Consider the following 144,179-nt stretch of genomic DNA (forward strand, 5'->3'; position numbering starts at 1 on the left):
TAACTCTTAAACACTCCTAAAAACAGTGATATCTTAAAAGGGTTTTGACGAGAATGAGGGAGTGAAATAATGATGTACTCATCACTCCCTTCCTGGCTTCATTCGCCGAACAAGAAAACATAGCTCAGTTAAAAAGCCTAAAGGTATCACAATGCACCTTCTACCGTCTCCTGGTGCTCGTAATTTACTTCGGTATAAGGGATTAAGTTACAAACTAACAACTGGATGTGCCTTACACTGTAAGAGACCAACATTAATCCTTAATCTCTCCAATTACTTTAAACGGTTCTCAAGATAATATGTACACCACATACACATACCCATCTTAGACTAAAAAATTACTCGTTCCCTTCATAATGTGGTAATATTATTTTTAAATTTTTAATTCTTATAAATGTAATGCATGCCTAATTTTTAGCCCATTCAAATCAATCTTCTTTCTTTATCCACCCTGAAAATCACAAAAAGTTCACAAAAAGAAAACAAAGACACTCAAAATTAATACGAGTATAATGTAATATTCAATTCATATGACTGTATTTTCTTAAAGAATATTTTACTCAAAATAGTTGAGCAAACACCGAGTATTTTAATTTTAATTAAGTTTGCACGGGTTTTCTCCAATTTTTTACGCATGGGTTTAGGTATGTATGGTTACGCAGAAATAATGATACTAGCATTGGTACAGTTGTAACCAAATTTTGAATAAGAAAATATTAAACCAGCAGCAGAGCGGAACAATGCTAATAGGTTGAAAGACCCACGGGGAATGTTGAGAGTTTTCATAAAAGAAAAGCTTAAGTCTGGATTAAATATCACAGATATACTTGTAATTTTATATGTATTCTATACATAATACGTATTATAATGCAAACCATAACTTTTTTATACATTATCCTTCAAATATTTTACATCTCGTAAGGTAGTATTTGATGTTACTTACTAAGGGTTTTATTTATTACTTAAATAAATATTGTAAAGAATGATTAACTTAAGAATTATTGTAATGGGAAACGAGTGTCGTTTAAAGTATATATTTATTTGGCGTTCTCTTAATTCCAATATAGAAATATAAAGATAACCCAAAAGTCCATTTCTAAATATTTGTAATGTTAATGGTTTGTTTACATATTACAATTTTTGGGCTTTTCTAAAGTAGGCAAAGCATTCCCACATTCAGCACTTTTTAAATTTATATTCAGGAAAAAAACAATAGTAAAAGCTAATCGTTCTTCCATAAACTAGATGTTTGCACCTTTACTCATCTCGAATATATCTTTGATCAAAGTTTTAAATTAGCATTAATTATTTGAGGTTAACGATGTCGATCACTCAGAGGACTGAAAAAATGTGTATTTTTTGTTGTTTGTCATTGCAGAATATAAAGAATGTAAACTGAAATAAAATAAAATCTGTTATTATTACCTTCTGAAAATAATGTAACAATTTTAAACTATATAATAACCGACTAATGTTCTAGTTTAACTATATAAATAAACTTTTGCTATAACTGGTGCAATTTATACTGTCTGTTTTCATCAGGGTGTCATTCTTGAGAACGAGTAGACATATATCTTGAGACCCCTTTAAGTTTTCTTCAACTATACCGTTTCTTTTAAGTTTTTACATAACTTCATTAACAGAATTTTAAAGTCTACAATTACGGTTATTGTAATATAATATAATCTACCACCCCTCTCATGAATTTAAATTAATCACCCAAATTTCTGGTTGTATAAATGCGCCTACAACCGGTAAAATACCTGATGTGATACACTACTGCCCTATTAATTTTCCACCCTGTAGTTAAGGCGAAACAATAAAGTCATCTTGGAGTCCTGTCAATAATGCCACAATGTAGGTCAATTTGGCTACTTAGCTTGTCTGCCAAATGCCCACTTGTACAAACTTTATTGCATCTGCGCTTTGACTCTCATGGACTTGGTAAAATGTAATTTTAACTCATACTTTACACTGTCGTACAACACATTGATATTCATCGTATTTCATGTTGCCTATATGTAAATATAATATAAATTCTAGCGTTTTCTCGTCCAAATTATACTCTGCCTTTGTTAAATGGTTGAAACTGTTTTTCTCTAAATAATTGTGTCAACTGTATCACTAGAATTTATTTGTGAAAACGACTTTGTGGAATAATTGTATTTTCTGTAATTTATCATATACAAGTCTTACCTGAATACATTTACATTACTTCCAGAAAAAAAACTGTTTATGAATAATGCTAAATATGTAAAAAAAACTTAGCATCAAATTAATATTTATTTAAAGAGGTACTTTTGAATTACATTTACCCTGCTATTTTAAAGTAATAGATCAATACTAATGAAACACTCGTGAACTACGTTTCTTGGTAAATAAAAGTGTAGATTAATAGATTTATCTTTAATTTCTTTCATGAAATGTTGGTTTTACTTATATTTCTCCACGAAAACGTCTACATTACAGTTAATTAATGCCATTTTTAAAAACTAAAATGAATACTGTGGTAGAATAGGCCATTTTATGATGTAATAGATTTTTAACCACACGTTAAATGCTGTCTTTGTTATGATAATGGTGTTGTAATTTTATTGCAAACTATTAAAGCTTAAGCGTATAAAAACCACATGAATGTAACCTGAATTGAACAAAGATTTTTTGTTATTACCTTACTTAGATTAATGTGATAAATGTAAATTTACATTTTAATCATAAAATAATATTACTTATACAATTTACAACTTTCTTGTGGGGTTAAATATTTTTTTCATGTTACATCAAACAGTTTAAAATAAATATATTTTTTTATTGAATACAAATAAGGTTTTAAACAAATATTATCAAGATTGTTAAACTTTTAATTGAACAATTTCGTAAATTTGTCATGAGTTATCTGTAATGTATTTATCGAAATTCAATAACAATTATAATTTATTGTTGTGTGTTTAGAGGATGTAAAAAGGTTTAGTTTTCATTGAGAGTTAAATTATAATCAAATAACAATAATCTACAGCAATTATATTAAATACGCTGAATTTTCAAAGAATTATAACGTTAACATTTATATTTTACTTTTCACTAACAATTAGTTTCAACGCAAAAATCTATTTTCAATTACGTAAAATGAAGCACAGCATAATGAAAACTTTTATTTAAAGGTTTTGAGTTGGATGATAATTAACAAGTATTTCTTTGAGATAAGGATGAGTAAAGTTTTGTAAATATATCCATGTGATACAAGACAACATACATTTTAAAATTTAAAACCCGAATTCGGTCATAATTTATCCAGCAATTTGGCTAAACTATTTGTTCAACACATTTTTCTGTCTCAAAGTATAACTTTAAATCAATTAATAGCCTTAAATGTATAATGTTTTTACATTCAAACCCGGGACATTTATTTTTGGGCCATCTTGTTCCTTGGTTGGATGAGATAAAAAAACTTAATAAAAGCAATTAAAATTTCTTGTATTATAGTAAGTAAATTTCAATGAAACTACGTCTTTGATGTTTGAAGCAATTTAGAAAGCAAAACTTCTTTAAAAACAACTGAAAATATGATTAACTCAAAAGTATGTTGAAATTATATAAAATATGAAAATACTATAAAATTTCATGAATTTCCTTCAATAAAATGTTTGACTATCAAATGTGCACATCATTCAGAAACAATAAACAAAATATACAAAAAGTGTAGGAATAATTTTTTGTAGGAATTATTAAAGTTTTTTTCAGTTATCATTCAACTTTTCGTGTACTTAATTAGTCGGAATAATGTTTTTGTTGAAAACAATAGACATCAATTTATGCTTTGGATTGTTCCAACAGGTTGATATATTTTAAGGTTATACCCTATCAAAGAAAAACCCTGTGTGATGATATAGAAAATATTTGTTTCAAGCTTTGGCAATGTAAACCACTACAATTTGATACCACCAACAAGAAGTTGGAAAAAATTTCAAATAAATGTAAATTATTTTAGCTAAAATATAATATAGCTAAAATAATAAGTGTATTTAATTTAAAACCGGCGGCTACAAATAGTATAAAACGGAAACATGGTGCTTGACAACATGTAAAGAAGACAAGTAACCGTGCAATCTCCACAGTGTGAATCGTGACAGTGCGTCCTAACAGGGAGATTGATGTGAGGGATTTAGGCTGTTACTTGGTTTAAGTAGGAGAGGCTGGATTAGTCTTTTGTCCAGTCCTCTCAAATGGACAATGCTAAATTTCAACTTAGGGCTTTAATTTATAACAGTTTTACCTAATGTATAGTTCCATTGTGTGGCATGTATTAAATTTATGAAATGGAACATTTAGATATCTGTCTTAGTAATAGATATTGTTATGTTTCTATTATGTTTCCCGCAAGAAAAGGAGCACTCAAAATTTACCTGGAATGTAATTTGGTACATTTCAAATTTATCTATTAAGTGTATAATAATAAACATTCTATGAGTTTTTTATCACGATTATAAACATTATTCTTAACGCATACAGATAGCTAACGCCATGACGAGGCATGGTATGATCTTTCTACTAGTTAATAGCAAGTTTAAGTTTGTTTTTTTGGAAATTAAACAAGGTCTTCAGTACCTTTCGAAACAATATGAAGGAGCTCCAATTCTAGTATATGTGTAGTTGATATGACCAACTTGTAGTTACACCAATTAACAAAAATATAGTTTCGTTCTATGTATTAAATGTTAAACTTACATTAGTTTTAGATTCCTTTGAGACAATGGGCCTGATCTATTGGATAAAAAACCATCATTTACCAAATTATACTCTGAACATTTTGTAATTTGAAATATTTAAAGCGCAATTGGTTTGAACATTTTATAGAATTATTCTTAATAACAGAATTGATACTCTTTAAGTGAGTTGCAAGACACCTTATACCTGCAGGTTCTAGTGAGTGGCAATTTCCAGAGACTAGGATGTGGCAGAAGACGGTTGGTAGAAGAGGCTATAAGAAAGCCAGGACCAGAAGCTGGAAGGTCCTTGAAGCTAAGAGCTTTGAAAGTCTGCTAAGTGACAGAAGCAAGGACTGCCAGAGGTCGGGAAAGAACTGCAAAAGGCCGAGACTTCCCATTTAATGTGAGGTTCTAGAAGGTGAGTGCTGGCTAATATGCATTAATATATAAGCCCACAAAGCCATTGGTAACTGTTAGTTTAAAAAAAAACTCAAACAATCGGTGTAATTATTTGTCTTTAAACACTCAAAACAGCCATTGAAACAAAAAATTCTCGTGAAAATGTTAGTGTAAAAGAATTGAATATCGTCAAAAATGAGAAAAGACGAAAAAAATATTAAATATTATTTAATTTTAAAATGTCCGTAATATGAGTTATTTAACTAACAAAAATGAATTTTTAGATAATATACGGTATACGCTGGAGGGGTGTGATGTTAACAACTCTTGTTAATCCGTGACTAAATGCGAGACCACTAACACACACACAGCGGTTTGATTACAACCTCAGTCAATCGAGTGCTTGCCTCAAACGCAATATTATCCATGGATATTGGCTAGGTAAATAGTTTAAAATCTGTTTCTTGACGTATTTGTTACACGTAAAAGATTGTTATTCACATATTTTAACGACACTATTTTAATATTTATCTATTTTTATGGATTTTAACAAAAACGAACTTGGCTTACAATACTTTACATAAAATATATTTCTTATGTCTTAAAGTTTATAACTCATAAAGTTTTCCTCATTATAGTTAACGTATATCTTAGTAAAAATGTTTATACCCTTTTAACTACAAAATTAACATTAATTTGCTAAGTATTATATTTATAACAATACTACTTTTAATTACATACCAATACTTTTATTTTTGTAATGAATAACGTCAAATGAAATAAAAAACAGTCTTTAAATCACACGACTAGAATGCTTATTATAAACGTAAACATTTATCACCAAATCATATTTGGTATTGAAATATAAGATATAAAGTTCAAGTTGATTAATACGTATTACAGATGAATTTATTACGCTTAATATAAAAACTTGCTCTGAGCGTGTGCACTACGTCAGCAGCGACTATATGAGCTCATTAATATTAATTGGCTTTTGTGGCCCTCACCAGTAGCGGCTTTGATGTGGTGTCGCCGGTGCAGGTCCAAAGTTGGGTACTGCAAATATTTTACTCATATTAAAGGCAAATAATGGACAAAATAAAAAACCTTTAACGTATATAATAAAGTAAACTACATACGACTAATAAACAAAATCTGCATAAGTTTATTTTTAGAATGCATTAAACCTAACTTGTAGTTTAAATACCCAAATACCAAATAATTGCCTTAAATGTAAAACGAATGCCCATAATACAACAATTTGACGTCAGGTTACTGAATTGCTGAGTCTAGTAACAAAACTTTATGAAACATAGCTTATTTCTCAACTACCGAAAGTTAACCTAAACCTAAAACATTTGTATCATACACGATATTTTTTACACTTTGAAATTAGATAGCATTTTATAACAAATCGAGGTCAGCAATAAAAGTGATATGTAATAAGGTACATTAAAATTCCACCATTGGTATTTTAAAAGCTTCCTCAAAGTTTCTTTTCTCTGTTTAGTAAAGTTCTAACTTAAATGATATAGTTTTTTCTCAATCTGAGAAAAATCTAAGGGTTATATTTTTGAATCGTTATATTGAAATGAGAGAGTAAGAACATCATATAGAGTTAAATCGGTTCAAATGGAGTATATTATAACATACAAATATGTTGATATTACTGATATACTGCCATTTAAAACCATTTTTAATCTTACTTTAATACTAATTTTATTTTAATATTATCATAAATTAAGACAATATCACTGTAAGTTCCTTATTAATATAATTACTATCATTATTAATACATTTTTTATAGCGGATCTTAAAATAAATCATGATAACCTGTGTTTAATAAAATAGGTAAGCTGATGTCTAATCTAATGGGATTATTTGGGGTAAAAGGATCCTGAATCATGACAAAACAGTTTTGTCACAGACAAGCTAGAGACGTTTCATTTGGATTTTAGGTAAATTATAACTGCAGGTTAATTGGTAAATAGGTTATATAATTAGTGAATACAACGGATAAAGTACTGAATTACAATTTTAACAATGGCTTTCCCCGAAAAAAATCTATGACACTATGTCAGAGTGACGCCAAGTTAAAAATATATTTTTCATATAGGTTTCTAAATGTCTCTTTCTTCACAAATAAGACTATTATATTTATTAAAAAATAAACGTAATGCATTTTGGACCAGAAGATTTTTAATAGTATTTTTTACTATCAACCTTCTTATAATGAAATTATAACTTTCTACAAAAACTCTCTTTAAACAAAATTTAAAATATTTAGGCTTTTGTAAGATCTTTAATGTTCAAACTAGTATAGGACCTTAGTAGGTTTAGATTTATTTTATTGAGTTAAATCAAGGAGCTGATAAATGTCTTATTAAACATAGTCACAGGAAATTCTGAAGTAAATTATAATTACATTATTTATTATGTCAACAGGTGAATTTAGAGCTAAGGACGTTAACGTTTTAACCGGGGACAAACGGCTGAAAGATCAATTGCAAAACACCGCCATTGGCCATGCAGGCGCGATGTTTGCAAGGACAGGATCGCTTAGTCGTTAACCATTTGAGAATCAGCTACGCTCGACGTTAATGACCCTATTATCTAGCCATAACCAATGAACCCAATACATTGTGCTACTGGATCAGTTTGTGTTTGCTAAAATGATAGGATTTCTGATAGATTGGTGTATAACTTGTGTATAAGGCCTTATAACTTGAAGGAAAGACTAGCTCTGTTTCAGCATCTTTCCGTTTGTAGAGGAAAGTACTTTCTCATATATGGGCTCATCGCACTCGAAAACGTCGTTCTTTAAAGTAAACAAGATCAATCAGTAAATTGATTAGCTATTTTACTGTGATATCTTGTCATTTCTTTTGGTTAACGTGCCTCTCCTACGAATACCTTGGGTTTCACATATAAAAGTGATATCATAATACATCGGTAATTGCATTAGGTAACAAGAATTTATAAATTAACACTAAGTAACAGGTAACATGCTTCTTTGAGGTCGATTCCAAAAAATTAATCTCTCTCAAAAGATATATTCTACAAATTTATTTTAGACAGATAAATATAGTTGCATAGAATCGTAAATAAAATATATTTTTCTGCATCCCCTAGGCAAACGAAAGAAAAAATACGATATTAAACTTAATTACAGTCAGACAAAATTTACTAAAATTCACTATCATAGATCTCATTTATATCGATCTAGAAATACGTTTGAACGCTAAATGGTCTAAATATAAAATGTTTCTACGGATTTCTTATCACTTGGAACATTCACATGTTTGTACATTGCGTTGGTTTTATAACAGTACTTAAATAATAAGTTTTTTTGATAACAGGATAAACCTCAAATGTACTCTACTCTTTTTGATCAATCATTTGTTTATCCTGATAATTTCTTATTGCTGCCATACTATATAGAAATAAAGCTTAGTGCTAACTGTCAAATATATAAATATGATTATTTTATATATCAATAACGTGCGGACAGACGATATACACATTTTCCAGCCCTTTGCGTGATAGGCTTTGCTAACTAATAATTATTTTAATAGAGATTCCTTAACGAAAATAACAATAGTTCTCATAAATCCGTTAATGAGGGCTTTTTTCCTATGTAACCAAGTTACAATAATTCAAAGGAAACTCATTTTAGGCCTTTTATGTACGAATGTTTGAACGTGTGTTGTGTTTTCCTTATTGCCAGTGAAATGTTATGACAGATTTAGACGCTGAGAGGTAAACCCAACTACATTAATATTGCAAAGTGCTTACTTATATTCATAATTAGCTACGTATTTTGAATCATCGCGGCATTTATGTCCAAACCTTTTAATAAGGATAGTTTAAGATTTAAGATTTTAACTTACGTAACAGTAAAACAGGAGCTTGAACTTGTATCGATTTTAAACCCCTGCAAATTGTTGAAAGCACTAAAGCGTAACTAAAATTGATAAATAACTTTTATCACAGTGCCTATAACGTTATGTACTATTAAAAATTCGTACCCTAAGTATGTGTTCATTTTCTTGGGGTACTAAGACAAACCAAAAATCTCTGTTACAACTTTACCCGTTTCCATTGAGGTGCAACTAAAAATTTTAAAAAGTAAAGACTCATTAACTGATATTTTATTCAAAGGTCTTGATAAGAGAAAAATAACAGGGGAAATTACAGCTTTTTATCTCAACCCAGTACCAAATATCAGCTCATTGCAATATCAGTTTCAAATCATGGATGGATCCTGCTCAACCATCAATGAAAATATATAAATAAAAGAAACTCAGGATCGATTCCCTAAAAATGGTTTTTTTTGGGGGAGAGGGAGCAGTTTGAAATTTTTATACGTAAAGTTACAATATCAGTAGTAGTTACAATTACTTTAATCAATAAAAATATTAAACTTAGTAACCTGTGTTTTACACCAAATATTCAAACTGCTGTACCAGGATGTATATAATATTAATTACATAAAAGCACTGAATATTAGTTAATGGAGTAATTTATATTGAGTCATATTTAAGTTTATTTCAAAGAAGTATTTCGATTTCGACGAGTTCTACGCAAGAGATAACTAGATCGATGACGTTTGTTTTTAACAGTCCTAACATAAAATCTAAAGGCAGTAATAATATGTATGAAGGAGCACTCAGCAATACAGTTCAGAGTATTATAAACTCAAATCACCATCTCGTCCCAAGATGATGATGCTATTCAGACCTAATTGAGTGTGACTCTTGCCTTAACTTGCGACAAGTGCTCCCTAATGGTGTTGTTTACGTGGACGCTCTTCAGTGCAAAGAAGTATATTTTAATGTTTAGGAAATTTTAAAACGGTTTACTTATACATTTCACTGTTATACAACCTATTTCAAATCCGAATAGAGATTTCATCAAGTATAATTGTTTTGCATTTATTTATTATACTTATTTTTATTTGTGTTTATTTATATACATTTTTATTTAAACTTGGGACTAAAAAGTACTGTGTCGTAGTTTAACTGTAAATGGTAAGATTCTGGATTGATACATATTTGTTCATCACTTCTGTATGAGCATTATTAAGTACAAGATAATAAACTGGTAAATTATAGTTACTACCAATCATTCTCTATTGCGATGCGAATACAGCTTAGCACCTTCCACCTCTTAAAGTATCCAACACCGCCACTGACTTTACTACTGGAATCTGAAGTCCCCACCCTTTTAAATAGAACCCAAAAGGTTACATCGAATATGTAAAATACGTACCCTTTGCCTCGTTTCGACATCAGAGACACCCATAAAACAAAAGAGCTCTGTTCACCAGCAGCAACTCAATGTAATTTAAACGAAGTGATCACCTTCTTGTACCATTAGGTACACAATTGAGAACAAATCTTGTTTTATAATTTCGGTCTTATGAATATCTGTAACTATGGGTGCTTTCAGTCTGCAGGAGTTCCCAAATGCAAAAGAAGATTTATATCAAATTATCCTTAGAGTTTTTGTGTTTGTTTTTTGCTCTCTTAGCGTTGCTTCCGGAGTTACAGGATATTCAAGATATGCTAGGTTAGGGGTAGGAGCCGCCTCCTATTGAGATCTATGAGGAAGAATTAGCGCACTAATCTAAGTCATGACTCCCCAGAAGAAAGGGAGGCCAGCTCTGAATCAGCCTCTCCAGTCAAAGTAGACAAGGAGTAGCACACCCTTGTTGTTATGAGGCTAGGAAGAACCTCTGAGGTTAGGGAACAAATCTAACCAACTTCAGCAGTCATCTCCCACAGTAGACTAGACCTATCGAATAACCCTTAAACACCATAATCTCGACATTTGCCGTTAGTGATGTGACACTCCTTGATATCCATAATGCTGCCCAGATTGAAGTGACACGTTTTTGCTGTACCCATTGGTAGGTTTAACTGGAAGTTATAATCCAGCCAGAAGTGATCCCTGCTCGGAACTGTCTGTAGAGTTAGTTGCTTCCTAGAATTCCCCGAATCTTGATCTATTACCACATCTGGGAACTACCAATTCCTAGAAGTTTACCGTCTCTAGATGAGTATATTTAAAGACTATGGGCTCTAAAAATGTCTTCTTGCTTCCAGTGCCTTGGAACTAACAAACTCTTGTCATTATAAATCTATGGTTAGTAAGAACTCTCATGCAGCTCTAATTTTATAAATGAATAACATATAGAATTCGTAAGTTTACTTTGTAATGTTTTATAAAAAGTATTTATTACAATTTTAATTATTACCTACGCATTATAAATATTATAAAACCTACATACTTGCCCATTATTAGTATAATATTCTTGCCTCAAAACTCAGATGTTTGGTTGAAATTGTACAAAAGAGTTTTACTAGTTTATGTTTAAGGATTTACTTCATTTATGAGATAGCTAGATTATGGTTCCGGTTTTGTCCTCAGAGATTACTTACCAATAGTTTTAGACAAAAAAGCATCCTTTAAAATAAGATAATATACAACGCTTGGAATACTTGTATTTGAAAAAGTGCAGTGCAATAAATTGCAACATTATCATCTTTAGGTCAACATTCAATAAGTCAATACTGTGTTATCTACCCCAAAAGTTAACGGCCAGAAATAAGACATTCAGAAACACACACACACACACACACACACACACACACACACACACACACAAACACACACACACACACACACATATATATATATATATACTTTATATGTATATATACTTTAAATTTAGAGATCAAAATTACCTACAAGTTAACGGTACAGCAATGGGAACTAGGATGGAACCTTCCTATGCAAACCTATTTATGGGTAAACTCGAAGAGGATTTTCTGAAATCTCAGCCACACAAACCTCTCGTTTGGCTGAGATTTATAGATGATATTTTTGTGACGTGGGAACATGGTAAAACCTTATTGGAAACTTTTTTAAAACAACTCAATTTATTTTCATTTTTACAATTTACTTGGAATTTTTCTTCTAAAACTGTAACCTTTTTGGACTTAGACATTTTTATACAACACGGATATCTAAAGACAAAATTTCATGTAAAGGAAACTAATACCATGCATTACCTACACTATAACAGTGGCCAACCTGTTCACAGTAGAAAGTCCATACCAAAAAGCCTATCAATCCGAGCAAAAAATGTATGTTCAAACAACTCGGATTAGCACCATTATATAGAAACATTATCTAAAGCTTTTACTGCTAGGAACTACCCTATCAAGATTATTAGAAATCAAATTCACAAATCGAAAATAAATAACAACAGCAGCATGAACAAGAAAAATTATATAGATGATCCTAAATTTATTACACAATATTTCCCGGAGCTACATATAACTAACAATATATTAAAAACGGCCTACAACATTTTAGAATCATCCCCCGTGACAAATAGTTTGTTTTCAAAAACCCCGAGAATTATTTTTAGTAAAGCCACTAATCTGAAGAACCTTCTGGTAAGACCTAAATTATTGCCTAACCAAATTCCAAATTCAGAAGCTGATCAAAAGTTTTTAGTTTGCCATTCTTGCGAAGACAAGCGTTGTGCTACATGCAAAATTCTAAATCCTTCTAAAACTTACAAGTAGCACAACTAATAAAACATATCAAATTTCAAATAACATTAACTGTAAATCTATCAGTTGTCTCGCAAATTTTGTCCCAAGGACTATATTGGTTTAGCGACAAATCCCTTACATATTAGGATTAATAACCATCGGTCTTCATCCAACATACGAGACGACAAAAAGGTTTCGCAACATGCATTGGCTCATAACGAAATATTTAATAATTGTTACACATTAAAAGGGATTTGTAAAATAACAGAATATTCTTCAAAAATTCAATTAGAAAATTTAGAACAAGCATATTAATTAGTCACTAAGTCAAAATTACTTTTTGGATTTAATAAAAAAATATGATCTGTTAAAATAGTCTAAATTAATCTAGCAAATCTAAAACAATGTATTGTCTATATTTAAATTCATTAATGTTTTATGAATGTACAACTACAAAACTACAAAATTGTTAATATTTAATTTAATTTTATGCTGTTAGAACGCCTTTTTATATTATTAATCTAAATTTAAATTTTAAGATAAAGCCCTTTGTAGTATAATATACCAAGGAGTTTATAAATTACACTATAAATCAGAATAGAATATTTCAGCTGATTATAAAAATTCATATGTTCACTTTTAATTCTTAAATTATATACACTTTTTGTACCTTTTTGAAAACGACAATAAAGTCGAAATATTAAAGGATTTATATGAAGTCTTTTTCTTCTATTGTTTAATGAAGCTTCTGAGCATTTATTTTCTGAATACAGTATATATATATATATATATATATATATATATATATATATATATATAAAATTTCTTTTTATAATTTAACTATATTTCAATAAAAATTGTCTTCAGGCAGATACATTGTAAAAAATATAAAATAATACAAACTATAATGTTCATTAAACTGGAAGTAGATACCAATGGCCTGAAATATATGCTTTTTTACTAACAAACCCAGACCAGTATATTTTATCTTTATACGGGTAAAAATACTATCGTTACAAGGGCATATTGGAGCGTCATACAAATGTTATGTAATGTTGTAGATAAATTTATGTATATCATTGGTATTCAAAAAGTCTCCAAATTCATGGCCTTAAAACATTGATCTTTATATAAACTTGTGGTTCTTTAATTATATTTTGTCTATGGTATAATTATGGAGTACAAGAAGTGTTATTAAATACAGAATCATGTGCAAAGTCGCAGTAACAGCCATTGTTTATTCAAAATCATAAAAATCTATGCATTAATTACATATTACATTTTACTTTAGAAAGATTCTCCATTTACACGTAAACAAAACAATAATTTTCTAATTACTAAGAGGCATATAGTTTTATATAAAGAAATCAAATATGTTACATAAAGCAAATGTAAATGTAATCTAATAAAACTTAAAACAATGAGCTTAGATATAATGCTACCTTAATAAGACTGACTTTAGATAGAACTTGAGTTTGGAAGAGAGTTTAGTACCTTGAATGATTTTGCTTTCTTGCAGTGTATTTTTAAATGTATGTATATCTTCATCAGTCAGAATAATAATGCCAATGAGAATAGCAAAATGAGGGTAATCGATGTGACAGTACAGTTAGGCAAAGGTCCAGAGAAAGGATAATGGGATGTCAAGTAAATCGAAGTTCCAAGCGACACCCTCTAATAGGTTTACTTTGTGACCTGCAAATCGTTGCACTGGCTGAACCTTCCATTGTGTCTATTATTTAGTTTACTGTGGACATAGTTTCTCATGTTACTTTTTCACATATTACTTTCATAAATCTGTGTGATATAATTCTCTTCTATGCACATTCTATGTTTTATATTGCAGTAAAAACCAAACTATAGTTTGCTACACAGTTTACTTGGGGTAGGGCACGTCAATTCACGGTATTTTTTAGGTTTAGCTAATATTTTAACATTGAGCTTATGGATAAGCAATACTGTAACGTTAAAATGGAAGAATAAATAAATTGTCAAACAAACTCGAGTAAAATAATATGAGACTTTACTTGCATAAGTTTTATATATTGAGTCAAAATATAATGAAGTCAATAGTTAACCTACTGATACAAGATTTGTTTTCAGAGCTCCCTTCTATTGTAGTAACTTTCCAAGCTCACATCAATTTTTATCTTTTAAATATTGCTATTAAGCCTAAAGTCATAAACAACAATGTGCATTTATCATATGGCAAGATATTCTCAGTAGAGTTTCATCTTTTGTTTTGAATTGTATATAGAAATGATGAAGTTCTATTACCAAAAATTAATATCGACGAGTGTACATTTTCTACGAATTAAAATTTTTATACGATGGCCTTTCTGATTGTTTGAAATTTTGGAAAATAAAATGAGCTATTGATTTAAAACTTTTCACGCAAATTCGTCCTTTTCGTATTTTGGCGTATCCTACCATGTATTTATTTTAACGTAGATATTTTGCTTCTAACTAAATTAATAGTTAGTTAACTTAAGAACGCTTTTATTAAGACCTTGTCAGTTTCTGTATGTGAGATAATACTTTCTGTCAATTCCATCGGATCCTTCAATACTTCGTTGTATCGTCTTATGAATGGATATAAATATTTTAAATAAAACCCATTTTAACATCCCATAGTTTCAGATGATTTAGATATGAAAATATTTAATAGAATCAGTACCAATAGTTTAAAAGCGTGGTATCCTATTTACTTAGATCTGTTTTGAAAGATTAGCAATCTGAATAAGTGTGACAGTTTGGTAATGTACGAAATGGTAAATAGTTATAAAGGTGATATGTACAAAGCAGGATTCAAACTTGCACATATATCTAACAATTTGTGAAGCCTTAGAATGATTTTAAACCTTCTCTTAAATTCCTTTTTGAATTATACATTCGAATAATACCTTGATAAACATTATAGCACTATACAACTTTAAGACCATTAATTGAATTCGTAGAGTGCAAGACATTTACATTTTTAAGTCTGTAAATCCCAAAAGAGACACACACAAATGGAAATCCATATTCTTGTTAGGTAACAGCGAGAATTTAATTTATTCTTATTGATTTTAAAATTATGTGCACCAGCGAGATAATTTAGCTTTAATTAACATGTAATAACATTTGGAACAAACTAGGGTAAATATATGAATATTAGTTTTATAAATTACATAGTCATGTATGGTAAATGGTACTAATGTTTAATAAAGTACATGTTGTTTGTAAAGTTAATATTTTTAATTTATTGCACCTCATAGAAGACATTAGAAATTGTATTTTCAAATTGTACTCTGTAACGATTAAAATCCAGCTTAATTTTTAGGGTTAAATTTTTAAATCTCATCAATTTATGTACATATATTTCTTTATGTACTTGTATGTACTACAAAACTCGTTCTAAAGTAAATATCTTCAGAATAGTATATAACAGATTGGTCTGAATACAGAAGGAAAATAAATCCCCTGGTCACAGCAGGTGCCATGTAAGGTTATTTGTCTGGCCCTATTTATTTCTATCCAACGTCTATAAAATAAGTAGTTTTCGCTAAAGATTTTCATAATTTTAATATTTGTATTACTTGTTTAGTAAAACTAACCCAGATAAGAAACATTTAATGAACAGTTTTGAAATATATTCTCCTGTTAAAACTTATTTATTTCATGAATCAATCTACTTTTTTGTGAACCCTGTATAGGGTACGTACTTTAAAGATAACATTATATTAGCTACAAATAGAAATTTAACTAATCTAAAGGATTTATTCTTCTACATGTTCCAGGAGATAAATCTGAATTTTGAATGTTTCAATAATTGTTAGAGTGGAAAAAACACTAGCATCATCACAAATAAATGCACATTTTTACATAAATAATGTATTAAACACTCGTAGAAAACCGATTCTCTCTGGGCGATAAGAAGAGGCTCTGATAAGAGGGAGCTAGCCAGGAGGATGAGTTGTGATGGCTATAGTGTATGGTTAATGTGTATGGAATATTAGCAACTACCATCAATATCGATATACCGCAGCTGCAGTTCGTGTGAGACACTATTATTAATCATGTTCATTTATATTATATTGAATATTGGAGAACAATATGACTAAAACAGTCAGTATATAGAATTCACATGTTAACTTATTTTTAAGTTATAATCATTCTCGTATAACAATATTTAGATACTTTAGAATATGCATAACTTTAGAACCAAATAAATCCTTTTTATTGTTTTGAGAACGATGAGTACATTAATTTCTGTAAATATTAATTGGATTTTTATTTAAAAAATAATATAACTCAGCGGGATCTAAATTTATTATTTCTATTACTTGCAGGACGTAATTACTGGTTATGTGTTCTTTCATAATTTATTATACTGCAAATCACTCAATATGGTTAAGATGAGAGAGAGAACAACTATACATTCTTAATATGTGTAATAATAGTGGCAACGAAAAAAACACAGTAAAATATATTTTCATAGAAAATGAGTTGTAAGGTTTTTAAGTTTGGTTTACTTTAAGATTAAAGTTGTAACATATTATGAGCAAGGGTTGCTGTGAGAGGATTTAATAATAGGTTAGATTGGCAGTACAATACCCTCAAATGAACCAACACATATTTTATTTGTGACAATATCTCATTAAATTGATTAAAAATTTTAATTAACAATTGATTGCGTCAACCGACATATTAAGCACAAATTTTAATACCTTAATACTATGAAGACTTATTTAATATTAAATTATTCATTACAATTTATTTTTAATTTAATTCATTATAACATTTACTAGTAATTTTGTAGTGTTGCAATAATTATGAGTTTATGGACTAACATGAGAAACTTTCTTTTAAAATATCCAAAAAATTTACATAAATGTACATTTTTGAAATTGTAAACATTTAAATAAATGTGGAATAATAAATGATTAATGAACCCTGATATATACTAAGTTCCTAAAATTACTTAAATTTTATTACACTTCACACTTATTACGCCTAGAGATATTTTTCCGCACACGAACACAAGCACTAGCACTCCCGAACGTTGCTTTTCAAATTCCCGTCCTCGACTTCCTCCTCTCCTCCTTGTTCTTCAGTTTTGATGTTATTCTCCCGCCAGCTCATGACCACGCCTCTGCCAAATCTCTCCATCATAATTGGTGAGTACCAATGTTTCATATCAGCATGGCTGCCCCTTACATCGTCGCACGGTTTTTTTATATATAAGCATTTCCGCTGCTTAAGCAAACATTTCCTGTTTGTTCACCATCGGTGTCTGGGCGGATGTGCGTATCCACTTACATCCGGAGGATGTTTGTCTCGAATTGTAATACAAGACTTCCTTTCCAGCAACTATCTGTACATCGAATCTATGAATTTTATTTTAATAATTACATATGTCTTACAGAGTATCTTTCTAATTTTTTACGTCTGACGTATGGTGGATTTATTGGTAGACTTTCGTTATAATCTATTCTGTCCTTCTATTTTGTTGTTTTGGTGTATTGTATATACACAAGTGATAGAGTTTGACAATTATTGTTTATGTCCCACCATGAGATTTGGTTGAGCATCATTGAAGCATATCTTTCAGTAGGCAGATGTGTTTGGTCTGCCCGGATGTTGAACACGTGTTTATGTAATCGTCTGTCTGGCCTCAGGACATTTCACGAATAAAATGAGCTATAGACTTGAAATTTTGCATTCTACTTCACCTTTTACAGATTTTTTTTAACTCCCTTACTAATTTAAAAAGAATTTCATAAATACTCATGTTTGAATACAGTTTAAGAGGGCTTTATTTCATGGATACTTTAACACAGTTGGAGTGTACTTGGACTGCTTTATTATTTGGTTAATTATTTTTTGTAATTTGTGAAATGTGTTTAATTGTTATGTTAAGGTTATGCTATTTTTATTTATTTGCTGGTAATATTTTATTTATCCTGTTTTGCCTAATACAGAACATTAATTTTATATAATTTAAAATACTGTAATTTGAGCGTTGTGATACATGTAACATATAAACGGTAATAAGAGATCATTGATTTTTACGCGAAAGTGGTGTTTGCATGTTCCTACGTTTTAATTAGGCAACTAAATTTTTTAAAATCATTGCTTGTATTTAATATTACTAGTGTACTTGAATACTACTCAACTAATACAAAACTTTTGAACGTTACTTTAACAAACTTTTTAAAGTAGATATGATCTGATGGTAACCAACAAATCCATTTAAATCCAAATATAATCAACTTTTTTGCTTACGTCCCCATTGATCTGTCCCGTGCTCGTGATTATGTCATAGAGTAGAGGCTTCTCCGCTTGACAAAACTGTTCGTCAGTTTTCTTTCACTCCGGTGGACTGAGGCTGAGGTGTTCAGGGCGGTCATGAGGATGTCTAGCAATGCAGTCCGGGCCGACAACATTCCAATCAAGTTCATTAAGAAGCACTCTGCTAGTTACCCTCCCAGTTATTACTACAATATTTAATAAATCTTTAATGTCCTCAACTTTTCCAGATATATGGAAGCGTGCTCAAATCCATCCCTTAAATAAGTGTTCTTTCCCTAAAGCTCCATCTGATTTAAGACCTATTAGTATACTGCCGGCACTATCCAAAAGTGTTTAGAAAGAATAGTCCACCAACAATTCTCCCGTTTTATTGACAGTGGCAATATTTTGTCGGTATTTCAATCTGGGTTTTCGCCCTCATCACAGTACTTGCCACAGCCGTTTTAAAAATCACAGAAGATATCAGACTTGCTATGGACAAGCGACAAGCTACAATTTTGACTCTATTTGATTTTCCCAAGGCCTTCGACTGCGTGTTTCACTCTCTTTTACTGATCAAAAGAGGTATGGTTTCTCTGATGGTTTGTGCCAGGTGGGTGGGGTCATATCTCTCTCTCTCCGAGCGACGGTAGCGTGTCAAGACTGACAATGGGTGCTCCGAGTGGAAACCTGTCACCCGAGGGGTGCCTGAGGGTTCTGTACTTGGACCACTTCTTTTTACACTCTACAATTAATGACATAACTACTAGCATCCGACACTCAAAGTTCTATCTGTACGCTGACGATTTACAAATTTACCGTCACTTTTCACCTAATGAGATGGACACTTGTGTACAAGTAATGAACTCTGATATTGATTCAATATCTTACTGGACTTGCAGACATGGACTGAAACTTAATGAAACCAGGACTAACTGTATTTTAATAGGCTATCAAAGGCTTATTACTAAAATCGACATTAATACTGCTCCAAGACTGATACTGAACAACAAAGAAAATAGTTTACAATGAAAAAGTAAAAAACCTGGGATGGGGCTGATCAGGTGTCACTAATGTGTAATAGGGGTTTTGTTTGTATACATGGCCTCAAGCGATTTGCACAATACTTGCCGTTGGATGTTAGAGTGATGTTGGTGAAAACTCTAGTTTTACCTCACTTCAATTACTGTGACGTGGTGATCAATGACATGACTGTTGACCTTTTCTAATAAAATTCAGCGTGCACAGAATTATTGTATTTGGTTCATTTTCAACTTACGACTTGATGATCACGTATCTCCTTATTTTGAGCAATTATCCCTATTAAAATCCAAAAAACTTAGAGATCTTCATGTACTTAGTCTGTTGCACGCACTAATCCACAATGGTTGTCCAAGTTATTTGGTCCCAAAGTTTCGTTTTTATGTCTGATATTAGTGCACGTAAAACTCGTAGGGGTTTATCCAATTCCAATTCATAGGACAGCCTTATATAATAAATCTTTCACTGTTTCCGCATGTCGATTGTGGAACGCTCTCTCCAGACAACATCAGAAGTATTGACAAGCGCGATCGCTTTGGGGCGGAGGTTAGGGCCTTTCTGCTGCGGACTCGGCGGGAGTGACGGTTGGTGGTTCTTGTGGTCACACTTGGGGGTAACTGTATGTAAGTTGCGTGGATGGGGTATGAATGCTGATTTGGATAGGATAGTTTTATTAGTTGCCTGTTGCATTTAAAGAGATTTTATGTTAGAGTTAAAATGAAATGGTTAATTTTAATTATAATTGATATATATATATATCTATATATATATATAGATATATATATATATAATAATATATATATATACATTATTATGTTAAATCCAATATGTAATTAATTATTAAAGTGATTTAGTTAACGTGACATTTACAATGTTGTAATAGGTATGATTATATTTTACTTTGTTTGTTTTGTTTGGAGGTTAAGTGGTAGAGAGTACTTTTTAAGTCCTAACTTCGCCTCTGTAAATAAAGACATTTTTCATTTCATTTTATCATATTTTGTCTATTTAGTTCAAAGCAGCGTATTATTGCAGGTCTAGCTTTTCACCGCATATGTGAAGACCGCGGCGGTGGGAGCCAACATTAACATTAACGAGGTCACGTGGGCGCCACTCACTCGACGACATACGTTCATGTGAGTTTCCTGTTTGTTGCAGGAAAGATTTAAAGGTTAAAGTACAATATTATTCTTGGCAGAAGTATTAATCATTTTGTGCCAAATGACAGGATTGAATTATTTTTAAAACTAAGGCCAGTACAATATCAAAGGACTCATTGATGGACAAAATACATTGCAATTCAATTTAAAACTTATTGTTTTATGGTTCTTAGATCGTCATGACGCTGCATGAAAAATACCTTACAATATAGTCACTTGCTGCTCAATATCCGTTATTGTTTTATCAATGATATACTAAATACACCAAAATATTAATTCAAGACTTTGTACGTTGAGTCGGCTTAAATCTTTACAATTATGATTTCTTATTTGAAAACATATTAATAACTTATTACATAATTAATTACACAGATAATTTATAGGTTTTATCTCACTTTGGAGCTAGAGAACACTTAACTCAAGAATATAAAATCAAAATATTTGTTTCGTTGTACATTTATTGATATGTACTATACAAATACAAGTTCCCTTACCAACCTGTTTTTTCTTACTTTTACTTTCTACAAAGCAACCATTTTACTCTGCTTCAATATATCTTTTTTGTAATTGGCTTTTAATGATATTTATGTTTTAAAATATATGTTTTATTTTATAAATTGTTTTAGGTTCTAATTAAAATCAATATGATTATATTAACATACAAACAAATCGCATAAAATAAGCAATAAAATAACAACAACAATTTAAAAGATAACAAAATTTTCTCTCAAACTAAATAAACATTCAACAATATGAGAGTAGCTAATAATAAGCATAATGCTAATTTGGGGATAATATGAGGTAATAGAAATAATAAGCGAGAATAAACATTACAAACCAATGCACGAACAAGTTCATATTCCCAAGTGAGTCAGACGTTAATTTTAAAAATGGTTGTCTAGATTCAGAATTTTAAGGGAAGGCAGCAATATTAGAGTAATAAATTTATCTCAAAAAAGATATTTTGTACCACAATATTGTCTAAAAATAAAAAACCTTATTGAAATAAAAGAACGTCTACGAACCACACGATACAATTCAACTAAATCTTTCAACACGTTAACAAGCTTTAATGTTAGTTCACAGTGTATAACACTAACATTTTATATGTAAATAATCTTCCAGAATTAAAAAATATTTGTTTCCTTGAACTTTGAAAATACTAACGATTTGTCCTGCGCCGTCACTACCCTCAAAGTTAGCAAATTACTTAGACGAAATCCTTCTGCTATTGTAGCACATACGCTTATTAACTTATTAAAACATAATCAAAACCGCAAGTAAAAAATAATAAAGTAAATATACTCCTTTAAACTAAATGCTCACAACAGTCAAAATTACAATCCGCTATCATATATCCGTCACCAATATTTCACTCCGGAAATGAATTTAATTACTGTTCCTTTTACTTACATACATAATAAAATATAGGTAAAATTACTGGTTATACTAGGTATTTATTTAACAAATATTGTAATAAAGGATTCCATTTTCAATACGATATGCATTTTAACTAGGTACAAAATGATCCCTTGTTACAAATATATAGTTAAATTTAATATTGTATGATTTTAACGAACCTTCAAACATATCAGTCTTAAGTAACGTTACATCTCGAGGTACAAAACCTGTTATAATCTCCTGCCTTTCAGCATTAAACTAGTAGAATATGTTATATTGTACATAGTAGGTTAGAACCAGTCCAATAAACTGGGTGTGCCATAGCGGTACACATTAATGACACTTATTTTTATACCAAACGGTAGTCATTTTATCATGTTATAAATTTCTTGTTATAGTACTGAACAGTAAAATATCTCTGATGTAATGGTTTTTACCAAGGAACATTGTACTCGATTGGATTCCAGTTACAAGTAGAGTTACAGTCTGGTGACAATGAAACAGCCGTTACTTACCAGCCTTGCTGTACCACAGCTGGGTACAATCACGTAAGTGCTCCTTAACTCTTTGTTTAAGGTTTTTTCATAGAAGATGAATAATATAAAAAGAAATTGGGATTGGACATTTGCTAAAAAAAAGAAAACAATAATATTGCTGTACTATGTTACAATGATAGAACACGTTTTTTCGACGGTGAAAATCCATCTCAATTCTCAGGATAATAAACTATTATCAATATTGAGGTTCCAGAAAGTAATATCTCGAAATCTATATGACCTATACATTTTAAATGTTTCGAGAAGCCCTATTTCTACGTAAGCAGCAATGAGTTTAATGATGATGAATTTCACTACATACGATTTGGCTTAATATTAACATTGAATAGTTTTACATTGGTTTCACGGGTAAACATGATGGCAAAAAGAAAATCACATAGTAAATAAACTTTAAACAAAACAGTCTAAGCATGATATTTTTACATACAATAAAAGAAATGTCCTACGAAAAGAGATATGAATTTTGAGGGAAGTTTCTTACGTTACACATGATATGGCATAAACTGCGAGTTTAATGCTGGATATCAGGATATTATAACATTTCAAAAGCAGACTAACATTTCCAACTTTACGCTTTCATACATAACTTACTATCAACGTAATATGGTTTTATATATATATATATATATAGTCTCTTAAGCAGTTCAAAAGAAAACTACAATTATCTTGTGCAATATTTTGTTGTATTAACAACTTTTTCAAGTACACAATAATAACACAGAATAAAATAAACAAACAAAGGAAGAAACACCTGATAATAAACATTCTAAATGTAAATACATAAATATATATATATATATATATATATATCGTGAATAACTAATTATATTCCTATGGTCTCTTTTTTATAACGTCACATCAGAAGATCCATCACAACATCCAAAAACCGAACAACACTGGAACTCTAAAAATCATCCTACTCTGTGAATGTTCACTACACCACGGAGAAGTAACACTTATAAACACAGTAATTACATGTGGTTCCAAAAACCCTGACAACTAACAAATAACACATTTCCTGCCAATTACTTGGTCAAAATTTCACTCCATAACATTATTACCCCTCAAATCATAAACAAGACAATAATAATTATTGTCTTGTTTCTGATTCGAGGGGTAATATAGGGGTATTCCAACACCTTCATGAAATCTTAGATAAAAACTGAACCTTATCGACACCCACCTACTTCGTTCACAATCTAAAAAGACAACACCACTTCCCGCTCAAACACGACGACAACAACATAATAAACAACACGGAACTCATTTTGTACATTTTATTAGCCTGTACTTCATATTAACACTACTTCTATTTATAGCCCTATATTTTATCAACATTAACAACATCAAAATAAAATTCCTGAAACCTACTGCACATGAACGTGACTACCCAATGGATAACCTAAATTAGACAATAAGTACGATTCGTAGGTAGAATCGTCATTAAGCCAGGGGAATGTAAGACATACGTAATTATTACTATAACAAAATTCATAGAATCAATGTACAGATAGTTGCTGGAAAAGAAAATCTTGTATTACAATTTGAAACAAACATCCTCCGGATATAAGTGGATACGCACATCCGCCCAGATAAAGATGATGAACAAACAGGAAATGCTTTTTAAAGCAGCGGAAATGCTTATTTCTAAAAATCTTGCGACGATGAAAGAGACAGCCGTGCTGATATCAAAACTTGGTACTCGCCAATTACGATCAAGAAATTTGGTATAGGCGTGGTCAAGAGAGTTGGCGGAAGCAACATAAAAAATCAGGAACAACAAGAGAGAGAAAAAAAGTTGGAGAGCGAATTCGAAAACCCAAGGTTGGGGTGTGCCAGTGCCAGTGTTTGTGTGCGGGGAAAAATCTTTTAGGCGAAATAGTATCAAGTGCAAACAAAATGTAAGTTAAGAAAATCTTGTATTTAAGTTTAGGAACGTAATATTATATATCAGGTTTCATTAATCATTTTAATATGTCTCATTTAAAATCCCAAGGTACCTGTACCTAAAGTGTTAAAAGGTAATATTATCATGTGTGGAAATCACATATTTAGTTAATATTGAAATTAATATTTTCCTATTCCATATATTTTACGTAAATGTTCTCAATTTGGAAGAGTCACTCAATTGTTTCAATCATGTAATCTTATGTAAATGTTTAGATATTTTAAAAGAAATTTTTCTCACGTTTAATTCATGAATACATAATTATTGAAACACTAAAAAATTTACTAATAAATGTTACAGAAAAAATCAATTAAACATAAATTGTAATAATGCAATATTAAACATCATTGGTATTAAAGTTTGTCTTCAATATGTCTGTTGATGATATCCATTGTTATTTAAATTTTAAATCAATATAATGAGATGCTATTACAAATGAAATATGTGTTGGTCCATTTGAAAGTGTTGTATTGCCAATCGAACCTACTATTCAAATCCTCTCACAACAGCCCTTGCTCTTACCATATTTTAATATTTCACAAGCTTAATCCAAACAAAAAAAAATCTTACATTCCTAAACAGTTCAAATAATAAATTTCCATATATTGTAAATAAAAAGATAGTACACATTACTTTGCTAACACAAACTATTTTCATTAACCTTATGTAGTTATTAGAGTTAATTTTTTATACGTACCTTAGAAAATGTAACGATGAACGTTTTATGTCACGTCCTCTTGTAATGTGCACAAGAGCTCGCTACATCTATCAATATTAGAGCTTTTAACCACCCTCACACAAACTCTCAAGACAATAATATGGAGGAAGTGCACTTAACTATGCAGTTTAGAGCAATACAAAGTAAATCACCGTTTATTCACTAGATTTGATGGTGCTATTCAGGCCCAACTAAGAGTGACTCTTGCTTTAACTTGCACAAGTGGTCTTTAATGTTGCTTAGCCGCTTTTCAGAGATCGTACATAAAAGTCTAGACTCCATAACATCTGTTACATGTATATTCCGCTAGTAATTTTCTTTGGTACTAGAATATATTTGAATTTTTAAAGGACGAGTCCATCTACTGTTCCCCACCCACGTTTCTAATGTCTAATTGATATATTACACGCACTACTGGCGCGACAACTATTTTCAATCTCAACTACTTATTTTTTAAAATAATATTATATTTAATTATGTAAGAAATTTTTAAACGTATTTTAAAGAGCAAATATCATATACCCATGCTTTGCATGAAATCTATTGCTTCCTAAACAGGGACTCCAGGGGCAAATTCTTTTTAAGTAAGATTCTTAACATTCCTGAGATAGGTGATGGCCACTTATGGATATTTAAAGCTCCTGATGAATTAAAATAGAAAATAAACGAGGAGTGTTTTATGTTTTAGTTTGGAGAGTGAAACAGGGATTGTAAATACCAGTGAAATAACATTCTAATAATTGCCAAATATTCCGTAACAGTTTAGCTATTTTAGACTGGTGTGGAGGAGTTTTAGTGTTGAAGTCTTCCAATTGATGCACTTTATATGTAATAATAAACGAAGCTCTGTGTATATGTGAAACTGGAGTAGGCACATTTTAAGTACGTATTATTTCAGTTTTTATGGTTAAGAGCTGCATGAGCTAAATGTAGGCCTCTGGAAAGTATTTATAGTATCTTTTAACTTTCACCGATAACTGAGCAACGCCATTGGTGAGAGTCACAAAAGCCAACTTTAACATTAATGATGTCACGTTGGTACAGCTTTCAAGTTCAGGCCAATTTTGTGTGTGTCTAATAGCAAGCTTGTGTCTCTATGTACTAGAGTAACATTATTTGTGCATAAAGTAAATAATTTGAAATATTATTGAGTATTTTTGTTTCAAGTAATTCTGATTAAATAAAAAGCTTTCCTGCAATATAAAAAATGTTTTGACATATAAATAAATTACATTGAAGGTCTTTCATTTTTATAATGAAATAAAACGTAGAGATACTCGATGGGCTTTTACTTCTGACTGTCCGCATGATATCTTAAGGAGAAACAGACCTCTGGTCTTTTTGATAAAAATTCAATTATATATAGACAACACCAGTTCGTCAATAATGTACATGTCACACTAAGGGATTTGGCTGGGCGCTAGCAAAAAATTCTATTTGTTTCTTGTACCTTACAATGATTGCAAACGGGAAAATCACAGCAGGAATAAATGTGTGAAAATTCTATTTATAATGAAATTTTGACTATAACTAGTCAACTAGGGGTTTTCACATACAAATTTAAAACCCCTTTTAAAGAATAAAAATATGAATATGTACTATAGAAAGATTTCATCAGCAGACTTCTCTGAACTAGTTAACTAATCTCTATACTAATCTCTAATCTTATATAACTAATCTCTATACCTACATATTACATTCTACATAGGAAATAGTCGGTTCTATGTTAATCCATGTCTATCCGTAGAATTCTGCTTAGAACAATTGAACAATGTCACTGCGTATAATTGTATAATAGTTTCTCCTAGGTCTGTAGGGGGGTTTTAAATATTTATTTTCTGATATATTTTAAATATTTTATAATACAGTACATTGATTTAAGTTTTCCTACTCTATACAATCATTTATTGAATTAATTAATGAATATACGCTTCAAAATAGATAACCCTAAATGTTATTAAAAAGAGTACTAGTAAACCAAGTCTTTAACGTTTTCTCACATAAATCATAAAATGTAATTTACACTTTGCTCTAGTATAAACCAAAGAATAAGAGACTCTATATTGTAACATCTAAGAAAATGAACTCTAAAACGGCACATTCTAAGACCTATAAACCCCTTTTAAAGCTGTAATCTCCACACAGATATTAAACAAGGGTTTGTCAGAAGCTATTAACGTGAAATCCAGAGAATTTCGCTTAAACTCAAATCTTTGTAGCTCATCACCATCAGCTGTTTCACTGTATTTTGTAAACGTAATAGATTATGCATTAAACTTAGTATGTTATTATTTAAATTATTTTACGTTAAGGAAAATTTACAATTTAAAAAATAAGTAACAACACATTAATAACATTAATATTACATAGTAAATTTACCATGTTTTTGATAAGAGATCATCCGATTTCTATGATAGAGTAAAACGATGAATTACAGTTAACTTGATGATATATTTAATCTTATAATCACTGTCTAGTGAAAGCCACATTATGTGTCACCTAACATACTTTAGTAAAGTCTATAGTTGTCTCCAAAGTCTTTAATTATAATACCCAAGTGATTATTATTACATTATTAGTTTTTTATGCAATAAAAAATACTAATTAAATAAATAATCGTTTTAGACTAGCATTGAGAAATAAAAGATATAGAACTACTCCACATTTCCGGTATAATTCGGACACATATGCAAGCTTTTACATGTAGGCCCTAATCCGGACAACCACTATCGGTTATTAGAGAAAAAATGTATTGAAAAGGACGTATCTTAAACTTTAACAACGTCACAAAAGCTTGTTGACATAAAGTTTGAACTAGTTATTAGAACTAATAAACTATTCAAAATGCAACAATAAAAACAAAATTAAAATAAAATATTATACATTTTACTAATGAAAATATTAAAATATTAAACAAGTTTATATAAAATTAACAAGAATAACGAACAATTAAATAACAAAAATGCATACGTGTTTGTTTGCGTGCGCGTTTGCACGCATGTGTGTGTATGTTTGTGTGTGCGTTCGTGAATGTGGTAACATGAAAGAAAAAAGAATGTATTGGGCTGGATGATGAAGTCTACAGGGATTTTATGTTGACAAGTTTGACATAGGGGCTGTCACAGTAAGAGTAATCTAATAAAAGGTTAAAAAATGTTATGTAGGAGTTACTTCAGAGTTACTTGCTCGCTAAGCTTCTTATCAAACCAAGATGGAAAAGAGCATTTATTAATTCTCTTTAATGTTTTATATATCTCATTTATGTTACTAGGATGTTATTAGAGATAGTTATCAAACGCAGTCTCAAAATCTGAATAAAGTGGTGTGATAACTGAATTAAGAGATAACGCGTTTATCAGATCCTTTCGATTAAAGTCAGATTTGAAATATTTTTGAGTACATAATGCCTTCTAATTAAGATCAGACAGAGTGCAAATAACCAGTCGTAAAGAATTACAGTGTCAAACCCTGATGAATAGTGCAAAAGTTAAAATATATTATATAAACAAAACAATTTTGTTAAATCCACGAATATAACTTTGGTTAATTAATTTTTACATACGCATTTCATGGGATGTTTCGTTGAACAGTATTTTTCACTTAACCTTTTCAATACTGATTATTAGTAAGTAAAATTAAGACATTTGTTTCAAAACATTTGTTCTATATTAGCTACTGCAAAGCAAACATTCTGACTTGTTTTAAACTTTACAATTTATATTTGATCTTATACCTAAATGTTTAACATTAAGAGTAAAAGTGTTTCACTAACTGTTTAATTTATAGTATCCAAATAAAATAGTTATCATAAAATCCTTAAATTTTACTAATGGTTGTGTACTGAAAAAATTATATTAAAAAGAAGATTCTTTTCTCTTAAAAAGGCTATATCAGCAATAAAGACATTTTATATTTAACATTTTGTAAAATTTTAAAACTATAAAATTGTGTATTTCTATTATTTAGAAAAAAGTTATACATATACTCAATATTAATATATAAATCACTCTTGTACAATTCGTCATATTTTTCACACTATTCATCAGCACTTACAATGGTAGAGTCCCTTTATTAAATACGATACATTTCAAGAATAATTCTTCAATATTGTTTGAATAAACGAATGTGAAACTTAAACCACGTTGAAATAATACGTATGAACTGTAACTCAGTATATACTAACAAAGGAAATCAATAAATAATTCAGGTGAGCGCATTCCGAAATCAAGGATTTCAACCTACATTATAGAGCACAACGCGTCCTCATTTTTGCATATCAGTACTAATAATGCTTTTTAACTCGTATATTTAAAAATTAAATATAACGCGTATATTTGCATTAACCATGACAATTGGAGTTTTTCTTAGAGGAACTCAGAAAATGTCACCACCTTTGGTATTATCTACTGTTTCCTATATCATTATAGGAGTAATTATATCATATTATACCAGGTTAGTAATTATATCATATTACTAACCAGGGAATATGTGATAGCCAGATCTTTTTTTATAAAATGAAATTTTGCGTTGGGTGCCCTTGACAAAGAAGAAATTTAAATCTCGTTTTGACCAGCTTGTATCAGCTTTAATATAATGTGGAAATGAGATAAAAACTGTTAATTACAAGTTATTAAATAACTTAATAGGTATTACAGGTTAAACATCACGTATACCTTTTAAATTTCATTTGATAGGAGGTGGAATAAATGTAATTATTTTATATTGTTATGTAATACGTTAACTGTATTATTTTAATTAATTTCCCTAAAAATAATGTTAGTAATTATTATAATGTATCTAAAATGTCTTTATTGAAGATGATAAGTCAGTAGTGTACTTGAGTATCCAAAGAAACAGATGTTTTTATGACGAGAAAACTAACCGTCATAAATGTTAGCTGAGAGAACAACACAGGAAACCGCGGGTTTACAAAGACAAATAGCCTGAGGTGACTTAGAGTACCCCATTCCAGAGCTCCTCTATTAGCTAGTTTTACTTTTTGTTATTTCTTACAAGTAAATAATACATCTGGATCGATACTCAGATTGAATGTATAGGTTTTAAAAATAACACGATATACATAAATAATGATTTGTTATTCCTACTTTCTCAATTCGTTTCATTACCTAATAAAATTCAAGAATAAGTATTATAACCATTGGATAAGATTTCGATGGGTAAAAACTAAGAATTGATCACTTAAAGTATCATTCCACTTTGAAGTAAGTAATTGATATTGAGCTTTGATGTTTAAAAGATTGTGTATTTCTCCCATAATAGGTTAACAATAAAATGGATAAGATAGCCTCCTGTCGAGACCCACGAGGAGTAATCAGATCATTAATTACTTCATGTGTTCTCTGAAGAATGGGAGGTCAGGTCTTTACAAGCGTCTCCAGTCAAAGCTGGAAAAGGAGGCATGCCCTTATGTTTAGATTAGCGATTGCCTTATAACATTTAGAGAGCCCTACCAACTCCAAGGGTCAATCCCTGGAGTAGACGATATATCGATAAATTCATACACTCAATACCTGAATATGTTTGTTTAATGACGTGCCGCTCCTAGACATCCATAGGTTTGCCCAGATATACGTGAAAAATACGCTATTGCTGCTCCCAGTATGGTTTTGACTGGAAGGTATAAATCAGCTAGATGGGACCCTTCCTTTTTTGAATTGGTGGTAAGTCTTTTGTTAAGTTCTATCCGGACTTTGATTCTCCGTTTTATCGATGTGCTAAAGTTACTGTATATCCTTGTTAAGTCTTTAATGGAATCTAGTTTAAATATTTACCTCAAATTATAAATTACCTGCTTGTTTCCGATGAATAAAACGTCAAAGGGTATTTATAAATATAAAAGAAACATTTCTGGTGATATCTATCGCAGTATGAATTTTTACTCGTAATTCGTGATGGGCACTATGTTGATTTGTATGTAGTATATCTTATTTATTTTAAAATTTCAGAGTTATATAACATTTATGACATATATGCATATTTTACATTACTTCGTGCTTATGAAATTAGTGGTTGGTACCAGAGAACTCAAAAGTAAAACCTTTCCATAAAACTAAAAAGTAATAACTATTGTTTCTCATTTTCCTCGCTATATAGCAATTTGGATTATTCCATAACGTCAGAAAAATACTTAAAACCTCAAAAAAATTTTAAGTTTGAGTAAATAAATCATTCATTAACCAATTATACTAGTTACCAGTTACCTTTGAAAGTTTGCCATAATAGGTTCACTAGCATAGTAACAGTTACAGATCAGGTATCAAGGTAATGACAACAATTTCATCTTAGAATTAAATATACATTGTATGAAATCGTCTATAGTCAAAAAAAGGTTAGTATACCAGATTCTATACAATGCGTTTTATTACAACTCTTAGTTATATGTGATCATGGCGGTTAGTAATTTTTGAGAGAAAATATTTTTTTTTAATTTAAGGTACAGGCAAACGTACACAAGGTACAAAAAATTAAAGTTTGTTTTCCTTTTTATGAAATTTTGAATTAAAATACTCCTATAAAAACTATTTCTTTCATTTTTATTAACTTGGTATATTCTCTATATGTTTACGTACATATTTGTAAATATTTACAATTTATTTATCCTTATTGGATTGGATAAAATTTGATGTTACATACGTATTGTAAATTATGTAAAATAGTTATTGACCTGCTATATCTATTTATAATTTTGCACTACTAGCATAATATTAATATTTCATATCTTATAAATACATCTATAAAAAGATATGTAACTAAATTAATGCCTTGGTGGCTTATGTATCTCTATGTATAAAATACGAACCACTCAATTACACGTTCAACACTGATTCTCAAAACTTAAATACCCCAACTTTACCAAACATTAATCGATTTCCCATAAAGTTTTAATTTAGCACACGCGTACCTCATAGCCTAAATATAAAAATATATCATTTTAATAATGTGTGCCGAATGCACAACAGTTAGTTATCAGGTGGTCAGATAGGCATAGTTGTCTTGCATGATAGAAGGCGCTACTGACGCCGGTTATCAAAGGTCGGGGGAGTCGCTCAAAAGACGAGCGCAGTTGTTCCGGTGGCTCCGTGGATGTATGGGTGAGATCCTTCCAATAATTCTTAGGACTTAATTTGGTTAATTTTAGGGGAATTATACTATGGTGCTTTTTTACAGAAGATGTTATTACCATTTATAAATGTGGTACACCTTAGTTGCTGTCTGAATAGCATCATGTTAGTTTTAGAACCGTTGCAGATGGTAGCAGAGCGATAACCTCAAGGTGTTGGTCAGTCTGTGATAGATCTTTGTTTGAAAATTAAATAAGGTAAATTAATATTATTTTGCATGGTCATTTAATTCATTGTAATGTTCTAAATTCACTAGTATAGGATGGCAAGCCTCGTGGGTTTATGCGGGAGGAAACGGGTTCAATCGGCAGACCTGATCGGGCATGAAATTAGTGATTAGCCTGTTAGTTATCATGAATTAGAAAGTAATTTGGTCTGTCCGTTTGGACGTCTTTATGGTATCCTTAGCGTTTAACAAAAGATTGAATTGGCCGATTTGGGTATTTATAGTGTAAAGTTTATTAAATAAAGGGTGTTCATTAATAACTAAAACAAAGAAATGGGATCATAGCATGTTGCATAGTATTCGAATTGTACCTGGATTATTGAATCGAATAAGTTGGAAAATTTATTAATTTATAAGTCTAAATTGGAGGATGTTAGTTTTATGTTAGATGGAAAATATTAAATATTATTAAACGGGAGAGAGAAATTGTTTAGGAAGGGAAAACATTACCATGAAGGAAACTTAGCATGTCATACTCGATTTCAACATAAACAATTGTTATTTAAAAGTTCTGTTAAATAAGATATTATTAAGATATTAATTAGAAGGATTATATACAGGAATTTTTTATTTTGAATATTAGTTAAGGGGTACAATAGTACAATATTCTTACTTTATATTTTCATTACTTGAGAGGTCCACCTAATATTTATTGTTCCCAGGCAAACTTAAAGTCTTAAATAATAACTTATTAACCCGTAGGGTAAAGGTAATTATAAAAGTAACATTATTACTTGATTTCAGTAATTAATTAAGTACTCTTAAATTAAAGACTTATTGGTTTGAAATGTAGTGTTATTAGAGGGTGTTGGTTTAAAGATCAATTCATTAAAATTATAACTTACATTATTGCTCATACCATACAGAAATTGTTTTAATACATTGTATATATTGTATTAAATTTTAGAATATATATCTTAAAATTATATTGGTGAGTAATAACATGAATTTTCCTTTTCTAAATTAAATTTCATGTGTTACAAATAAGTACATGGAACTACTGCAGTGTTTAATACATAGGGTGTAATTAAGGTTCACATATAAATACGTGTGTAAAGAATAAATAAATAACGAAACTATCAACCGAGGAAAAGGGCTGTGACCTCAAACCTTATCACTAGAGCTCAGCTGATTGACTGATAACACAGTCCCTTGGTTAGTGATAGTAAACTAGGGTATTCAATACAACATATTATATTAGATGCTTAGCATACACGTGTTAACAATTGTTGTAAGAAATTCATAAATAGTAAAATCACCAATTTTAATTTAATAGTATTTAATAGTAACTTGGTCAATAACCTGAACTTAATTAATAATTAATCTTAAGTTCTGAAACAGCATTAATAAATACCATAAGAAAGCTTTTATAGTTGTGTAATTTTTAATGCGTTTGATTGAAGTGAGTATCATATTACCCGGATAAGAGGTTTCGCTAAAATAAATAAATGTCCTCTATAAAACTATTTTTGAACAAATAATTCTAGGTGTCCATAAATCTTTACTGTAAATACTGGATTTTTATTGTAATAGTTGGCACCAGTTATAAACAACGTATAATTAAATCTTACACTAATTTTCAAGCTTTACCTTGAATACCATACTATTTTATATAAAAGAATAATGAATGTGTTTTTACTTGACGACTCTCACTTAAAACGGCTTATGAATTTCCCACTTTCCTTAGAAATTAATATCTGTCCTATTATTACCATGGGAGGTTTTACAGTTTCTAATCTTAAAAAAAAACATTAAGATAAATCAAACAATAATTCTGAATAATCAAGTTATGTTAGTTTCAATAGGCACAAACGATATTCTGCAAAACAAAGCTATGCAACAGTTAAGAGATCAATACCGATCGCTTATTAGGTTAATAAGAATTAAATATAGCCCGTCTAAAATCCTCTTAATGAACGTGTCTTTATCCCCTAGAATTAAATCTGGTAGTTTGCACCTGAACGCAATTAACAGTTTCAACTCATACTTGTCGACATTCAAAAGTCATGAAATTCGATTAGTCGACATTAATCCTGTGGTAACTCAAGGCTATACTAGGGGGACAGGCAACCTAAAATATTTTGAATTGCTATATTTTAATGGGAAACCAAATTTATTACATTTGAATGGGCAGGGATACGCGGTTCTTTTTCAAATAATTAGGGAGGCCTTAGAGAGTTAAACAAAATGTCACATACAACTTTGCTCGGTAGAATCGTCCTGTATTGAGCTCAGGGGTAGGCCATCCGCAACTATCATATTATTGTTATTGCTATTTGATCTATAGTATTACTTGTTTTGGGAATCTGTGTGCTTTGGTATTAATATGTCGTCTGACGAAGATATCCAAATTTCGGATGAAAGTTTGAATTGGATTTACAAACTTGATAGGGATCAACTCAAGATACAGTGTGACAAATTCAAATTAGCTAGTGGTACGGTCCGGCAGATGAGGGCTGCGCTATCGGATTTTGTAAAATCGCAAAAGAACATTGATTCGGAGTGGGTTCCATCTAGTAGCCGAATCAATGACGGTATGGGACTTAACTTAATATCTGGAAACAATTTCGAAGAGGAACGGTCTGATGTTACCAAAGTAAATGGGGACGTAAACGAACGGGAAACCCCAGGTAGTATTAAAAATAACGGTCTTACAGAAAATCAAAATGATGATAAAGAATCAGTTCAACAGAAACCCTCGGTTAATGGTATTGCAGTGCCAACAACATCATCCAACGCCGCGATGGACACCCAATGTCTTTGATTCTTCAGCTGCAACAATCAACAATGGAAGTTATAAAGCAGACAGCTGACAGTTTTAATAGGAACCTAGCTACGGCATTAAATCCTCCACCGTATAGTCAGGATCGTTCAAGTTCAGTTTTGAGGGATGTTGTTGCCGCCTTACCTTATAATTCCGGTGGAGATCCGCATAAAATACTTAAATTTCTTTCGCAAATCTTCCAAATCTTTAATTTGAAGATAACTTCAGATCAAAGCGTAATTTTAATATTTTACCCAAAACTGAAGGGCGTCTGCGAAACATTTTCCACGAAGCGGTAACTCAAAAATCAGACTGGCCACAGCTTAGAAAATTAATCATAAGAGCATTCTTCCCTGGAAGATTACTTCTGGAGGCTATAAGTCGGCGTGTACAGGACTCAACGCCAACAAGAGCGGTTTACCGATTTTGTAGATGATATCCGAGCTATGTGTGCTATCTTAACTCCGGAAGCCGAGGATCATGATATTTTTGAAATAATAATGGGAGCAATTTTGCCTGATACACGAGCTTGATTTGCGGGACTGCCTACTCCGTCACACCTACAGAATTTGATAGAGATGGGTTCCACTATCGATGGTATTAGGGAATTTAATGTTCAGCAAACCCCTTTCCGGCCTATTGCCAACTACACCTTGTACCCGTATAGAAAAAGTAGTGAGTCATATAACTCAAACTGGCCTCGAGACAGTAGATATGGTAATCTTTCGGGCCGAAATGATAGCTCCGGTAACAGAGGATGGTTACAACACAGACGGGGGTCTGATAATAACGCCAGACCCAGTGATACAGGAACAAGTGCCCAGTACTCGGGTCGCCCAAATCATGTGGTTGCAGAGGTAAATAATAGCACGAGAAGAACTTACTCACACACCAATCCTACACGAAGAGAGATTGCAGGCACTCCGGTGGGTCAGCAAGCAACAGACAGGGAGTACTCGGAACAAACACGGTATCATGGTGACAGGCGAGGACCTTGGAGTGGTCGTGAAGGCAATACTGGTGGAAGTTCTCATAATTATCAGGAAAATAATAATTTAAACAACTCAAGGGGACGTTGGTAGGCAGGCCCTACGTCCCCATTAAAGCTTTGTCCGTGGTAAGACCTGCCAATGCCTTCAAAACTGGGGTTCCCAAGTCAGACTTGATGTATATTCCAATGCAATTTGGGAGAGCTACCTTATTCGGTCTCCTTGACACAGGTTCATCTAGAACCATAATAAGTGCCAGTGCCCTAAAACAGTTGAGCAACGAAAAGGGTGTTCTGAAAGGAATAAAGCCCACAGATTGCACCGGTATCGTCGCAAATGGCCAGCCGATAAATTTCATAGATTCAAATTCAAATTCAAAAACGTTTATTCAGAAAACCTAATACAGATCATGCAGTTTTATTACAATTTATCCCCTCTAGCTTAGCTATTTGAGGGGAAAATCTACATTTAAATTACATAATATTTTATTTTTACCTATTGCTTACATTTTAACATTTATATAACAGTAATTGAATATTTATGATTGGAACATACATATTTACTTAAATTAAGGAAAGATATAGATATTTTAAACAGTTAAAACTGTGTATGTGTGCGTGTGTGTTATTTTAATTGGATGGTTCATGTTTGATGATTGTAGTATTGGCGTGTTTTTACAGTGCTTGTGCGTTGGGGATTTTCGTTTTGTGCGCGAGAGAGGTTGGTACTGCAACTCACTTGCAGTCTTTCTTGATCGTGATGACGTTGAACTTGTTTTGTTGACTGACAGAATTAGATTGCTTGCTGGTTGTTGTTTTATGTTGCCTATTCCGTTGTTTAATTTATGTTGAAAGATGTTTTATGTTATTCTATGTTATAGAGTATTTTTGAGTGTTTATACATGTTTGTTTACCGTGTTGAAATAAATCAAATGTGTTATGTTTGAGTGTAAAATCTGTCCTTACTCTTGTCTACCTAGTGTTGTGAGAAAACCCCGGTGTGTTAATGTTTCCCCAATTGTGGCTTTATTATTTTGTGTTCGTGTGATACAATTTACCTAATATCCTATGAATATGGTAAGTAGACTATCCTTCTTTCCTTCAATGCTACTTAAATGCGTAAGCCTTTTTAGTTGTTGCTTATAGATAGAAGATGATTTTTTAACTTGATTTTGAATTTATTTACTCTAAGTTCGTTCAAAATTTCTTCAGGTAACGCATTTAAAAGCATTGGTATCCTAGTTTGCAAAGTACATTTTCCATAACTATTTGCGTATCTATTTACAATATAAAGTCTCCTTCTTAAATTATAATCTACATTTTCTAGTATCCTATATTCTTCATTTAGAAAGTTTCTCTTTATATCTATATACTTTGCAAGATTATCAAACATCAAAATTCCCAACAGTCTAGGTTCAATGCAAGGGAACAACACTTCATATATCCTACATAATATTTTCTTAAGATGGATCAGTTTATATTCTGGAGCCTGATAGTAGACAGATATGCCTTATACAAACAAAGATTGCACTAGACTAAAGTATATTATTCTCTTTGTAGCCATTGGTAAATATTCAGTAATTTTAGTACATTTGTACAGAACCATTTTTAACATATTTTTTAAATAGGTTACATGCGATTCAAACTTCATATTACTGTCCAAAAGTATACCAAGATGTTTGATAGTTTGATGAAAAACTAGATTTTGACAGCTGCATTGATCTCTACCAGTTATTGTTCTAAAACATTTATGAGAATGACATAAAATGTTGACATTATTGTTCTGTATAGTGTTTCTTGGAGTTTTGAATATTATTGCTTTTGTTTTTTGAGAATTTAGTTTTATTGAATTATTAAAAAAATACTTTACTACCAAATCAAGATCCTGTTGCATATTATTTAGGGCTATATTTAGATCTTTATTAATTACATAGAATATATTATCATCGGCATACTGAAGTATTTTACCTTTTAATTTTAAACTTGCTAAATCATTTACATAAATGTTAAATAATATTGGAGATAGGATTCCTCCTTGTATCAGACCAAATTTTTGTTCATATCCACTACTGACAATTCGCCCTATACTAGCAAACAACTTTCTATCTTTAAAATAATCTTTAAACAATTCTAATAAAGGACCTCTTATTCCTATTTTTTCTAATTTATTTAACATAATGGTATAATCAACAAGGTCAAAGGCCTTTGAAAGATCAGTTGCTACTGCCAGTACATACTTGTTTTCATTTAGTGATTTGTTAATTTCATTGGTTAAACATTCTAATAAATCTATAGTTGATCTGTTTGGCATAAATCTATATTGAGATTTATTAATTACTGAGTTATTTACTAGATATTTTTTTAGCTGTTCACAAATATAGTGTTCTAGGATCTTTGTTATTACTGAAATTGAACCTATAGGCCTATAACATTGTAACATCTTTTTACTACCGCTCTTATGAATTGGCCTCAAGTAAGTTTTTTTCATGTCAATAGGTATTTTACCATTCTTAACAATACTTTTCATCAAATGTAACAAAATAGGCTGCAGATATACAATATTAATCTTTATATCTTTTGGTCTAATTTGGTCTGGACCTGGTGCCGATTGGGCATTTAATTTATTAATTATTTTAATTATCATATTTTCATTTATTGGTTGAAAATACATACTGTGAGTTAATTCAATGTCATGGTTTCCGTCATGAAAGTCTTGAATAATATCAAATTTGCTATCAGTCATTTCATTGCTTATACTTTCAACTGATGTTTTGAAAAAATCTTTAAAGTCATCAGCCTTATTTATTACATCTGCTACACTATCTAGACTAAAACTATTTTTTATATTTTCATAAACTGACGAGTTTTTTCTTTTTGTTAACAACACTATTAATTATATCCCACGTTTTTCTACTGTTTTTCATATTTTCCTTAATTATTTTAGAATAATAATTTTGCTTTACAATTCTAATTCTGTTTGTTAAATTATTTCTGGCATTTTTAAATAGCCTCATATAAAGTATGTTATACCTATCTCGTTTCCATTGTGTCCATAAATACTTTTTATGGTCTATTAGAGCTCTAAGTTCATTATTCACCCAAGGGTTGACTCTTTGGGTTTTTTTTCTATTTGATACCTCTCTAGTAGCCATTGCATAGATTGTATTGAACTTATGAACTAGTGTTTGATAAATGAGCTCGGTATCTCTAATTGCTATAATAGATAACCAATCTTCACCTCGAATACCTTCATTGACTAGTCTATCTTTTATGATGACGTTATTATTTTCTATTGTATTACAAACACTACTATTTAAGTTATAATTTTTAAGACTAATTGTTAATCCTGTCCAGTAATCATCTGATAGTTTTTCTTCTACTATAAATGCTGTATATTCTTTAGCTATGGTTCTTATTAGAACCATATGTATAATTATGATCATATCAACATAATATTGATATGATCTAGGCAAGTTGCTACTAAATTATTACCATAAAATTCTACCCTTGTGGGTTCTTGAATTGTATTTAACGTTCTATTTGTATAAAGGACATTTAAATATTTTTCAGATCCATACATGCCCGTTAAATAACATATATTGATATCTCCAGCCATAAATAGGTGTTTAGCTCTAGTGACTAGATTTGACGTGAGAAATATTTCCAATTCCTCATTAAAATTATTAACATTTTGACTTGGAGGTCTATAGAAAGCTCCTAAAATAACATATTCTTTTTTGTAACTTAATTGTATAACAAGGAACTCTGTTGAATTGAAATGTAATTCTAATGTTATATCTTTTATTTGCAATTCTTCTTTAGTAAAAACCATAATTCCCCCACCTCTACGACCCGTAGGCCTACATTTAGCTACTGAATTGAAACCTGGCAGATTGTAAAAATTACTTTCTTCCTGAGTTACATTAATTTCTGTAAGTACTATGACATCTACAGAATCTAAGGTGTTGCACAAACTTAAAATTAAACTGTCCCAATGTTTTCGCAAACTTCTAATATTTGTACTTATTAAATTTAGTTTTGATTCTGTTTGTAAACTATTTTTATTTAATAAATTTGATGCATCTTTCCAATCAGATATTACATTAAAGTTCCCGTGAATATTCAAATCGATTTCTTCTAAATCAATTGTTGATAATGGTTAATGTGACGTTGAAATTTAGCCTGATTGAATTTTTATTTTTTTGTTAGTGTGAGGGATCTTTACTTTTTGTGCAACCCCTTATCCTACCTTTTCCAGATCTGATTCCGTAAGAATTCTGAAAGCTTTTGACTGGTTGTCTTTTTTCAACATAATTCTATTTCCATTTAGCCATATGTACTTAAACCCTAACCTATCCTTCACTTCATGGGTTTGTTTCATTAGTTCTGAGAAATAGGGAGTTAGATGATCATTGAAGTATATTGCCCTTTCTGGATGAGAATTTCCTAATAGTTTTGTACTTGGCCTAGACTTACGTGCACTACGGACTACTGTGTCTCTAATGGCTCTAGTCGTACACTGCACTATGATCGGCGCCGGCGAGTGTGCTGAAGGTAGTCTGTGCGCTGTGATGTCTTCTTTTCTGAGCTCGATATTCATGGCCTGGAGCAATCCTGTGATCTTCACTGGGACGTCTTCTTTGTCGTCTTGAGGAATACTGGTCACAATAAAATTTCTAGTCCGCCCATACTGTTTCTCCATTTCCATTTCCATTTTCATATCCCGCATCTGATTCTTCAACATCACAGACTCTTCTTCCATCTCCTTGACTCGGTCTATGGTGTTAGTCATAGTTGCCTCTAGCTTACTAATCATTTCAATTATACTATCGACTCTTGAGGCAATTTTATTCTCTTGCCTCAGGAACATTTTATCCAACAGCTTTTTCAAGGCTATGTAAGTAGGATCATCACTTTCAATTTCTTCGTCTGTCAACTCTACACTTTCTGTACGTGTTTTACTTATTGGTCTGCACTTCAAACATTCCCACTCAGACCTATACTTTACAGTCTTAGCCTTCCAAGACGTTTTGGTTAGCCCTGCACAGGTGTAGTGCAATTCCGCCTTACATTTACCACATGTAACTTTATCTCCATCACCTGATATTGACTTTTTACAGCTTCCACAAAACATCTTTACGTTATTAAGACGTATGACTGACAATTAATATGTTTTTATTGTTTGATTAGTAATGAAGACTGTAATGTCTAACCTCAATCTTATAACCTCAAAAGGTACCAGAGAAAACTTTCTTCTGCTATCAATGTAGACGGTATTTCTAAGTACAAACCTTTTACTATATTTATAAAACAGATCCTTTCACACCATATTAAAATGTTTTACTTCATAAATTATGTATAGTTACAAAAATTTCAATGAAATAGTAAGCAGCTCTGAAAACGTGTGTGAATAGGTGAACTGCCATAGAGGAATACATAGATGAAAGGGATATTCATTTCAAAATAAATTACTGTTCATGGACCTTTCCTTTTTTAGTAGCCGAAGAATTGCCTGTTTCAATTATTTTAGGGTTTAACTTTATGCAAGCTTCGAGTATGATTATAAACACGGTAAGGAAAACAGTGACATTTAATTTTAATACCTCATTGGTTTTAGCAAACTTGGAAGACAAGGTCGTGGACAATTCGAACCCTAAATGACCAAGTTTTGGTGAATCTCTTAATCAGTCTCAGATAAATGAATTGAAACATATAATCAGTAGCTACCCAAATACGAAAACCAAGACACTAGGAAGGACAAAATTAATTGAGTACAACATTAGAGTAACTTCAAATCAGTTGGTAAGGACTAGACCCTATCAGTATGCGCCTCCGAAGCAAATGTTGGTAGAAAACACGTAAAATTGTTACTTGAACAGGGTGTAATTAGACCATCAAATTCACCATACAGCAGTCCAGCTTTTTTAGTTCCTAAAAAGAACGGTTCGCAAAGATTAGTAGCAAATTACCGGGGAATTAAAAAATACTTGAATTAGAATCAACACCTATGCCTACTATTGAAAACGCCTTCCAGTACCTCGGAAAATCTTCTTGGTATTCTACCATGGATTTAGTGAACGCATATAATCAGATTCCCTTACAGGAGGCCTCAAAAAAATATACCGCCTTCGTGACAAGTACGGGACAGTTTGAATGGAATTATGTTCCTTTAGGTTTAGCATCGGGGAGCATGGTTCTGGCGAATTTATTAAATAAGGTGCTTGGCGACTTAAAGTTTCAGTTTGTGTTCGCATATTTTGACGATATTTAATCTACAGTGATACATTTGAGGATCATTTAAAGCACATAAAACTGGTTTTGGATCGTTTGCGAGAGGCGGGAATCACTGTTATCCCAGACAAAATGGTATTGTCCACTCAAAAAATTGAATTTTTGGGACACGTTTTTCAGCCAAATAAAGTTTCCATTAGTAATGAAAGAATTGAGCCCATAGAAAACTACCCAGAACCCAAAAATTTAAAGCAATTAAGTAGATTCTTAGGTATGTGCCCCTTTTATGCAAGATACATTAAAGATTTTTCTAGCATCGCACAACCATTAAATGAATTGAAGAAAAAAGGGGTTAACTTTGTGTGGGGTCCACAGCAAGAAGTAGCTTTTAACACATTGAAACAGCGATTAACATCGGGGGCAGTGTTGAGGCTACCTAACTTTGACATACCGTTTACGCTGCAAACAGACGCATCAGGTTCAGCCCTAGGAGCCGTATTGTCTCAGCGTATTGAGGGTAGTTTGGCCCCAATAGCATTTGCAAGCCGACTACTAAATCAAAATGAGTGACATTATAGTACCTTAGAACTAGAAGCTCTCGCGGTAGTATTTGCCCTTAAAAAATTTCGCCCATATCTAGAATATTCGGAATTCGATCTTTATACAGACAATAGTGCACTCAGCTGGTTATTAAATCATCCTAGACAAATTGGCAAAATTGCACGATGGGTTAAATTCATAAATGCATTTAAATTTACCGTGCATCACATTAAAGGCAAGGACAATGTTGTGGCGGATTGCTTATCAAGAATATTTGAACATAAAAATGATGAACAGATAATTCCATCTACTTCAAAAGAACAATCACCTCACTCGGTATTTCTTTTGTATGGGATAACCGAAGCATTTAAGGATGTTAAGGAGCATCAAAGGGACGACTTAAACATTAATAGCATAATTCGGCAGGTTCAAAGTCGTACGCCGCCACCTAATTATTTTCTTCGTGACGGAATTTTAATATATCGAGCACCTAACCATAAACGACCACGTATTGTAATTCCGGAAAAATTGATTCCAATGCTATTTAAAGTATATCACTGCTCGCCAACGTCTGCTCATTTGGGGATTTCAAAAACATGGTCTAGAGTATCCAAGTATTTTCATGGGGATCAGCTGCGTCAGCGTATAACGGGTATGGTGAAATCTTGCGTGGATTTTCAGCGTTGTAAACAGGCTCAAAACACGCGTGTGGGTCATCTTGCGTCCGAAGTCTACTCAGTACTTTTTGAACGTATATTTATCGATTTCAGAGGACCACTCCCACGTTCAAAAAGAGGGAACAAATGGCTTTTAACGGTGGTAGGTGGCTTTTCCAAATATTGTATAATGCTTCCCGCAAGAAACTGTACTGCTAAGACAGCCGTCAGCTTAATGGAAAAGGGAGTTTTCACGTACTTTGGATTCCCAAAATCGATTGTTTCCGATCATGGTAGTTGTTTTAGGTCAGAAATGTTCCAGGGCATGTGCCGATCACTCGGGATACAGCACGTACGAACAACGGTTTATTATCCGCAGCCATCACATGCCGAGAGAGTTAACAAAAATATTAAGGTAGCTCTCCGGGTTTTTCATCAAAAGGACCATTCAGAATGGGACCGTAATTTACATATATTTCAAATCGCGTTTAACTCTGCTGAACATGCTAGCACTAGATTTTTACCTGCCAAACTGTTTTTGGGATACAGCATTAGAAATCACTTGGAGAATATTTGGAATTTAGATGATTTGCTGCAGTTAGATAATAATCAAACTAATATCGAGGCGCGTTGAGCCCAGGCTTTTGAAAACCTTAAAATTGCTCATCAAAAGATAGCCTCAAAGTACAATATCAACAGGAAACCTGCTGCCTTCAAGGTTGGTGACACGGTAATGTACCGGTTGATCAATATTAGTCAGGCAGCGAAGAACATATCGGCTAAACTAAACCCGTTATGGTCCCGGCCCCTTATTATTTCACGTTTCACGTCTCCGGTGAGAGTTTCCCTAAGCGACCCTAAAAGTAAGAAATGCCCATATCTCGCAATTAAAGCCATTTTCAGGTAAAATTTATATAAATCGGAAAGTTAATACTATCAATAACCAGTTAGCTTGAGAGGCGGGGATGGTCCCTCAAGGTGCCAAAGAGAGACTTTGTGATACTATATATTAAGAAAACACTTACATTTGAAAATATACATCTACTACAGATCGTCCTCAATGCGGGAGGCTTTTTCGACGCAGTCATCACTAAGATCTGGGTTTGCGAAGCCCTGATCACTTCTGCGTTTTGAGGCTGACTGCGTTGAGGGATGGTTGGAAACACACACACACACATATGCGAGGGAGAGATATCCAAATCTGGCTATCCTTCTTTATGTGAAGAAAAGAGCATATGCTACCAAGTAATTTTTGTTTTATTATTTACATTTCAAACAGATAGTTGGACGAGGAGATCCCTAGTGCACTCTCATAACACTGACATTCATTACACAAACAAATATTCACATTAATATTAGTTCAGAGTCGAATTTTACTACGGAAGTGATAGGAAAGTACAATGTTGTGATATGAAATCTGTCTTGTATTATTTCATATAGAAATATAAATAAAATGAGAGTTGTATACAAATATGATAGATCAATAATGAGTGTTAGGTGGGTGAGTTGCCATAGAGCATCGCCAATAATTCGGACATGTGTCGTTCGAACCGAGTCAGATTTTTCACAAACTCTACGTAAGGAGTTTGCAAAATGGAGCGGAGATGGGAAAACCTTTTCTACAGTACTTGGTAAATTGTTACGTGAATGTTAACATTCACTTAGTTAGTGTAAGTAGGTTAATTTTAATTAGTTGGTTTTGGTGTAGGGTCTTTTAATTTCTCCTCATTTGTAAGCAGGCACGTCTTTAGGGAATGGAGTACGTTTCCTCACCATCAATATTTTGTGACTGGGAATTGTTTTTACGATGACCGCTTGGGGTGAGGAAGGCGCTCCCTTTCCCTCCTACGAGTATAGATTAGTGGCACCCACTGATCGTGTGACCAGTCAGAGTCTCATTTGGAACAGTAAAAAAAAAAAAAAAAAATATGAAACAACATAATTGCTCACAAACTGCCAACCTTTAAAATCCTACCTTTTCCTATTTGAGATAGAGTGACATCTTCCAGGTGATAAGTTAGAACCAGAGTAAATATATAAATACAGCCAAAATTGATCTAATTATTAAGATATTTATCGACTTGAATATAAGGAATAGGATAATAATCATCTCGAGGAGTAATAGGAGTTGAAATGAGCTCAATAAGTAGCCGTCACATCATGAGGGTTAGGAGGATATGCAGAATAAAAAAAATGCTACACCTATTTTTTTCAATGTTGAAGGCTTAAAGATTACCTTCCTCCTTATTTCATACTTTTCGACGATGTTTTCATTTACATAACACAAACTCACACGAGGTTCCAAAGGGACAAATGACTGATTGTCTATACGGTGGTAGGGTGCAAAGGGGGGAAACAGATTTTGCATAAAGGCAGGGATGCATGTATGCCTTGTTCCAAGGTTATCGAGAAACTCACAATAATTAATTGTGAGTAGATTAGGTTTGGTGTCGGTGGTGAGGAAATGGGGGAACTAGAAATTCTATAGCAATTCATTTACCCCAGTAAGCTAGGTTAGGAAGACGTGCCTCAATGTGTGACGTACAATGTTGGTGTTGGGAGATATTATATACATAAAAAAAACTTTGGGGAAGGGGGAGAGGATGTGCCGAAGGAACAACAGTTAGTTATCAGGTGGTCAGATAGGCATAGTTGTCTTGCATGATAGAGGGCGCTACTGACGCCGGTTATCAAAGGTCGGGGGAGTCGCTCAAAAGACGAGCGCAGTTGTTCCGGTGGCTCCGTGGATGTATGGGTGAGATCCTTCCAATAATTCTTAGGACTTAATTTGGTTAATTTTAGGGGAATTATACTATGGTGCTTTTTTACAGAAGATGTTATTACCATTTATAAATGTGGTGCACCTTAGTTGCTGTCTGAATAGCATCATGTTAGTTTTAGAACCGGATCGATTAGATTGAATTAAATTATATTTTCTAAACTAAAACATCTGTCAAAGCTGGCTGTCTCAGCACCTTGAGGGGTGTCCACCTCGACCTCGGGGTGCTAAAGCTTAAATTAGTTAGTGAATTGCAAATTGGCGCGGTCATATTATTTATTAACCGAGACACGAATCAATTTTTCGTTCACGCACGTGCTTAGAACCGTTGCAAATGACTTAACATTTATAGAGGTTTAAATTTTTTTGGAATCTCTAGAATAACTCTAGAATGTAGTTTTTAAATTTACTAATTATGTAGAAAAATAACATTTGACACACATCAAATGCTCTAAACTGATAAATATATGTTTTATAATAATGTTTTGTATAAATATATATTTAAAAAAAATTAAAACCAACCGCTCATAAGGGGCTGACATAGGGGTTTAACCACTGCGGAAACAAATATTATTGTTTTTTTATCTTCCAGCTATTTTAGTAAGGCGGAAAGTTATGTAACACATAGTGTACGATGTTTCACACTTATGTAAATTATGTCCTAAAGAGACTGCCGGCACCGTTACCTCACACTGAAATTGGAATAGATGTGCAGAGGTATTAGTTTTAGGTTTTAGTATGAATGAAGTAAACTTCAAACCTGCTTACATATATACATGTTAGAACAAGCCAGGAAGGTAAACGCTACTATTGGACCTGAAAACCGTAATCCGGAAATAGATCATTTGAATTAAAGTTTATACATTTTTACTAAAGAAGACATACCGATATGCATATTATTCTTGATCAGGACTACAAAGCTAAAGCTACAACGCACGAAAAATATGTTAGGCTGGAAGTAATACTTTTTGACGAAAATAGGCTTTTCAGGCATTCGTCCTGGTTATTGTATTATTTGGGCGAAAATTCAAACGTTACTGCGGCAACATAGACTTTTTTTACCGAAATACTTTCCAGACCTATGTTCAGTATAGACTAAGTGTATTTTCTTGATGCGGGCAACAATGCAAACGCTACTAAATGATCATCAAAGCCTTAGACCGGAAATAAATTATAATGGTCTGGATGAAAAATGTAACAAAAGAAACCGGCATATTGAATGCAGGTTTAAAGATGGTGAGATAAATTTATTGCAGTGGGAAATCCGCAAATCGAACATTTGCCTATAAGCCTTTTTGGGATATTTTTTTTACGTATTGGTTTTCCCTGAGCTGGAAAATGGAAAAGAAAAATCTGTTATATATTATCTCTTTAGGCTAAACAAATATTGAGTTATGGGATTGTTGACATGTGTATTACAATCATACGTAACATATATTTCCCCTAACTTGATGTGCCTAGGCAAGCGAATCCAACACATTTGGTATAGTGGTATCACAAAGAGCTCCGGAAATTAAAGAAACACTAATACAAATATATTACTTTATGAAATTTTAATATTTAATCATCTTAAATGTTTTCATTTCACAAAAACACGATGATTTACTTCAAAATGTTTCACTCAAACTGCAGAAGAATAAAAAAGTTATCATCTATATAGAACTGCTTTGGAACTTAATGCAATTCAACTAGTAACGGTTTCGTTGAATATGTGACTCTATAGATTACATTTTAACGACTAGGACAAAAAGTCTTGCGAGAACCGCATTCATATACCACAAAGAATAATGAACTCCTTTCTAGCTCGAACATATGATATGGTACAAGTATTTCTTTTTCTATATATTTCATTATTTGGATTTGTCTGTATAGATCTATTCTTTAACTATTCTTCATCACTTTCTTTTTTATTTGATTTTTTCTTATACATTAAATGAAGCATCGTTTGTACACTGTTTTGTTTAGTTTAACGCATTTATTAAGGGCCGATATAATAATAAACTATCGGATACAGATGAAGTAAAAATAACCCTAAAAATATAAACAAGCACTCGATGCCGAAGCATTACACTATGCGTTCGTTACAGTGAAGGATCACTAGAAATTAAAGATCTCACTAAATGAATCACCTAAGTTTTTATTTATAAGCATTGTTATTGATTAAAGAACCTGTGCTAAGTGGAATACACACTCATTAAGAGGTCAAATATCAAGTTAGACTTACTCTGTCGTAGAAAGCATGTGGTTAAATTAACAGTATTCGTGAAGAACCTGCGCTTATAATTATACTATCTTAATAAGTTGAAATGTCTGGTGAAAAACATTTTGACTTTCTACTTGCAATATGAATGAAATTTCATTGATTTCCAGTTCTTGGGTAATTGCGTTTGGTCAGAGAATGTATAAATCCCAGGTTTGACAACTTTAGTATATATAAATTATTCAATACCTTAGATATAAGCACCCCTTAGGGGGGTGCTTTTTTATGCCCTTCTTTTCAAATCTTATTTTAAACTGTACAATCTACACAAGGTATAATTTAAGCTGAATAATTAATCACATATTTGGGTGTAATTTGAGATAATCTGTAATTTCCATTTGTTACTAGCTGTTATTATTAGTTAAAATTGTAATTTAAACAGTTAATGTATAATTTATATTTTTAAATTATTTTCTTTAACAATTGTTTCGACAAAATTTGGCACAATGTTATGCACTTTAACGATTAACTTACTGTATTACACTTTATAAAATAAAAGCCTTATAATTACATTCAAAGCACTGGTGTTTCTCACAATGTTAAAACTTGAAGATTATGTTACACATTCACGCAACAGAAATCAATGCCAAAATTCCATGTAAAAACGAATAGACACTAAAGTTATGAGTGGACGTTACTATGATTGCAGGTTACCCCTTTCAATCACTGCTTTCGTATATGGAAACACGTGGTCGTTTTTATAGTTTGTTTTAATGTATTTCCATCCATTAGTCACGTGCCAATATTTCCAGGACAATAAGACATCTAGATATCACGTCTGACAGTGTTTTATGTCTAGAAAACCCATATTTCCAGTGGTATTATTTATTACATATCATACTCTCTATACATAGTGCAATAGCAACCCTTGTAACACTACCGAGGAAGTAATGTGCTCGGTTAAAGCCCAATTGTAACAGTGTATGCCGTACGGTGGTCTCCAAAAGGTTAATAAGATACCAAATAATCTGACTGTAGAAAATAATTATTTTTTAAATCTTAAAACTATATTACTATGGTGTTTTTCTACTCCACATCAAAGCTTTGGATTATATATCGTTAGGTATATTTTTAAAGGTTGTACACCTCTCACATGTTGTTTATTTTGAATTGATTAATAGTTCAAAAACTAGTTTAATTTACTAGGACTTAATATTTATAATAAAAAATACAGTATTTTCTTATTATAAAATATAAAAATAAATTTAATTATTTTTATTTTAATTATTTTTATTTTGTATTTTCAGTCGGAATAAGTGTTCGAGAATCATTCTATTGGACAGAACAATCCAGGAAGAAAAAACGATCGAATATTCTCCACCGACAATGTTACGATACTCTATACCATTCCTGACAAACAACATATTTTTCCAGTGTCAAAATAATCTACAAATACATAATATTCATTATTTTCTAATAAGCTGTCTTATGTTACATCGAGTAATTTCAACCCTCTTTCAATTTCTCTCTACTATCTTTCTAGTCAACAGTCCTTTACCAAAATGCTATTCTATTTGGAATATCCTGTTGAATATTATACCTGCCTTATATAAATTTACACATTTTAAATTTAACTTTTATAACCAAATTTTTATACTTTGGTACAAATTTAAATTTTACGATCGCTTGTATGTTACATTATTCCTTATAGTTTACTGTAATTTCAAGATGGTATAATAAAACATTATATACAATTTAATATAATTAACATTTCTAATCAAGAAATGTTTCGCCAACCACTTTATATGCACTGATTGCAGTAGGGTTTATGTCAAACATAAAGGGAATATAGAGTTTATATTGTAATTCAAAGGAACTATTATTTATACTAACAAATTCTAAGAGCTATACTATTATAAATAAACAGCTTAAAATGAAAATTACCTTTGATGCCTCTTAAATATAAACGTATTCAGACCGTTTGTACACTCGAGCATAATCACTGACAAGTCATCATTCAATATTATCTATGCTGATCCATTACTGGTAATGGATTTAGTAATCAGCAAACTGAGAACGCTACTGATTAAACACGGCCCTATCGTGAACTCACTTTATAATATTACTGGATTCAACATTTACAAGACTAGAGCCTGTCCATATAACTTATTAAATATCATACTTTATTACTAACTGTATTTTACCTTAATTATACAAAAGCTTAAAATATTGGTTGAATTCTGAAGTAAATTAAGTTTGATTATTTTAGACTCAAATTGTTTTGAATAGAAATGCTTGTTAAATGGTATGTATTTCAAGTGTTGTTAAAAGAAATAATTTGATGAGTATATTTTTTCTTTCCTGTTATATCGTTTTAAATATGGAATTAAACATGAAGTTATAGCATTATAGTAAAAAAACCCTGGTAGACTATATTGAACAAAATAAAATGAACAAATTCATTTACGATGGAATCACACAATTTTATTGTTATTGCTAAACTATGACTACTGAACTTTTATCATAGTGTTCAATTTGTCACATGTATAAAGATTCTCTCAAGTAACATTATATTTTTACTTATTTTTTGAATTGAAAAATATTTCTTTATAAACACATTATCACTTTAAATTAGTTCATTAATTTATTTGACTAGTTATTATAGTACAAAAATATTATGTAAAAAGTGCCGGTCTCGTTCCATGGCTTTCTATATTATATATAGTATATAGTTTGGTTATTTAAACATATATGTGAATTACACGGCCAAATACAAAATAATTTAATTGTAAAAAGTGAGGGCTCTGTGGTGTAATGGTAGCACATTCACCCGGCAAGTAAGAGATCCGGGTTCGAGTCGCGGTGGAGCAAGTACTTTTTGCGATTCAATGTTTATTGAAATTAAATTAGGCTATTGCCTCTTAAAAAAATTAATTAATATAAATAGAACTTACTTGACAGGTATTTGGTCTTCCATGTTATATATTTCAGCCGTCCCTGGAGGAAACTGTCCACACAACTATGATCACCAGTTTGGAAACTGATGGTTCAGGTTTTCACAAGACACGCAATATTGGAGAATCCACAAAAAGAGACCGTATAGGAAAATGACATGTTGATTATAACCGGTTCTATATTTCAGGAGGCCATAAAATAGCAGAAGATAAATCACTTTTATTTATGCATAATGGTGACATATAGATAGTAGGCTGTTTATTATTCAAACAACGGAACAACATCACTAATTAAAATAAACTGTATGTAGGCTGTTAGGAAAAGATGGGTTTTTATGGAAGAAAATGGTAAAGAGAGTGCCTCAAAAACGTCTATTACAAAATTAGGAATTTAATAACATTAATTTCATATATAGCTACATTTGTATATTTAGTTTTAATCATTATTTTTATACGTTGATGTAGCGGGTAATAGTAAACAGATATAATTTAGATTGAAAAGTTTTAAAATTAATTTTTAAGACATTAAGCGTTAGTGGTTTGAATTTAAGATATTCTTTAAACGAGAGGTAAGCCTTTTTCGGCTTATGTTATTTCGTTTATTTCCATGTAGGAATAAGAGGCGGAGACAGAGACAAACTACTTATGCAAAGTTGGTTTTTCAATGTGGATTACTTTTAAGTATAAGTCTAGAGAGGCACTCTGAGTAAAATATTGTATTTCCCAGGTTTAGAGATAAAAGGAATTCCTTGTTTACTTATGTACGAAATAAGTTGTGTGCAAATTTTCAACACACAAGTGAAATTTCAATGAACTAATAATAGATAGTAATAAAATTCCAACGTATTTTGTATTACATTAGACTTCTTTACCAATATGCATACACACATTTAGTATCTAACAAAGCTTTATTTGAAATAACTATTACTCATGCCTCATTCATATTCGCATTCAATATATTCCATGTAGCAGTAATCCTATTTGAAAATGTAATATCTCATGTATAAATTTTTAATGTTCTTGGATTCTGAGGTTATCAATAAATTCTGTGTTCTCTCACTATACAGCTTAAGTAGATCAGGGACACATAAACATCAATGTATAGGAAATAAGACTTTAGCTGCACTTTTTCGTAATGGAAGATACAACTCTAGGGATTAAAATACCAGGCTACTAATTTTATAACTAGAAGAGCTTGAGTTTAACGCCTACCTTGATCATATGGGGAAAACTTATAATCCAAAAACTCAGACTAAATACTTTCCTTTGTGTGGAAGTATTTAGAGTTAGATAAGTGATATGAACCAATTGGGAAAAGAAACAGATGTTACCCAATTTTATTTTTAGGTCGCAAAATGTTACATTATATGTATTTCTTAGCAGTAATTTGTATTTTCTTGAACAGTCAATAGTGTATAAGCACAGTCATACAGTCTTCCTCATTTTAAAGACCGTCGCCTGTGTTGAAAGTATCTATAAAATACAATTTTAACCCACTTTTTATTAATGAAAGATAAATAGGTAAATGCCAAGTAGTAAAAATTAATACTAACAAAGGTATTATTGCATTATTCTAGGTACAAATATCGCAATATAATCACTTGTTTTTAAAAGTAAGTAAATTAAAAAAACATTTATCATTCTTGAATAATGTAAATATTATTTTTAATAATCATTTAGTATAAATGATAATGGAAATATTTCAAGAGATCTCTTCCGATAAATATAAAAACTTTCATTTAGTGATACAATGCTATGTTGTTTATACGAGTACAATATTGATTTCACAGGGACCAAGGGATACTCTCAATGATACCAGTCATAACAGAGTGGGCTGCTATGCTAGCCTTGCTCTTTATGTCACACCGGATTGTATTTCGCATGAGCCATTACTTTTTATGTTTCTATGTCAATACATAGATTAAAGTTTCAACAAACTAGTAATAAAATGATACAGGCACAACTGAGTTTGATTTGGGGGCCTGACCAAGAATAATTGTACATAAACAAACCTGATAAACCTACCATTAAAGGAAAATACATTTTATAACAGCCTTCAAATTTTAGTAAATGTCTAAACAGTAACTTTAGTTTTGATATATATTTGGACAGTAGTGAATAAGCACTATATAATTAATATTAATAAAGTTAAAAATGTATTTTTACTAAAACATTTATATTTCTTATTTGGATATTTTCTTATTCTGTGCCCAATTTGTATATTCGAATTTGTCTAAAACACATTTATTATATAATTTCAAACGAAATAGAATCGAGCCAAGTCCACTTGTTTAGCAAATGGAAAGCTCTATTAAAGCTGGACTGGATTCAACGAATGTTCATGAAAGCGCGTCTAAAGATAGTTATTCTATACTTTCAAAAGGTAGATTTCTAAGTTGAATAAAATCATTTCTTTTACTTTACCTCACAATTCATTATTAATTAACCTATAGTCTGTAATGTTTACGAAGTTAATTACACTGCCTAAAATTAACCAGTTGATTATATCGGTTATAAAGGAATTGATTAAAATTTATAATATTGATTTAAGGACTTAATATATACATTTAAACAGAAAGATAAAATGTTCGAAGTAAGCTTAATAGAATTTATACTGCACTATTAATAGAAATAAGTCCAATAAAAACTTGATAAATTTAAAGATTTGTTTTTAACGTATTATTCAAAGCTGGTGTATTACAAAAGTAGAATACAGAAACCCGGTGCATGACAGTACGTAAGGAAGAGATGTCACCATGGAGATTGGCCCGAGCACTGTGACAGTACGCCCCAACAGAGAGACTGATGTGAGGGATTTAGGTTGCTGTTTGGTTTAAGTAGGAGAGGCTGGATTAGCCTTTTGTCCAGTCCTCTCAAATGGACAATGATAAAGTTTAATCTGAGTGTGGAAAAATCTTCTTTTCTATATTTTACATTTTTTGTATATTTAATAATATTAAGAGAACATAAGCATATCTATGATTCAAAAAACACAAAAATGAGAAAATATATTTGAGGGTATTATTAATTTATTGTACTAAGCAGGTATAGAACAACGACTCAAAAACTTGTGTTAGGGTCATATTTTCTTATATGTTTTAATGTAAAAAGTAATGCTATACTAGGATGCTAGAATAATTAGTTAAGATAATTACAAAACAGAATGTTTAAAAAATTGCAGATTAAAAGTTTTTTTGTTTTTTGTATACTTAGTCGTACGTATTTATAATTAAACCGTAAAGTGTATTAAAGTTACTTACATACCTATATATTTTATTGTTTTTGAACACTTTTAAGATTTTCACTGAAAATATATATTTTCTTTAAAATGTATTAAATGGTAGCCCATTAAGAACTTTAATGTAAAATTCGATATAACGCCATCCTAACAAAGTATTTACCAGTATGAACAAAATATTTTATGCTATGGTGAAACCAACGTCATATAACTTATTAACATTGCAAAACCAACCAATTTTGTAAATATTTCTTGATTGAGATATAAATAACACTATACAAACTTCAATAAGTTATTAGGCCGAAAACTTAAAATCACAATTAAAAGATGTATAATAAAAAAGTATTTAAGTTTCATGTAATTATGTTTTTTTTTTTCAATTTATTTACACTTCTTAGTATAAGATTATTAACAATTAGTTACATAATGTGCTTCTCCGAAGCAACAGTAGTATAGTAAAAATATATAGAAAAAGAAGTTAAAACGTTCCAAAAAACTGGCTGTGTTAACGATTGGATGATTAAATCTTCTCTCGCTAAGGCATTACATTGGAAATGTGGTAAATGCCCTTTAATGAATAATTAATTCGTTCATATTATCGATGATCACATTTCTCTACCTCACAGTAGCTCAGTCGGGTAGCTTACATTTCATCTTTCACTTTCAGAGTAGACCAACTGTCTCCTTACTCTAACGCTTCCTTTATCATAAATATAGTATGCTTATTGGCTATATCTTTTGTGACTTCAGACTTTCACTCCAGTTTGTCATCTGCATTGATACCAGTAAAGTGGTCGGGGGTGGTATCATAATTAACAGTACGCTCCTCTTTAAGTGTGGAGCAATGGTAGCGCCATTTGTGACATTCCCGCTTTTTACGGTGGTTTGCGTTATGAGTTACCAGTTTGTAACTTGCAAATTTAAACTGTATTTCAAGTAAACACTTTAATTTCTTGTCGACTGATACTCTGGTCCTACCACCCCCATTCATAAAACTCATTTTAACACGTTCACTGCGGCATACACCTCAGGGTGCAGAAGCCGAACGTCTGTTTAGTATCATTTTATATAGACCAGTAGTTAAGGTGTGAAATCAACATTGTCATGATAACTAGCACATGAACCATGTGACAGCGTTATATTGTTGAATATGAAACTTAACTGGAGCGAAACTGACCATTGAACTTGAATCATCTCTTCCACCAAATGTGCTTCGTTTTAAGCTGTGTATTAAAACCGATAAAGGTAGCATATTAAATTGAGAGAAAAAAAGGTTTGTACAATTGACACATGTGAAAATTTTCAATCTTTTCATATTATACGAAATAAAATCTATGTTCTACCCCAAATCTCCATTTCTGAATATTCTTTCACTCCGAAAACAAGTTATTAAGGCATTTAAAGACTAGGGAGGTAAGTTTCCCTGGAGTTTTTATTTAACTAATTAAAAATATAGTTTTCATTTGGAGAAGAATTGTTTGAAACTTAAAAAAAACTATATCTTATTGCAATTGTATTACAAATTCAACATTGGCATCCTGTGACTCTATTTAATTCCTCAAAATTCCAACAACAAAAAATTAACGTACCGTATGAAGAGAAGGAGCAGGCTGTTAAATCACGACTAAACGAGAGACCACTACAACACACTCAGTGGTTTAACGACGTCAGTTATGTGCTTTGTGGCTTATCACAATTGTGCTTGCTAAATGCATACCATTTTTATAAAAATAATTGGACACAGGCAGTCTGTATAGCACCATGTTTATTATAAGTATATTTTGCACATAAATTATCTCGTAAGATAACTGTGTGATGCGTTTATCATTATGTTTTTATCTACAAATAATTTCATTTTATCATAATTATACTTACTATTAAATAGTTAAATTTTAACATTATTGAATACCAATACAAGCATATTCTTAGGAGTACTTCAATTGAGTTGTAACGCTGCAAGATTGATAGTATCTTGAAATTATAAATTTAAATAAAAAAACTGAGCAGTCTTGCATTCCTAGGCAACACGTCGCGCCGGCAATCCCGCAGTACGGCGCGCTAGGATCCTTTGGCTCGCTGGCGATCCACCCGCACTGAATGTTTTAAGAAGTATGATGGTAAATACCACAAAATATTAACTATTACAAAATATTGATTAGTTTGGTAAAACTTTGCGTATATTTATTGTTTCAAAAATGTTTTTATATAAAAATACATACGAATACATCTATGTTATATGAAGCATTTTAATACTTTTTTTTTGAAATTATATATCACTTATACTGTCTATGTAAATATAATTCTTATGTTTCTAAAAATAAACAAATGAATCGTCCTATAACTATCAATAAAACCCTTTTCTTAGTACAACTACTAATAAATTTGAAATTAAAAAATGATTTTATCAATCAAAATAATTACACGTGTAAAAATGGGAATAGTAACAGGTTATAGTTAGTTGATTAGACTACAAAGTTGTGGAAGAAATCTAAAGTACACTGGTAGCTTTTATTAGTTTAAAATGTATTTTATCTTATAAACATGCTTATTTTACGATTATCGGTATGTGAGAACTGCTGTTGTACGCTGTCGTAATTTATGATATATACTTTCAATGGAGTAAAACAATATATATAAATTATTGTTTTTTTTTTCATATAAAACTTCTCTTGGACGAGAATACCGCGTCGGCAGTGTGTATATGGATTCATTTATATTTATGTTGGTTTCTATTGCATAACAATGATGCAAGACTAGATTTGGGCTTAAAAGTTTCATAACATTATTGCTGGTTATTAAATAATAAACGAATTATCTGCAAGAATTATGTATATTTTCCGCGTTTTTTTATAGCGGTAGTACATCTCAGAAATTACTGAATCTCGATTTTTCTACACGGTTTTTTGGCATTATAAGAGGTAATAATAATATACAAAGACGCTATACGTCTGACAATGAGCAGCAATAACTATAAGTAGCTCCTTTACAAGTTATCCACATAGCTATTAACTATCACAATACGGGCGAATATTGTGATATTGTGATACATACTGGTGAGAATATATAAGCATATTTCATGTTTTATACTTGTAAATAATTGGAGCAATAATTTGTTGCAATAAGTTTATAACTTTAGAGCAATAATTAGAGTACAATGTTTGATATTTAAGGATGCATATTCTTTATTTAAATTGTTTCCGCCATAAACTGTAGTTCCGTGCTTAAATTACTTCTTAAATCGGCAAAAACCATTCCTTAAATAACTAATACCATATTCTAAAAAATAATAATGATAGAATATAATACGCGGTTTTGTTCTAACCACGTTAACATGTTACCAATACGTTTATATTTAGAAGTTTTAGATTCATTAATAATTTACATGGAGTACTTTTCATATGTCACAAATATTATCCTTCTTTTCATTTTAATTTCTCACGTAGTTCTTGACGTAAGTAAAATTCAAGTTTATATTTAGTTTAATGGAGTAGGAAAAAACAATCTGAGTAATTTCTGGTTCAATTAAATACGCGAATATACGTTTACGACTATGACTTTGGCTTAATCATTTTTGATGTGAAAATCTACATAAAATAAGTTCTTTGAGTATTTAATCATTATACGTTACAGTTGGAATAGTATAAAAATGTTGTTTATTATTTTTGTGTTCAAATGGTAGAACCCTATATCGGAATCCCAATTTATATCGTGGTTAGATATATTTGACCTAATATTGAAACTGAAATTTAACATAAAAAATCTTTTCTCACATAACGATTTAGTATAATTTTAGTTAAATGGTAAAACCCTAGGGCTAGTGTTCTTCCCCTTACAAAAAAACCTTTGTGTCTTGAAATTTAATTTGACTTTCAATTGGAAACATATTTTTACCAGACAACACAATAGATTTGATAGTTGTCTAAAGGACAAAGAAGGAGTTATAACTGGATGATACTAGTAACAGTGAGTAAGTGTTGTAACGAGACTTTTCGTGTTGTAACCGTAACAGTAACTGACCCAGAAAGTCTTAGTCGTGAAATGGGGTAAAGTATTCCAGGGGTCGAGAGAAGGTAGTTAGAATGGTAGAGTCAACCTAAGTGGACTCAATACATACGCTCGGTATCATTACAGCCCAGGCTCCAATTAGGGTATGAGGAGGAGTATAGTCAGTAGTAATTTGGAAACAAAAGCGTTGGGAAAGAGTCTAGTAAAAGAACTATGGTTCCGCTCGGATTTCTCTAGCGCAGGGTGAAAGGATCCGCTTGGATTGCTCTAGCGAGCGAAGGGATAGAGGCGCACGGATTTCTCTAGCACAGGACAAAAGGTTCCGCTGGGATTGCTCTAGCGGGGAAAAACGAAGAGGCGCTCGGATTTCTCTAGCGCAGGACGAAAGGTTCCGCTTGGATCGCTCTAGCGGGGAAAGACGAAGAGGCGCTGGTATTTCTCTAGCGCAGGACGAAAGGTTCCGCTTGGATTGCTCTAGCGGGCGAGAGGATCGAGGCGCTTGGATTGCTCTAGCGCAGGGCGATTATCTTACCTGAGAGTGGCGAAGCGTGGTCGGTCTCGGAGAGCTTCCTGTGGTGGTCTCCTAGGATCGGATGAGCGCTGTATCCGTGGTGAACTCCCCGGAACGAATGAGAGTTGTGCTGTTGATCGGCTCCCTTATATAGCAGACAGGTTAGCGCATGCACAGAACTACCAATGTTGTCAGTCTGCTCCTAGCTGCGGTGCCGACAACATCTCTCCGTAGGGTTATATGGTCTGCTTGTTCCAACCTGTTTGAAATGGCGACGCTGCTGTTTCTGAATACTCGACCGTATTTTTTATTGCAGGGATGGGGTCGTTAGGGGTCCGTCGGCATAGAGAAAAAGGTGCCGACTTGTATAAGGCGGCACTGCAGGACGTATGGGAGGTAGGAATTAGGTGGGCATGTAGGAGTGTTTAGGAGAGTGTAAGGTTTAGGGGGAAAGACGCGGAAGGCGATAAGATAACGGGAAGTTTCTTCGGCGGCGCAGGATAGGGCCAAGTGACGGAGGAGCCGGACTGAACGTGGGGAATTAGGACAGGGCTTATTGTAAAGCGAAGGAGATAGGAATTGTAAGAGGAAGTGTGTATAGAACGACGCCGAATACCTGAAGGAAACGCCAAAAGCGGATTAGTTGGACACGAGGACTGGAAATGTATAATGGTAAGCGGAAAAATGGACAACCGCTAGGGTGCGGGCAATGGTCATGGTAAATGAGTTACGTAGAACTAGGACACGACGCAGGGGAAATTAGGACGACGCTGGTTGTTTACGGATAGGAGGGGAGTAGAGGATATGTTTTAGGTGTAGTGGAAATAAGGATTGATTGGCGGAAAGAAAACGAAGGGTGCAGGGCTAGACGTAGGGCCGTGGGAGGAGACGCTAAGATAAGATAAGTTAGGAACAACAGGACGGCGGTAATAGCGGAAGGCGGAAAATAAAAAGGTCAAGTGCAATAAGGGAAACTGCACTCTGGTAAACAGGGTTTCTACTAGAAAGGGTGAGGATTAAGGACGGGACGAATAAGGGTCGTTACAGTGTTTAGGGTGTCTAACAGAATTCATGGATACCAAAGGCAGAAAGGGCTGCAGGATTCAGTCTTTATTTAAAATATATTTAAATAACAATAGGAACCCATCATAATATTTAAATATAGTTCCACGTTATGAATATGACATCACGCTATTTAATGCTCTCCGATACATGTGCGTGTATTCCTTATTCTTCAATTAATAAATTGCTATATTAGCTTTAATTGAAAAAGTTTTTTACGACAAGTAAAAAAGGACAACGTGTAACGAAAAGATTGTAATTTTTTCTATATTTTTCATGGCGGGGGATATTTTAGTTAGATTATAAAAAATTAATAAGCTCGCGTTTCTTTTATTTAACCACCTATTTGAACTAAATATTTTATTATATTTTTAAACTTATAAGGCAACTATGAGACAGCAAACACTTATGTCCGCAGTATACTCGTCCTTAGTTAGAAACATATTTATAAAAGTTTGCAATGTTTTTTTAATTCCATTGCAATTGAAAAGTGGAGCCTGATATACGCTACGAAAGAACACTCTATACCCAAAATAGAGCTAGGGTGAGAGGGGTTTATTAAATGCGAATAATGTGCTAGACTACTTTTCACTTTCGACTTAAAGGATTGCCCGAAACCTAAGACGGAATAAGAATTAACTGCTGAAAACTGATGTCTACTTTTAATTTAAGGGATCAATAAACAGTAATCAATAAACACGTTCAAAACTAAGTTTTCATCGATTTCACATCAGTGACTTCTAGGGTGCAAAGGGGGTCTAGTCTAATGCAGTCTAGATAGAGAGTTAGTCTTGTTCATTAGGAGCATAATTCAGTGCAGTACGATGTTTTAGACACGATTCAAAAGTACAGTTATGCAATCATGTTTTGTTACACTTAATGTAGTTATAGTGGAAACGATAGGCTATAAGTTTGTATTATTATTAAGTTATGTTACAACTGCTACGAGTTAACGTCAGAGTATAAAAAAAAACAGAATTAAACAAAACCGTAAAATGGAGTATCGAAAACATGACAGAACGTAAATAAATAGTTATCTCACAGGTCTACAAGGATGGACTCTATTAATATTGACTGCAGATTGAATCGAGTTCCTTCCTTGAGTATGATGCTTTAAGTCTTTTTTAGAATTTAGTGTTAAAAGGAACCAATTATGTCTTAGCATACTGAAAATGGGAACCTATTAAGAATTTCAGTGAGGGAACATAAAAAGTGTTCAATAAACAAAAAATGGTACCTTCTGTATTGTGTATAAATAATCTTATTCTTAATTTAGTAAGTCTTTACGCTTTCAAAAAATAGAGGCAAATCTCTGCAAGCAGATAGTATTTGTTTTTCTTAGGAATACACCGTTTAAAATTTTATAAGTTTAAAATGATTTCATTAAATTCTTCCAAATTTTTTCATAGTAAGAGTACGCCACGCCAGGCATCGCTGTTGTGGCTTACATAACTCCACGTTACATCTTAAACGTGAAATTTCCTGCAGAAGGTAAGGAGACATATATTCATACAGAAACGTTAGAATTAATATTCAGTACAAAAAATAGTGTATGAACAATGAACATGCATTCGTGTGTGTGTGTGTGCGTATCTACCTTTAGCATTTTGTACACTCTTTGAGTACCATGTGTAGATGAGTAGATGAGGGATGTTACTCCATCTACTATGAGAATATGGGAGAGTAACAAGGCAAACCAAACTACGGCATTGCCAAAATAATGCATTCTAGCCAGAAATGCTAGAGACGAAACATTTTTAATCAGCACCAGGAGCATCCTTCTAATTTTAAAATTTTAGAAAGTGTTTCATATGAATAACATATAACTTTAACATATAACATTAACTAATACAATGCTTCGTTTTTATAGTAATATTGACTTCGGTATTCGATTCTCTCCCAGATTGCCCGAGTCCCGGGGACCCCTCCGCTGTATCCGGTCGTAACGGTGCTGTGCTGCAAGCCTTGCTCTTGCTTTTACTCCGATTTTTATGGGCTGAGCCAAAATTTATATGATTCTTCTATAACGAATCCTAGCTTTCGGTGTCAAAATACTAGTTATGAAAGTACAAAGGCCTTCCCATAATCGTAAATTTTATAAGTTATTTGAATGAAAATGTTAAATAATGATGGAAAAGAAAATTTCGCCTTGTTTTGTCAATCAAGGAATATTAATTCAATCTGCTATATTTCACAAAAACAGTTTAATGTAATTGTTGTGTCAATGTACATTGCATTTTTTTTAACAATAGTAATTTACTTTAAACAGGTCCAATTTGGTACAACTATTGCATAAAAATATATTGGCAAAATGTTCTCTATACAAATATTTAAAATTATACTTCTCCAGCCGTAAAATCTGAGAGATTCGGCGTAGACATAGTTTCATGATGCGTTATGTGATACGATGGTTTGCGTTATGAAAGTGCTTTCTCTGTTTCTCTGATAAGATTCTTAATTCCTCATAGAATTAAGTTACAAGTTAAGAGACAACTTGTTAGTCTTTACTGAGCCATATAAAAGTAACAACACTTTATATTTTAACTTACTTTCACAAACATTATTGCCAGATAAAGTCACGGTATTTAAATAATTGAAATGCTGTTGCAATTATATGCAATAACAATAAATATATTGTATAAAATTACAAGTAAGAAGATTTTGTGTTGCCTCATTTAAAGATACAAAGTAGTAAAATGTCTTTCTACTTATAACGTGTGATATATTTGATAAGAATATAAGATAATAGAATAAAATTCACTCCTAATTTATAATTTAGTCGTAAAGCTGTACTTTTAACAGTAGATTATCCATTATTAAAACAACCAGACTCTACATTACTGATTGCAAATATGCAACATGCAGGCTATAGGGACAGTTATGTGTGTTATATAATTAAATATTAAGGGTAGTGTTTTAAAATACCTACCACAAAATGAGTGTTTTGAACAGATACATACATTTTTATGGGCACCTTTGCATATTTATTTTAATATATCTTATATGTTGACGTAGCCTGCAAAAGTTATCAGTTTTAATTTCAAGCTAAAATTTGTAACAATGAATTTTAAGTGAAGCAGTTTTAAAGGTTTGAATTTCAAATATTCCAGAGGGACGAGAAGTGTGCCTCTGCCGCCTTGTCTTGTTTCGTTTATTTCCAGGTTAGGAATGAGGAACGGAGACAAAGACAAACTACTTATGCAAAGTTGGTTTTTCAAAGTGGATTACTTTTAGGTAGAAGTGAGTGCCTGTCTGTCACAGGGAAATATTACATTTCTCAAGTAAAGTGATAAAACTAATTCCTTGATTACTTATCTACAAAATAATATGTTTGCAATTATCAATTCTAAACTGAAATTTCAATAAAGTAATCGTAGATTATCCCAAAACGAATTCTAAATTAGATTAGATTTATTTATCCATATGCATGATATATATTTCAAGTAATTAAAACTTGTATGTGATATAAAATATTACTCTTCGTCCTTATACCGCATGCAATATATCGTGTATAATAGTAGTCTTACCTACATACGATGTCTCAGTCATTGTTCAGTCTAGTGCTTAGTCGTATGTGAATAATTTAATGTTAATTTGTTTCTGGAGTATGAAATGTTTGTGTTATATTTACCCATCACACTATACAGCTTAGGGAGAACATGAAAAACCATTTCACATCAGAGTATAGTAAAGCCTTTCCTAATGGAAGAGAAATCCAGTGTATAAAACAACAGGCTAATGTCATTGTAAAATGAGACGTCTCCTCTTAATTCTAAGTCCAAATATGTATAAGATTTTGAGTTGAACACCAACTTTTATATTATAAGATAAAACTCAAAATAAACTAACTTAATTCAAAATCTTAGGAAAAATACTTCCTAAGATTTTGGTGGTTTTTTAGTATAGATAAGTAATATAATTTTATGTGGAAATAAACATGTGTTTTTTTTATAGAACAAATAAATAAATTATAATACGTAACTTTTGTTTTATATTGTCGTATGATACAAACTACGTGTGGTATCATTTGAAGCAAGTGATATTTTTTTGGATGGTAACCAGTTTTCTATAAACATAATCTTTCATTCTTCCTCATATTTAGAGGACCTTGAAAACATTAGAATTTTATGGTTAAATGTATGATGATAACATATCTAATACAACGGTAATGGAACGGGACAGTCTCTGCTAACCCAGATTGCATGATACTTTAATACTGCATAATGAAATGAATTTATAAGTTATAAAAAAACAGAATAGCCCCTGTATGAGTTTTACAGCAATCTATTCCATAATTTTCCAAAAAGAGTGACCATGCTGTTATTTAAAACATTTTGCAAACATAGCTAGAAAAATTGCACACGTTGAGCAGTAGTTATAAATTATCAATAACACTAATATTGTGTGTTATTACTATAAATAATTTTCTTCTTAATTTTCTTATAGTAGTCAATATAAGGCCTACTTATCTTAATGCAGGATGTTAATATTTATTCCAATATTTGAAAATGATGTTACATAGCAGACAAGTATTTAAAAAAAATGCTTGTTTTTGTAAGAAAACTTCAAATACATACTATGAAACACAAATGCATATTGAAGAGCATTGTAACTAAAACATTTATATTCAAATTTATTTTAGCTACGTTTCAATTAAAATTTTAAACCTGTATATATATATAAGAATATAAAAGGTATTCAGTTTTATTGACGGGGTCTAATTTTGTAAATGTTGAGCATAATATTATAAAGTGAGGAGGATGGGGTCGTGATCTATCAGTAGCTTCCTAATTACTAATTCCATTACTAGTATTGGATCAGCGCACATAATATTATATGATGACTATTATGATGATAAAGTTACAAAGATAGCATTTTTATAGTTGTATTGGTAGTCTGACGTCAAACAAAAAAGCAAATCATTGGTAAACGTTCACGCAAATTCTACATGACACTGAAAATATACATCATCAATTCCACTAAAATATGTTTGTCCGCAGTTTATAAAAGAAGCAATTTTTAAGAGTCTGCACTTATACAAACAACCAACCCTCCCCCTCCATTAAGAAACCACAACAGCCAATTTACACAGCCAGTTTATCGTTTAACACACAAAGCTCCCTAAATATGGCAGTCTGGCCGTCAGTAACCACTATTCTTGTGTTATGGCTTCATTTAACGTTGTATAACCTTCATTTTACGTTAAGAGAGATTTACTGTGGCTTGTTTACTTCTTTTTGGTACCATTATGTAAAACTTACGAATACAAATGTAGATGATTTCTAGACTTTGTGGTAGATAACCTATATAAAATAATGTTAGATAAAATGAATAAATCTTCTTATTTAATCATTATTAAACATTTTACCCGGTTCTTTTATAACCTATATTGAAACTATTTCTTTGAGAGTGTGTTACTAAACTTAAAAAAGTTAGGAACTATTGTTAATCGTAATACATTATGAGATTAACTAAGTAAATTCTTTCAATTTAACTAAGAAATCTACGTAATTTATTAAGTATTGATTGAACATAATCCAGTTATCATAGAGCTTGCCATTTGCTATAGTAATGGGCGTGACTTTAGCAAATGACGTTACGCTTGACTTCTAGCTATCAAATTATTACTTTACTTAATACTCAATATATATATATATATATATATATATATATATACACATATATATATATATATATATATATATATATTTCCAGAGAATACCAAAATTGGTATTAAGCTTGATAGACTGTGCGATGATTTGGCAGTAAAATTTAACATATGTAATATATAAGTGTAAATAAATAAAAAGACATGTATTTAAAGTGTTATTAGAAGGTAATATATTTAAAAAGTAGAAAACAGGAACTTGATGTTGACAACATGCATATAAAAGATGTCACCGTGGAGATTGGCCCGAGCACTGTGACAGTGCGCCCCAACCGAGAGACTGATGTGAGGGATTTAGGCTGTTGTTTGGTTTAAGTAGGAGAGGCTGGATTAGCCTTTGGTCCAGTCCTCTCAAATGGGACAATGATAAACTTCAACGTGAGCTGAGGTATTTTGCTTTTGTGTGTTTTACAACGAGTTGTATATTTAATTATATAATAGTTTTATTTTAATTTGTTTACATTTAATCATTAAGTGATAGCATTACTAACCTTGATAGTAATGAAACTTATTGCAACATCATGGTAACAAGGGAGAGCCAATTAAATTATTCTGGATTTTACCTAATGAATATAACTGTAAATGGGTACATGTAAGACTAAGTGTTGGTTTCCTTGGACATTGTTGGACGGAATAATTACGGTAGGTAAAGGATCAAAAACTGTTGTCAAAAACTGATAATAGCAGATGAGATCACAAAGCAATACACGAGACACTAAATGTTTATGATAGAAAAACGTCGACGGGACATCGTATCCATTTCTCACTGATAGGGCTTATGATACTGATTAGTTATATAAATATTGATTCAATTCCTAGACAGGAGCAATGACATGTATGTTATAGCGAAATGGATTAGGAAGAAGGAACGTGTAAATTACTGTTTACTAATTTGGCGTTAAAAATAAAATTAGTTTAAACTAGAGGTGTACAAGCTTAAGAAAAAATAACTCACAATTTTGCTTACAATCAGGTCCTCTCAATCATAAACACTGAACAATGGTTACCGGATACATTAAATATCACTAATTCCATTTTTAAAATATCATAGGACTCTGTCGTATTACATCAACAGTACTTTCACTATGAATGCTATGAAATACGACTTTAGAGTTACTCCTGATTTTGTCTAAAATATTTTAAGTTTAACTGAAATCGTGCGAGTTATTCGATAAAGTACACAGACTGTTGCATTGGAGTTGCGGGCGAAGCCAAGGATATATGCTTGTTGAATAGCAGATCCAAATTGACGTTTTATTGTGCAATTTATAGAAATAGTTACGCACGTAACGAAATGGGATAAGCTTCATTTGAACTTTCGTCTAAAGTTCTTATAACATGTATCGTGTAAGTACTCGTATATATCGCGAATTCTCAAAGACTGTAAACGTAGAGATCTTTAGATTCCATACTAAAATATGGGTCAGTAATTTAAGGCGGTGGTGAACTTTAAAAGTAATCTGAAGTGAGATAAACGACAAGGCCTCCCTCTCTATTAAGTAACCACAACAGGCAATTTACACAGTTAGATATCGTTTAGCACACAAATACGGTACTCTGGCCATTATTTACCGTTATTGTTGTGTTATGGCTTCAGTTAACTTTGTATAGCCGTCATTTTACGTTTATGAATATTTACTGAATCTCCCATACATCTTTTGTTATGCCATGTTGGTTAAGATTTTAATTACAATATTGAGAGAAAATTACGCAGCTGTTTCCTATAACAGATGTTCTTCTCACGCACGGTAATAACAATAACAAGAAAGCCTAATTTGCTCAATGTCCGTTACACAGAGGCTCAAGTTAGTCTTTAATTGAAAATAGTATAGAATAATCAGGTAAGTTAATGCATTATAATAAATATTTTTAAATAATTGTAACTGGAATTAGAAGAGTTTTTTAAATAAATAAAAAAGAAAAAGTAATGAAGCAAAAAGAAATTCCTTATAGAAGCAAATAAAGAATTAGTTATTTTATAAGTTATGTATCGTATGTAAACAATATCTTTACTTTTAATATGAATTCAAACTTTTATAACAAATGTGTAATAAATAAGCTATATTTTTGGGAAAATATGTTGTTTGAGTAGTCGATGACAAGAAATCAAATGTGTTTATAGGGACTGTTTTTTAGGCAAATATACCTTACAAACCACAAACGTGACCTGTGAGAAATTTTACGTACCCAATGTAATAATATTCTTATCCAGAGAGCTCTAAGAGGTATTTGGAAATATTTCCATTAACATAAAAAATGTACATTAAGATGAATGACTACATAGATTTTGATTCATATTGTTTTAGATATAGGAAGCACTTTGGAAACTTTTAGTTTAAACATTTGAACTAAGAGAATCAGAAAATGGGGTAAAGTGGATATAATTTGCTTACTATGCATGGTGCAGTTATTATTATACTTAAAAAGGAATTAAAAGAAAGCGCTTTCTCAAATTTCAACCTGGGAGGATTAAATATAACAATGAATAAGAGAATCGGAGTGAATATTCTTTTAATTAGACTTTAATAATAAGAATAAATGCTTTTAAATATGAAATCCCAACCATGGTGTAGTAAATATATATATTTTTTAGTCATTATTATACGTAGTAATTATAGCGTAGACACTACATGCTACAACACATGAGCTAAATATGTACATTGATACATTGATATTCTTTTCTAATAATGATTAGTAATTATTTCCTCCAATTTAATTTTTTATGCATTTGGTTCACATAATAAACCTAAATAACAATATTGGGATTTCTAACGCATATAAAAAATAAGGTAATGGATAAGTAAACATATAAGCTAATTTAGTGTAATGATAGCGTGCTGAATAACAAGAATAACATAACGCATTAAAAGTTCCCAGTTTTTATAACATAATAGGTGTGTTATATTTATAGTACAAAACCAGCAGTAAAATATAATAAACAGTAATGCAATGTAAAATTAAAATTTATTCACACAGGGAGAATGAGCTTTGAATCAACACAAACTATTGAATGTATTCAACAATAATATATGTCAATTATTTCAACTTGAAATACAATAACAGTATTACGAGTATATGAGTAAAGCTTGGACTTACCATTAGTGTTAACTCAACTCATTACTCTTGGAATGGCATTAACGCATGGTTAAATGGAATGGCTAACTCGTGTTATAAGTCAGCATTCCAATGGCTAGCAGAATATTGGACCGACATTCTCTGGGGTCATTCATTTCATTACTTTATTGGAGCATTCCTCTTGGATGTGCGAAACTCTGGTCAACTCTTAACATTATTATTTCCAGAGATGATCTTAGTTGGCTCTTCCTATTTAGAGTATTTGATAATTAAAAGTGTATTAATAGTCCTCATAATATTTCTATTCACCAAATGTCAAATATCCTCTGAAAATATTGGAAAAGATCTTGTAGTAACTTTGAACGCTGTCATATTCTGTACGTGACTTATATCTCGCAGAATGCCGATTCGAAATTTGCCGTTCATATTAACTTTATAATTATTACATAGCTAACCATATTTATTTTTTTCTGGTTAATTACAGTTATTGTAAGATAATTTTAGTCTTTTTCTTATAGAAATTTGTCAATGCGAATTTTTTAAAGTCTTTTTTGTGAAACTTTCAATACACTTATTAAATTTACATTAATTTAAATGATTTATTGTTTCCACGACTCACCTACATTAAACCTTGCATATAGTTTTCTGAATAATCCATAAAAATCTTATTCAGTTTTAAAATAATTGAAATAAGCTTTATCAAATAAAAAAGAAAGAAAAAACAGTTTTAATAAATAATCTTGTAAAAATTCAATTAAAGTAACCATAACGAAAATAATGTTTAACAAATACAACAAATCTGTTATCTAAAATTAAATAAGTATTAGTATTTTGAAATAGTTGCTGATATTATGGGTAATAAATTGTTGTGTTTCCCAGTTTTATTTTTGTGGCCTGTGGTTCGGCATTAATTCTGTTCTCCGCTATATCTGGGCTTGTCGTTATTGATAGATTTATAACCTCGGTGCTAAATGATCTGTAATTATTACTTGTCTTTCCTTGGTGCTTTTAAAGTTTAATCGGGTTTATGTAATGCTCGTTCTCTTCTTTTTTAACTAGCACAGAGTAAGGACTTCGGAATAGGTAGAGAATCTACTGTTTCATAAAAGCCAGCGGCACCGCTCCCTAAAGCTCCCAGCACTGTGCCAGTGGTTTTCAATATCGTTTCTTTACATTCAAAAATGTCCACGTTCCTCTTTGATTACTTTGAAGCACAGTACCTTTCCAAATTCAATATTAACTAACTCGCTAAATATATTATGTATTTTTTATTTATTATTTATTGGACTTGAACATTTAGACTAGTTCAATCACAACTCAGTTAATGTTTAAATGAAAATAATGCAAGAAAATATGTGTAAGTGAATATATGACATTTAAATTAAACAGGGAAAGCTGAGTTGTTCAGTAAAATAAACCAGGATTAAAACCAATTTAAAGAAAAGTACAGATATATAAGTTTTAACAAATTACAACTAGTAGAAGGATATTTGACGTTCAACCATTCAATCCCTCGTACATTTTTTATATATACTCTATTAAGAAAATAAACTATTGTTGGTTGAGTGTCCTCGAAGACTATGATTCAAAGGGCAGGATGAATTACATTTGTCTGCCTGATTTTCTGTTCGTCTACCTCTCTACCCATCGGTCAGTCTGTCCGCTCGACATCTCAGTGAACGGACCTATAGAACCGAAAAAAACGTAAAATTGGGTTTAGCATTCATATTTGATTATTTGCAGGTAACTGTAGCTCACAAAGTTATTCCTGGAGAGGATCATAAGTATTATAATCTATTGCGTTAATTTTTAAATACAAATATTTACAGATCAACAATCTGTAAATTGCTTTTTAATGAGATGAACCACGTAGATAAACCTCTGTTTGTAATGTCAATATGTGTGTACATGTATTATTTTAATAGTGATACGTTTCATTACCAATTTCCTACAGAAAGTATCTCTAATTTATTATACTCTACTATACTCTTAATATATACAATTATATATGTTCTGTAAAGGATGTATCATAATATCTCATTCAAATTCTAAAATAAAGATAAAACTTATTGAGTAGTCCTAGATATTAAAATAAAAAATTCAGAAATTAACTCTGTTATTACCCTGTGTACACTTCACTTGTCTTAAACTAATACAGAAAATCGTATTTGAAAACATTTTAGGTTTTGTCAAGTGTAAAACTTGAAGAATGAAAGGTATTCCTACTGTAATAACAGTACTTTCCAACAACACAATCTCACCACTTTTACAGCACCTGAGTTCCAACTTCTGCTCAGACCTTGTTACCTTGTTATCACCATTTCTAAGCCGTAAACATCAGTATTTTAGGGAGTAATCACATGTAACGTCGATTATTTGAAAGGATAACCGGGTTTAAATAGTAACTGCAGAAAATGCAAGTCCCGATCACAAGTCACGAGTACGAGAAACGTAATTAAACACATATGAACGGATGAAAGTGGGATACTACCACGAAAATCGAAGTCGGCTCTTTCTTTGCACCACGACATGTCATCTGACATGACTCCTGGAAAAGACTCCAAGCAGTTTTTGCTTATGTTTGAACCTTTTTCATATCCTTATTTTCTTTTTTCTGTTCTTCGTCTTGTTTTGTAAACAAAAAACTCAAAAGTATTGTTACTACTTCCCCCATTTGAAGAAGAGGACAGATAAAAATTCTCGAAACGTTGTGTTTTACCTTCCGTTAAAATATAACGATGGGAAATGTTGGAAATCCTGTTATCATGTCAGGTTTGGCAGCGTTAATAAAAATGCACGATTATTTCTTGGATTGGTTATTGTTGGAAGCATTCGACACTTTATCGTTACTTACTGTTAGTAAACTCCTTTTCATTAAAGCTAAAATTTAAGAAGCGTTTTCTTACTGTGTTACGTTATTTTGGTTTTCTGATAAAATATAGGATTAAGAGAGCCTGTATCTCATATAGAATAGTTCAAATATCATTATAAACTCACTTTATTGCCTGTTGCGTACAAAAATATATAGATCTTGCATTGAGTTTTGAAATACCTCTACCAGGAAGATTTAGTGTTTTAGAAAAGTAATTATTGTTACGTAGCTAAGCACAGTGTGCTTTATATGCCAATAAAGCTTACATAGTTTTAAGGATGATTTCGGTTCCTAATCCTTGAAATCAGCAACGTCTAAGGTACTATAATTTCTAGTTGGATGAGGCATTTCAAATCTTTCTTTTGGAATTATTGCACGGAGTGGCATGGATAAATCCATTCTTCAACCACTTTTTACTATACAAAGACATTGCTAAAAGCGGATTTAAGAAAATCACAACCTTACCCTATTGATATTCATTTACTTAAAATTCCTATACTATCAATTCGACAACTTAAGACATCCCGTTAATAAATATATACAAACATTTTACGACATTTTTAATTTGTAAATTTACTTATTTTGATATTTTCTCGTTTCCATCATGGTCGCCCAAAAGACTAATGGAAAGAATTCGCTAGCGCTTGGGGAAATCCCGGATATTTTATGATGCCCCACAGTGTAGGCCCAAATAAGTTGCTACAATTGTTATATAGTAAATTAGGATTTCCAATATATGAATAAATCTTGCCATCGATGAATAAATCACCTCTTTCTTTTTAGACTAGAAAATTATTCAATTTTAATTAGTAGTGTAATTGTTAAAACTTTAGAACGCTATATGGTTTACATTAAGTACGTAATGACAGTGTATTTAGAAACTACTGTATATTAGTTTATATTACTCGTTCCTGCTGTAACATTATCAATTACTATTCATTAATAGGTTTTAATACTTTATATATAAAATAAGTAACATAATCAAAGTAGTTTCAAACAATATATTAGACAAATAACCTCTTGTTTTCCTAGTGAGTGGGGTCATGAATAAAAAAGAAAAATATCTTTTATCTGCTACGTTAAAGTGTGTAGCAGAGTCGTACATGTGTGCTAAAAAAGGGGGCTCGACATTTTATTAAGTTGACCACGCTGTTCAAGTAATCAGCCGCTCTAAATTCAATTTCCATTCTCTCGCAAGATGGCACTGCACAACTTTTAATTGATTCAAACTGCCAAAAAATACTCGATATGAGGTCCAATATCTTTTTATTAGATTTTTTGGTGTAATTCTACATTATTATATACGTAATGAAAGTATAGAAAATATGGGTGGATATTGTATTGTGGTACGATAACTTGCTATACTCTTTAATTAAGAGCAATCCCTATATATTAGGTAAAATAGCTAAAGTGGTTCTAAAATGTAATTTGATTTAACATGCAAACACATCGTAAAAGTCAAGTTTTCAACGAGAAATAAACATGTTTTTTTTTACTTTTTGATCTAATTGATGAACATGACCTAATGTACACATGCACTATACTATACAGTTTGGAGTAATTTCTGACGATTTAATTAGTATCAGATCTATATATGCACAATTTTAGAAAAAGTACTGCTAGCGAAAGTAGATTGTTTTAAGGATCATAAAACACGATACAAATTGGATGAAATCTTACTCAGTGATTTCCTGCAAGTGACACAGATGATACAGACATCTGGGCAGGTAAAGTCAATAGGTGTTCCTCAGGGAACCTGGCTTGGATTTTTTTTTGTACACCCTTTACACTGCAGACCTGACTAAAAGTAAGTTGCATTTTAGCACCCACGTTTATGCTGATGATATTTATCTCATTCAATTATATGATACAGTTATACCAATGGAGGCTGTTATAGGACACAATAAGATCATGAGTACTAAGTTTATCGTCCATCAGACACGGTCACCATCTCAGTGCTGTAAGTGTAACGTCATGAATGTAGTAGCCCTTGCCGTTCTAAGGCACTAAAAAACGTTATTGTACAATTCAAGCTTGGAATTTAATTTTTTAAACAAGTAAAATTTCCCAGACACTGTAAATCGTACTTGATTGAATATTTGGTTTTCTAATAATGGTATTTGATACACGTACATATCATTGAGACATTTTGCAAGCTGAAAACACTGATAATCAATGGTTCTCTAGTTTGTTCTGTTATTGCTATTCTTGCATGCGGGATAAGCATCTCTAAATATGACATGAAACAATGCATAGGCTTCAAAGTCCTGCTTTGCGGTGTGTATATAACCTGCTCAAAGGGAATTATATCTTACAATACAGCAATTTACAAAATGTAGTCAAATTAATTGTGTCAGATTGTAAAACGTGTCTTTGGAGAGAGGTTGCTTAACACAACACTCGCCAAGACCTCAGTTTCATTATCCCACAGTTACGCTAAAAATACATTGGCGTGTATTTAAACACATTGTCCCAAAATATTTCCAACATTGAATATAATATTTAACCAGTTATCTTCTCTTTATACAAAAATATTATAGTGCACCTAAAAAGTAAAATTCGATCTGTATTATATTATTTCATAACATTTATACATGAATACATATTATTTAAACAAAATGTACATTATATTCTCTTGTATTATCCCCTTACTTACATTCTTTAATAGTTGCGTGTTCGTTGTTACATAAAATATCTAGGCCAGTGGTTTATATAATAACTATTTAAGGAATAATAGTTGTGTGGTTAATTAATAATTAATTTTGTATTTAGCTGTAATTTGTTTCATTAATCACATCAAATAATTTTTTAAAGTAAAAAATTTTAAAATCATAACACGGTTAAAAGAGTCAATATAACTCATATGCCATATCCTACAAATAAATATCATACATACATACATACATACATATATATATGTATATATATATATATATATATATATATATATATATATATATATATATATATCAAGATTAAAACCTTCTTAATAAATCAGCTTATTTTAAGTGGTTTAGTTGATAATAACCACATTAGCATAAAATTTGTGTTTTAATAATCAACTAAAAATACTATTAAGTGAAAAAGTAGAATATTAGTGCTTTCAATTTATACTAACCACCATTGAAAAATTACATGACTAAATAATGATATTCAATCAATAAATTTCATTTGTTTTATCTTATATCAACAGAAATTTAACAAAACTGCTCATATTTATGAAAGAAGAACAACATTTCAGGTTAGCATACTGAATAGACTTTTTACTCTGTGTAAGTATTTGATACAAGTAGATGAAAGTATGAATAGCTTTCATTAAATTAATTTTTTACAGGTTAAAATAAATCATAAAATATAGAAATTTTGAATATATTTGTATAAAATTTAAGGTGAATTGACTTATTCAATTCAATTTCATCAGAAAGCAATTATTTAAATACAGGGTGTTTTTAAATGTTCAGCCTTCAGTATTTTATATTTGCACTTCCAGTAAATAAGCTGTCGAACTTAACACTCAAGAAAATTTCATATTCTACTTAAGTGTTTTTTCCCATATAACACAGGCGTAGTTTCTCCTTATAATGTTGGCAAGTATAATCCATATTTATGATAATTGCATGCTTAACAACTTTGCACTTCCTATACTTATATACTTAGCTATAAATAATGAAATCAGATTTAACTAATTAAAAACCTCAGGAAAATATTTAAAAATAGTAAAATCTCTTAAAATGTATATTAATATTAGGCAAATGACTTAAAAACAGCATTAAAAGAACTGATCTGAAATTATAGTGAGGAAACCTTGAAAAGTCTTTATAAATTTGATCTTTTATGTATATATAACAATTAACTTCATATATAACATTTTAAAACACCTATTATATTACAATATATTTTAAAGATCTCTTTCCAACATTGTCTTGCAGTTTGCTGATTGTACATATTATTATTTTAAACCATAATTTATTACGAACCTATATGTACCACGTTTCTTAAGTATTGAAAATATAACACGTTATAAGGATTAAATATAATTCTTGCATTTAACTCTACAAAGTAAAATTGTGTTAGATGATATTCAATACGTAGATGTAAATTTTTAAAGGTTTTCATTTAACATGTTAGTACAAATTATGTCAGTAATACCATTAGTTCAAGAGTCATTACACAAATGAACACAAGTTGGATGAAACACAATACGATATAAATAAATCCCTCTCATGTTAGGACCTTAATAAAAGATAATGATGTAAATCCTCATGGTTTCTTTAAAACTGTGATGTTTAAAATCTTGCGTTGAACTGAATTGCTGATTTAATTAAACTGACTAATTAAGGAGTAACATAATGAAAAAATATATAATGTTCTTACATTATTGCAATAATCCTCATATATCAATAATTGCGCCACTTTACTGAATCAACCTTTTAAGTTGACTTTGTTATACATGTGAACATGTTTACAACAAATAAATATTTGATTTGATTTGATTTGATTTGATTGCTCTGTAAATTAACCAGACCGAAAACAGAATTTAGGTTAATATCTTGTGATTGATAGATTGCAGTTTGGTGATTGATAGAAATTGATAGCCTAGCAATGTTGGACATGACAAGTCTTGCATTATTTTTGAGCCAAAGAGTTAATTTACTGCTTAGGCAACAGATGAGTAGTAATTGCAGATTATTCTAATTGCATATGTTTGCCGATAGTACCGATGATGGATTTGTAGTAAAATAAAATCGTATTTAAAAGAATGTAATAAATTTATATGTTTCAAATCAATGTCAGACAAGAAATCCTTTATTTTTTAGCAATTCTTTAATGAGAATAGTAATTGAGTCCATTCATTATGCTTACATAAATATAAGTTATGTACTTAACTTATTACTAATTTAAATTGTATCAAATGGTAAATTTTAAGAGTATCTTTTCTTTATATCCTACAATTTACTGCATGTTATGTTAAAAACAATTTTAGATTCTTCTAGATACAATTTAGAAAGTAATTATTATAGTAAAGTATGTTATAAGCTGAAAGGTATTCAGCATGTTTTGGTTTTATATACAAGACAATAATGAAAAAAATTTAAAAATATTTATTGCACCAATGAAACATGACTTATATGTCCAAGTTGGTGCTTACTACTGCATAAATTTCATATTAAATTACAGGACAACAGACTAATCCCACTGTCCTATTTTTTCCAAACATAATTGAAAATCCATCCTCTCAATCTAACTGATAAAGGACTCTGTCAAGGGGCTTAGGGAAATCTTAAATGTGACTGTTATACCTTACATATTCTTACACACATTATTATATCCCCTATTTTATTGCATATTTTACCTTTCAAACCAAATCAATTCCTTCTTATATGCCAGGTAATTTATAATGCACCTGTCAATTCAAATCTTTACTAAGTAAATGGTTTTACAAACAAAACTATTAATATTATTACACTCTCTATTTATAAATATATGTAAGTAAATTAAAGCCAATTTTGTAAAACTAAGCAGTTCATTATTATCTATGATAATAACAAATACATATTTTGTCACAAGGGAAAGTTTTTATTCAATAAACATAATTGTGTAAATCCTTGATGAAAATATGTGGAAATTCATGCAGTTTTTTATGTTTTTCTGAACTCAAGACATCCATGATTTTTAATACTTTGGAGATATCTAACCTGTCCTATCCACCTAGGGCGAACTGTCTAGTGCTGTGTGGTCTATAAGGTAAACTTGAATACTGGCACTCTTTAACACTGTAGGTAATTGATAGCTGAACAACGTTTTGTCAATTAGCACTTCTGTATACACTAAATTCACATTAGGTTTTTGAAGGTGAATCAATATAAGTCCTAAGAATATAATTGAAGTATATACCACAAAGTAAACTAAATAATATCCATTGCCACGTTTAGTGTCCTTTCCATACTATAAACTATACTAAACCGTTCTGCATACGTGTAGGTCTTAAAGGCTTATTCGCGAAATTGATATCCAGGTGTTATATTTGAAATTTTAGCTATAGCTGAGATACATAGAACTGTAGTTTTTTCCCCGCATTTTTAGTGCGCTTTTGAGTATGTTAGCCAAGTTGCTTTGAAGGAATTTAGCGGATTCAGCTAGCCAGTGTGCTATACAAAGGAGACATGAGTATTGCAGTTCCAATACATTGTTTTCACATCAGGTACGTACTTCAAACCCGTATACTCTCCCTTTTCAGTAGTAAGTTCCCTTTTCTACGATATCTCCACACGATACAGCGCACACTTTTAAATTTTAATGAATTTAAATTTGTCCATCAATGTCAGACTGTGTAAATAAGTAACCTAGTATGGGAGCGAAAGATCAGAGTTATTTCAAATTACTATTAGGATTCCAATAAATTTCAAAAAAGTAGGATAAGCCTAACATATTTTGTGTCAGTTTACGCAAGCAAATTCATATTGGATTTTAATATTACAAATGTTAAATCTCAGTAAAGCAAATAATTTATAAACTTATGTATAATAAACTAAAGTAAATTGTTGCCACATGCAGAAATTTAATTAATATGTTTCACTATACTAGTGTTATTATTAATGATATATACTATAGCTTCTGGTATCTCAATACTTCTCATAATTACACTCAATTTGTCCTAATATGTTTCATATTGGTTTCAACTTATAAAAATGAAAAGTACTAACAGCACAGTAATAATAATATTAAAACACTAATTAGCAATGTATGACATTGAAGGTCGATAGAGGAATATAGAATCAAGGGCATTGGCGTAAACTTCAACGTTTGATATTCCTGCAATGCTTTCTCTCTCATCTATAAAGCGGCAAGTCGTATTTCTCCTTATAGCTTTTCACTTGATATACCGCTCGCATTAGGCAATAAACCTTGTTCTCCATCAATGGGATTAGTTCTGTTAAATAAACGTGTTCTTGAGAATCTGAAAAAAATTATGCTTTTAGGTACATACTGCTGAAAGGTTCTTGATAATAGCAGTTCTTTATAGATACTACTAGCTGAATCCCGCGGCTTCGCACGCTTTTCGTAAGCTTTGCCCGTGTATGTGCACTTCTGGTTCAAGTGAATTATATTCCCAGTGCCGATGTCGAGTTTGCCTTGTTGCCACGATCAAGAAAATCTGTGTATGCTTATAGCCATCATACACTTATATGTAATTTATTATAAAGTGGTCTAACACTCAAACTTTAAGTTCAATCAGAAATGTATATTGAAGACAAATATACATCATATCTTCAATATAGTGTTTGGTAATTTAATATAAATAACTGTATCGTAATTGCAGTTTTTAGTGTGCAGTTACTTTGAAAACTTGTATCTTTTGCAGTACTTCCTGGTGGCGAATTACATCAATGGGCATAGTATATAAATCTTCTCTTTGGAAAAATACATATACATACAAATTTTCATAATGGTCGGTAAAATAGTTTACGATTCCATAAAGGACAAACACACAAACATTCATTTATATATATATATATATATATATATATATATATATATATTTATTTATTTATTTATTTATACATATAGATACTATAACGCGGAAGCTTATTATTAAATTATAAATATATTATTAACTTTATAAAATATAACGCGTGCATTATACTTTATTATATTATGCTTGCGTGCTTAGAATACATTGTAATAGCTATTTTATTTTGGTAATTCAATTAATACTTTGGTAAAAGATATAATACCAAAAATTACAAGTATAAAAATAAAGAAACTGTTTATTGAAGTTTCTCGGATAAATATTTTTTATTCTTGAGGGACGTATTCTTGATGATATCCATATTTTCGATGTTAACACGCCACAATAAATTTGTAGTGGTCGAAGTAAATTCCGAAAGTCGGATCGGTCCGAAATGAGTTCTTTTGAGTATACGCAAGAAGGCGTTTGTACTTAACGAACTCAAGAAACGTGTGAGTACAACAAAGAGACCTAACATTAAGGTATGATTATTTAATAATATTTCAAATGAAAAATTGATTTATATCAATCAGTTAAACATTTTTAAATCTAGTTACATTAACTTACTTACATGTCAAAAGGTCAGATTATAATTAAATACAATAAATTTGTTGTCGTAGTCATAATTATATGCATTAAATAAAAAAATCTATACATGTCTTTAACAAAATGTAACATTTTAAAAAGAAATTATTCACCAATTGAGTAGAATCATCCCAAAATTAATATGTTTCAATTGTAATACTTTTAAAAACAGCAATTTTTCTTTAATTACTTGTATATATATATATATATATATATGGAGTTTAGAAAAAACATGAGGCACCTATTTCTGAGGCCCATCATCCAGAGCCGTATGATTTTAGTCTTGCCACAGATTAAATCAACTCTTTATATCTGCACTTTATTTCGGCGATAACTTACATGCATTTACGTGGTTCAGAACAAAAATTGGTCTACAAACAACAGAAAGTAGAGAAATTGGTAGTTTTCGTTCCATCTATTTAACCAGACATGTACATGATCGAGCGTGTTTGACAACACAATATAATTAGATACACAGTACATTGAAGGCACAGAAATAGTAATTTTTTTACGCTATTTTTAGAACGGAATTAAACGCATTTTGATGGAAGTATGTATTTTCAGGCATAACTATTTATGTGTTTTCTTAAGTAATAACACAAGGTTAGATATGGTACCGGAGATGTAAGTCAGTCAAAAGGAAATAGCACTATAAGCTAAATACAAAAATTATGTAATGAGTGGTTTGGGTTGGTTAATTCGCAACCATTTCCTAAAGCTTCTAACGGAAAACTATACTTTCTTGTCTGTAGCAAAACATAATAGAGTAAATATATTTCATCATTACGGATACGGACTTTTTCAATATTAGGTTACGCAAGAATTAAAAGACGTTTAAAATGAACGTATATAACCTTTACTAAATGGGTGTATATTTCATTTACTGCAATTTAGTTGCAATTGACTGCTTAAGGATTATTATTTAACCGTAACTAACCTAGACCACAAAATGCATTCAGTGGTAGACACCGACCTCAGGCAGTTGTATGCTTTGTGGCTTATGTATCCGGTAATGTTAGTCGGGTATGGTATATACGCAATCTTGTTCCGTAATCATGAACAAATGCGATAGTGGAAATCCTTCTTTGAACCTTTTAGTTTACACAAATTTCACTATTCAAATATAAATTTAAAAAAGTAAAGTAAAGAAAATCTTACTAGAAGACTATAGTCTCCGAAGAACTATGGATATTTAGTCTTAGTGAAGTAAATATGTAATCAATAATAATTAAGTTTCTCGTAAGTATAATTTACTTTCGAATTTATTTTAAAACCAAATACAATATTTTATATGGATCTCATTTTCAATGCTATCACTATGGCTAGGAACAAGGAGCATGAAACGAAAGTTTCAATGCTGGTAAGTCCTGAAAATTACATTTTTATTCCAATCTGAATACCAAAAAACTTATACTTATCATACAAAATTTAGACAATATACTTCAATTTGTTCCTTCATGACAGAAAACTGTATATAGGATTTCTAAACATAATAATTATATATTATAAGCAAATATATTTTAAGAAAAGTCAAGTTGAGGAAAGTAATTTCTTTATTGTTATTAGTACAGATCATTACAAAATAACAAGTTGAAAACTCCATTATTTAGTGTTTTGCATGGATTATTTATTTCAAACATTTAATCGCTTCTTTACCAACAATTTAAAGAAAATACTGACAAAACCTTTGATATTAGATAGTCAAAATAACAGTTTTTTAAATAAATGATTCTTAAATGTAACGAAGGACAAATATAATAAATGACTAAAAAATACAAGTCCAAATAGAGGTGGAAATGGAAATATTATTTATTTTAAAATCATGTACAAGTTACTATTGCTCTATTGCTACAAATAATGTATATTAGTGATTTTCTGTTAAGATGACCACATAAATTGAATTTGGATTTATCAGTGTTACTGGAAAGTTTATTTTAAAATATATGACAACTGCAACTAATAAACGTATAAAACTTACGCTAAACTATCTTCTGTTGCGGTAAAAATCCAAAGTAACTATTATAACGTAAAAATGAGTTTTCGTCCTAGATGTATTACATTTCATATAGTAATTCACTATCATGGCCAATCTTTGGATACATGTTAGGATTTATTAATCAGTAATATTACGAAGACTACCTTAATATTTTTAAAAAGGCCTTAACACCTACTTCTGGAAATAAAATCCTTTGCATGGTGATAATAATTTTAATTTAATAAAACAAATATACGAAGCGGTAAAGAGTTTTTACATGCTTCATAATAACCTGTATTAAACTCTCAGTTATATGGAACAGATATTTTTATTCAATTAATCTGAGTTATTTCAAAAAGCCTCTTTAAAGTAATTGCGCTATAATAAACAAACATAAAACTGTATTTACGCTTATGGCATTTATTGGGTAGGATACGATAAGCGGATCCGGTTTCTTAATCGAAATTGGTAAACGATATCACTCAATCATAACCATCGATATAATCAATCGATACTAATTAATTATTTTGAACAAATAACTTAAATCATCTATATCAACAGCTGTAAACACTGTCAAATAATACACGTAAGGTAATATTTCAATTTTACTTAAGTAACATTTGATTATTAAGAATAGCAGTCAATTTTAGAAAACTACACAACATTGCTTTGAAAGATGACAAGACATGTTTTTCGTGGCTTCAAAATGTAGCTGGAGAGGAGCCAGTCTTCAGTTTTCCTAATTTTGGTTATAATAATTTGTTTGATCACTGTTAATATTAAATTCACATTACTTTTTATTTAAAACATATTATGTTTGGTGTTGCGGACTACAGATACTTTTATATCGATTGATAGTCTAGGATTTGAGATGCGAATATTAGGTATCGATAATTACATTCTTCGATATAAAAAATCGGGTCCGTTATCGTACCCTACCCCATTTATTTAATTTTTTAATTATTTTATTATTTCAAAGCACTGAGTAAAATGGTTTCCAAATTATATATTATTAATAAAATATAAATTGTAATTTACATAAAAAATATAACTTAATCACAGCAGCATGCTGGAACAGAAAGCTTACTAAATTGGAATCCATACTTACTGTATTATATTTCATGTCATACAGGTATTTGTCTCAATATTATACAAAGTATATGCATCGTGTAAATTCAGTTAGCAAAGGATGTTGAAATTACTTGTGGTTTTATCCCGTGTAACACAAACCGCTCATGAACATCAGAGGCGTCCAAATGACCTCTGTAATGTTGGCTTTTGTTGCCAACTTTGATGTTAGTGTTGGTAATACTACGATTTATAAAAAACAGTTTGGCTTATCTGGAGCCCAAATGCACGTATAGATATTAGCAGGATACGGTATTATAAACATAACGGTGGTTTTTAATTTGGTAGCTTTCAAAGATGTTATATTTTGATGGAATAAAATAAAATAACTTTTGAGCTCAATTAAAAATAACATTTATTTCTTTTAGTTCCAAAATTATGTTAGATATGCATATACTTCATAGATAAAATTTTCTATGAGATGTTAGATTTTGATGGAATAAAATAAAAAAACTTTTGAGCTCAATTAAAAATAACATTTATTTCTTTTAGTTCCAAAATTATGTTTGATATGCATATACTTCATGGATAAAATTTTCTATAGTGATACAAAAGTAACTCTAAATTACGGTTTGTGGAAATATTAATACAACAGAGACAATTTTAAAGTTATATGTTTATTAATTACTAGTATAACTCATATAATCCATACCATTATTACGACTTTATACCCCTGTGATCGTATAAGACTCGATGAATCATTGATATTTGAAACTATATTTATAAATAAGTATTATTTAGATTTATATAAATATAAAATTAAAACTATGAAGAACCAAGTAAACCCAAAATATATGTCTTATTCCTCTCCTGGTGCGTATATGATTAAAACTATGAAGAACCAAGAAGACCAAAAATATACGTCTTACTCCCCCCCCCCCTTGGTGCGTGTAGAAGTATGAATTCTTGTACTTAAAATATCGACTAAAATTATTTTATTTATTTTAAATTTGATCGTAAGTATAATAACAGATATAATAAAGGATAACATATTCATAAATACGCGGATAAGAACTTGTGTCTATTGGCAAAAAATATACGCTTTCTAATGCTTTGAAATGAACTGAAAATTTTAAATTAACTTGAAATGCTTTTATTTAACTGTATATGTACAGAGCCAGTTATATTATCATGGCCGGTGATAATGTGGTAAATAGCAAGTAAGAAAAAAAATAAATAATAGGCAACATCTAAAAAAATGAACTCTAAAACGGCACATTCTAAGACCTATAAACCCCTTTTAAAGCTGTAATCTCCACACAGATATTAAACAAGGGTTTGTCAGAAGCTATTAACGTGAAATCCAGAGTATTTCGCTTAACCTCTCATGTTTGTAGCTCATCTCCATCAGCTGTTTCACTTTACATTGTAAATGTAAAAATTTAAGCGTTACACTTTGTATATTTGTATGTAAAATATTGTACGCAAAATAAACAAATTACAATTTAAAAAACAAGTAACAACATAGTATGTACTAAATAACTATTAATATTACAAACTAAATTCACCATGTTTTTAATAAAAAATTATTCAATTCCTTTAATATAGTAAAACGGGTAGTTAAATTTAACTTTGTAATGTGTTATATATATATATATATATATATATATATATATATATATATATATATATATATATAATCTTACACAACGTAGAGTAAGCCACATTATGTGTCACGTAACATGCTTTAGTTAAGTCTATAGCTGTCTTCAGATTTTTTATGATATTACTCCAGTGATTAGTATTGCCTTATTAGATTTATATGCTGCAAAATAAAATATGTAATAATATATTAATCTAATATAAGATACTAATTAAATAAATAATCGTTTATGACTAGCATTGAGAAATAACATATATGGAACTACTCCACATTTCCGGTATAATTCGGATACATATTCAAGGTTTTACATGTAATCCGAACAACCACTATCGGTTAGTAGAGAACAAAATTATTGAAAAAGGCGTGTCATAAACTTTAACGACGTCACAAAAGCATGTTTACATAAAGTTTGAACTAGTTATTTGAACCAATAAACTATTCAAAATGCAGTAATAAAAACAAAAATTAAATAAAATATTATAGATGTGACTAATGAAAATGTAAAAATAGTAAACAAGTTTGTATAAAATTAAAAAATAAGAATAACGAACAATGAAATAACAAAAATGTATGCGTGCGCGTTTGCACGCATGTGTGTGTATGTTCGTGTGTACGTTCGTGAATGTGGTAACATGAAAGAAAAAAAGAATGTATTGGGCTGAATGATGAGATCTAGAGGTATTTTATGTTGACAAGTTTGACATAGGGGCTGTTACAATAAAAGTAGATTAAAAGGTTAAAAAATGTTATGTAAAAGTTACTTCAGAATTACTTGCTCTCTCAGCTTCTTATAAAACCAAGATGGAAAAGAGCATGTCTTAATTCTCTTTAATGTTGTATATACCTCATTAATGTTATTAGGGTGTTATTAGAGATAGTTATCAAACGCAGTCTCAAAATCTGAATAAAGTGGTGTGATAACTGAATTAAGAGATAACTTGCGTTTATCAGATCCTTGCGATTAAAGTCAGATTTGAAATATTTTTTAGTACATAATGCCTTCTAATTAAGATCAGACAGAGTGCAAATAACCAGTCTTAAAGAATTACAGTGTCAAACCCTGATGAATAGTGCAAAAGTTAAAATATATTATATAAACAAAACAATTTTGTTAAATCCACGAATATAACTTTGGTTAATTAATTTTTACATACAAATTTCATGGGATGTTACGTTGAACAGTGTTTTTCACTTAACCTTTTCAATACTGATTATCAGTAAGTAAAATTAAGACATTTGTTTTAAAACATTTGTTCTATATTAGCTACTGCAATGCAAACATTCTGACTTGTTTTAAACTTCACAATTTATATTTGATCTTATACCTAGATGTTTAACATTAAGAGTAAAAGTGTTTCACTAATTGTTTAATGTATAGTATCCGAGTAAAATAGTTATCAAAAAATCCTTAAATTTTACTAATGGTTGTATACTGAAAAAATTATATTAAAAAGAAGATTTTTTTCTCTTAAAAAGGCTATATCTGCAATGAAAACAATTTTATAAAATATTTAACATTTTGTAAAATTTTAAAACTATAAAATTGTGTATTTCTATTATTTATAAAAAAGTTATACATTTACTCAATATTAATATATAAATCACTCTTGTATAATTCGTCATATTTTTCACACTATTCATCAGCACTTACAATGGTAGAGTCCCTTTATTAAATACGATACATTTCAAGAATAATTCTTCAATATTGTTTGAATAAACGAATGTGAAACTTAAACCACGTTGAAATCATACGTATGAACTGTAACTCAGTATATACTAACAAAGGAAATTAATAAATAATTCAGGTGAGCACATTCCGAAATCAAGGATTTCAACCTACACTATAGAGCACAACGCGTCCTCATTTTCGCATATCAGTACTAATAATGCTTTTTAACTTGTATATTTAAAAATTAAATATAACGCGTATATTTGCATTAACCATGACAATTGGAGATTTTCTCAGAGGAACTCAGAGAATGTCACCACCTTTGGTATTATCTACAGTTTCCTATATCATTATAGGAGTAATTATATCATATTATACCAGGTTAGTAATTATATCATATTAATAACCAGGGAATATGTGATAGCCAGGTGTAAATAAAAAAATAAATCAATCTATCTTTTTTATAAAATGAAATATTTTGCGTTGGGTACCCTTGACAAAGAAGAAATTTAAATCTCGTTTTGACCAGCTTGTATCAGCTTTAATATAATGTGGAAATGAGATAAAAACTGTTAATTACAAGTTATTAAATAAATTAATAGGTATTACAGGTTAAACATCACGTATACCTTTTAAATTGCATTTGATAGGAGGTGGAATAAATGTAATTATTGTATATTGTTATGTAATACGTTAACTGTATTATTTGTAATTAATTTCCCTAAAAATAATGTTAGTAATTATTATAATGTATCTAAAATGTCTTTATTGAAGATGATAAGTCAGTAGTGTACTTGAGTATCCAAAGAAACATATGTTTTTATGACGAGAAAACTAACCGTCATAAATGTTATCTGAGAGAATAACACAGGAAACCGCGGGTTTACAAAGACAAATAGCCTGAGGTGAGTTAGAGTACCCCATTCCAGAGCTCCTCTATTAGCTAGTTTCACTTTTTGTTATTTCTTACAAGTAAATAATACATCTGGATCGATACTCAGATTGATTGTGTAGGTTTAAAAAATAACACAATATACATAAATAATGATTGTTCATTCCTTATTTATGAATTCGTTTCATTACCTTATATAATTCAAGAATAAGTGTTATAACCATTGGATAAGATTTTAATGGGTAACAACTAAGAAATGATCACTTAAAGTATCATTCCACTCTGAAATAAGTAATTGATATTGAGCTTTGATGTTTAAAAGATTGCGTATTTCTCCCATAATGGGTTAACAATAACCTTGACAAGTTTGCATCCTGTCGAGACCCACGAGGAGTATTCAGATCATTAACCACTTCATGCCTTCTCTGAAGAATGAGATGTCAGGTCTGTACAAGCGTCTCCAGTCAAAGCTGGAAAATGTGGCATGCCCTTATGTTTAGATTAGCGATTGTCTTATCACATTTAGAGAGCCCTACTAACTCCAAGCGTCAACCCCCGCAGTATACAAGATATATCGATAAATTCATACACTCAATACCTGAATATGTTTGTTTAGTGACGTGCCGCTCCTAGACATCCATAGGTTTGCCCAGATATACGTGAAAAATACTTTATTGCTGCTCCCAGTATAGTTTTGACTGGAAGGTATAAATAAGCTAGAAGTGACCCTTCCGTTTTTGAATTGGTGGTAAGTCTTTTGTTAAGTTCTATCCGGACTTTGATTCTCCGTTTTATCGATGTGTTATAGTTACTGTATATCCTTGTTAAGTCTTTAATGGAATCTAGTTGAAATATTTACCTCAAATTATAAATTACCTGCTTGTTTCTGATGAATAAAACGTCAAAGAGTATTTGTAAATATAAAAGAAACATATCTGGTGATATCTATCCCAGTGAGATTGGTTACTCGTAATTGGTGATGTGCACTATGTTGATTTACATGTAGTATAACTTATTTATTTTAAAATTGCAGAGTTATATAACATTTATGACATATATGCATATTGTACATTACTTCGTGCTTATGAAATTAGTGGTTGGTACCAGAGAACTCAAGAGTAAAACTTTTCCATAAAACTAAAAAGTAATAACTATTGTTTCTCATTTTCTTCGCTATATAGCAATTTGAATTATTCCATAACGTCAGAAAAATCCTTAAAACCTCAAAAAAATTTTAAGTTTGAGTAAATAAATCATACATTAACCAGTTATACTAGTTACCAGTTACCTTTGAAAGTTCACCATTAAGTAATAGGTTCACCAGCATAGTAACAGTTGCAGATCAGGTATCAAGGTAATGACAACAATTTCATCTTAGAATTAAATATACATTGTATGAAATCGTCTATAGTCAAGAAAAGTATATTATACCAGATTCTATACAATGCGTTTTATTACAACTCTTAGTTATGCGGTCATGGCGGTTAGAAATTTTTGAAAGAAAATATTTTTTTTTAAATTTAAGGTACAGGTGTACACGTAAATGTAAAAGGTACAAAAACTAAAAGTTTGTTACATTTTTATGAAATTTTGAATTACATTCCTCCTAAGAAAATTATTTCTTTCATTCTTCTTAATTTTGTATTATATCTATACGTTTAAATATATGCAACTATTTAAAATGTATTTATCCGTCTTGGATAAAATTGTATTTACATACGAAACAGTCGTAGGTGGGCAGTAGACGAAGGAAGACGTATTGTGACCTGTATTCCGTATTTTAGTTTTAATGATTAGTGTTGTGTATAGTTTGTTATTAAGTGCATGTTTATAGACTTAGTGAAGTTGACAAACAACATGGTGGTTGTAATTCCTGACCTAGGCGTCCCACAACGCTTTGGTAAGATTTGTTTATTTTAACCTAGTTTGTAATTATGTATTAGGTTAGTTCTTTACCTGAAGAAGAGATCAGATTGCAGATCTCGAAACGTAGTGTTACTGATTTCTTGTTTCAACGAACGATGGCAAATATCCGGAAAAATCGATGATTATGTTACACATGCACATAACATAAATCAATGCAAAACTCAATGCAAAACCAAATAGAAACTAAAGTTATGAGTATACGTTACTGTGATTGCAGGTTATCCCTTTCAATCACTTCTTTCGTATATTGAAACACGTGGTCAGTTTTATAGTTCATTTAAAAATATTTCTGTCCATTAGTCACGTAGCAATATTTCTAGGACAATAACACATCTAGCTATCACGTATGATAGTGTTTCATGTCTGAAAAATCCCTATTTCCAGTGGTATTATTTATTACATATCATACTGTCTATAAATAGTACAATATCAACCCTTGTAAGACTACCGAGGAGGTAATGTGCTCGATTAAAGCCAAACTGTAACAGTCTATGCCGTACGGCGCTCTCCAGAATGTTAATAAGATAACAAATAATCTAACTGTAGAAAAAGAATTATTTAAAATAATGCGTATGATTTTAGTTTTAAAGTCTTAAAACTATGTTACTATGGTGTTTTTCTACTCCATCTCATATCTTTCGATTATGTATTGTTAGGTATATTTTTAAAATGTTGTACACCTCTCACATGTTGTTTGTTTTGAATTGGTTAATAGTTCACAAACTAGTGTAATTTTCTAGGACGTAACATTTATAATAAAAAATACATTATTTTCTTATTATAAAATATAAAAATAAATTTAATTATTTTTATTTTGTATTTTCCGTCGGAATAAGTGCTCGAGAATCATTTTATTGGACAGAATAATCCAGGAAGAAAAAACGATCGAATATTCTCCACCGAGAGTGTTACGATACTCTATACCATTTCTGACAAACAACATATTTTTCCAGTGTCAAAATAATCTACAAATACATAATATTCATTATTTTCTAATAAGCTGTCTTATGTTAGACCGAGTAATTTCAACCCTCTTTCCATTTCTCTCTACTATCTTTCTAGTCAAAAGTCCTTTACCAAAATGCTATTCTATTTGGAATATCCTGTTGAATATTATACCTGCCTTATATAAATTTACACATTTTTAATTTAACTTTTATAACCAAATTTTTATACTTTGGTACAAATTTAAATTTTACGATCGCTTGTATGTTACATTATTCCTTATAGTTTACTGTAATTTAAAGATGGTATAATAAAACATTATATACAATTTAATATAATTAACATTTCTAATCAAGAAATGTTTCGCCAACCACTTTATATGCACTGTCTCTAGTTCATACGTATTTGTTATTACTGATTGCAGTAGGGTTTATGTCAAACATAAAGCGAATATAGAGTTTATATTGTAATTCAAAGGAACTATTATTTATACTAACAAACTCTAAGAGCTATACTATTATAAATAAACAGCTTAAAATGAAAATTACCTTTGATGCCTCTTAAATATAAACGTATTCAGACCGTTTGTACACTCGAGCCTAATCACTGACAAGTCATCATTCAATATTATCTATGCTGATCCATTACTGGTAATGGATTTAGTAATCAGCAAACTGAGAACGCTTCTGATTAAACACGGCCCTATCGTGAACTCACTTTATAATATTACTGGATTCAACATTTACAAGATTAGAGCCTGTCCATATAACTTATTAAATATCATACTTTATTACTAACTGTATTTTACCTTAATTATACAAAAGCTTAAAATATTGGTTGAATTCTGAAGTAAATTAAGTTTGATTATTTTAGACTCAAATTGGTTTTGAATACAAATGCTTGTTAAATGGTATGTATTTCAAGTGTTGTAAAAAGAAATAATTTGATGAGTATATTTTTTCTTTCGTGTTATATCGTTTTAAATATGGAATTAAACATGAAGTTATAGCATTAGAGTAAAAAAACCCTGGTAGACTATATTGAACAAAATAAAATGAACAAATTCATTAACGATGCAATCACACAATTTTATTGTTATTGCTAAACTATGACTACTGAACTTTTATCATAGTGTTCAATTTGTCACATAATCGTATAAAGATTCTCTCAAGTAACATTATATTTTTACTTATTTTCTGAATTGAAAAATATTTCTTTATAAACACATTATCACTTTAAATTAGTTCATTAATTTATTTGACTAGTTATTATAGTACAAAAATATTATGTAAAAAGAGCCGGTCTCGTTCCATGGCTTTCTATATATTATATATATATATATATATATATATATATATATATATATATATAGTATATAGTTTGGTTATTTAAACGCATATGTGAAAGAAACGGCCAAATACAAAATAATTTAATCGTAAAAAGTGAGGGCTCTGTGGTGTAATGGTAGCACATTCACCCGGCAAGTGAGAGATCCGGGTTCGAGTCGCGGTTGAGCAAGTACTTTTTGCGATTCAATGTTTATTGAAATTAAATTAGGCTATTGCCACTTATACAAATTTAATTAATGTAAATAGAAGTCATTTGACAGGTATTTGGTCTTCCATGTTATATATTTCAGCCGTCCCTGGAGGAAACAGTCCACACAACTATGATCACCAGTTTGGAAACTGATGGTTCAGGGTTTCACAAGACATGCAATATTGGAGAATCCACAAAAAGAGACCGTATAGGAAAATGTCATGTTGTTTATAACCGGTTTTATATTTCAGGAGGCCATAAAATAGCAGAAGATAAATAACTTTTATTTATGCATAATGGTGAAATATAGATAGTAGGCTGTTTATTATTCAAGCAACAGAACAACATCACTAATTAAAACAAACTGTATGTAGGCTGTTAGGAAAAGATGGGTTTTTATGGAACAAAATGTTAAAGAGAGTGCCTCAAAAACGTCTATTACAAAATTAGGAATTTAATAACATTAATTTCATATATAGCTACATTTGTATATTTAGTTTTAATCATTATTTTTATACGTTGATGTAGCGGGTAATAGTAAACAGATATAATTTAGATTGAAAAGTTTTAAAATTAATTTTTAAGACATTAAGCGTTAGTGGTTTGAATTTAAGATATTCTTTAAACGAGAAGTAAGCCTTTTTCGGCTTATGTTATTTCGTTTATTTCCAGTGTAGGAATAAGAGGCGGAGACAGAGACAAACTACTTATGCAAAGTTGGTTTTTCAATGTGGATTACTTTTAGGTAGAAGTCTAGAGAGGCACTCTGAGTAAAATATTGTATTTCCCAGGTTTAGAGATAAAAGGAATTCCTTGTTTACTTATGTACGAAATAAGTTGTTTGCAAATTTTCAACACACAAGTGAAATTTCAATGAACTAATGATAGATAGTACTAAAATTCCAACGTATTTTGTATTACATTAGACTTCTTTACCAATATGCATACATAAATTTAGTATCTAACAAAGCTTTATTTGAAATAAATATTACTCGTGCCTCATTCATATTCGCATTCAATATATTCCATGTAGCAGTAATCCTATTTGAAAATGTAATATCTCAGTCATTTTTACTTTGCATTGAAGAGTCATGTATAAATAATTTAATGTTCTTGGATTCTGAGGTTATCAATAAATTCTGTGTTCTCTCACTATACAGCTTAAGTAGATCAGGGACACATAAACATCAATGTATAGGAAATAAGACTTTAGCTGTACTTTTTCGTAATGGAAGATACAACTCTAGGGATTAAAATACCAGGCTACTAATTTTATAACTAGAAGAGCTTGAGTTTAACGCCTACCTTGATCATATGGGGAAAACTTATAATCCAAAAACTCAGACTAAATACTTTCGTTTGTGTGGAAGTATTTAGAGTTAGATAAGTGATATGAATCAATTGGGAAAAGAAACAGATGTTACCCAATTTTAGTTTTAGGTCGCAAAATGTTACATTATATGTATTTCTTAGCAGTAATTTGTATTTTCTTGAACAGTCAATGGTGTATAAGCACAGTCATACAGTCTTCCTCATTTTAAAGACCGTCGCCTGTGTTGAAAGTATCTATAAAATACAATTTTAACCCACTTTTTATTAATGAAAGATAAATAGGTAAATGCCAAGTAGTAAAAATTAATACTAACAAAGGTATTATTGCATTATTCTAGGTACAAATATCGCAATATAATCACTTGTTTTTAAAAGTAAGTAAATTTAAAAAAATTTTATTATTCTTGAATAATGTAAATATTATTTTTAATAATCGTTTAGTATAAATGATAATGGAAATATTTCAAGAGATCTCTTCCGATAAATATAAAAACTTTCATTTAGTGATACAATGCTATGTTGTTTGTACGAGTACAATATTGACTTCACAGGGACCAAGGGATACTCTCAATGATACCAGTCATAACAGAGTGGGCTGCTATGCTAGCCTTGCTCTTTATGTCACACCGGATTGTATTTCGCATGAGCCATTACTTTTTTATGTTTCTATTTCAATACATAGATTAAAGTTTCAACACACTAGTAATAAAATGATACAGGCACAACTGAGTTTGATTTGGGGGCCTGACCAAGAATAATTGTACATAAACAAACCTGATAAACCTACCATTAAAGGAAAATACATTTTATAACAGCCTTCAAATTTTAGTAAAAGTCTAAACAGTAACTTTAGTTTTGATATATATTTGACAGTAGTGAATAAGCACTACATAATTAATATTAATAAAGTTAAAAATGTATTTTTACTAAAACTTTTAGGATATTTCTTATTTGGATATTTTCTTATTCTGTGCCCAATTTGTATATTCGAATTTGTCTAAAACACATTTATTATATAATTTCAAACGAAATAGAATCGAGCCAAGTCCACTTGTTTAGCAAATGGAAAGCTCTATTAAAGCTGGACTAGGATTCAACCAATGTTCATGAAAGCGCGTCTAAAGATAGTTATTCTATACTTTCAAAAGGTAGATTTCTAAGTTAAATAAAAACAATTCTTTTACTTTACCTCACAATTCATTATTAATTAACCTATAGTCTGTAATGTTTACGAAGTTAATTACACTGCCTAAAATTAACCAGTTGATTATATCGGTTATAAAGGAATTGATTACAATTTATAATATTGATTTAAGGACTTAATATATACATTTAAACAGAAAGATAAAATGTTCGAAGTAAGCTTAATAGATTTTGTACTGCACTATTAATAGAAATAAGTCCAATAAAAATTTGATTGATAAATTTAAAGATTTGTATTTAACGTATTATTCAAAGCTGGTGTATTACAAAAGTAAGAATACAGAAACCCGGTGCATGACAGTATGTAAGGAAGAGATGTCACCATGGAGATTGGCCCGAGCACTGTGACAGTACGCCCCAACAGAGAGACTGATGTGAGGGATTTAGGTTGCTGTTTGGTTTAAGTAGGAGAGGCTGGATTAGCCTTTTGTCCAGTCCTCTCAAATGGACAATGATAAAGTTCAATCTGAGTGTGGAAAAAAATCTTCTTTTCTATATTTTACATTTTTTGTATATTTAATAATATTAAGAGAACATAAGCATATCTATGATTCAAAAAACACAAAAATGGGAAAACCTATTTGAGGGTATTATTAATTTATTGTACTAAGCAGGTATAGAACATCGACTCAAAAACTTGTGTTAGGGTCATATTTTCTTATATGTTTTAATGTAAAAAGTAATGCTATACTAGGATGCTAGAATAATTAGTTAAAATAATTACAATACAGAATGTTTAAAAAATTGCAGAATAAAAGTTTTTTTGGTTTTTTGTATACTTAGTCGTACGTATTTGTAATTAAACCTTAAAGTGTATTAAAGTTACTTACATACCTATATATTTTACTGTTTTTTAAAACTTTAAATATTTTCGCTGAATATATATACTTATATATATATATTTATATATATTATATATATAATTTATTTTCTTTAAAATGTATTAAATGGTAGCCCATTAAGGAAACTTCAATGTAAAATTCGATATAACGCCATCCTAAACAAAGTATTTCACCAGTATGAACAAAATATTTTATGCTATGGTGAATACCAACGTCATATAACTTATTAACATTGCAAAACCAACAAATTTTTGTAAAATAACGTAAGATATAAATAACACTATTACAAACTTCAATAAGTTATTAGGACCGAAAACTTAAAATCACAATTTAAAAGATGTATAATAAAATAAGTATTTAAGTTTCATGTAATTCATGTTTTTTTTTCAATTTTATGTACAATTTCTAAGTATAAGATTATTAACAGTTAGTTACATAATGTGCTCTTTCCGAAGCAACAGTAGTATAGTAAAAATATATAGAAAAAGAAGTAAAAAAACGTTCCAAAAAACTGGCTGTGTTAACGATTGGATAATTAAATCTTCTCTCGCTAAGGCACTACATTGGAAATGTGGTAAATGACCTTTAATGAATATTAATTCGTTCATATTATCGATGATCACATTTCTCTACCTCACGGTAGCTCAGTCGGGTAGCTTACATTTGTCTTTACTTTTAGAGTAGACCGACTGTCTCCTTACTCTAACGCTTCCTTTATCATAAAATTAGTATGCTTATTGGCTATATCTTTTGTGACTTCAGACTTTCACTCCAGTTTGTCATCTGTATTGATACCAGTAAAAGTGTGGTCGGGAGTGGTGTCATAATTAACAGTACGCTCCTCTTTAAGTGTGGAGTATGGTAGCGCCATTTGTGACATTCCCGCTTTTTACGGTGGTTTGCGTTATGAGTTATACCGGTTTGTAACTTGCAAATTTAAACTGTATTTCAAGTAAAACACTTTAATTTCTTGTCGACTGATACTCTGGTCCTACCACCCCCATTCATAAAACTCATTTTAACACGTTCACTGCGGCATACACCTCAGGGTGCAGAAGCCGAACGTCTGTTTAGTATCATTTATATAGACCAGTAGTTAAGGTGTGAAATCAACATTGTCATTGATAACTGGCACATGAACCATGTGACAGCGTTTATATTGTTGAATATGAACCTTAACTGGAGCGAAACTGACCATTGAACTTGAATCATCTCTTCCACCAAATGTGCTTCGTTTTAAGCTGTGTATTAAAAACCGATAAGGGTAGCATATTAAATTGAGAGAAAAAAAGGTTTGTACAATTGACACATGTGAAAATTTTCAATCCTTTCATATTTATACGAAAATAAAATTCTATGTTCTACCCCAAATCTCCATTTCTGAATATTCTTTCACTCCGAAAAAACAAGTACAATATTAAGGCATTTAAAGACTAGGGAGGTAATTTTCCCTGGAGTTTTTATTTAACCAATTAAAAATATAGTTTTCATTTGGAGAAGAATTGTATGAAACTTTAAAAAAAACTATATCTTATTGCAATTGTATTACAAATTCAAACATTGGCATCCCTGTGACTCTATTTAATTCCTCAAAATTCCAACAAAAAAAAAAAACGTACCATATAAAGAGAAGGAGCAGGCTGTTAAAATCACGACTAAACGAGAGACCACTACAACACACTCAGTGGTTTAACGACGTCAGCTATGTGCTTTGTGGCTTATCACAATTGTGCTTGCTAAAATGCATACCATTTTTATAAAAAATAATTGGACGCAGGCAGTCTGTATAGCACCATGTTTATTATAAGTATATTTTGCACATAAATTAATCTCGTAAGATAACTGTGTGATGCGTTTATCATTATGTTTTTATCTACAAATAATTTCATTTTATCATAATTATACTTACTATTGAACATTATTGAATACCAATACAAGCATAGTCTTAGGAGTACTTCAATTGAGTTTTAACGCTGCAAGATTGATAGTATCTTGAAATTATAAATTTAAATGAAAAAAACTGAGCAGTCTTGCATTCCTAGGCAACGCGTCGCGCCGGCAATCCCGCAGTACGGCGCGCTAGGATCCTTTGGCTCGCCGGCGATCCACCCGCACTGAATGTTTTAAGAAGTATGATGGTAAATTCCACAAAATATTAACTATTACAAAATATTGATTAGTTTGGTAAAACTTTGCGTATATTTATTGTTTCAAAAATGTTTTTATATAAAAATACATACGAATACATCTATGTTATATGAAGCATATTAATACTTTTTTTTGAAATTATATATCACTTATACTGTCTATGTAAATATAATTCTTATGTTTCTAAAAATAAACAAATGAATCGTCCTATAACTACCAATAAAACCCTTTTCTTAGTACAACTAGTAATAAATTTGAAATTAAAAAATGATTTTATCAATCAAAATAATGACATGTGTAAAAATGGGAATAGTAACAGATTATAGTTAGTTGATTAGACTACAAAGTTGTGGAAGAAATCTAAAGTACACTGGTAGCTTTTATTAGTTTAAAATGTATTTTATCTTATAAACATGCTTATTTTACGATTATCGGTATGTGAGAACTGCTGTTGTACGCTGTCGTAATTTATGATATATACTTTCAATGGAGTAAAACAATATATATAAATTATTGTTTTTTTTATATAACCATATAAAACTTCTCCTATACGAGTGTATCGCGTCGGAAGTGTGTATATGGATTCATTAATATTTATGTTGGTTTCTATTGTTAACGCCAATGGAGGCTTTGACATAGGATTTTGTGGAGGACTAGATTGGGGCTCTATAACTGCTGTTCTCATTTTCATATTTAGGTCGTGAAAAATAGTGATTCATAAACAGTGCACGTTTTAGATATTTATATACTTTTATATGTGGAAGTAAGCTTCAGTCTAAAATAATAAATATTTAATACATAGCATAAGCTATGGAAGCTTTAACATAACAATGATGCAAGACTAGATTTGGGCTTAAAAGCTTCATAACATTATTGCTGGTTATTAAATAATAAACGAATTATCTGCAAGAATTATGTAAATTTTCCGCGTCTGTTTTTTTTATAGCGGTAGTACATCTCAGAAAGTACTGAATCTCGATTTTTCTACAGGGTTTTTTGGCATTATAAGAGGTAATAATAATATACAAAGACGCTATACGTCTGACAATGAGCAGCCCAAGTAAATAAATACTAACTATAAGTAGCTCATTTACAAGTTATCGACATAGCTATTGACTATCACAATACGGGCATGTGATACATACTGGTGAGAATATTGAAGCATATTTCATGTTTTATACTTGTAAATAATTAGAGCAATAATTTGCTGCAATAATTTTATAACTTTAGAGCAATAATAATTAGAGTACAATGTTTGATATTTAAGGATTCATATTCTTTATTTGAATTCTTTCCGCCATAAACTGTAGTTCAGTGTTTAAATTACTTCTTAAATCGGCAAAAACCATTCCTTAAATAACTAATACCATATTCATAAAAAATAATAATGATAGAATATAATACGCGGTTTTGTTCTAACCACGTTAACATGTTACCAATACGTTTTATATTTAGAAGTTTTAGATTCATTAATAATTTACATGGAGTACTTTTCATATGTCACAAATATTATCCTTCTTTTCATTTTAATTTCTCACGTAGTTCTTGACGTAAGTAAAATTCAAGTTTATATTTAGTTTAATGGAGTAGGAAAAAACAATCTGAGTAATTTCTGGTTCAATTAAATACGCGAATATACGTTTACGACTATGACTTTGGCTTAATCATTTTGGATGTGAAAATCTACATAAAATAAGTTCTTTGAGTATTTAATCTATATACGTTACAGTTGGAATAGTATAAAAATGTTGTTTATTATTTTTGTGTTCAAATGGTAGAACCCTATATCGGAATCCCAATTTATATCGTGGTTAGATATATTTGACCTAATATTGAAACTGAAATTTAACATAAAAAATCTTTTCTCACATAACGATTTAGTATAATTTTAGTTAAATGGTAAAACCCTAGGGCTAGTGTTCTTCCCCTTACAAAAAACCTTTGTGTCTTGAAATGTAATTTGACTTTCAATTGGAAACATATTTTTACCAGACAACACAATAGATTTGATGGTTGTCTAAAGGACAAAGGAGGAGTTATTACTGGATGATACTAGTAACAGTGAGTAAGTGTTGTAACGAGACTTTTCGTGTTGTAACCGTAACAGTAACTGACCCAGAAAGTCTTAGTCGTGAAATGGGGTAAAGTATTCCAGGGGTCGGGAGAAGGTAGTTAGAATGGCAGAGTCAACCTAAGTGGACTCAATACATACGCTCGGTATCATCACAGCCCAGGCTCCAATTAGGGTATGAGGAGGAGTATAGACAGTAGTAATTTGGAAACAAAAGCGTTGGGAAAGAGTCTAGCAAAAGAACTATGGTTCCGCTCGGATTTCTCTAGCGCAGGGTGAAAGGATCCGCTTGGATTGCTCTAGCGAGCGAAGGGATAGAGGCGCACGGATTTCTCTAGCACAGGACAAAAGGTTCCGCTGGGATTGCTCTAGCGGGGGAAAAACGAAGAGGCGCTTGGATTTCTCTAGCGCGGGGCGAAAGGTTCCGCTTGGATTGCTCTAGCGGGCGAGAGGATAGAGGCGCTCGGATTTCTCTAGCGCAGGACGAAAGGTTCCGCTTGGATCGCTCTAGCGGGGAAAGACGAAGAGGCGCTGGTATTTCTCTAGCGCAGGACGAAAGGTTCCGCTTGGATTGCTCTAGCGGGCGAGAGGATCAATGCGCTTGGATTGCTCTAGCGCAGGGCGATTATCTTACCTTAGAGTGGCGAAGCGTGGTCGGTCTCGGAGAGCTTCCTGTGGTGGTGTCCCAGGATCGGATGAGCGCTGTATCCGTGGTGAACTCCCGGGAACGAATGAGCGCTGTATCCTTGGTGAACTCCCCGGAACGAATGAGAGTTGTGCTGTTGATCGGCTCCCTTATATAGCAGCCAGGTTGGAGCATGCGCAGAACTACCAATGTTGTCAGTCTGCTCCTAGCTGCGGTGCCGACAACATCTCTCCGTAGGGTTATATTGTCTACTTGTTCCAACCTGTTTGAAATGGCGACGCTGCTGTTTCTGAATACTCGACCGTATTCTTTATTGCAGGGATGGGGTCGTTAGGGGTCCGTCGGCATAGGGAAAAAGGTTCCGACTTGTATAAGGCGGCGCTGCAGGACGTATGGGAGGTAGGAATTAGGTGGGCATGTAGGAGTGTTTAGGAGAGTGTAAGGTTTAAGGGGAAAGACGCGGAAGGCGATAAGATAACGGGAAGTTTCTTCGGCGGCGCAGGGTAGAGCCAAGTAACGGAGGAGCCGGACTGAACGTGGGGAAGTAGGACAGGGCTTATTGTAACGTCGGAAAGCGAAGGAGATAGGAATTGTAACAGGAAGTGTGTATAGAACGACGCCGAATACCTGAAGGCGACGCCCAAAGCGGATTAGTTGGACACGAGGACTGGAAATGTATAATGGTAAGCGGAAAAATGGACAACCGCTAGGGTGCGGGCAATGGTCATGGTAAATGAGGTACGTAGAACTAGGACACGACGCAGGGGAAATTAGGACGACGCTGGTTGTTTACGGATAGGAGGGGAGTAGAGGATATGTTTTAGGTGTAGTGGAAATAAGGATTGATTGGCGGAAAGAAAACGAAGGGTGCAGGGCTAGACGTAGGGCCGTGGGAGGAGACGCTAAGATAAGATAAGATAAGTTAGGTACAACAGGACGTCGGTAATAGCGGAAGGCGGAAACATAAAAAGGTCAAGTGCAATAAGGGAAAACTGCACTCTGGTAAACAGGGTTTCTACTAGAAAGTGTGAGGATTAAGGACGGGGACGAATAAGGGTCATTACAGTGTTTAGGGTGTCTAACAGAATTCATGGATACCAAAGGCAGAAAGGGCTGCAGGATTCAGTCTTTATTTAAAATATATTTAAATAACAATAGGAACCCATCATATATTGAAATATAGTTCCACGTTATGAATATGACTTCACGCTATTTAATGCTCTCCGATACATGTGCGTGTATTCCTTATTCTTCAATTAATAAATTGCTATATTAGCTTTAATTGAAAAAGTTTTTTACGACAAGTAAAAAAGGACAACGTGTAACGAAAAGATTGTAATTTTTTCTATATTTTTCATGGCGGGGGATATTTTAGTTAGATTATAAAAAATTAATAAGCTCGCGTTTCTTTTATTTAACCACCTATTTGAACTAAATATTTTATTATATTTTTAAACTTATAAGGCAACTACGACACAGCAAACACTTATGTCCGCAGTATACTCGTCCTTAGTTAGAAACATATTTACAAAAGTTTGCAATGTTTTTTTAATTCCATTGCAATTCAAAAGTGGAGCCTGATATACGCTACGAAAGAACACTCTATACCCAAGAATAGACCTAGGGTGAGAGGGGTTAATTAAATGCGAATAATGTGCTAGACTACTTTTCACTTTCGACTTGAAGGATTGCCCGAAACCTAAGACGGAGTAAGAATTAACTGCTGAAAACTGATGTCTACTTTTAATTTAAGGGATCAATAAACAGTAATCAATAAACACGTTCAAAACTAAGTTTTCATCGATTTCACATCAGTGACTTCTAGGGTGCAAAGGGGGTCTAGTCTAATGCAGTCTAGATAGAGAGTTAGTCTTATTCATCAGGAGCATAATTCAGTGCAGTACGATGTTTTAGACACGATTGAAAAGTACAGTTAAGCAATCATGCTTTGGTACACTTAATGTAGTTATAGTGGAAACGATAAGCTATAAGTTTTTATTATTATGAAGTTGTGTTACAACTGCTACGAGTTAACGTCAGAGTATAAAAAATATATAATGAAACAAAACCATAAAATGGAGTATCGAGAACATGACAGAACGTAAATAAATAGTTATCTCACAGGTCTACAAGGATGGACTCTATTACTATTGACGGCAGATTTAATCGAGTTCCTTCCTTGAGTATGATGCTTTAAGTCTTTTTTAGAATTTAGTGTTAAAATGAACCAATTATGTCTTAGCATACTGAAAATGGGAACCTATTAAGAATTTCAGTGAGGGAACATAAAAAGTGTTCAATAAACAAAAAATGGTACCTTCTGTATTGTGTATAAATAATCTTATTCTTAATTTAGTAAGTCTTTACGCTTTCAAAAAATAGAGGCAAATCTCTGCAAGCAGATAGTATTTGTTTTTCTTAGGAATACACCGTTTAAAATTTTATAAGTTTAAAATGATTTCATTAAATTCTTCCAAATTTTTTTCATAGTAAGAGTACGCCACGCCAGGCATCGCTGTTGTGGCTTACATAACTCCACGTTACATCTTAAACGTGAAATTTCCTGCAGAAGGTAAGGAGACATATATTCATACAGAAACGTTAGAATTAATATTCAGTACAAAAAATAGTGTATGAACAATGGACATGCATTCGTGTGTGTGTGTGTGCGTATCTACCTTTAGCATTTTGTACACTCTTTGAGTACCATGTGTAGATGAGTAGATGAGGGATGTTACTCCATCTACTATGAGAAGATGGGAGAGTAACAAGGCAAACCAAACTACGGCATTGCCAAAATAATGCATTCAAGCCAGAAATGCTAGAGACGAAACATTTTTAATCAGCACCAGGAGCATCCTTCTAATTTTAAAATTTTAGAAATTTTAGAAAGTGTTTCATATGAATAACATATAACTTTAACATATAACATTAACTAATACAATGCTTCGTTTTTATAGTAATATTGACTTCGGTATTCGATTCTCTCCCAGATTGCCCGAGTCCCGGGGGACCCCTCCGCTGTATCCGGTCGTAACGGTGCTGTGCTGCAAGCCTTGCTCTTGCTTTTACTCCGATTTTTATGGGCTGAGCCAAAATTTATATGATTCTTCTATAACGAATCATAGCTTTCGGTGTCAAAATACTAGTTATGAAAGTTAGTATGAAAGTAGTTATGTTACAAAGGCCTTCCCATAATCGTAAAGTTTATAAGTTATTTGAATGGAAATGTTAAATAATGATGGAAAAGAAAATTTCGCCTTGTTTTGTCAATCAAGGAATATTAATTCAATCTGCTATATTTCACAAAAACAGTTTAATTGTAATTGTTGTATCAATGTACATTGCATTTTTTTAACAATAGTAATTTACTTTAAAACGGGTCCAATTAGTTACAACCTATTGCATAAAAATATATTGGCAAAATGTTCTCTATACAAATATTTAAAATTATACTTCTCCAGCCGTAAAATCTGAGAGATTCGGCGTAGACATAGTTTCATGATGCGTTATGTGATACGATGGTTTGCGTTATCACCAGAATCAGTGCTTTCTCTGTAACATACGAAGATGTAACTGTTTCTCTGATAAGATTCTTAATTCCTCATAGAATTAAGTTACAAGTTAAGAGACAACTTGTTAGTCTTTACTGAGCCATATAAAAGTAACAACAACACTTTATATTTTAACTTACTTTCACAAACATTATTGCCAGATAAAGTCACGGTATTTAAATAATTGAAATGCTGTTGCAATTATATGCAATAACAATAAATATATTGTATAAAATTATAAGTAAGAAGATTTTGTGTTGCCTCATTTAAAGATACAAAGTAGTAAAATGTCTTTCTACTTATAACGTGTGATATATTTGATAAGAAGATAAGATAATAGATTAAAATTCACTCCTAATTTATAATTTAGTCGTAAAGCTGTACTTTTAACAATAGATTATCCATTATTAAAACAACCAGACTCTACATTACTGATTGCAAATATGCAACTTGCAGGCTATAGGGACAGTTATGTGTGTTATATAATTAAATATTAAGGGTAGTGTTTTAAAATACCTACCACAAAATGAGTGTTTTGAACAGATACATACATTTTTATGGGCACCTTTGCATATTTATTTTAATATATCTTATATGTTGACGTAGCCTGCAAAAGTTATCAGTTTTACTTTCAAGCTAAAATTTGTAACAATGAATTTTAAGTGAAGCAGTGTTAAAGGTTTGAATTTAAAATATTCCAGAGGGACGAGAAGTGTGCCTCTGCCGCCTTGTCTTGTTTCGTTTATTTCCAGGGTAGGAATGAAGAACGGAGACAAAGACAAACTACTTATGCAAAGTTGGTTTTTCAAAGTGGATTACTTTTAGGTAGAAGTGAGTGCCTGTCTGTCACAGGGAAATATTACATTTCTCAAGTAAAGTGATAAAACTAATTCCTTGATTAATTATCTACAAAATAATATGTTTGCAATTATCAATTCTAAACTGAAATTTCATTAAAGTAATCGTAGATTATCCCAAAACGAATTCTAAATTGGATTAGATTTATTTATCCATATACTGTACATGATATATATTTCAAGTAATTAAACCTTGTATGTGATATAAAATATTACTCTTCGTCCGTATACCGCATGCAATATATCGTGTATAATAGTAGTCTTACCTACATACGATACCTCAGTCATTGTTCAGTCTAGTGCTTAGTCGTATGTGAATAATTTAATGTTAATTTGTTTCTGGAGTATGAAATGTTTGTGTTATATTTACCCACCACACTATACAGCTTAGGTAGAACATGAAAAACCATTTCACATCAGAGTATAGTAAAGCCTTTCCTAATGGAAGAGAAATCCCGTGTATAAAACAACAGGCTAATGTCATTGTAAAATGAGACGTCTCCTCTTAATTCTAAGTCCAAAGATGTATAAGATTTTGAGTTTAACACCAACTTTTATATTATAAGATAAAACTCAAAATCAACTAACTTAATTCAAAATCTTAGGAAAAATACTTCCTAAGATTTTGGTGCTTTTTTAGTATAGATAAGTAATATAATTTTATGTGGAAAGAAACATGTGTTTTTTTATAGAACAAATAAATAAATTATAATACGTAACTTTTGTTTTATATTGTCGTATGTGATACAAACTACATGTGGTATCATTTGAAGCAAGTGATATTTTTTTGGATGGTAACCAGTTTTCTATAAACATAATCTTTCATTCTTCCTCATATTTAGAGGACCTTGAAAACATTAGAATTTTATGGTTAAATGTATGATGATAACATATCTAATACAACGGTAATGGAACGGGACAGTCTCTGCTAACCCAGATTGCATGATACTTTAATACTGCATAATGAAATGAATTTATAAGTTATAAAAAAAAACAGAATAGCCCCTGTATGAGTTTTACAGCAATCTATTCCATAATTTTCCAAAAAGAGTGACCATGCTGTTATTTAAAACATTTTGCAAACATAGCTAGAAAAATTGCACACGTTGAGCAGTAGTTATAAATTATCAATAACACTAATATTGTGTGTTATTACTATAAATAATTTTCTTCTTAATTTTCTTATAGTAGTCAATATAAGGCCTACTTATCTTAATGCAGGATGTTAATATTTATTCCAATATTTGAAAATGATGTAACATAGCATACAAGTATTTATATAAAAATGCTTGTTTTTGTAAGAAAACTTCAGATACATACTATGAAACACAAATGCATATTGAAGAGCATTGTAACTAAAACATTTATATTCAAATTTATTTTAGCTACGTTTCAATTAAAATTTTAAACCTGTATATATATAAGAATATAAAAGGTATTCAGTTTTATTGACGGGGTCTAATTTTGTAAATGTTGAGCATAATATTATAAAGTGAGGAGGATGGGGTCGTGATCTATCAGTAGCTTCCTGATTACTAATTCCATTACTAGTATTGGATCAGCGCACATCATATTATATGATGACTATTCAGTGATTAGCCCCGAGTGTACAAACATATTTGAGGATCACGTTTAGCTTTAAAGTGTACTCAAACTCTAGCTCATTTTAAACCGTGTATTTCTCTTACCATACATATTTTATTTTCATTAATAAAAAACAATAATTGAAGATTATAAAACTCTTACCCGATATTTATAAAACCTGAACATAAAAACGACGAGAGAATAACAATTTTTCATTAAATTTATGAATTAATGAAATTGACGTGACATAGTGCCATCAATGAAGTATACAGATTAAATTAAAGATTATTTTTAAGTTTTATGTATTTATAAATATAGGATTTGTATATGTTATATTAGTATATGTGTAATAATTATGCAATTGGTTGTGTTGAACTTGCAGCAAACGCATTGGTAATCAGAGTGAACACAATAAATGTTTTCCACTAATCTTATAAATAAAAATGAATGGCGAAATGTGTTGATAAGCGCTAATCTCTATGACGGCTGGACCAATTCGGTTAATTCTTTTTGTAAAATTTCCATTGAAATCCGAAGAAGGTTTTTATGAAGAAAACGTTAAGATAAGGTACCTGAAATATTTTGGAATTCAAAAAAATTTAAGTTTCATCATTCAAATTAAACTGTTGACAGCTATAGTTCGACAAACTTTTTGAAACATCTTTTTACATTTCAATTTTAGCAATAATAAGTAAACAGTGCGTAATCGGTAGTGTAATGCAGATAATAAATAAAACATTAACATATAAATTTGACTCCAGATTGCGCCAGTGATGAAATAAAAATATAATGCATTAAATACTGTTACAAAACTAACCTTAATGATCAAAGTTATGAATGTTTCCACATTAAGTTACTTTAAACTGGTGGGCCTCCTTGACATTATGATATTACATTTTATCAATGGCTTATTGAAAAACAGAGAAATGAATACTAACATGCCTCAACGATTTATTCTTTCCCTGGCTACAGTCCAAAAAACAATTGTAATGCAAAACATTAATAACGATTATTTTGGAATGTTGCATAACCTTATTAAGGATTTTCCTCTTATACCGAAAGTACATAAGAAGTAGGTAGGACTTCCCTCTAGGCCGTAATAGGCTTTTCAGTCCTACTTATGTGTGTATTTTCTTCATCAGGACAAGGCAAACTCAACTATGTCAACACGATTTTGACCAAAATAGATTTCCGAGAACTAGATAATCGATCGTATGCAGTATTTAGATCGATGCAATATGGAAAGTTAACACTTTAACTCTCATGTGTATTATTTATATACGCACTTAAGTTTATGGGGTGGCCCATGTGTATTTGTTTTATACACAGTGAAATTATAATTTAAAAATGTTATAAATTTAAGTACCTACCCTATATGGTCCAAGTGTCTTATTCTACTGGTAACGGGTACAGGAATATGTTAATAAATGAAAAAATAGCCTAATGCCCATAGGGAGCTGTTTATGAAGTGTGTAAAAATATGATACACATGGGCCTGGGTAATAAAATCATGTACGTAAGATGGGACAAAAAACCCCAGGAACCTGAATTTCTTTGTGCAATGTAGGCAAATAAGTAAACAATCTAATGAAAATACAAATGTAATTTTATAAGAGTTGTAAAAAACATTACAGCACTAAATTTATCTTGAAAAAACCATTTGTAAAGGCCTACTGAGTATATTTGGGCACTGATTTATGAGTTTTGAAAAAACATTCCACACACAGGTATTGACTGGAACAACCATTGCATTTCATTTTCACTTGTGCAGATTTCATCGCGAATTGTATCCGAATCCATTATGAACACAAATAAAATAAGCACTAAGTTACACAAACCACACTTCACCTAATACCTTTCACCTCTTTCTGTTGTTCTGTTTGTAAACCAAAACATTGAATGACTAGTGCTGCCCCTGATGGCCAATCCCCGGACCACTGCAACCAGTGGCAGTCTGGGCCCAGACCAACAAAAAGAGCCATTAGTTGTAATGATAGGTGTGCAGATAAGCTATACACAGTAGCAGAAACATGACCATTTTTTGTGTATAAATGAAATACACATGGGCTGAGTGAAAGTTATTGTGTGTATCAAATATATACATATGGTAGCGAACGCCTAAATTAATGAAAGCCACTTGGGCTGGAGGTAAAAGTACACTTTAAATGCCTGGTAGTCAAAGTGTTAAACTGTGACATAGTAGGTAAGTGAATTTAAATGTTCTTAAGTAGGCACTTTTTAAGCGAAGTAGGCGTCTCGATCCTACGTAAGTATATGTATATATTTTCTTCATGAGAACAAGGCAAACTCTACTATGGTACTGGAAATATCCTAGACTTGAAATATATGACAAGGACTGGAAATATACGGTTTTTGACAGAGATTTGGGTTTTCTTGATCGGGATGATAAGGCAGATTCAGCTGTGACGTTAATGTATAATTAATTAGAACCAGAAATGCTCCTACACGTGCCAAACATGATATAATAATTAAGTTAAACTCTGATACTATTTACCAAGAATTTTATAAAACATGTACATAATGTATGCCTACTTACGTTTTAAAATTTTAATAAGACTCGCATCATATTACATCATAATTGCTTTTACTGAGTAATTAAGGACTTCGGTTCTACAGATTGCTAGCGAAGCCGCGGGTAACAGCTAGTAATTCAATAAAAATGTAGTTTTTATTATATAGCATTATATTTAACAACATTTAAAAATTTGTTAATAGAAATTTTGTTTGGAAAGTCCATACTTGTTTTAATTTAATTTATATACAAACATTGAAGAATTAATATAAATTTGGTGAAATATAATTGGTTATTAATAACTATAGATATTAGTGGTTGTTTTCATTGAATGTTTTCAATTACGTACAAAACCCACCTATGTATAAAAAAAATTAATAATAGAAGCCCTTATATTTCACTTCATTAGTTATTACTTAGATTAAAATCACATGATATTAAATTATGCATATGTTTTATTTGCTTATTATTATTCATTTACATAGAAGCATACCAAAAGCAGGAAGACATTATTGGCTGCATCAAGCTTAATATTTCAATTTTATTGGGACCGAAGTGGAATGCCGAGGAAAGAATGTTAGACATTGATACTGGGTTGGACAATGGATACATAAGTTGGAATGGGTAAATCCCTAGTTTCTTAAACATATACTGAGCAATAAGTTACATTATTGGCTCTTTCATAGTTTATTTTAAAATAAGTTAATTAATTAATCTACGTGTTTTTTCCAGTGATAAAGTTACAAAGATAGCATTTTTATAGTTGTATTGGTAGTCTGACCTCAAACAAAAAAGCAAATCATTGGTAAACGTTCATGCAAATTCTAAATGACACTGAAAATATACATCATCAATTCCACTCAAATATGTTTGTCAGCAGTTTATAAAAGAAGTAATTTTTAAGAGTCTGTACTTATACAAACAACCAACCCTCCCCCTCCATTAAGAATCCACAACAGCCAATTTACACAGCCAGTTTATCGTTTAACACACAAAGCTCCCTAAATATGGCAGTCTGGCCGTCAGTAACCACTATTCTTGTGTTATGGCTTCATTTAACTTTGTATAACCTTCATTTTACGTTAAGAGAGATTTACTGTGGCTCGTTTACTTCTTTTTGGTACCATTATGTAAAACTTACGAATAAAAATGTAGATTATTCCTAGACTTTGTGGTAGATAACCTATATAAAATATTGTTTAAGAAAATTATACGGGTGTTTTTGTAATTTTATTTTCAAAAATATGTTTCCCTCACTAATTTAATTTACAAAACGCTCCATTTACCTCATTGGAGGACTGGCTGTTAGTTTTTGTTTGTTTACCCCCTCGGGAATGGAAATCCTCGTTAAAAATAGGGTGGTTTACTAGTTTAATTTAAAATTGTTATACCTGAGACATGTTTAATGTGTTGTAATAAATATAATCAAACAATGTTCATTCTAATAAAAACTTCATGAGTACTTATTAATTAAAACAGTATAGTTATTTTAAACTTATTAGATTAAAAAAAATGTATCTTAAACAAGGAGTAAACACAGGCCTGGTTCTTGTCCTGTAAACACGTCGTATCCACTTGCACCGTAGTTTTATGCAAATTTTTAAATAGTTTTAACGTGATTGTCATTTTTTTCTGGAAGAAACCGTTGTTGTTCACGCACTATTATTTCAATCGAACTGGACAATATTTTATAATCTACAAGTAATATTCTGTAAATGGCCCAGTTAACCACTAAACCAACACGACTACACTGGTACACACAACCACGTTTTGACGTAATTACGGAGTAACGCACCTTATCAGTCAACAGTGTTGAGCACGCAGAAAAGCTTGTAGCAGATAGGTTACGTAGCGGCCTGTCACTGCGTTATCGCAGGTTCATTATCGCTAGAGGTCAAATTCTTTTTTCTGCATTGTAAATATATTTCAGATTAATTGCTCTTTTGTTATTTTTGTTAAAAATTGTATTGTTATATTGTTGTAATATATGTATTAATTTGTTTTACACCATTTATTCAGTTGTTAGTATTTATTTATTTGGTGGTATTTATTTAATTATTGGTATTTATATATTGACATTTGTTTATTTATTGGTATTTATTTATTTATTGCCAGAAAATGTTCACATGAGAAAACAAAAACTGGGTAATCATATGTTAATTTCATTAGTATTAAATATTAGTATAAGTTAGAATGTAGTAGTACGAACTACAGTTATTAACTCAGACCATTGAATTTATTCAACCGAAATATACAGGGTGTTTGAAAAGTATGGGTACGGCTTAATATTTTAAAAACCATAGGAGATAACATCTATAAACTTTGCACAGTGTCATATGACTATGTTAATTATTTTTTCTTGCTATTACCATGACATGCCAACCATGGGGGGACGGCCCACAGAGGAAAACATGGAAATCTTAAATTGAAGCATGGGTCGAGTGATACGTCATTTGAAAGAGCTCACTTAGTCAGAGTTGAATGCCGCAAACCGCATCTCAAAAGGTTTACTTCATCAATGGCGGGTTGTTTTAGGTACACTAAGTACATTATGCGCTGCCATTTCTGATTGAATAAACCTTTTGAGATGCGGTTTGCGGCATTCAACTCTACTAAGTGAGCTCTTTCAAATGAGGTATCACTCGACCCATGCTTCAATTTAAGATTTCCATGTTTTCCTCTGTGGGCCGTCCCCCCATGGTTTTCATGTCATGGTAATAGCAAGAAAAAAATAATTTACATAGTCATATGACACTGTGCAAAGTTTATAGATGTTATCTCCTATTGTTTTTAAAATATTAAGCCGTACCCATACTTTTCAAACACCCTGTATATGCAATATTTTAACTTGCGATATAACAAAAATATATGTGTACAACGTTTATTGGTATAATCGCAACTTAGTGTTCTTGGATTGGCATTAACGTGTGTTTAAATGGTCTGGCTAACTCGTGTTATAAGTCAGCATTCCAATGGCTAACGGAATATTGGACCGACATTCTCTCGGGCCATTCATTTCATCACTTTATTGGTGAATTCCTCTTAGATCTGCAAAACATTGGTCAACTCGTTCTTTATTTTCTAAAATAATCTCTGCTCGCTGTCTTCATGTAGGTAATTTAAATAACTTATATGTGTTTAATTTGTTTTTTATTTAGATTTTTCATATTAGTGATTAAAAGAATATTTCTTACAGAATAACTTGAAGGTTGCACATTTTTATCTATTTAGATCAAAGGCGATGATAATTTAGTTGGTAAGTACTATGTCGGTCGAATTTGTTAATGAAAATACGTGGGGAAAATACTGCAAGCAATTATAATGTTAATATTGAAGCATAAAATATTGTATTAGTCCCACAAACTGATAGTGCGAGGAATGTCCGATTGAGAAATTCACTATTCGGAATTACTGCTAAGCTATCCACGGTTTAACTTTTTTAATTTACTGAGCATTATTGCAAACAGAATGACATATTGTAGGAAACTTATTTGGCTTACTGTTATAATTACTGAATAGATTTCAAGAAATCAGCATATTGCAATTACACTCATAACGAAACCGCGAACTTGTGAACACGATAACTGTATTAATTTATATGACTAAACGGTTTATATTGTACACACCTTTGATGTATTTTTCAGTCAATATAAACCAATAAACCGTTTTAAGATATCACAAATATCAAGTCAACTCTTTTTCTAGTTAAAACTGAAAAATGCTTAATAGAGTATTATAACTTCTATCCCTCTACTTTTTCACGTATATTTTAAAGTTCCTAGATGTTCATATTTGTAATTGTAAATGAATGTATCTTAGCTTTATGCTTTTCGGAGAAAAAAAACAAATTGTTTTTAAAACTGCTTAGGTAATTATTTACAATAGTGTTGGTGCTTATTATTTTCGATATCTCTTAGACGTTTTTCATAGTGGCCGTACAAAATTTTTAATAATTAAAAGTACTTTTACCGTGGTAATAATTACTGCTGTAAATTTTAGACACTTCTTGAACTAACAATAAGAATAGCAATAAGCTACTGAGGATGTGGTAAAGACTGATTACTAATTGTCAGCTAGTCTCAACCAATAAAATATTTAATGAATATGTACGTTCAAAGATTTTGCAGGTATTTAATATCATTGAACCGTTACATTTGAATATGTGAATTGTCTAATGCAGGATTACAGACATTCAAGTCCACAATTAGTACAAGAAAACTTATATGCTTTTCTTGTAAGGTTTCTATTATATTGGAATTGGATTTTATTTATTTTGTATTCCAACCTTGAGGGTCATATTTCTATTATTCGTTTTAAACAAGTTGTACGCCTTCAGATTGACAATTGCATGATATCAACAATAAGTAAAATTATTATTTTCAGAAGACAAGTAACAGTACAAGTTACTAAGTAAGCTAATACTACAAACGTATAAACGCAGGCTGTAGCACTGAATCTTTATTTTAGTGCGTAACTAAAAAGATTTATTTAGCTGAAATGACTGCTGAAAATATATTATTGATATTGTTTATGTATAATTATTTTCTTGTTTCTAAAAAAACGCGTAACCGCATTATAAATTTCACTGTGATACTTATCTGTTTGGTATCAAATATGATAAATCCACAGGAATGTAAGCACAGCCAATTTATGAATGACACGACCTATGTCTACAGCATCAAATGTTTCAAATATAATTGAATTGTCTTGAGTGCACAGACATTCAAGTCCACAGTAGTAACAAGATAACTTATATGCTTTTTTGTGAAAGGTTTCTATTATATTGGGAATTGGATTTTATTTATTTTGTGTATTCCAACCTTGTTGAGTTATTATATCGTTTAAACAAGTTGTACACCTCAGATTCATTCATGATATCAAAAATATGTAGCAGCAGATTATTATTTTCAGAAGATAAGTACCTGTACAAGTTACTAAGTATGCTAATACTACAAACGTTTAGCTGTGCACTGAATCTTTATTTTAGTGTGTAACTAAAAAGATTTATTTAGCTGACATGACTGCTGAAAAGACATTATTGATACTCTTTAAATATTTATTCTTATTTCTAAAAAAAACGCGTAAACCGCATTAAAAATTTCACTTTACTTATCTGTTTGTATCAAATATATGATAAATCCACAGGAATGTATACGGCATTTATGAATCGACACGACCTATGTCTACAGCATCAAATGTATTCAAATATAAAATCTTGAGCGCACGATTAAGGCTCTAAAGATAACGTTACTTCGATATAAGTTGAGTTATTATAGCCTAGTGACTATTCATTCAACGCCAAATGTAGAAACCATGTTCCCATTAAACAGGCCAGTGTAGGTACCGTTTAGTTGACACGCCTGAGATGATCGATACATAAACCCTCTGGACGTGATAACTCTTTAAATATTGTATCCCATTATAAAAAAACCTTTTTTCTTTTTTAAGTGTATGAATATAGTTAAAGATTATACGGCATTAAATCGAAGCATCGTATGGTAATTCATGGATCACTTCTAGCTGGTTTATACCTTCCAGTTGAAACACTGGGCACAGCAAACTCCGATATGTGGGCAACCTTATAGATGTCCAGGAGCACAACACTAACCGCAAATGTCGACTTCTGGGGTTAATGTCAATTCGATAGGTCTAGTCTACGTGGGGAGTTGACTGTGGAGTTGGTGGGGTTTGTTCCCTAACCTCAGAGGTTCTTGCTAGCCTCAACAAGGGTGTGCCACCCAATGCCTGCTTTGACTGGAGGGGCTGGTTCAGAGCTGGCCTCCCCTTCTTCCGGTGAGACATGACTTTGAGATGTAGTGCCCTGATTCTTCCTCATGACTGGATAGGAGGCGGCTCCTATCCCCTAACTTTACCCATCCTGAATATCCTGTCACTCCTGAAGCAGCGCAAAGGTTCTTACAGCACTAAGGGCAATTTATAAGCGACTTGTCCTAAGAGAACAAAAAATAAATAATTAATAAAAAACTTGTGTTGCAATACATTGATAGAGCTTTGAATTCAATCAAAATACGCCACTATATGTCATGTAACAAGCTCTGCTGATTTTGCATGCATTATTCAAAGTTTGTTGCTCATTTAATCTGACAATCAGGCTACATTTAATATAATGTAATTTAAAAAAATGTTATATTATTTTACTAAAGGTTGTTTACAAATCTGATTATACTACGATATTCTCGGTATTTTAATGGCTACGCGTATGACCAATGGAAAATTGTGCGCTAACAAGTAGCCGAACCACTTGGATTGACGTGCATCATCATTGAACTCGATATTGCTAAAATATAAAATAAAGATTCATGTAAAAATTAAAGTCTATGGATCAATTTAATCTTGAGTGGTATTGTGCGGATAGACCGGTAGATAGTCAGACCTACAGAAATATAATTTTTACGGCCTTTTGAGTGCTAGATTTCTCGAATGCTCAGGCAACAACACTAAAAGTATACGAGGTCTAGATTTTATAAATGTATTATTTTTTTAATCAACAAATAACAAGTAAATATTAATAGCAGCGTACTTGGCTTGCTAGTTAAAACTTGACTTCAATCTCAACAATAAAAATGTCTGTAGAACGATTCATTTATGAATTTTACTATAAAATATATATTTCATGCTGCGTGTAAGTGAAGGAAGTAAATAAAGTCAATTGGTATCTGGAAAAAGTATAAAATACAATTGAATATAAGAAACATAAAGCATATGATTCTTTATATTAACCGTAACATATCACAGTAAAGTGTATTAAGATACATTATTCCTTAAATGATAAATAGATGGTTCAGCTATAAAATTAAACCTCAATAAGCAAATTTCTGTTCTAAATAATGCTCTACTGACCTTGTTAATTGTGTATAAAATTGTCAGTAACATTTATTTATTACTTCTAAATATGAATATATTATTTGTGTCATTTTTGAATTTACGCGTTCATTTGTACGTTTATATATAAGTCTGTACCGTATGACGATAACACATGGGGGTGGTGACTTCTGAGGTCGTAGTAATAAATACTAGAAATACAAAGTTTACTTATAAGTTCAGTTTAATTACGAAAACTTAAAAGCACCACTTTTAGATGGTAAAGGAAAAGTTATGTAATGCCACGTTGCTGCCAATTAGAATATAATAACTAAAAAGTATATCTTCTAGGTGGGCCTAAAATATCCAATGTTCTATTGAATTATGCGTACGACGTTTTATTTTACAAAACAATAATATTTCACTTCCCTTCACAATAGGTAGACTCACAACCCGGGTGTCGGCGTCTTGGCACGAGACGTCGAAGCTGTAGTCTAAGAACGGTTATTTCTAGAAGAGGAGTAGAAGTTGGGAATTGGTAGCCATCTATTCAAACAACACGTGAGATACATCAGCTACGTAAACTCGCCTAAAACAAATTCGCGACGGTATTAGCCATTTAATGATACAAATTACTATTTATAACAACGTGCTCGTCGCCATAAGGACGACGCCACAACCTTTATCTATCTCCATCAAGCAAATAAAAGATCTTCAAGGGTAAGTCACTTTACTATTCACATCTTTACTTTACGTTACATTCATTTTATACGTTTGGCATCAAAGGGCTAATTTACATAATAATACGAAAAGATAAATTTTACTTACGGACAAAGCGCGCGAGGTCTGATCGGTTACGTAGTTGGGCTGCTACAAAGGGTTAGAAGAAAAAATTCATACGCGTGCCAATTAGGTAGTTACTCCGCCCGAATAATTTAGTTCCGGAACATTGGATGTAAAATAATTTTATATTATACTGGCTGATTAGGTTGCGAAGTTTACATTGTATGAAATTTAATTAACTAATTTACTTTACAAGTCAAAAGAATTCTTATGTCACAGAAGTATATAATATTGGACCATAATATCAGCAACAAACCAGGCAGTTAGTACTAAGAATATATTATGTACATGGTTATATATCATAGAAAAGTGTATTAACATATATTATATATTTACATGGTAAAATAAATAAATGCTCTGATTATAAACTTAAAATACAAAGTGACATGTACTCGTATATTGCATTGAACGTTACATGAGCGTAGAACTGTGTCTCTGGTATCAAGTTTAGATGTGACGCGACGGTCTCCTTGTTTTAACGCTATAATGTTCTTTTGAATAGAGTGTATAATATTTCGTAATATAATTGTTGCTATGCTCAGTCCCTTAATATACTATCTTATTTACTTACAGATGTGTTTTATTTCGTGTTTACTATTTATTATTAACTATGTTTAATAGGTCGGCAATTAATGCAAACCTCTCACGTCACCACATATATAGCATTACAAAAATTGAGCCTAATGTTTATAATAATATACGTCATGAGTAGCAAGTTAGTTAATTAAAATATATTCTTAAAACTAGCAACGATGATTCTTATATTTCAATGAATGCCACGATATATGGAAGTAAATATCTCTTCTGCAAATTGTACGGTTGTTATCTCGGAACTTGATACTAAACAATTATTATACGTATATACAGTTCCTTTTTAAGTCTTTGGTGTTTCCATAATCCTGAAGGTCAGCACGGGAGTACGAAGATTTTCTGGTTTTTTTTCTTAAAATCGCCGATGTATTAAATGCATGCAATTAAAATTTCTTTTCTGCATTATATGAACATTCTAAAACTCTTTTTGTTTTGTTCTATACTGCATAAAAATTTGATATAACAACTTATTTTTAAAACTTTGTACAGCCGCCATCGTGAAAAAGTAATACAAATGTTGCTTAGAATTACATGTAAATTTGCTTGTCATTGAAAGCATCGCCTCTTATTGAAAAAAGTAAAAATAAATAAAAAGCGCGTAATTTTAAAATTTTTTCACAAATGCCAATGGTCATCATTCTAATACAATTTTCATGGTTAAAACAGCTAATAAACCAAGCAGTGCCGAAGTACTAAGCACTGCCGAGTTTAGTTTTAATGTAATATAAACTACTTATATATATATAGGATATATTACAGCTGTTTACATGTACATAATAATTATTTCTGAAATGTTACAGTATAATACTCAAAGCTTTGTCCGACCACTATATGGTAACTTTAAAAGATTTTTCAACAAACAGGTAAAACAAATTTAAATGCTATGAAAATTCTAAGACGATTATTATTTCGCTTTTAGGTATATAAAAATAAAACATGCATTATAAAATTATTTTTAATTTGACCAGCTGACTTTTTCAACATTTAATAATGACATTGCCAATGTGTGAGAATAAACGCTTTTTAAAACATTATACAATATTACTTAAACGCGTCATGTTGGATCTTTGTCGTAAAATAGCTGAGTTAAATATTGTATAAAAACTAGAATAGACACATAAAAAAGTTCTAAATGTCTTGTTTTGTGTCTAATTTGCTGTCTAAAGAGTAAAAACATTCCTTTTTAAAACCACTTTTTATGAACAAAACGCCAAACTACTTAAGCTTCCGTGCTTCATAGTACATGCTTTGTTAAGTTAGACAATAGCCGCTTTTAAAAACTCCCACCACTTTAAAATCTTCTTTTATTCCAATATAAAAATGCCCTTGTCTAATATATTTGTATTGTTATTTTACGCCCCTTTAAGTTTCAAGTTAGTACAAAACTAAATAAATTTCACTTTTAAAGTCTTTTCCTGTCTTTAACCCTGATAAAACTGAGACAAATTACTACATGAATGGGTAGCAATTTGACGGTTACGATGTCTCTTTAGATGTAATTAGACAATTAACAGACCTAAGAAATAAAATAATAAAAACATTATATTCAACATGTTAATAAAGCTCACTTTAACCGTCAATGCCCTTTAGTTTAGTTATATTCTTAGCTTAATTAAAATGACGACTTTAAGTAACCGAAACAGTTAATTAGCATTAGCTGTTATAAGTTTGTATTAAGAGGTATTATTGACTGCAATGACTCAACGTTACCCTGGTCTATGTTTATTTCACACAATATAGATTTTACAGGAATATCCGTTGTTGCCCTTCTTATACGAGCAGTATGCTAACGAGTTAGGAAGGAACACTTATAGGATACTTATGCGATTTTTTTTTAATTATACTGCCCGGGCTCATATAAAGGTGTCCCTTCAAAGGGATACGAGATAATTTGGATTCTCCAACATGACTTCTCACTATGCTAGAAATGCCTAAGAAACCCAGGAGCATCAAATTCTAGACGTGTGGATAGATATCGGTGGTCCAGTCTCTTGATTTCATATCTGAGTTGTTTTAACCCTTAGCCGTGTGGACGTCTGAAAGACTCATACAAAAAACTTACCAAAAACTCGAGAGTGAATGCAACATTTTTTTTTATTGCTCCGCTGAATGTGAAGTCTCTTCGTCAAATACAGAACAGAATTCCACCAAAAATTCCGAAAAAAAACTCACTCCGAGTATTTAACGTAAGATATAAGAACATCTATCAGGTAATTTAAATACTTCTACTGTGGATTTCTCTCGCAACTAATATGTCGAGAGAAACTTTTGTAACACACTAAAAGTTTCGAAGAAATACAATATTTTTAGCAACAGTTTTATTATTGGAGATAAAAATATGAATTCTAAGTTGTAACAAATTATTTCATAATATGTGATAAACTTTAAGTAATTAAAGTAAAAGTAAAATAATATAATAGATAAGTACAGTTTGAGCAGAATTTAAGGAGTGTATTAGAATAAATTCCATACTGCCGTTACATATTGCTTTTACTGTCAAAATGCTTTGTTTGTACAACATTGACTTCAGTATTCGATTCTCTCCCAGATTGCCCGAGTCCCGAGGGACCCCTTCACTATACCGGTCGTAACGGTGTAGCGCTTCCAGCATTGCTCTTGCTTTTACTCCGACTTTTATGGACTGAGCTATTAGTTATATTACGTTCGTATATGATTACATAGCTTACAGTTTAAGAATACTAGTGATTAAGTTTGAACGGTTTAGCATAAAGCTAAAGCTCAAGATTTGTAAGAAATAAATATTTAAATAAATGATGGAATAGTGTATTGTGTCTTATTTCCCTTACCAAGAAAATGAATATTCAAAAATGGGTCAGAGAATCTTACTTCAAAAATATTGAGTCTAATTTCTGTCATTATAAACTACTTCCTGTCTAAGATATTTCTATTGCACTATGAATTTTCTTTTGCTGCCCCCATCAAGAAGATTTATGCATAAGCATATCTAATAAACCTCCTTCGTTAATGACAACTAAGATAGTTTATAAAAGTGTTTAAATAAATAGTAAAAGTTAGATAGTAACTTTGTTTTTAATATGTGCTTTTAACTACTAACCAAGAATTGCATACTTATACGCTAAAATGTAGAATGTAAAAATATAGTTTAACAAAAACCTTGATCTCTTTTTATCTGAATAGTTCTTACGCTGTGCCCTACAGTAGTACCAGAAAAGGTTAAAAGAAGAAGTTGTTAATCAAAAGCTTGGTCTATACTTTCGAGCTTAAAAAAATAACACGGTAGTCATAGTTGCTAAAATAATAAAACAAATAGTCGTGGTGTTGTAAAACCAGGGAGAGAGAGAGACAGGAGAGAGAGGAGAGAGAGAGAGAGAGAGAGAGAGAGAGAGAGAGAGAGAGAGAGAGAGAGAGAGAGAGAGAGAGAGAGAGAGAGAGAGAGAGAGCTGCAACAATTAAATTTTATACAGGTGACGTACACACTCAAAATACAAATCAAGATTTTTCATGAATTCAGCTATACATAGAATTTGGCGGTTAATTCGTTATATAATATCGCTTATTGGTATCGCAGGGTGTTGTCTGAAACAATGATATTAACAGGAAGGAGGTGGTCTAGATGGGAGAGATTCAAGGTAGACGCCTACATATAAATGTTCTGGTCTTAGACCTTAATGTCATTCTTCTTGTCTACATTTTTTGTTGATGAGTGAGTTATGGTTAAAATCTTAAACAAAGGTTGAAATAGCCATTGGTTGCTAATTTTATGTTTATTTTCTCTGTCACTTTTCATTTGAAAAAATGCTCCTAGGGATTTATTTTGTTGCCTTATCCCATTTCATATGTTGATTTTCGGACCAGAAATATTAGCTTTTGCACAAGTCCCTTTTCATATTTGTTTATGTTCTCTAATTATTATCAAATGTAGTGACAGTTTTGTATTGCTATTATATTTCATATGAAAATAAAATTTTTACTGTAAAATTTTTTATAACATTAATGTGCTATGTTCATTGGGTTTATTAATGCCGATTTTGGCAAGCCTTGTCGGCGCATTCGTTACCACCTATGCCTGTATGGCCCGGTACCCAACCAAGACGTACAAAGTTGCGTGATCCAAGCTTTCAGAGAGTGTTGAAGCACTCCCACACAAGCTTGGATGAAATGCTGTTGGAGTCAAGAGCTTTAAGAGCTGCCTGACTGTCTGATATTATGCAGATGTTCTTTCCTTGGTACCCTCTGGTGAGGCCTAGGTTGGCGCAGGCCAGGATACCATAGATTTCGGCTTGAAATATGGAACAGTTCCGTCCCAAACTGCCGCAAAGGGCAGTTCTAGGGGATTGACTAAACACTCCATATCCGGTTCTGCCCTTAATAAGCGAGCGATCCGTGTACCAGACCAAGCTCTTTCTTATTGTTGGGATGTTATCTTGCGATTTCCACTCATCTCTGGAGTAGAAGTCAACAGAGAATGGCTTATTGAATACGAACTCCGTTCTCACTATATCTGAGACCATTTCGAGAATAGCGTTTGAGTTTACAGCTTCGGTGATGGTGCCGTGGCCCGTTTTAGATGCGCCATTCCTCCACAAGTCAGCAACCATCAGCCGATAAGCTGACTTGCGCGCTTCAGCTTTTATGTAGACATCAAGAGGCGGAAGTCCTAAAGCCACCTCGAGGGTCGCTGAGGGACTGCTCCTAAATGCTCCGGTTGCAAAGATTGTGCCAAGCCTTTGTAAGCTTTCAAGCTTGGCTTTAGCAGTTACCTGATTCACCTTTGTCCACCAGACTAATGAACCATAAGTGATTTGAGGCCTTACAACTGTTTTGTAAAGCCATAGTGCTATATGGGGTTTTATGCCCCATGAGATTCCTGCAAGTCTCCTGGACGTCATGAGCGCCCACTTTGCTTTGTGCAGGATATTGTTAAGATGATCATTCCACGTAAGCTTATGGTCTAGAGTCAGTCCTAAATATTTGACTGTCTTTGACCACTCAAGCTGTGTGGATGCGAGTTTCAGCCTGGAAAGAGACTCTAGGTTCTTTTTTCTAGAGAATGGTACAACTACTGTCTTAGAGGGATTTACTTTCAGTCCCTCTTCATGACACCAGTTGTGTACATGTTGAAGGTTGGTATTCATGATATCAGCAACAACATTTGTATGTTTTCCCTGTACCATAAGGACTATGTCGTCTGCATATCCTTGGACATAGATTCCATTGTTAGTAAGGTCCTCAAATAGACCATCTACTACTAGATTCCAATGTAGAGGTGACAGGATGCCTCCTTGAGGGGATCCCCTTGTGGGTGCGATCACAAGCGATTCTTCATTGAGATCGGCCCTTATCCGTCTGGATCACAGCATGGCCCTAAGCCACCGGCACAGAGCTGGCTCGAGGCCACGTCGCTGTGCTCCACTTACCATCGCAGTGAATTTAGCATTGTCAAAAGCTCCTTCAACGTCTATGAAGGTGCACAATGCCAAGTAATTGGCGGACAGGCTATCCTCAATCCTACTGACTAGTTGGTGCAGTGCTGATTCACAGGATTTGCCTTGATGGTATGCATGTTGGTTGCGATGAAGGGGAGTGTCTGAGAGAACTCCCTTTCTCAGGTGCCTCTCCACCAGTCTTTCTAATGTTTTTAGTAGAAACGAAGATAAACTGATGGGACGAAAAGATTTAGGGACAGAATAGTCCGCTCTCCCTTTCTTAGGGATAAAGACCACCCTGTTGAGACGCCAGACTTGTGGTATGTACCCATAAGCTAGGCTCGCCCTGAATAGTTCACATAGAAGAGTGAGGAGATTCTCCGGCCCTTGCTGAAGCAGGGCCGGAAAGATTCCATCCCCTCCTGCAGATTTGAAAGGTCAAATTTAGAAATTGCCCATTTGGCTTTAGAGAGAGTGACAATCCTTCTGGCAATGGCCCAGCTACCACGATCAGCTCTTGGCCAAGAGCCTGCCTCATGGTTACCAGACGTTCCAGTGTCGTCATTCTCAAAGATGCAATCAGGGAAGTGAGTCTCAAGGAGAAGTTTGAGGCTGTCACTAGACCCTGAAGTGTATTGACCTCCCTAGGACCTTAAAGATCCCAAGTGACCGGTTAGACCTGAGGCTAGTAAACGTTGCAGTCTAGCTGCCGCGCTTAATTCATTTACCTCCTGTGTAAACTGCCTCCAGGAACTTTGTTTTGCCTTTTTGATTGCTAGGCTGTATTCTGTTAGAGCTCTATGATAGGGCTCCCAGATACGGCTCCTTTTGCATTGATTGTGCAGCTTCCTAACATTAGCCCTTTTGCGAGCGAGGTCCGCAGTCCACCAATTAGTATTGGTTCGACTCTTCCCCCGTCGCAATGGACAATTGTCGTTGAAGCTATTGATTATAGCATTCTGCAGGTCAGAAGCTATGTGATCTATGTCTGTGAAGCATCGCACCCTTCCGCCTACCAATCCCAACTGTGACTGAAGGTCAGACTTATATCCCAACCAGTCCGTTCTCCTGGGATTGCGATAGAGGACCTCTGCAGCTTCATCTTGCAAGTTAAAGCGGATATACCTGTGATCTGATAATGAGGCCTCTTCGCTTACGTGCCAATTATCAACCATTCCAAGTATACCTTGTGTGCAGATTGTTATATCAATAACTTCCTGTCTAATTCGTGTTACGAACGTAGGGCGGTACCACTATTACATATAAATAGATCCCTACTTAGAAGAAATTGTAAAAGTGCTCACCTCTGGGGTTAGTGTTGGTGCTGCCCCATCCAGCAGAGTGATGGGCATTGGCGTCACAACATAAAACAACATAAAAGTAGTTGTTGATGTCTGGCTTGTGCTTCTTCCACCAGGAGCTCTAGGTCTCTTGATGGAGGGGGTTCCCTGGCATCATATGGCAAGTATACGGAGCCTACAATTGTGCTCTGTACTATGCCTCCATCCTTCCAGGTCAGTGTGCCCACAGTGAGATCTCTGGAGCAGAATTCGTTGAGGGTTAGAAAATCTAAGCCTCTCTTCAACAGGATGCAGGTCCTGACATTCCTTTGAGAGGTACAGTAAATTAACTTACCTTTGGTTTCATTTAGGCCCGCCACTCTCCCTTGGTGAAGCCATGGTTCTTGAATTAATGCCAGATCAAATCCCTCCTGGAGGAAGAACTGGCAGAAGGCTGCCGAAGCACCCCTACAGTGTTGTAGGTTGATTTGTAGGACTCGTGGCATTGTCCTTGACTGTCGAGGAGACAATTGAGACCTGCCAGAGTCCTAAGTTGGCTCTACAGTTGGAAGTCTTCACAGCCTTGTAGCAGACCTCGTCCAGGAAACAGACGAATCCGTAACCTTTCGGATCTGGCTTGCATGGAAGGATTTTCCACTCGTTTACGTTTAGGTTGGGATTCTGCTTTTTAAATATTTCAAGTACCTTTTCAGGTGTCTTCTTCAGAAGCTTCGGGTGAGCTCTGAAAAACACCCTAGTGGACCTCAAGATGTCCTTACGCAGACCCACTCTCAGAGAGATGTCGTCTCCCAGAGGTTTTTTACTTTGAATTACTTCTTCCAGCCAACGTTTGGTGTGCTCGTTGATGCAGGAAGCAATTAAAACACCTTTCTATAGGTAGGTGCCCGCAAACGATGGAACGGAACCATCCTCCAGGGGTTGGATTTCCTCCATAATTGCGTCCTCGATGACTTCTCCTCGCTCTTCACTAAGCTTCGCATCAGGGTAGCCATCGAGGGCTATGGCCATTTTGATCGCCGCGACCCTCTCTGTAGGTAGCCTTGGATGTGCTACCAGAGGCCTCGGGATCGTGGGCTAACTGTACATAGTTTATAAGTAAATGCAAAATAACTAATTAAAATCGAATCACGTAGCTACTTTTAATTTGTTTCATTACATACACGTGTCATAAAATAATAAAAACTCATCTAGCATTATATGTTTATGTATAATTTAAAGGTGTAATATTTTTATTCGTGAGAAAAAATAATGTTGTAAATTCGATTATAATTTAATGTAAGATAAGATTGTGTTTATGGGTGTGCTTGGAAATTGTAACCACACCTCGTGTTCATCCCATAACGATGGCCACTAGATTGGCCTGTGAAAAAATATCTGTGGGCACATAGGGAAGTAGGGATCTCTAAAAAGCTCATGAACTCACGCTGGTTAGATAATGATACTGGTTGTTCATCCACTTCGGAAAAATATTTTTATAAAATGGCAAATTTGCAGACTAAAGCATTTTGCAGCAGACATAAGTTATATTTTATATGCTTCCTAAAGCTTGGGCTTAAACTTTACATAAGAAGTGTGCTAGATGTTTCTAATCATCCTGATAAGAGGAGAGAAGAAAGATAAAAAAATATTTGGTAAAGAAGCTAGACTCGAACTGAGATTAATTTACATATCCATACCGTCAGGTGCCCGTATGACCATAGAAGTGGTTCTATAAATACAGCCTCACTCAATCTTGTTTAAAGTATATATGGTTTCTGGGGAGTATATAGCTCGCGGCCAGCTAATGCAACCACGAAGTTGGTATTAACGAAGGTCAAAATTGGGACGATATAAAACCTCGATCTCCGAATTAGCTGTTGCCTACGCCTATGCCCGACATGTGTTGAACTGGTTTAGGGATGTCATATGATGTTTCATTTCAGAGTATATGGCTGGGAAGAATGCCGGAGCTATGAGAAGATATTAACTTTATCACTTTTTATTAACTTCCTATTTATTTAATTTTAATGGTCAGAAATAGAACAAAACATTTGAACAAATATATAATTATTATTAAATAAGGATGTAAATTCAAAATCTAATTTAAGCTTTGAATTAATGTTTTTCTAATTAAATAATTGTATACGTACTCTTCTGAGCAGGTGATAACTGGTTATATTTACTTATCATGTTTGAGTTAGGCATATATCGTTTTATTATTATGCGTGTTATTAGAGTCCTGGCCAATAACCACCTAACCACCAAACTTCAGTAGATGTAGTGAATAGTATATTAAACTCGTAGTTAAATAGAAAACTTAAAACAATATATATTTTAAAAATTTATATATTGTTAAAAAAAGTTTTATTTTCACAATTTATTTATTAAATGTTAGATAAAATGAATAAATCTTCCTATTTAATCATTATTAAACATTTTACCCGGTTCTTTTATAACCTATATTGAAACTATTTCTTTGAGAGTGTGTTACTAAACTTAAAAAAGTTAGGAACTATTGTTAATTGTAATACATTATGAGATTAACTAAGTAAATTCTTTCAATTTAACTAAGAAATCTACGTAATTTATTAAGTATTGATTGAACATAATCCAGTTATCATAGAGCTTGCCATTTGCTAAAGTAATGGACGTGACTTTAGCAAATGACGTTACGCTTGACTTCTAGCTATCAAATTATTACTTTACTTAATACTCAATATATATATATATATATATATATATATTTCCAGAGAATACCAAAATTGGTATTAAGCTTGATAGACTGTGCGATGATTTGGCAGTAAAATTTAACATATGTAATATATAAGTGTAAATAAATATAAAGACATGTATTTAAAGTGTTATTAGAAGGTAATATATTTAAAAAGTAGAAAACAGGAACTTGATGTTGACAACTTGCATATAAAAGATGTCACCGTGGAGATTGGCCCGAGCACTGTGACAGTGCGCCCCAACCGAGAGACTGATGTGAGGGATTTAGGCTGTTGTTTGGTTTAAGTAGGAGAGGCTGGATTAGCCTTTGGTCCAGTCCTCTCAAATGGGACAATGATAAACTTCAACGTGAGCTGAGGTATTTTGCTTTTGTGTGTTTTACAATGAGTTGTATATTTAATTATATAATAGTTTTATTTTAATTTGTTTACATTTAATCATTAAGTGATAGCATTACTAATCTTGATAGTAATGAAACTTATTGCAACATCATGGTAACAAGGGAGAGCCAATTAAATTATTCTGGATTTTACCTAATGAATATAACTGTAAATGGGTACATGTAAGACTAAGTGTTGGTTTCCTTGGACATTGTTGGACGGAATAATTACGGTAGGTAAAGGATCAAAAACTGTTGTCAAAAACTGATAATAGCAGATGAGATCACAAAGCAATACACGAGACACTAAATGTTTATGATAGAAAAACGTCGACGGGACATCGCATCCATTTCTCACTGATAGGGCTTATGATACTGATTAGTTATATAAATATTGATTCAATTCCTAGACAGGAGCAATGACATGTATGTTATAGCGAAATGGATTAGGAAGAAGGAACGTGTAAATTACTGTTTACTAATTTGGCGTTAAAAATAAAATTAGTTTAAACTAGAGGTGTACAAGCTTAAGAAAAAATAACTCACAATTTTGCTTACAATCAGGTCCTCTCAATCATAAACACTGAAAAATGGGTACCGGATACATTAAATATCACTAATTCCATTTTTAAAATATCATAGGACTCTGTCGTATTACATCAACAGTACTTTCACTATGAATGCTATGAAATACGACTTTAGAGTTACTCCTGATTTTGTCTAAAATATTTTAAGTTTAACTGAAATCGTGCGAGTTATTCGATAAAGTACACAGACTGTTGCATTGGAGTTGCGGGCGAAGCCAAGGATATATGCTTGTTGAATAGCAGATCCAAATTGACGTTTTATTGTGCAATTTATAGAAATAGTTACGCACGTAACGAAATGGGATAAGCTTCATTTGAACTTTCGTCTAAAGTTCTTATAACATGTATCGTGTAAGTACTCGTATATATCGCGAATTCTCAAAGACTGTAAACGTAGAGATCTTTAGATTCCATACTAAAATATGGGTCAGTAATTTAAGGCGGTGGTGAACTTTAAAAGTAATCTGAAGTGAGATAAACGACAAGGCCTCCCTCTCTATTAAGTAACCACAACAGGCAATTTACACAGTTAGATATCGTTTAGCACACAAATACGGTACTCTGGCCATTATTTACCGTTATTGTTGTGTTATGGCTTCAGTTAACTTTGTATAGCCGTCATTTTACGTTGATGAATATTTACTGAATCTCCCATACATCTTTTGTTATGCCATGTTGGTTAAGATTTTAATTACAATATTGAGAGAAAATTACGCAGCTGTTTCCTATAACAGATGTTCCTCTCACGCACGGTAATAACAATAACAAGAAAGCCCAATTTGCTTCATGGCCGGCTTTTTACGCTCGTTATGTAAAGCAATGTCCGTTACACAGAGGCTCAAGTTAGTCTTTAATTGAAAATAGTATAGAATAATCAGGTAAGTTAATGCATTATAATAAATATTTTTAAATAATTGTAACTGGAATTAGAAGAGTTTTTTAAATAAATAAAAAAGAAAAAGTAATGAAGCAAAAAGAAATTCCTTATAGAAGCAAATAAAGAATTAGTTATTTTATAAGTTATGTATCGTATGTAAACAATATCTTTACTTTTAATATGAATTCAAACTTTTATAACAAATGTGTAATAAATAAGCTATATTTTTGGGAAAATATGTTGTTTGAGTAGTCGATGACAAGAAATCAAATGTGTTTATAGGGACTGTTTTTTTAGGCAAATATACCTTACAAACCACAAACGTGACCTGTGAGAAATTTTACGTACCCAATGTAATAATATTCTTATCCAGAGAGCTCTAAGAGGTATTTGGAAATATTTCCATTAACATAAAAAATGTACATTAAGATGAATGACTACATAGATTTTGATTCATATTGTTTTAGATATAGGAAGCACTTTGGAAACTTTTAGTTTAAACATTTGAACTAAGAGAATCAGAAAATGGGGTAAAGTGGATATAATTTGCTTACTATGCATGGTGCAGTTATTATTATACTTAAAAAGGAATTAACAGAAAGCGCTTTCTCAAATTTCAACCTGGGAGGATTAAATATAACAATGAATAAGAGAATCGGAGTGAATATTCTTTTAATTAGACTTTAATAATAAGAATAAATGCTTTTAAATATGAAATCCCAACCATGGTGTAGTAAATATATATTTTTTTTAGTCATTATTATACGTAGTAATTATAGAGTAGACACTACATGCTACAACACATGAGCTAAATATGTACATTGATACATTGATATTCTTTTCTAATAATGATTAGTAATTATTTCCTCCAATTTAATTTTTTATGCATTTGGTTCACATAATAAACCTAAATAACAATATTGGGATTTCTAACGCATATAAAAAAATAAGGTAATGGAGAAGTAAACATATAAGCTAATTTAGTGTAATGATAGTGTGCTGAATAACAAGAATAACATAATGCATTAAAAGTACCCAGTTTTATAACATAATAGGTGTGTTATATTTATAGTACAAAACCAGCAGTAAAATATAATAAACAGTAATGCAATGTAAAATTAAAATTTATTCACACAGGGAGAATGAGCTTTGAATCAACACAAACTATTGAATGTATTCAACAATAATATATGTCAATTATTTCAACTTGAAATACAATAACAGTAATATATGAGTAAAGCTTGGACTTACCATTAGTGTTAACTCAACTCATTACTCTTGGATTGGCATTAACGCATGGTTAAATGGAATGGCTAACTCGTGTTATAAGTCAGCATTCCAATGGCTAGCAGAATATTGGACCGACATTCTCTGGGGTCATTCATTTCATCACTTTATTGGAGCATTCCTCTTGGATGTGCGAAACTCTGGTCAACTCTTAACATTATTATTTCCAGAGATGATCTTAGTTGGCTCTTCCTATTTAGAGTATTTGATAATTAAAAGTGTATTAATAGTCCTCATTCTGAAATAAAAAGTTCGTTTTTATCAGCTTGAAATTTAATTAAAGCATTGCCTTCTTTTACTATTCGCCAAATGTCAAATATCCTCTGAAAATATTGGAAAAGATCTTGTAGTAACTTTGAACGCTGTCATATTCTGTACGTGACTCATATCTCGCAGAATGCCGATTCGAAATTTGCCGTTCATAATAACTTTATAATTATTACATAGCTAACCATATTTATTTTTATTTTCTGGTTAATTACAGTTATTGTAAGATAATTTTAGTCTTTTTCTTATACAAATTTGTCAATGCGAATTTTTTAAAGTCTTTTTTGTGAAACTTTCAATACACTTATTAAATTTACATTAATTTAAATGATTTATTGTTTCCACGACTCACCTACATTAAACCTTGCATATAGTTTTCTGAATAATCCATAAAAATCTTATTCAGATCTTAAAATAATTGAGAATAAGCTTTATCAAATAAAAAAGAAAGAAAAAACAGTTTTAATAAATAATCTTGTAAAAATTCAATTAAAGTAACCATAACGAAAATAATGTTTAACAAATACAACAAATCTGTTATCTAAAATTAAATAAGTATTAGTATTTTGAAATAGCTGCTGATATTATGGGTAATAAATTGTTGTGTTTCCCAGTTTTATTTTTGTGGCCTGTGGTTCGGCATTAATTCTGTTCTCCGCTATATCTGGGCTTGTCGTTATTGATAGATTTATAACCTCGGTGCTAAATGATCTGTAATTATTACTTGTCTTTCCTTGGTGCTTTTAAAGTTTAATCGGGTTTATGTAATGCTCGTTCTCTTCTTTTTTAACTAGCACAGAGTAAGGACTTCGGAATAGGTAGAGAATCTACTGTTTCATAAAAGCCAGCGGCACCGCTCCCTAAAGCTCCCAGCACTGTGCCAGTGGTTTTCAATATCGTTTCTTTGCATTCAAAAATGTCCACGTTCCTCTTTGATTACTTTGAAGCACAGTACCTTTCCAAATTCAATATTAACTAACTCGCTAAATATATTATGTATTTTTTATTTATTAATTTATTGGACTTGAACATTTAGACTAGTTCAATCACAACTCAGTTAATGTTTAAATGAAAATAATGCAAGAAAATATGTGTAAGTGAATATATGACATTTAAATTAAAAAGGGAAAGCTGAGTTGTTCAGTAAAATAAACCAGGATTAAAACCAATTTAAAGAAAAGTACAGATATATAAGTTTTAACAAATTACAACTAGTAGAAGGATATTTGACGTTCAACCATTCAATCCCTCGTACATTTTTATATATACTCTATTAAGAAAATAAACTATTGTTGGTTGAGTGTCCTCGAAGACTATGATTCAAAGGGCAGGATGAATTACATTTGTCTGCCTGATTTTCTGTTCGTCTACCTCTCTACCCATCGGTCAGTCTGTCCGCTCGACATCTCATAAGTGAACGGACCTAAGTACCAAACAAAACATTTGTAACATTATATATATATATATATATATATATATATATATATATATATATATATATATAGAGAGAGAGAGAGAGAGAGAGAGAGAGAGAGGGAGCGCGTTTAGTTTAGCATTCATATTTGATTATTTGCAGGTAACTGTAGCTCACAAAGTTATTCCTGGAGAGGATCATAAGTATTATAATCTATTGCGTTAATTTTTAAATACAAATATTTACAGATCAACAATCTGTAAATTGTTTTTTAATGAGATGAACCACGTAGATAAACCTCTGTTTGTAATGTCAATATGTGTGTACATGTATTATTTTAATAGTGATACGTTTCATTACCAATTTCCTACAGAAAGTATCTCTAATTTATTATACTCTACTATACTCTTAATATATACAAGTATATATGTTCTGTAAAGGATGTATCATAATATCTCATTCAAATTCTAAAATAAAAATAAAACTTATTGAGTAGTCCTAGATATTAAAATAAAAAATTCAGAAATTAACTCTGTTATTACCCTGTGTACACTTCACTTGTCTTAAACTAATACAGAAAATCGTATTTGAAAAACATTTTAGGTTTTGTCAAGTGTAAAACTTGAAGAATGAAAGGTATTCCTACTGTAATAACAGTACTTTCCAACAACACAATCTCACCACTTTTACAGCACCTGAGTTCCAACTTCTGCTCAGACCTTGTTACCTTGTTATCACCATTTCTAAGCCGTAAACATCAGTATTTTAGGGAGTAATCACATGTAACGTCGATTATTTGAAAGGATAACCGGGTTTAAATAGTAACTGCAGAAAATGCAAGTCCCGATCACAAGTCACGAGTACGAGAAACGTAATTAAACACATATGAACGGATGAAAGTGGGATACTACCACGAAAATCGAAGTCGGCTCTTTCTTTGCACCACGTCATGTCATCTGACATGACTCCTGGAAAAGACTCCAAGCAGTTTTTGCTTATGTTTGAACCTTTTTCATATCCTTATTTTCTTTTTTCTGTTCTTCGTCTTGTTTTGTAAACAAAAAACTCAAAAGTATTGTTACTACTTCCCCCATTTGAAGAAGAGGACAGATAAAAATTCTCGAAACGTTGTGTTTTACCTTTCTTTAAAATATAACGATGGGAAATGTTGGAAATCCTGTTATCATGTCAGGTTTGGCAGCGTTAATAACAAAGCACGATTATTTCTTGGATTGGTTGTTGTTGGAAGCATTCGACACTTTATCGTTACTTACTGTTAGTAAACTCCTTTTCATTAAAGCTAAAATTTAAGAAGCGTTTTCTTACTGTGTTACGTTATTTTGGTTTTCTGATAAAATATAGGATTAAGAGAGCGTGTATCTCATATAGAATAGTTCAAATATCATTATAAACTCACTTTATTGCCTGTTGCGTACAAAAATATATAGATCTTGCATTGAGTTTTGAAATACCTCTACCAGGAAGATTTAGTGTTTTAGAAAAGTAATTATTGTTACGTAGCTAAGCACAGTGTGCTTTATATGCCAATAAAGCTTACATAGTTTTAAGGATGATTTCGGTTCCTAATCCTTGAAATCAGCAACGTCTAAGGTACTATAATTTCTAGTTGGATGAGGCATTTCAAATCTTTCTTTTGGAATTATTGCACGGAGTGGCATGGATAAATCCATTCTTCAACCACTTTTTACTATACAAAAACATTGCTAAAAGCGGATTTAAGAAAATCACAACCTTACCCTATTGATATTCATTTACTTAAAATTCCTATACTATCTTTATTTTTTTTAAAAAAAAAAAAGGAGAGGCCGATCCCCTTTCAAGCCGTATTCTGTCCGCCCTCATGGGCCACTGGCCTGTGCGAGGATCTTATCAAACAGAATAAGGGGGAGAGTCGATACAGTACAAGGTCAATGGTACTGATAAAAAGTGTAATGGTCACAGACAGGATTTGAACCTGCGTTATCTCTAACTCAGACCCAAAGTCCAACGACTTAGACCGCTTGGCCATCGGCACTCCCAACTTAAAAGATCCCGTTAATAATTATCTATAAACATTTTTATGAGATTTTAAATCTAGCTTTTACAGGAACATATGAAACACTAGTTACTCATAAAAACATAAGAAATATTCTCTGTTCACGTATCACAAATCTTTTTCAATAATAAAGTAATTTACAATAATTTATTGGTACCAGTCATGTATATTACATTTCTCTATATTTACAGAGTTATATTGTGAGTTCTTCTGTCTTATTTAAAAAATTGTTATTTTGTTTATGTGCAATAACGTATTACTTGTATCTTATTTTTATTGTTTTGTGTTCATTTTGATGTCACATAATGAAGGAATAAATACGATTTGATCTTATATAATTTTGATTCCCCTAAGGTAGAACAATAGTAGAAGAAATAAGGAATAATCCTGATTGAAATGGCAACAAATGGCCATCTAACTTAAAATTCGTCAAAAGAACTGACTTTGTATCACTTGGACCAAAATTCTTGTACGATGCCACCTAAAACGGTAAGTGCCTAAACATTGTTTTGGGTATATGAATCGTTAGCTTTGGGGGAATGTGGCCTTCTCACAATTACTCAAACCTCAGTTTTTTCACGTCATTCCACGATAAAGCATTTCCAGCATTTTCAATTTAGAAATAATATTTTTACTTTACGAAACTCTTAAATGCTAAAACATTTAATTTAAAAGCCCCGATTAAGCAATACAATTTATTAATTCGGCCTAAAAATATCTAGTTACACGCATTATTTACAATAATTATATATTATACTAAATATCTACATGTAATTAATGATCTATTTGTTATACATTTCTTTTATACTAACCGTATTAATTCTTTTTGGTTTGAGATATTTCTTAAAAGCGTGATAATGTTCATAGCTTTAAATTGTGAAGAATGTGTGTTACTTCCCTACCGTTTAAAGTAATAAGACATATTTATTTAAGGAGATTGTCAGAGCTCCCACATATTATTGCGACTCATGACCTAACGCCCATTCCAGAATTACCTCCCTGCTTTTGAATCTTATTTTTGCTTAATTAATACAGGACCAAATATATATTTGCACCAACATTCTTTTACTAAATTAATAAAGACCAAACTTTTGTAATTCTTTTATGCAAAATATTGTGCCCAATCTCATAACATTATACTGATTTATTTCATTGAATATATTATAGTTTAACCATATATGTTTTGCAAAAGTAAAAAAAAAATTAGTTAAATTTTTAAAAGTGGTTCATTCATTATTAATTTATTTATTGTCTCTATTTATAAATTTATTTGCATAAAGAAAGATGCAAACAATTATTGGTATAATAAATCTCGAATAAGTCTACTACGCTTAGAAAGTTTGTTAGTATGTTATAAATATAGTAAATAATAAATGAGTTTACTTGGGCTGTTTTGATCTTACCATGCAGCAAAATAGTTATTGATCAAACAACAGAGTACTATAGTCTGGTTTCATAACTTTATTGTATGGAAATGGTGAATAACGCAAATAAACGCACATTGCCCAAATTTAGGCTTATCACTTGAGAATATAATAACGAGGACATGATGGGCATTATAGGGGATAATCTAAATCCACGGGCCAAACATCAATATTGAAGCTGACAACCAATACTTAATTTGACCTTCACAGTAATCCACTTAGAATTAACGCTATGGATAAGTATAACATTGGTCAACAATTCTTTGTCATCGTAATTTTAGTTTATCTCATTGTTAACTTTTCTTCTATGTACAAGCTTCTCCGTATGCATAAGAATTTCGTGTTTAATCGTATTGAAACATAAAATAATTTAAGTTTAAATCAGTTTCTACTGGGCAAAGTTTTTTCAGAAATTTTATTTGCGTATGATCCTTTAGTAATGACTTTGACCGCTTGAACACAGATTTAATAGAAAATTTTTAATCAAAATTTCAACATCGATTCTAAAAATACACACACAAGGAAGTAAATGCAACTAACTTACCATTTCCAATAAGTCGGTACCTATAAAATTTCTGTTACTATTGATTAAAAGGGATTTATTTATAAAATATTTGCCCATGCATTATACAATCATACATTCTATTAGATCTTTGTTTATCCAAAAATCCCAAGAAAAGTTTTTCAACAATGTATATTCAAGTACAGGAGTTCAAATGCATACAAAATTTCAATTTGGTGGCTAATTTTTATTTTAGAGGCAAAATATGGACAGATTGAATGGGAAGATATCATGCAAACCATATTACATCCATTTGAATCTGGAAACGGAAAAAAAAATCAAGAAGAGGATAAAGAGAAAAAATAAAAAAACGAATAAAAAAAAAAGAGCAAAGATAGAAAAAAAGATAAAGATTAAAAAAGAAAAAAAAAAAAAAGAAAAAAAAAAAAAAAAAAATATAGAGAAAGAGAAAAAAAAAAAAAAAAAAGAAGAGAAAAAAAAAAAAGATTAAAGGAGAAAGGGGGGTAAGGAAAAATAAAAAAAAAAAGAAAAATGGCGAAAGAAAAAAACGAAAGAAAAAAAAAAAGAAAAGAAAATAAAATAAAAAAAAAAAAAAAAAAAGTAAAAAAAAAGAATGAATAAAGAAAATACTAAAAGATAGAGAAGAAAAAAAAAAAAAAAAAAAAAAAGATAAAAAAGAAAAAACAGAAATAAATTAAGAAAAAAAAAAAAAGAAGAAAGAAAAAAAGAAGAAAGAAAAAAAAACAAAAAAAAAGAAAGAAACAAAAAAAAAAAGAATAAAGAAAAGGAAAGCAAAAAGAGGAAGAAAAGAAAGAGAAAGAAAAAAAGAGAAAAAGGAAAAAAAGGAAAAAAAAAAAAAAAAGAAAAAGACAAAAAAAAAAAAAAAAAATGAAAAGATAAATTGTGTCAGACATTCAGTTGTGGGATTGGTCATTTTACATTAAAGAAAAACATTCTAGGTTTAATGTAGAAAATGTTCAAATTTAAATTTTTACATACTAAACCTTACCCAAGACAACCTTCCTAATCATATAACAACTTGTCTTTGTTCACCTGAGTGAGGATTTAAAACTCGTGTTTTGTTTAGTTAAGAAATGATTTGGGGTGAACTAGGAGAGTAGAATGGACTCAACCTGTGCTGATACAGTTTTATTTTTATCTTAATAGTTACGGTAGTCGTGTTAATATATACTATTTCTAATCCTTATATGGGTTTTATAATTATTTGTTACATTTACTTATTTTGATATTTTCTCGTTTCCATCATTGTCGCCCAAAAGACTAATGGAAAGATTTCGCTAGCGCTTAGGGAAATCCCGGATATGTTATTATGCCCCACAGTGTAGACCCAAATAAGTTGCTACAATTTTTATATAGTAAATTAGGATTTCTGCTACATATGAATAAATCCTGCCATCAATGAATAAACTACCTCTTTTCTCTAAAGACTAGAAACATATTCAATTTTAATTAGTAGTATAATTGTGCAAACTTTAGAACGCCATATTTGTTATATTAAGTACATAATGACAGTAGTAGTAGTAACTACTGTAGTAGTTTATATTACTCATTCATGCTGTAAAATTATCAATAACTATTCATTAATAGGTTTTAATACTTTCTATATAAAATAAGTAAAATAATCAAAGTAGTTTCAAAAAATATATTCAACAAATAACCTCTTGTTTTCCTAGTGAGTGGGGTCATGAATAAAAAATCAAACTATCTTTTATCTGCTACTTTAAAGTGTGTAGCAGAGTTGTACATGTGTGCTAAAAAAGGGGGCTCGACATTTTATTAAGTTGACCACGCTGTTCAAGTAATCAGCCGCTCTAAATTCAATTTCCATTCTCTCGCAAGATGGCGCTACACAACTTTCAATTGATTCTAACTGCTAAGAGATAATAAAAAATAAGGTCAAATATCTTCTCATGAGATTGTTTTGTGTTATTCTACATTATTATATACCTAATGAAAGTATAAATATGGGTGGATATTGTATTGTGGTACGATAACTTGCTATACTCTTTAATTAAGAGCAATCCCTATATATTAGGTAAAATAGCTAAAATGGTTCTAAAATGTAATTTGATTTAACATGCAAACACATCGTAAAAGTCAAGTTTTCACTGAGAAATAAACATTTTTTTTGTTTTACTTTTTGGGCTAATTGATGAACATTACCTACTGTACACATGCACTATACTATACAGTTTGGAGTAATTTCTGACGATTTAACTAGTATCAGATCAATATATGCACAATTTTAGAAAAAAGTAGCGGTTTTTTTAAGGATCATAAAATACGATACAATTTGGATCAAATCTTACTCAATGAGTTGCTGCAAGTGACACAGATGATACAGACATCTGGGCAGGTAAAGTCAATAGGCGTTCCTCAGGGAACCTGGCTTGGATTATTTTTGTACACTCTTTACACTGCATACCTGACTAAAAGTAAGTTGCTTTTTAGCACCCACGTTTATGCTGATGATATTTATCTCATTCAATTATATGATACAGTCATACCAATGGAGGCTGTTAGAGGACATAATAAGATCATGAGTACGTAAATTATCGGCCATCATACACGGTCTCCATCTCAGTGATATTTGGCAGATACGTAAATCGACCAACTAGCCTGCCGGTAGCTCTTCTTTATACTTTTTATATGTAGTTTTTTCTTTATTCCTTAAAATTATTTCACAGCCTAACAGAAAATATTTGATGAAACAATTTAAATACCATTATTTTAAAATTGTTAACATAATTTATCACATTATGTTTATTAGTGTACTTTTGTCTTTTGGTTTGACACCTCGTGGATTACGTCCGAATTTTCCTTTCTCTCTGGACTACCACTATCTATGCATAAAGGTTTTGAAATTCTTGCAGTAAAAACTAACATTGACCTGTCAAATCTAGTACTTATTTCATATAAAAAATTAGATAAAGAACACGGTAAACTCATTAAAGAATATTTATGATTTTTTTTAATTTCTCTTTACAATAGTGAAGACTTAAACCGATATAAATAACATAATGAGAAAACTACAAAGTTTTATGACAAACAAAATAGAAAAAAACTAAAATGTAAACTTTTACGTATCTGTAAAGAAAACTTAGTATTAGGCAATGAAATAAAAAAAATGGAAATATATGTCACAATTAGATTTAAATAATAAGATGTCTCAATCTTAATCGGAATCTTTAACTACAAACAACCACAAATTGAGTCATCTAATCTCATCGATGAGCAGCAAGCGAATGTACAAAATTCTCACCTAATTGTAAACCTTTCAAGTTATGCTCCAAAAAAGGCAGAACTGGAAGTTCTTTCAAAGGGTCTAACTTTTCGTCTGACTCCTCAATTTAATCAAATTAATTTATTGAATGATGCTCTAACATTTGCTAGAGATGTACGAATAAAATACTTCTTCAGTAAACAGCAAGAAACATTAAACTCTCCATTCCATGTTTGGAAATATTCAAAACAAAATCAAGTTGGGAACCTCCTCCTCTACCTCTGGATCATCCAATTGAACAGTTTATCAACATATTTCTGTTTAATATATCCAACCCTGAGTTTAACAAGTCATTAAAATACATAGGAAAACTCAGTCCACACCGATTGAAAGCATGTCACCTTTTGCTGATGATCAATTGCAACCACATGTAAAATCTCATCCATCATATGTAAAAAATTCATTGCATTTCATCAATAAACTTTCATCTATCAACCAACCATTACCTGAAGACTCTATTTTAGTAACAGTGGATGTCAATTCCCTATACACTAACATTCCACATTGAGATGGATTAAAAGCGGGAGAATATTTTTTAAATTTACAACCGAATAATACTAAACCCAAAACACAATTTATTTATTTATTACGTTAATCAGAATGATACTTACTATGAGTAATTTTCAATTCAATAACCAAAATTATCTTCAAACGTCTGGTACTGAAATGGGAACTAGAATGGCTTTATCTTACGAAAGTCTATTTATGGGTTTATTTTAAAGAGAAATTTTTGAGAATAAACTTTTTTAATTTGTGTATGTATTGGATACAAGTAAATAAAAGTATAAATAGCTTTCATTTAAATAACTTTTTTACAGGTTAAGATAAATCATAAAATATAGAAATCTTGAATATATGTGTATAAAATTGAAGGTGAATTAACTTACACAATTCAGTTTTATCACAAAGCAAATATTTAAATAAAATGTGTTTTTAAATGTTCAGCCTTCAGTATTTTATATTTGTACTTTCAGTAATGTGCTGTCAAACTTCACACTCAAGAAACTTTTATATTCTACTTAAGTGTTTTTTCCATATAACACAGGCGTAATTCCTCCTTATAATGTTGGCAAGTATAATCCATATTCATGATAACTGCATGAAATTTGCACGTCCTATACTTATATACTTAACTATAAAGAATTAAATCAGATTTAACTAATCACAAACCTCACGAAAGTATTAAAAAATACTAAAATCTCTTAAAATGTATATTAATATTAAGGAAATTACTTAAAACCAGCATTAATATAGAACTGATCTGAAATTATAGTGAGGTAACCTTGAGAAGTCTTTATTAGCTTTTCTCCATGTTTAAACTAATAAAAAGTACGGCTATTAAAAATAAATTTATACGGATTAAAATATGATCTTTTATGTATATAAAATAATTAACTTCATTTATAAAAGGTTTTAAAACACATGTTATATTACAATATATATTAAAGATCTCTTTCCAACATTGTATTGCAGTTTGTTGATTGTACATCCTATTATTTTAAACCCTAATTTATACGAACTTATATGTACCACGTTTCTTAAGTATCGAAAATATAATACGTTATTAGGATGAAATATAATTCGTGCATTTTATTCTACAAAGTAAAATTGTGTTAGAAGATCTTCGCTACGTAGATGTAAATTTTTAAAGGTTTTAATTTAACACGATAGTACAAATTATGTTAGGAAACGTTAGTCATACCATTAGGTCGAAATTTATCGCACAAATGAACACAAGGTGGATGGAAAGCAATATGATATAAATAAAGCCCTGTCATGTAAGGATCTTAATAAAAGATAATGATGTAAATCCTCATGGTTTCTTTAAAAATATGGTTTTTAAAATCTTGCGTTGAACTGATTTGCTGATTTGTTTAAACTGACTAATTAAGGAGTAAAATAATGAAACAATATAGAATGTTCTTGCAGTATTGCAATAATCCTCATATATCAATAATTGCGCCACTTTACTGAATCACATTGATCTGTAAATTAACCAGACCGAAAACAGAATTTTGGTTAATATCTTGTGATTGATAGATTGCAGTTTGGTGATTGATAGCAATTGATAGCCTCCAACATGACAAGTCTTGGATTATTTTTGAGCCAAAGAGTTAATTTACTGCTTAGGCAACAGATGAGTAGTAATTGCAGATTATTCTAATTGCATATGTTTGCCGATAGTACCGATGATGGATTTGTAGTAAAATAAAATCGTATTTAAAAGAATGTAATAAATTTATATGTTTCAAATCAATGTCAGACAAGAAATACTTTATTTTTTAGCAATTCTTTAATGAGAATAGTAATTGAGTCCATTCATTATGCTTACATAAATATAAGTTATGTACTTAACTTATTACTAATTTAAATTGTATCAAATGGTAAATTTTAAGAGTATCTTTTCTTTATATACTACAATTTACTGCATTTTATGTTAAAAACAATTTTAGATTCTTCTAAATACAATTTAGAAGGTCTATATTATAGTAAAGTATGTTATAAGCTGAAAGGTATTCAGCATGTTTTGGTTTTATATACAACACAATAATGAAAAAAAAAATTAAAAATATTTATTGCACCAATGAAACATGACTTACATGTCCAAGTTGGTGCTTACTACTGCACAAATTTCATATTAAATTACAGGACAACAGACTAATCCCACTGTCCTATTTTTTTCCAAACATCATTGAAAATCCATCCTCTCAGTCTGTCTGATAAAGGACTCTGTCAAGGGGCTTAGGACAATCTTAAATGTGACTCTTATACCTTACATGTTCTTACACACATTATTATATCCCCTATTTTATTGCATATTTTACCTTTCAAACCAAATCAATTCCTTCTTATATGCCAGGTAATTCATAATGTACCTGTCAATTCAAGTCTTTACTAAGTAAATGGTTTTACAAACAAAACTATTAATATTATTACACTCTCTATTTATAAATATATGCAAGTAAATTAAATGCCAATTCTGTAAAACTAAGCAGTTCATTATTATCTATGATAATAACAAATAAATTTTTTGTCACAAGGGAAAGTTTTTATTCAATAAACATAGTTGTGTAAATCCTTGATGAAAATCTGTGGAAATTCATGCAGTTTTTTTATGTTTTTCTGAACTCAAGACATCCATGATTTTTAATACTTTGGAGATATCTAACCTGTCCTATCCACCTAGGGTGAACTGTCTAGTGCTGCTTGGTCTATAAGGTAATCTTGAATACTGTCACTCTATATCACTGTAGGTTATTTACAGCTGAACAACGTTTTGTCGTTTAGCATGTCTGTATACACTAAATTCACATTAGGTTTTTGAATGTAAATCAATATAAGTCCTAAAAATATAATTAATGTATGTACCACGAAGTAAACTAAATAATATCCATTGTCACGTTTAGTGTCCTTTCCATACTCTATAAACTATAAGAAACCATTCTGCTCACGTGTATGTCTTAAAGGCTTATTCGCGAAATTTATATTCAGGTGTTATATTTGAAATTTTAGCTATAGCTGAGATACATATAACTGTAGTTTTTTCCCCAACTTTTTAGTGCTCTTTTCATTATGTTAGGCAATTTGCTTTGAAGGAATTTAGCGGATTCAGCTAGCCAGTTTGCCATAACAAAGGAGACATGAGTATTACAGTTCCAAATACATTGCTTTTACAATAGTCTTTGAAGGAATTTAGCGGATTCAGCTAGCCAGTTTGCCATACAAAGGAGACATGAGTAGTACAGTTCCAATACATTGTTTTCACAATTAGTCTTTGAAGGAATTTAGCGGATTCAGCTAGCCAGTTTCTCATACAAAGGAGACATGAGTATTACAGTTCCAATACATTGTTTTCACAATAGGTACGTACTTCCAATCGGTATACTCTCCCTTTTCAGTGATAATGCTATCACCACACGACACAGCGCACACTTTTAAAATTTAATTAATTTAAATTTGTCCATTAAAGTCAGACTGTGTAAATAAGTAAACTAGTACGAGAGCGAAAGATCAGAGATATGCCAAATCACTATTATGATTCCATTAGATTTAAAAAGTAGGATTAGCCTAACTTATTTTGTATAAGTTTACACAAATAAATTCTTATTGGATTTTAATAGTACAAATATTAAATATCAGTAAAGCAAATAATTTTCTAAGCTTATTTATAATAAACTAAATTAAATTTTCTGCCACATACAGCAATTTAATTATTATGTTTCACTATACTAGTGTTATTATTATATGCTATATACTATAGCATCTGGTATCTCAATAATTTTCATAATTCACTCAATTTGTCCTAATAAAATATCATATTGCTTTGAACTTATAAAAATGTAAAGTACTAACAGCACAGTAATAACCATATTAACACACTAATTAGCAATGTATGACATTGAAGGTCGATATAGGAACAAGCACAGCATCAAGGGCATTGGCGTAAACTTCAACGTTTGATATTCCTCCAATGCTTTCTCTCTCATCTATAAAGCGGCGAGTCGTATTTCTACTTATAGCTTTTCACTTGATATACCGCTCGCATTAGGCAATAAACCTTGTTCTCCATCAATGGGATTAGTTCTGTTAAATAGTCGTGTTCTTGAGAATCTGAAAAAATTATACTTTTAATACATACTGCTGAACGATTCTTGATAATAGTAGTTCTCTAGATGATTAATAGACCATATACACGGTGGCATAGTTATTTACACCCATGTATAAACCTTGTCCGTTCCGTAGTTGTAGACCGCGTGGCCATCCTTCACTGTTATTATATTATGTTAACTTGCGTCCTTATGGTTTACATTGTAATAGCTATTGTATTTTGGCAAATGCAATTAATTACTTCTGGAAAAAAAGTAAAATTTAGGAAACTGATTACTCATTAGTATATAAAGCACAAGATAGTATGCGTTTGAGTGTTAAGAAATATAACTAATGTTTTTTTAATTGCCAATTCTGAGGGGACGTATACCCTTGATATGATCTCATCTTCTTGGATATTAACAACGACGTGTATGTATGTAGTGTGTTGAAGATTCTTTCAAGTCGGATAAATCAACGGTCCGAAATGGGTTTTTTGAGAAATAAGCTGGCGTGACGTTTTTACAAGACGAAATTTATCAAGAAAAAGTTCTGAGTACAAATAGACCTAGC

Source organism: Homalodisca vitripennis, chromosome 6 (genome assembly GCF_021130785.1).
Source record: "Homalodisca vitripennis isolate AUS2020 chromosome 6, UT_GWSS_2.1, whole genome shotgun sequence".
In the NCBI taxonomy this organism is placed as follows: domain Eukaryota; kingdom Metazoa; phylum Arthropoda; class Insecta; order Hemiptera; family Cicadellidae; genus Homalodisca; species Homalodisca vitripennis.